At 37.2% G+C, this 144,179-nt stretch overlaps 4 protein-coding genes and 1 long non-coding RNA gene across 6 annotated transcripts; 3 read left to right on the top strand and 2 right to left on the bottom strand.

Annotated features, from left to right (window-relative positions):
- The first annotated feature begins 32,542 nt into the window (after nucleotides 1-32,542).
- LOC135085435 (uncharacterized) lies at nucleotides 32,543-33,446 on the top strand. 2 transcript variants are annotated; one of them, XR_010260114.1, is made up of 3 exons: nucleotides 32,543-32,913; nucleotides 33,119-33,217; nucleotides 33,328-33,446. It is a non-coding gene; the product is annotated as an uncharacterized LOC135085435 (long non-coding RNA). The 2 variants fall into 2 exon arrangements; XR_010260113.1 differs by having other exon boundaries at nucleotides 32,543-32,917.
- A 948-nt stretch (nucleotides 33,447-34,394) lies between these two features.
- On the top strand, nucleotides 34,395-35,619 carry LOC135085149 (uncharacterized). The gene is made up of 3 exons (XM_063979904.1): nucleotides 34,395-34,531; nucleotides 34,731-35,025; nucleotides 35,578-35,619. Exons 1-3 carry the CDS (start codon nucleotides 34,395-34,397, stop codon nucleotides 35,617-35,619), a joined length of 474 nt encoding a protein of 157 aa, XP_063835974.1.
- Nucleotides 35,620-97,602: 61,983 nt separating this feature from the next.
- On the bottom strand, nucleotides 97,603-98,549 carry LOC135085369 (ubiquitin-related modifier 1 homolog). The gene is made up of 2 exons (XM_063980153.1): nucleotides 98,258-98,549; nucleotides 97,603-97,782 (listed from the first exon to the last, which is right to left on the bottom strand). The coding sequence occupies exons 1-2, from the start codon at nucleotides 98,456-98,458 to the stop codon at nucleotides 97,654-97,656; spliced, it is 330 nt and encodes a 109-aa protein (XP_063836223.1). The 5' UTR covers nucleotides 98,459-98,549; the 3' UTR covers nucleotides 97,603-97,653.
- Nucleotides 98,550-98,827: 278 nt separating this feature from the next.
- On the bottom strand, nucleotides 98,828-123,641 carry LOC135085148 (zinc finger protein 189-like). Its single transcript, XM_063979903.1, has 19 exons — nucleotides 123,346-123,641; nucleotides 122,812-122,966; nucleotides 121,864-122,062; nucleotides 118,999-119,100; nucleotides 117,296-117,391; nucleotides 116,544-116,735; nucleotides 115,318-115,437; nucleotides 113,860-113,991; nucleotides 110,609-110,740; nucleotides 109,673-110,212; nucleotides 108,415-108,545; nucleotides 107,823-107,897; nucleotides 106,233-106,368; nucleotides 105,400-105,518; nucleotides 103,952-104,066; nucleotides 102,494-102,622; nucleotides 100,692-100,793; nucleotides 99,995-100,090; nucleotides 98,828-99,642 (listed from the first exon to the last, which is right to left on the bottom strand). The coding sequence occupies exons 1-19, from the start codon at nucleotides 123,547-123,549 to the stop codon at nucleotides 99,502-99,504; spliced, it is 2,916 nt and encodes a 971-aa protein (XP_063835973.1). The 5' UTR covers nucleotides 123,550-123,641; the 3' UTR covers nucleotides 98,828-99,501.
- A 596-nt stretch (nucleotides 123,642-124,237) lies between these two features.
- Nucleotides 124,238-138,035, top strand: LOC135085147 (zinc finger protein 26-like). The gene is made up of 12 exons (XM_063979902.1): nucleotides 124,238-124,418; nucleotides 125,508-125,639; nucleotides 126,426-126,905; nucleotides 129,388-129,518; nucleotides 130,095-130,169; nucleotides 132,413-132,545; nucleotides 133,341-133,450; nucleotides 133,640-133,736; nucleotides 135,160-135,239; nucleotides 136,303-136,366; nucleotides 137,562-137,663; nucleotides 138,027-138,035. The coding sequence occupies exons 1-12, from the start codon at nucleotides 124,287-124,289 to the stop codon at nucleotides 138,033-138,035; spliced, it is 1,545 nt and encodes a 514-aa protein (XP_063835972.1). The 5' UTR covers nucleotides 124,238-124,286.
- Nucleotides 138,036-144,179: the final 6,144 nt, after the last annotated feature.

Genomic DNA, 144,179 nt, shown 5'->3' with positions numbered 1-144,179 from the left:
CTTATCAACTCAGAAAGGGATCAACACCGTATCGCCTTTCGCGCGCTGTCAAACTCGAGGCGAGGCGTTCACGTTACGGTGTGCGTTGCAATATGGAGTTTCATACAGAGAATACTGACCGCCTCGAGTTGATACGGTTACGATCCCTTTCAGGGTTAATAAATGTGCTACGTCCTTAAGTCAAAATCAAAATCAAATCAAAATCAGAATCAAAAAATATTTATTCAGTTTAGACCACAAGTGGCACTTATGAACGTCAATAGAAAATAATAAAAAAAGAAAAGGTAGCCCTTATGGGGCACTTTACATGTCTCCTTATCTTTTGGGCCCTACCAGCGCTTCGAGACAAACATATGGCAAGTGCTGAGAAGAAACGCCGGAACAAACTCAGTCACCACTTATTGCCAGGAATTATCTAACGGTAAGAATAGTCAAATTTAAGTACATCAAATATGTGCAGACTGAACTGACCACGCATCCTTGTCATCAATATAGTCTCGAACCTTGTAGTACCCTTTGGACATAAGGGTATTTTTTATATGTATCTTAAATTTGTTTATTGGCAATTCGACAAGGTTGTGTGGTATTTTGTTAAATATGGTAATACATTTCCCCAAGAATGAATTACCTATCCCATGCAACCTAAATGATGGAACAGCAAGTTTATTCTTATGTCTCGTGTTAAATGAGTGGACGTCACTTTTCTTAGTAAATAAATGTATATGTTTACGGACATACATAATGTTATCAAATATGTATTGCGAAGCCACAGTCAATATATTGATTTCTTTAAAAACTTCTCTAAGCGAGTCACGTGGTTTAAGACCGTATATTGCCCGAACAGCTCTTTTCTGTAAAATGAAAATTGATTCTATGTCTGCTGCTGAGCCCCACAGTAAAAGACCATAAGACATAATACTATGAAAATAACTAAAATATACAAGCCTTGCTGTTTCAACATCAGTCAAGTTTCTGATCTTTCTCACCGCAAAGGCAGCTGAACTAAGTCTTCCCGCCAAGGCAGCAATATGGGGGCCCCATTGTAATTTACAGTCTAGGGTAATACCTAGAAAGACAGTAGAGTTTATCAGTTCAATGCGTTCATTATTTACTGTAATATTAGTATTAACTTGTTTGACATTAGGCATAGTGAATTTTAAACATTTGGTTTTTTTTGCGTTTAATAGCAAATTATTAGTTGTAAACCAGTCTAATACTTTGGAAAGAGCATTATTCACGTCGTCAAATATTTCCTGAGTATAAGTCTTTAGGAACCCTAAATAATTGTTCAGGAATTGAAATCTATACTCTATACTAATATTATAAATGCGAAAGTAACTCTGTCTGTCTGTCTTGCTTTCACGCCTAAACCACTGAACCGATTTTGATGAAATTTGGCAAAGAGATAGTTTGAGTCCCGGGAAAGGACGTAGGATAGTTTTTATCCCGGTTTTTGAAACAGGGACACGCGCGATAAAGTTTTTCTGCGACAGACAAAATTCCACGCGGACGAAGCCGCGAGCTGAAAGCTAGTAGTCGTATAATCCCCTTGTTGCATCCCCCTTATTCCTTTTGCAGTCCATTCTATTGCCAAACTTTTGGAATGGCATGCCGTCTTCGGACTTTTACTGTCTTTAAATGTTTTTTGTTTTATTCGAGACGCTTTTAATTTGCCAATACAAACAATCGACTTTTAAACTCATTAGAAAAGGTCAATTGATTTGGCACTAGCTATTGCAAGCGGTTTCACCCGCGTGGAATTTTGTCAGTTACAGAAAAACTTTACCGCGCGTGTCCCTGTTTCAAAAAAATTGATTCATTATAGATTGTTTCATCCACGAAGACGTGCCCCACCAATTTTTAGTCGAGGGAAACGAGCAATCCGAGCGTCATTATTTGTAGTGTGCGTGTGCTCTCATGAACAATTTAGCGTGTACCGATAACACTCAAACATTAGCGGAAGAATGGTGGGGCGCGTCTTTGTGGATGAAACGATCTATAAAAGTATCCTCCAACGTTCTTCAATAGATTTTTAAGGCAAAACAAAACAGGTTCACTGTAATTAAGTACACCTGATGTTAAGCGAGATGCAGTCTAGGATGGTAGATATCTGACCTGTAAGTGCCTATTCACTCTCGCCTTGAAGAAGCCCGGATTATAGTCTTCGGGAAAGACAGCAGCAGGCAGCGAATTCCAGTCCCTAGCTGTTCGCATTATGAAAGAGTTACCGAAACGCTACGTTAACCTGCGTCTGTTATGGAAGAATCTCAATTTTCATCATAATCGATTTAGTGGTTTAGCGTGAAAGAGTAACGTTCATTACGTTATGTTAGATGTTTTAAATCCATCCATCTATCTTCACCAACTTTCTTCTCTAAAATACTAGTGGCCGCTCGCGACTTCGTACGCGTGGACTTCGTTTCGACCTTAGGGGTTGAATTTTGGAAAATCTCGTCTTAGTGAGCACATACGTTATAAAAGGAACCCCATCCAAATAGATTAAGTTGGATAAAGACATTCTGTGAATTAAAACAGTTGGTCGATTTGTTAGGTCTCGTAGCATAGTTACCACCCACAAGGTGGACAGACGACCTCATAAAGGTAGCAGGAAGGCGCTGGATGCAGACCGCTACCAACCGGGCGATGTGGAAATCATTGGGGGAGGCCTATGTTCAGCTGTGGACGTCCTCTGGCTGAACGGATGATGATGATGTAGGCACCCTGTGGGTACGGAACCCTAAAAGAATGGTGACACTCATTCAGAAACTACGTTCAATTTAATCTTTGATTTCTTATCAAAGTTTTGGATTAGAAATCAACACTTTCAATTCGTTATGTTGCCTTTAATCAACCACAAATCAAATTATCAAATTCATAAACGAATCATTTTATAGTTTTATACAATTATGAATTTAATTTAGTTTTATATAAACTAGGAACGGAAAGACTAGTGATTTAGTACTTACTATATTAAAATTGAAGTATATTTATAGCCCGCAGAATTGCTAAAATCAAGTGGCAGTGGGCGGGGCACATAGGTCGTAGAGATGGCCGCTGGGGCAGAAAAGTTCTCGAGTGGCGACCACGGGACGGAAGACGTAGCGTGGGCAGGCCTCCCACTAGGTGAACCGACGATCTGGTGAAAGCCTGGATTCGGGCATCGCAGGACCGGTCGTTATGGAAATCCTTGGGGGAGTCTTTGTCCAGCAGTGGACGTCATTTGGCTGAAACGATGGTACGATTGATAATAGAAGTACATGAAATTTTAGTGCTAAAAATGATTCATAAAAGAATGTACGGTACAAACCAGGTAAGGGCTTGCTTCAATCCAGTTTTGCAGGACCCAGTAATGCAAAAGGTCACTGATTGACTAACTGACTGACTTACTCACTCATCACGAAATCTCAGAAACTAAAGTGCTAGGAGTCTCTTTTGCATGGGGTTTCCTTTTAGAACGAAGGTGCTCACTAAGACGGGATTTTGCAAAATTCAACCCCTAAGGGGGTAAAACGGGGTCCAGAGTCAAGTTTGAGTAAGGTGTGGCACTTTACTATCACCAATTTTGAATTTTAATTTTAAGTTTGAATTTTAGTATTTTTTTTTTCTAGAAATAAAAACTGTTATAATGTATGTTTGTACATAAAATGTCATGAAATATTCAATAATCATCATCATCACTATCTACTGTTCACTAGAAAATTTTAACATTTTAATTCAGAGGGTTTTGTGCCATCGCCATGTAAAATACATACAACGCCATCTCTATGTGGCGAAGAGAACCAGAATCAATTGATAGTGACGCTTTGTTGGCGATTATAGAAGAAATGCGAATATCAGGCCTCCCCAACCCGTCTGGCCAGCGTGGGAAGTCTACGGGACTATTCCCACCTCTCTTTCCCACCACTGCAAAGAATCTACAGCTTGACCGCCAATATCCCAACCAGTGAAGGTCAAGTTTGTCCCGGGGGAAAGTTTTAAACTGTCATTGGACCCGCAACGAAATTAATCAGACGAACATAGGAGGAGTTTGAAGTTTTAAGTTTCGACTTCCCTCCGTTGCAAAGCGGATGACAGGTGACAAGCATGGGGAGTGTAGGCCAATTCCTCCATTTCCCTCTGGTAAATTAGAGAGGGACTCTTCCTACTGATGACACTATGGATGATGATGGAGTCAACAATCATCTATGGTAATTTATATTGAACATTTAAAAAGACGTGAAGAAACTTCAATTTTATGAAAACCAAGTAAAAACGCTAGATTATTAAAAGATAAGAATCTTTAAACACTTCAACCTTACAAAATGGTATAACAACATTCTTCGATAGTTTAAAAAAGTCGCTATGCCATGGCAAACGTGCTCACAACCATGAAAATTTAATAAAAACATTATTTAACAAAAATATGTATAAAAGAACTCCTCAACCTTGAGTTTATTTTGTTTAAAAACACCTCAAAGATATGGTGAGTCGTTTTTTTTTACTCAAAGTCAAAGTCAAAGCTTTTGTTGAGTACTTAGGATCTTTCCAGGGAGCTTATACACGTCCAAAAAGCTCGCCCTATCACGACTGTATGGGCTGGTGCTGAGAAGAAGCAAGCAAGTTTGAGCGCTACATTTAGGATGTGTAAAAGGGCCCAAAAGATAAGGAGACATGTAAAGTGCCCCATAAGGGCTACCTTTTCTTTTTATTGTTTGCTATATTTGACGTTCATAAGTGCCACTTGTGGTCTAAACTGAATAAATATTTTTGATTTTGATTTTGATTTTGTCCTGGAAAGGGCCTACGTAACTGTATATTTGATTTTGATTTGGACTGTCAGATCGCATCAATACAAAATCTATACAGGGTAGAAACGATAAGTGATCTCACTTTATTATTTCTAAACTATACAAGATATCAAAAAACTAGTTACTGATCCTGAAAGTGCTGCACAAGCTCTTTCAAACGGTACCAATAATAGGTTACAGAATAAACAGGATCTGTCCGTCTGACCTTACTTGAAAACGTATCCAGTTGCAGTGTAGCAAATCCTTTATCGCCTGTTTTATTGCCTGACTGCGCGAAGAAGGGTTATGTTTTTCGAGTGCCTGTTTTTATTTTAGTTGTTTATGTTTCAGGCACCATCCTACTAATGCCGCCTCATTGCTGGCCCCGATATGATAAGACTACGGCCGTCATGCTTGCTGTTACGTAAGTCCTATTTTATTGTATATGTCGTTTCAGCCGAATGACGTCCACTGCTGGACAAAGGCCTCCCCCAAGGATTTCCATAATGACCGGTCCTGCGCTGCCCGCATCCAGGCACCTCCCGGTACCTTTATCACCTACTAGCGGCCGCCCGCGACTTCGTACGCGTGGATCCCGTTTTATCTCCTTAGGGGTGGAGTTTCGTAAAATCCTTTCTTAGCGGATGCCTACGTCATAACATCTACCTGCATGCCAAATTTCAGCCCGATCCGTCCAGTGGTTTGGGCTGTGCGTTGATAGATGTCAGTCAGTCAGTCACCTTTGAGTTTTATATATTTAAATAGATGTGCCACTTGATTTTAGCTCCTAATATTATAAAGAGGAAAGATTTGATTGTTTTTTTGTAACTACGACCGATTCGAAATAATCATTAGAATCCTACATTATTTTGATGAACATAGGCGGTACGAAATTGGCCGTTCAGCTAGTTAAAAATACAAAATAATCATCATGTGTCATCATCATCATCATTTTAGCCATATTACGTCCACTGCTGAACATAGGCCTCCCCCAATGCTTTCCATGTTGCCCGGTTGGTAGCGGCGTGCGTCCAGCGCCTTCCGCTACCTTTATGATGTCGTCGGTCCACCTTGCGGGTGGACGTCCCACGCTGCGTTTTCCGGTACGCGGCCTCCACTCCAGAACCTTGCTGTCCCATCAAAATCAAAATCAATCAAAATCAAAAAATATTTATTCAGTTTAGACCACAAGTGGCACTTATGAACGTCAATAGAAAATAATAAAAAAAAAAAGAAAAGGTAGCCCTTATGGGGCACTTTACATGTCTCCTTATCTTTTGGGCCCTACCAGCGCTTCGAGACAAACATATGGCAAGTGCTGAGAAGAAACGCCGGAACAAACTCAGTCACCACTTATTGCCAGGAATTATCTAACGGTAAGATTAGTCAAATTTAAGTACATCAAATATGTGCAGACTGAACTGACCACGCATCCTTGTCATCAATATAGTCTCGAACCTTGTAGTACCCTTTGGACATAAGGGTATTTTTAATATGTATCTTAAATTTGTTTATTGGCAATTCGACAAGGTTGTGTGGTATTTTGTTAAATATGGTAATACATTTCCCCAAGAATGAATTACCTATCCCATGCAACCTAAATGATGGAACAGCAAGTTTATTCTTATGTCTCGTGTTAAATGAGTGGACGTCACTTTTCTTAGTAAATAAATGTATATGTTTACGGACATACATAATGTTATCAAATATGTATTGCGAAGCCACAGTCAATATATTGATTTCTTTAAAAACTTCTCTAAGCGAGTCACGTGGTTTAAGACCGTATATTGCCCGAACAGCTCTTTTCTGTAAAATGAAAATTGATTCTATGTCTGCTGCTGAGCCCCACAGTAAAAGACCATAAGACATAATACTATGAAAATAACTAAAATATACAAGCCTTGCTGTTTCAACATCAGTCAAGTTTCTGATCTTTCTCACCGCAAAGGCAGCTGAACTAAGTCTTCCCGCCAAGGCAGCAATATGGGGGCCCCATTGTAATTTACAGTCTAGGGTAATACCTAGAAAGACAGTAGAGTTTATCAGTTCAATGCGTTCATTATTTACTGTAATATTAGTATTAACTTGTTTGACATTAGGCATAGTGAATTTTAAATCGGTCGTCAGTTCTGCGTACTATGTGCCCTGCCCATTGCCACTTCAGCTTGCCAATCCGTTGGGCTATGTCAGCGACCTTAGTTCGTTTACGGATCTCCTCATTTCTGATTCGATCTCTTAAAGAAACACCGAGCATAGCCCTCTCCATAAAAATACAAATACGAAAAAGAAAAAACTTAGGCTGAGTTGCGCCATCTAACTTTAACGTAACTATGACGATAACTGGTGTTTTTTGAATGGAGTTTGACAGATTTTTGACGTTTGTCAAAGTTAAAGTAAGATGGTGCAACCCAGCCTTAGTAAATGCTGACGACGACGCCTTTTAAAAAATCAATACATTATTTAAATTCCCTTCCATACCATGGACTTCGCAACCTAATCTCTCTTCACCAAAAACTCTAATAAAACGAAAACCTTTTTTTATTATATCAATAAAAAGTTCGCGAAAAATACGGGAATCAAATTAAAAAAACTCGGATAGAGAGAGAGACAGGATGATTGTTTTTGTGGGTAATTGAGTTAAAACGGAAACAATGGCTGAACCAATTGATTAGATTTAGACTCGCTTTGGTATTTTATTTGAAAGTTTTTGCACAACAATTTGATTAAATACTATGCTGACACGGCAAACGTGCCGCCTATTAGGATTCTACCGGTGAAAGATTTTTTTCAAATCGGTCCAGTAGTGTCGGAGCTTATTTAATACAAATAATCAAATCATTCCTCTTCCTAATACATCTATACTAATATTATAAAGAGGAAAGATTTGTACCTATTTTTGTATGTTTGTATGTTTGTAATGAATAGGCTCAAAAAGTACTGGGCCGATTTAAAAAATTCTTTCACCATTCGAAAGCTACATTATCCACGCACGAGTAACATAGGCTAAATTTTATTTTGGAAAAACATAGGGTTCAGGGGTCCACGCGTGCGAAGCCGCGGGCGGAAAGCTAGTATTTTATAAGTGTAGACAAGGGGTTACCGGGACTATTGAGCTAGCACACTTATCAACCCGGAAAGGGATCGTAACCGTATCAACTTGAGGCGGTCAGTCATACTGCAACGCACACTTATCCGCACCCATAGAGGTATAGAGAGATGCCAACTAATGCGCTGAGTTCGAAACTCAGTGTCGCATTAGAAATTCACGCACACAAAGTAATCAAAAGATGTGCTCATTATCCACTGCGGTATCAGTGTGCCTACCATGAGTTTACGTTAGGTGAGCTCGCTAGCGAATACGTCAAAAAATTCTATGAAGATTTTATTTCTTGAAAGTAGCCGCTAGGGGCGCTGCACAATATGTCATATTTTTACGCAGTCGCTAGCGAGCACACCTAACGTAAACTCATGGTAGGCACACAGTAATCTACGTTCGAATAATAATCTTTAGTAGGTACTACGCAAGCAATGTAAACTGTTTACATTATGACGTCGCTGCTGTCATCACATCATACACGAGCAATGTGTTCTGTTTTTGGGCATATTGCTGCGACACCGGCCACGCCCCCTTGTCACATCTCCCTTAATCACAGAAACTGGGGAAGTTCACAGAACTTCCCCAGTTTCTGTGAACTGTGTCCGCACCGTAACGTAAACGTAGCGCGCGAAAGGCGATACGGTACGATCCCTTTCCGAGTTGATGTCTGTCATTCTATGCTTTAGTAATTTGTACAAATTACTTTACATTTTTAAATAACTCTCCTTGACGCAGTCGCGTAACAGAGACATCTCTCGTCACTCGATACCGGACGACCCTAGCTTAATGTATTCAATGGAGGCGATGTAAAAAATACGAATGAATTTAAATACTTTGCGCAGTTTGGTATCGCCGAGTTGGCTGGGGCGACAACGGTTTATGGATAAACTTGTATTCTTCTTCTTCTTATCGTGTCGACAGCAAACCTTACACAATGTCAGCCCAAAACTCCGCTACAAGAGTGGCGTTGTCAGTTAGTAGCATTCATTAAATCCTCCTGCGTGCAGTTGTTTGGGCACGCAGGGCACGACATCGTGTATTTTTAGTAGGAATTTTTGCCTAGACAAATATTTTTAGTATTAGAGAAAGTTTCTTTGCTTCTTTCTATGAGCCAACTTCATCATCAGCATCACCATTAATTAAGTGATTTAGTCTCGATTGCAGGATTGCGATCCACTTTAATTTATTAGATGTGCATGACGAGCAACCATATGAGGGCAATTTCGCAAGACAAATAAAATAGATTTTTAAAATTCAACGAATGGCGTGGTAAACTAACGTCAAATATACAACAATTTGTCGGGACAACATATTTGAGGGTACTGAAAATTTATTGAAAGATCAAAGGCAATACTAAGTACAGATGCATTTTTTTATTTAATAAAATGCAGTGTTTTGTCTTTCTCAGCCTTGAGTTTTGTTAGGTCTCAAGCTGTAGATACTTTCTGGAAATTGCAAGAGTAGTTTTTGTCCATGAATTTAAAAAATGGTAGTCCCCCTACACAAATGCTGTAAAAAACAAAATGGTTCCGAAGGATTTGCAATTGTAATCCGTCGCCAATTTGAGACTTCCTTATTGACAGTTTTTAAAGAGTTTTAAATTGACTTTCTGTTGACTAGCCTTTGCCCTTATACGGTACTTTTATTCTGTCTATAGGTTGTCTAAGAAACGGGACTATTCCCACTTCTCGTTCCCACTACTGCAACTCCTGTGTAATAGTTTTTTTAAGTCGCTTTTCCCTTTCTTATACACACACAGTCTCTATCTACTTTAAGATTATAATTTCCCTTCAAAATGCCAAATTAAGAGTGTTAACTGCTGTCTTTCCTGAAAACTATAATCCGGGCCTTTTCAAGGCGAGAGTGAATAGGCACTTACAGGGCAAATATATGTACCATCCTAGACTGCATCTCACTTAACACCAGGTGCGATTGCGGTTAAACACCTGCCTTGTCATGCATAAAAATAATAGTCTGATAGTTATTTTCAGTCGCAATTCCCTTTTTTTACGCAGTGTCTACAGCCTTAAGGCTTGGTATTTCTGCTAAAGTAGGTATTTCGCGCTGTCAAAATCTGCGCGCGCAATACTTCGCCGAAGACAGCGCGCCAAAGAGCTCTCGCGGCTACACAGTATAGAAATACGCAGTTTAGAAATACGCCGTTGGTTAGGTTAGGTTGACTTCCTTCCGTTCAAGCGTCATACTCACAGCACTTTCTAATACAAATCATATCCAAGTGATACAAATTAAAAAAAACTTTCAAAATTTTTGGGAATACATTTTAGAATCGAATAAATATAGAATATAACTGCCAAAGTAAACACGGTTCAAAGAGGCGTGGCGTCACCCGACCTTCCGGAAGTTCCGCGCCGGCTAAAAGAATTTCAAAATTACGTCACCCGACCTATCGGTAGATCCTCGGGAGCTTGAGCGATTGGAAAAACTTTTTATGATCAGTTACTCGTAGTAGCGATTATTTAGAGCTTGGATAATAAATTATATTTGTTGCAATTCACAAAGCTTTGCATGTGGTTAATTACATTAATCAGTACACGCATCAATTTTGTTCAGTCTTTTTGTTTATTAATAAATAAAAATATCATACTAAAATTGCATACATATTTGTTTGTATTGGTCTGGGTGTTTTCTTTCCATAATTTATGTATAACGTATGTACGGGGCTCTGTATCGAAAATCAGTATGAGCAATAAGCATCACACACGGTTACCTGGAGTGCATTACCGCAGCAAAAAGCTTGCCATCTTAAATGAACGGTATAATATCGAGGTTTCGTCAGTACAGTTGCGAACAAAGGTGTTTGTGTAGTGTAGTTGAGTTGAGAGGTCAGATTATTGAAATAATAAAACGAAAATTTTATTTTTTAAATACATTTTAAAAATAATTTACATTACAGATAACAATGAGAGGATGACATTGCAAGGTGGTGCCAGTCCAGTCTTAAATCCGTTGATATAATATGCTGCATCTGCCATGTTTTTGGCTAAAAGATTCTTCTATCTTGCAGTTTAGACTTTAATTACAGACCTCAGACAGTATTTTTGGAAAACTTTTACGCATGGTGGAGGAAGGGACGCTCTAGAGACTCAAGTCCAGAAGGAGTCACATGAACTCCAAGTTTTAAATCCGTTGACATCTGCTGCATCTGCCATCTTTTTGGCTAGAAGATTCTTCTATCTTGCAGCTTAGACCTTTAGCTACAGACCTTAGACAGTATTTTTGAAACATTCGTACGCATAGTGGAGGAAGGGACGCTCTAGAGCAGTGGTTCTTAACCGGTGGTCCGCGGACCACTGGTGGTCCCTGGAGGCATTCCAAGTGGTCCACGATGTGCACTTGCACACCTTGGTCAAAACCACTTTTAACTGATTTTTGCATTCAAACTGGTTTTGACCGATTATGAGGTGGTCCCTGACAAGACAGAAATTTGGTAAAATGGTCCCTCATGACTTAAAGGTTAAGAACCACTGCTCTAGAGACTCAAAACTACAAGGATACACATGAACTCCAGTTTTAAATCCGTTGATATCTGCTGCATCTGCCATGTTTTTGGCTATAAGATTCTTCTATCTTACGGCTTAGACCTTTAGCTACAGACCTTAGACAGTATTTTTGTGAAAATTCTTACGCATGGTGGAGGAAGGGACGCTCTAGACACTCAAGTCTACAAGGAGTCACATGAACTCCAGTTTTAAATCCGTTGACATCTGCTGCATCTGCCATCTTTTTGGCTAGAAGATTCTTCTATCTTGCAGCTTAGACCTTTAGCTACAGACCTTAGACAGTATTTTCGTGAAAATTCTTACGCATGGTGGAGGAAGGGACGCTCTAGGGACTCAAGTCTACAAGGAGTCATATGAACTCCAGTTTTAAATCCGTTGACATCTGCTGCATCTGCCATCTTTTTGGCTAGAAGATTCTTCTATCTTACAGCTTAGACCTTTAGCTACAGACCTTAGACAGTATTTTTTATTATTTATTTGTGTCAGTGTGCTCTTCTAAAGAGTGTAAGACGATTCTATCTATGTAAGTACTATTATAATGTAATTTTAACTCATTGGTTTTGTCTCATATTTGAGGAATGTACTATGTATCATGAGTAGAGTTTTCGTTTAAAAGGATGCGAACGATTTAAATTTCAATAGGTAGACAAAATTGATAATTTTTAATTATCAAAAATTTAAGCTTTCTCCAGTAACACTGATATTATTATACTGTGACTCATCAAAGTCATTATTGTCAAAAATATTGACAAATCGCGAACTGTCACGGCCAAAAAACTGACACGCGTCCGTCCTCCGTAAGCGCCACCGCGCGACTGATTGAGATTGTCCAAGCCGTCTTGGACGATTTTTTTCACATTTTTTAACATTGTAACTAAATAAGACGCAATATAAAAATTTCATCCGTTAAAAGCCCTCAAGTTATTTCTGAACTTTAGTTTAGTAAAAGATTTAGAATCTCAAATCGCTTATTTTAAAAATAAAACCATAAATAGAAAACGAATAGAGGTAACTTTGGGAATTTATTCTATCGAGTCAACTTCATCAAATCGTGTTTCCATCCGTTAATAGCCCTAGAAAATATCCTCAACTATGCCCAATAAAAATCTTAGCCTTTAATTTTACTGTTTAGTACCTCAAAAATGAAAAATGAAAACCTCATTTTCGCCATTTTCTCTGCTACCCGGCCTTAACATTGACATTTCCCTTCAAAATGCCACTCATCCCCACCCTTTAAGTATAAGGTGTCATTCAGCTTCACCCCTTCATCCCCTCCCATTAATCTTTCCAAAAGAATTACTCTAAAAACTGCAGGTAATTCCTCCCCTAATTACCCCAGAAATGAACAATTAAAATTCTGAAGGGGTATTAACGTAATAAATCTTCGGGTAAATACAAATTTATAAAGAGAGTGTTTTAGTGAACTAATTAAGTGAACGGTGTTTAAGAACTTGTATTTAAAATTCTTCGAGGGAGTTGATTGTATATTTTTGCTAGAAAACTTTATGAAAGAGATTTCATTTATTTATGAAAGAGATTTAGAGATTTCTCGTATTCACAAACATTACTATAAGGTCTCACAATGCGCGTGGACAAATCCTTGGGGGAGGCCTTTGTCCAGCAGTGGACGTCATTCGGCTGAAACGTACGATTTTCTAAAACATCGCTAAAATCGACCCCTCCGAGATTCGAACTCGATATAATAGGATTACTGTGTCCAAATACGCAAGAATTTGTATTCCCATCATCCATCAACGCTATTAAACAGTGGCGTGATGTAACAGCATTAATCTTATATTTTTTGTCGGCCATTTGCTTTTCTATTAACATCCGTTCCGAATGAAATATTGTTTGATGCCAATGCCGCAGGCCTTTGTAAACTAGATGTATGGAATTCGTTTATTTTCAGCAATTTATTTATTTTTGAAACCACAGATGAGTGTTTTCTACAAGCTTTTATTTCTTGTGTTCCAGTCAAAACTCATAATCGGTCAAAACCACTTGTGACTGCAAAAATCAGTCAATAGTTGTTTGGACTGATGCCCTTGGTTAATATCGCTTTTGACTGTTTTTTTCAGTCAAAAGTGGTTTTGACCGATTATGAGTTTAGAATGCAATATCTATAATATAAATCTTGCAAGTTATAGCAAAAAAATTCGAAATACCACTCACTGATTAATCACGAAATCTCAGAAAGTATAAGTGCCAGGAGTCTCAAATTTTGTATGGGTGCATCATTTTAGAACGTAGGTGCGTTGGTTTAATTTTAAAAGTCATTGATCAATCCCATTTCATATATTATAATAACTATTATGACGTTTTCAATTGGCCAAAAGATTTAACTCTCTAAAAACCCACTGGCCACCATATCTTGCTTCAATATTGTGCACTTTATTAAGCACAGATTAAACAAGCTATTGAATAGTTAGAATGACAAGTAGGATAGAGAGCATTTGAATTAGCCTGCTGATGATTAATTTCGTTGCGGGTCTAAGACAGTTTAACTTTCCCCCGGGACAAACTTGACCTTCACTGGTTGTGTTATTGGCGGTCAAGCTGTAGATCCTGGCTACACAGGAGTTGCAGCGGTGGGAACGAGAGGTGGGAATAGTCCCGTTATAACACTATGCTCTTTCTTTTCCAGTTATATGCTACAGTCATGTGCAGGCTCAGTGCGTCTCATCACATTATGACCCTCAGTGCCCGTGGCTTTCAAGGTATACTTCCAGCTGTGAAAATATCGAGAAGGTAAGAGGATGACTGTGAGATCATTACCAGGCCTGTTCATCTCCGCGAGTTTACATCGAAAACAAAACACGCACGATGGCCCACCTATAGGATACTATTCGACAAGGCCTCACATACGAGCGAACATTGACTCACGCATGCGTATTCTTGTGTATGATGGAAGAAAATAAAGAAAATGGTGTACTAAATACTGTGCAGTATTTAACTCCCTAAATAATAATAAAAACACAGAATGTTACAGACTGCATCTCACTTAGCACCAGGTGCGATTGCGGTCAAATACCTGCCTTGTCTAGCATAAAAAAAAAAAAAAAAAAAAATGTACTTTTTTAAGTTGCCTCAAGACACTGAGAGGTAAATAAGTAGTTAATATTATTCATGATAATTCATGCTAAATCATGTATTTCCTCCGCCATTTTACGCAGTTTGGCACCTCACATCATTTTATCGAAGTCAGCCCTATAGCTTCGGCGCAGTGCCGATCACTGACGTTTGTCAACAAAATGGTGCTTGACTCTTGAGACAGGCTAAATTACACCATATTGTTAATGACATTGAGCATACATTTTTTTAAATACCTTCGCGAAGTAAAACTTCTGTACGTAGTACTTATTATTATTCTGTGTCATTACTTTTAAATGTCTTATACTTAATATCGTGTAATATAATCTAGCCAAAAGTCACTTTAAAGAACGAAGCAAACTTATCAACCCTGAAAGGGATCAACACAGTATCGCTTTTTACCGCGAGGCGTAATAGTGTGCGTTGCAATACGGAGTTTTTTTTTTGTCCACAACGAGGAAGCTCTTGGCCTGTATCTCACCTGATGGTAAATGATGATCAGGCCGAAGGTGGAAGCGAACTTCACCCGGAATCCTCAACCACGGAGGAACTGGCTATCTTACCTCTAGCTGCCGGAACACAAAATGCTGTTAACATTGTTGTTATGGCGACAGACTTAGGTAAGATGGTGGTAGCTAGCCAGGCGGACTTAGTACAAGCCCTACCACCAACCAAACCGAACAGAAAAATCTACCCTCACTGGGAATCGAACCCGGGACCTCTGCGTCTGAAGCAGGTGGTCTTACCACTAGACCACAGAGACGGTTGGATACAAATAATACTGACCGCCTTGAGTTAATATGGTTACGATCCGTTTCCGGGTTGATAAGTGTGCTTCGTCCTGTAACATGACTTTTGGCTAGATTTACACGATATCAGGTAATTTCACATTATTATAAATATCGTTATGTTGGCACAAACTGTATTTACCTTCACTAAATTAGTAGTAATACCTAGTAGTCAATTGAATTAATTACATTCACCAAATAAAGATATTGACGACGATGTTGAATAGGACCGTAGGATTACCTATGAATTTGTATAATTTTTTGACTAATAAATTTATTGTAATCGATGTGGTGACTAAACATGTAAGCGCTTTGGGTTTTCTGTAAACTTATTATGTTGCTCATTAAATAAATAAATAAAAATAAATAAATGAATGTGTAGATTAATAAAATTCACACGAAGTATTGAATTGAAATTCTTTTTATGTCCAGAGTCAATCAGCTCATTATAAAATACCAGAAAAATCTCTAATTCCCAGAAGTCATAGAATTATTTTTATTGTAGTTATTAAATTCTTTAATAATTTCAGCCACAACCACTTCAAGTACCCTACGCATGCCCCGAATCTTACAAGTCACCACAACTGTGTTCCTGCACACAGAACTTGCAGAAAAAAGCGGTGACATTGGTCGGTTACGACGTTGAAATATATGACATAATAAAGGACATACAGAAAGAGGGGACCAAAGACGAGCTGATTGTTGTATTCTACATCTTTCAATGCAACAAATTAAACTTCTTGGGAACTCTAACGACGTCTATAAATACACTTGAGAGAATACTCAAAAGGCACCATCACTATTTTTGCATTAACTGCCACAACATCCATACGTTTCCCGAAGCGCAAAACAGTTGGTGTATTGATGGTACCATAGTCATACCAAGTCGAAAAGAATGTCAGATGTTGAAAGATACCATTGATAAGTGTGGGATTTTAGACAACAGATTATGGAATATACAACTAGACAATTTTAAAGATGGAAACGAGTTTATTTGTAATGGATTGACTCCAGAATATACAAGAAATAACAGATTCTCAAATTTGCATCTTCCTAAAAATGCTGCTAATAATTTGAAATACTACGAATTTGATCTTTCCGGAGGAAAACATTGGGTATGTCCTCCTATACACATACATTTAAGAAGAAATTATCCATTTGGTAAAGTTGACCAAATGGATGAAGATTCAAGAAAATCTCAAGACCTTACAAATCTAGTATGTCTCCAAAATAGGTATAGTATTGATGAAAACAATAATGTATGTAAAGGACCAATATGCAGAGCAATTTTCGGTATGAATAATAACATAAGTCCTTTAAAAGACGTGTGTAGGTATATTGGAAATCCAATTTTGACAAATAATGGTGATTCAATTTGTACTGCATACAGTCCTTCAACTATTTGTAAAGGTGCTAAATCTGATTTGACTCAAATACCACAAAAATCACCGTCAAACTATGTTTCGGCACCTGGTATATGCAATTTGTATACATGGCCATCTAATTTCTACAAAAGTAATGAAAAAATTAGGCCGTACTTGAATTATGATGCTAATGCTTATAATATTCCTGCCCATGTGTGTGTTGGTAAACCATCTGATACTACAAATAATATGAATTTAGATCAAGCACTTAGAACTTCAAAACCTAACATATTTGCTAATATACAAAATAGAAGAGATATGAATGTCTTTTCACCTAATGTTGCATACGATGGTCCAATCTGTTGGCAGAAAAGTAATTTCATAAATTGGGAACCATATAAAGTTAAATTTAAAGATGTTCATATGGATATTGCTAACGAAAATGTCTGCATTCCTAAACCATGTTTCAATGTAGAAGGTCATCCCAAAAATGACAATCATTTTGACGTAAGTGACATAAATCTGAATAATAAGGCCACAATCAAAGATCATTTGTATCAAGGACCTCTAGTATTTCATAATATTTTACAGAATGATAAATACACCATACCATATTATTGGTATATTGATTATTTAAACCGATATCATGAGAAGAAATATGACATCTGTAGCTTGCTAGGTCCTCTTAATAATCAATATTTAGTAGACTCAAAACCGTGTTATTCTAAAGATCAACAATTAAATACTAATGAAGATTCTAATTCAGGTAAAATTCTAATAGACACCAACCAGCAAACAGTTACAGAAATTCCTGAAAAAAATAACCAGCAACACAAAGATCAAATACAATACTATAATGAACCTGCTAAAGTTGTTACTTCAAAAACACCCATCTATGAAAATCTATATCCATCAAATACTTGTACACAATATAGACCGTACAAACTTGAATATGATATGCCAGAAACACAAAACAATCCTGTTATTCCCAGATTACATCAAAATAATTATATCCAACCAAGCAATAATGATATGTTTGAGCCTAAAACCATCGCACAACCTTTGGTACAATATCAAAACTATAATAGATTACCAATATCTGACGTTGGTTCTTATGAATTTCCTTCAATAAATGAACAAAATTGCTATGGCACAAAAGTTCCTTCCACACTTATTCAACCGTATAATGTCATTGTCTACAAATCTCCTTCTATTTGTAAGTCAAAACCAGAAAGTAATATTTTAAAAAGCAATATACCACATAGTGAAAATCCAATGTATGCAAAAGATATACCACCTTACCAAGGGGCTTATATTACATCTAAATCTGTCCCCATTGTTCAACCATTTGCAAAATATGACCCAGCTATATGTGAAATACTGCCAAAACCAATTCAGTCTGAATTTCTCAATCAGCCCAAAAGTGATCTATCAAACATTTGCCCTCATGCTACTAGAAATTTGGATATAAATAATGATGAAGAAAGACCGTACAATATCGAAACAAGACCACAATCTTATGATGCAGATATGACTCCAAATACCGATCCCAGTAAAGCAACAATTTGCAACTTACCTGGTTCAAAAACAACACCATGGTACTTGCCAAATGTTGTTCATCAGAATATAAAACCTCTCCAACCAAATTATTATACAGCTAATACAATTCCAAGTACCTATACTTATTCACCAAATCTGTACCCAACAATAAGTACTACAGCTGCCAAAACTCCAAATTACATTCAGAATTTCAATGACAAAATAATGTATCCAGAATCACTAAATCTAGTTGTACCATCTTCGCAGCCAAAAGTTTCTTTATTACCACAAACATCTGAAAGTTTAGAACCTACACAAACAATTTCATACAGTCCACATGCTCCACCAAATTACTCATGGAATATACCATACAAAACACAATCATTACTGCCCAAATCTAAGCCCTATCCACAACATCATATAACTTACAATTGGCCTAAATCTTCTTCTCCACAAATTAAATATGTCTTTAATTTACCATGTCCTCTACACCCAGATAAAAACTTTAATACAATTCCATCTTTATCAAAACCAGAGGACTTTTTAAATCCCAAATCAATTGAAGAAATGCCAAGTGATATTCCCCAAAAGCACATGCAACCATCTGGAGATGTTTCGAAAGAGAATTCATGTTCTCCTAAATCTCCAAGCCTAAATACTTATGATTCAAAATCGTCAACACAGCCGTTTACGGACTCATCCTGTTCAATATCTAATGGTAGTCCACAAATATCAACTTCTAATCTGATAAGACTAGAACCAACTATTTCAAATTGGCGTGATCCATTATTACGAATGTCACCTTATGTTCCAGCTATAACAAGTCAACCATTTTCTCCATCACAGTCTATTGAAACTTATACTTCTCCTGATGACCTAAGCCTAAATACAGTAAAATCTAGTCCCGCTGCGACGTTCCCTGACCTAATTTCTGATAATACTTATCCTTCAAATATTGGCCCAATAATACAGCCTAGTGAAATGTTTCCAGAATCAAAATCTTCTGGCATACCAAGTGCAGCTACTAAGCATTGGCCATCAATGCCTAATCTAAAATATCCTCCATATGAATTTAGTGACAAATATCCACCGTATGACCTTACTCCCAAATTTCCTTCTCATGGTTTTCGTCCCAAATATCCACCGGGTGAATTTAGTCCCGAATATCCTTCGTATGGTTTTAATCCCAAATATCCTCCGTATGAATTTAGTCACAAATCATCACCGTATGGATTTAGTCCCAAATTTCTTTCGCATGGTTTTGGTCCTAAATATCTTCCCTTTGAATTTAGTCCCAAAAATCCACCATGTGAATTTAGTCACCAATACCCTCCGTGTGAATTAAGTCGCAAATATCCACCGTATGAATTTAATCCCAAATTTCTTTCGCATGGTTTTGGTCCCAAATATCCATCGGGTGAATTTAATCCTAAAAATCCTTTGTATGAATTTAGTAACAAATATCCACCGTATGAATTTAGTCCCGAATATCCTTCGTATAGCTTTAGTGCCAAATATCCTCCGTATGAATTTAGTCCCAATTATCATCCGTATGGATTTAGTCCCAAATATCCACCGTATGAGTTAAGTCACAAATACCCTACGTATGGATTTACTTCCAAATATCCTCCGTGTGAATTAAATCGCAAATATCCACCGGGTGAATCTAGTACCAAATATCCTCCGCATGAATTTAGTCCCAAATATCCCCCCCATGAATTTAGTCTCAAATACCCACCGTCTGAATTCAGTTGCAAATATCCTGCCCTATCTCCAGTTTATTCAGATACCAATAAGATTACAACCTTTTCTCCAGATTCTACTATTCCTGACTCACGAGTTTCAATACCTTACTCATCTCCTTGTAATGCAAAATACCATCAGCCATACATTGGATACCCAAAATCTGATCAATTATTCCCAAAATCAGTCAATCTTAACACTTTAAAACCTGAAGCTCAAGTTCTTACATCTCCAGAATTTAGAAATGTGAACTCTATAAGTAGTTCACCTTTAGAACCAACTTTACCTAGTACAATGTATTTCCCATATTCCACTCCATCTAGTCCCATGTATTCTACAAATAAATGGCCTCACTATACCCTTAGGTCAGAATATCCTAATCTTAATACAAAACCTTTCGATTCTACTATACCTACTACATCATCTGAAAGCGCTAGCCCAAGTTCTGTCGATTATGTGCAACCAGTTCAAACGCCTTTGATATCTAATTCTTTAAGCACAACTATGCCTTCTTCAAGTCCAAAGTATACAGTCTCAGAATCTACACCAAGCGAAAATATCTTCAAGTACACTCAACCTGTTACATCCCCAGAGCTTATCAATTCTTATCCGGATAATAAGTCGACTTTCCCATATACACCTTCATCAAGACCGAAATATTCTACAACCATAAGGCCCAATTCATATTTATTCAATTTTAAGTACCTTAAACAACCTACCGATTCATCTGATTCTTATAATCCTACTATCTTCCCAGAAGTTACAAGTCCAAGCCCAGTCCGTCTTGAAACTCAAATTCCAAAACCTTACTCATATCATGTAAGTCCACAATACCATAAACTATACCCTGAATATCCAAATTCTGCTCAAACGACTACATTCCCAGAAGCAGCAAGTCTCAAAACATTCAAACCAGAATCATTACGAACCTTGCCTTACTCAGGCTCCTATAGTCCAAAATATCCATCTGTCACTACACCTGCACCTGTCGAGACCCCTGAATTATCAATTGGAAACGTGCCTCAAATAACATCAGACAGAGTCTTGCCTTACTCAGCCTCTTATGCCCCAAAATATTCATCAGCCACTACAACTGCACCAGTCAAAACCCCTGAATTGTCAATTGGAACAGATCGATTACCGTTTTCTTCAGAAATAAATCCCCAAACTCAGAAAGAAAATTTCTTAGCTGATATCCCACCAAATAATATAAATCTTGAGCCTAAAACTACATGGCCCAATTCATATTCATTTAGTCCAAAATATCTACCACAATTTACAGTTCCCTCATATTCTTCTAAACCTACTTTCTTCTCTAAAATTACAAGCCCTATTCCTTCAAACAATAATGAATTTCCGTCACCTTTCTTATCTCCAATGAATCCACAATATTATCCAATACATACTGGACATCCTATCTCTGATTCTCTTACATCCACAGAAACTTTGAATCTTGAACCAAAACCTGAACTTTCAAGAATTACTTTACAGTACCCAACTTCATCTAGTCCAAAACACACCTTTGACTATGCACGAAAGTCTGACTCTGCACCACATTATTTCAATTTGCCTCAACCTTTTATATCTCCACAAATAACAAACTTTAATTTGAAACCGAGCCCAACAATGTACCCTATTTCACCGTCTTCAAATTCTGATTCAGCAACTGAATTGCCTAAATCATATGCATTTGGATCAAAATATCCTCAAATATCTTTTGGCTCTAATAAATCTTCAAATTTCCCTGACATTTCTACCCCAAGTTTTGTCCATCCTAGATCTCAAACTGGACCAGTTTCTGACCCAAGTCTTTCTAACCTTCTTAGCCCAAAATATCCTCAAACCTACTCTTGCTACCAAAATCCTGCACAGTATTTTACTTCCCCAAGATCAGCTAGTATAAATGCAGTGGAACCTGAAACAAGATCATTTTTACCGTATTCATCTTCACATCCCAATTATTATTTCAACATTGCACCAAAATACCAAACTATACCAGAATATAGCCAAAATATTGAATCTTTACCTCAAATATCAGTGAGTCCGCTCCCTATAACACCTAGGCCTTCAGAATTCGCTAAACCTAATGTCATTTCAGAATCTGGTCCTGCGAATCTTAAGTCACAGATTCCTGAGTTTTACCCAACTCCAGTTTCCCCACAATACCAACTGTACACTGACCAACATTCAGCTAAATCTTTTAGTTTTCCAGGATCAGCGAGTCTTACTTCAACACCTAGGCCTTCAGATTTGGCTAAACCTACTGTCATTTCAGAAGCTAGTCCAGCAAATCTCGGATCACAGGTTTCAAATCCTTTCTCAAGTCCAGTTTCCCCACAATATCTTCAACTATACAGTGGGTTAGATTCGCCTCCACTATCACCATACTCTAAAAATCCTGCTAAATCTATAACAATTCCAGGAATCAAAAGTCCTGCTTTCGTATCACAGGTTCCAAAGGTTTACTCAACTCCAGTTTCCATACAATATCCTCAACCGTACACTAGTCCAGGTCCAACTCAGTCTTTTGATTTTCCAGAACAAGCAAATCTGCTGCCTATAACACCAGGCTTTTGTTATTCTGATAAATCTACTGTAATTTCAGAACCAAGTCCTACAAACATCGAATCACAAGTTCCAAAGCTATACACAACTCCAGCTACCCCACAATATCCTCAATACACTAATCTAGGTCCGACTCAATCTTTGAATTATCCAGGATCTACCCTTATTCCAAAAATTGCAAGTCCTGTCAATTTTGAATCACAAATTCCTAAGCCTTATGTAACTCCGGTTTCCCCACAATATCCACAGTTAATCACTAGACCTGCAGACTGGACTCAACCTTTTAGTTCCTCAGGATCAGCAAATCTTTATTCATTACCACCTTATCCATCAGATTATCTTAAGTCTGCTGACATTTCACAATTTAAAACTCCTGTGAATCTCAAATCTCAAATCCCAAAGCCTTATTCAACTCTAGTTTCTCCACAATATTCTCAACCATACACTGGTGTAGCTCAATCGTTTGTTTTTCCAGGATCAGCAAGTTTCTACCCTATAACACCAGACCCTTCGGATTCTGCCAAGTCTGCTGTCATTTCACAAATTAACACACCTACAAATCCTGAAAGTCCCACGAATCTTGAATCACAAGTTCCAAGTCTTTACTCAGCTCCAGTTACCCCGCAATATCCTCAACAATACACTGGTTTACATCCAACTCATTATTTTAATGCACCAGAATCAGCTAATCCTATTCCAAAAGCACCAAGAACTTCCGATTCCCCTACATATACTGTCAATCCCGAAAGTCCTATAAACCTAAACTCACAAGTTCCAAAACTGTACTCAAGTTCAGCTTCCCCACAATATTCTCAACCATACACTGGTCTACATCCTACTCAACATGATAACTATCCTGGATCGGTGAGTTTTCATCCTATAACACCAGATTCTTTAAATTTGGCTAAGTCTCCTATCATTCCAGAAATTGCAAGTACCACGAATCTACAATCACAAATTCCAAAGTATTACTCAACTTTAGCTTCTCCAAAATATCCTCTACGCACTGATCAAGCGAACCTCGAATCACAGGTTCCAAAGATCTCAACTCCAGTCTGCCCACAATATTCCAAGCCATACACAGAACATCTAGATGCTACTCAATCTTTCAATTATCCAGAATCAGTAAGTCTTTTTCCATTTTTACCAGACCTTTCACCTAGTCAACCTGGATATCTTAAATCACAAGGTCCAAGCGTTTACTCGAACCCAGTTTCCCCACATTATCCTCAACAATACACTGGCGTAGAACCGACTCAATCTTCTGATTCTCTAGAATTTCCAAATTACAACGCATTCCAACCGGAATCTTTGACAAAAACCTTGCCTTTCTCAAATATACATGACCTAAAATATTCTGCATGGCCTAGCACATATTCATTAAGTTCAACAAATGAACCTCAGTTACTTACAGTGCCTTTAGATTCTACTAAACCTTCGACTTACTTAGCTCCATCTCCGTCTCATATACAATTAAAACCGTATACTGATTATCCAAATTCTGCTCAACAATTTACTACTCCTGAGCGCCAAATAACAACTGATCGATCAACATTTTCTTCAGACATAACTCAAAAAGAAACCTTGACTGATATCCCAAAGTCAGCGCCATGGCCGAATTCATATTTATTTAGTCCCAAATATCTTCCACAAACGCATCCTTCATTTTCTCCTAAACCTAATTTCTTCTCTGGATTTGCAAGCACTAACAATGATCAGTTTCCCACACCCCACTTGTCTCCAATGAATCCAAATTATCAAATACATACTGAGCCTGGTCTTAAGGCAACACAACCTGGATCTTTACAAACAGCTTTACTGTCACAGTATTCTCCAAAATACCCCGATTATACACCAAAATCTCAATATGTCCCATATTCTTATAACGTTGCTCAACCTATTACACCACAGAAAATAACAAACCCAATTCAAACTATTTTATCTCCTGCTTTTATTAACACCATGCAACCTGAATCTTTGACAACACAACTACCATCACAGGATTCTCTAAAATACCCCGACACTGCACCAAGTCCTCAATATAATCCATACTTTTACAACATTACTCCATCTATTACGTCACAAAGCACTTCGATTCAAGCTATTCCATCTCCTGGACTTATTACGACAATGCCACCAGAATCTTTGGAAACAACCCTACCAAAATACCCCGACACTACTCCAAAATCTCAATATAATCCATATTCTTATACAATTGTTCAACCTATTACATCACAGATACCAATAAACCCTTGTACTCAAACTGTTTCATCTCCAGGTAATATAAATTATGTTAAAGAATCTATTTACTCGCCTCTGTATAGTCCAGATATTGCACTAAAATCTGCTGACATCTTAGTTCCCCAATCTAAAGAATCTTCTGCCTTTTCGAGTCCAAGTATACCAGATTCTCCTCCAGCTGAAGCACCGACTTATTCTATTTCATATGGTTCTCAAACTCCTTCAGTAGCTTTGCCTCAAGACCAGCCCAGATCTTTCAAAGATTTTGCTAAATCATATGGAAGTTTTAACCAAGGACATCCTCCTGAAACAGTGAAGTCGTGGCCGTATACTTTGTTCAAACCACCTTATTTAGGTGTTTTACCTCAATATACCTCAAATTTACCAAAACCTACAGAATTATACGAGCCTCAAGACTTGAGTTCTTCTAAGCCTTTATCACCGACAACTGAATGGCCTTCATTATACGAACCTCGAAGCTTAACTTCTTCTAAGCCTCTATCTTCAGTCACAGATTGGCCATCGTCTTCATACTATACACAAAGCCCTTCAGACTTGACAACTCAAACTCCTACTATTTCAGGTGTTCCTAAAATATTAACTCCTTCAGAATATTCCAGTCCAAAATCTATTTTGCCACAAATAACCGCAAAAACTTCACCTTACTCATCTATATCAAGGTCAAATTCACAACCATTAAGAGATGCAATCACTCCTAATACACCCGGTGGTAGACCTTCCCTTTACTATCCAGATATTCCGAAAATATTCACTCAAAAACCTGTATTACCACTAGAATACGCAAAAACGTTACCTTATTCATCTACAATAACGTACAATTCTCAACCATTAACAACTCCTAACATTCTCGATACTAGATCTACCTTGAACGGTCTAAACGTACTATTGTCTCCAAGTATTTGTAAGTATAATAAGTACCATTCTCTCCAATGGCCTTTTACAATCCAACCTAGAAAAGATACATATCCTGAACTTAACCTTCAAAGTCCAACAAATCCAAATATGAATATCCCTTACACCATGCCATGCTATCCATTAACACAAAATATGAATCAATTAAATTTAGGTGATACTTCTTATAAACCGATTGAATATAAACCACAGGTTTCTTTGAAAAATAATAATATTCCTACAAAATTCTTTAGCGATTTTGGCTTGAGACCGCCTCCTTATTCGCCCAATATGTATCCATATTACGATAATGATAGAAGCAATCCTTATCCAATGAAAGATCTCGATCGAAATCTAAAAGACAATAAATACACGTTTGATCTCTCAAAATACTTACCCTATCCAAATCAATCATACAGGAAAGAAAAACCTACTTCACAAAATTATAAACCAAATGCCTACATCCAAAATGAATATCCAAAATACACCAGTAGACCCCAAATGACGACAGTCGATCAACCATTTGAAATGCCTTATTCAAATCAAAATAATTACGAAATGAAAGTTCAACCAAACAACTTTGAAAGCAATGACAATATCCGTCCAAATCTTGATACTGTAGGTTTTACAAAAACTAGTGTTTCTGATGTAACAAATGAAATTCCTAAAGTAATGCTTTCACAACCAGATCTAAGAAATGATTTTAATGTACCCAGAACTCAATGGCCTAATACAGTATTCAACAAACCATCTACAAGTATTACCGATGGTGTTAACACTATTTATGAACCTCAAATATGTTTACAGAAATATCCACATTACAACAAACATAACAATTTTGATACTGCACCTAAATTGCATGGTAAACCAACGATTTCTCAAATGCCACTCACAGAACCCGCTTATCCAGATATTCCAAGCACAACTCCTTTGAATACTGTACCCACTGACAATAATGAGCAAAATAATGTTCCTGCTCAGATAGAATCGAAACAATTCATGCCTAACACGATATTTGATTCAAAAATATCACCACAAAGTTTACAAGTCCCAGCATACGAATTCAAACTACCCAGAACTGAATTGCCTAAAATAAATGATCGCCCTGGTTTAGCCTATTATACTCCTAAAAGTCCATGTGCGCAAGAATTATTACAACAATACCCCGGTCAATCAAATGTTCCATGTTACACATCGGTTGAAACTGAACCAGCTAAAAATATAAAAGATAACGTAATATTCACTCCAAATTATAATATGGCTGCAAATATAGATAATGGTGACAGAATAAATCCAATTTATCAACCTAAAGTAAATCAAATAAATCCTGAAACAAATGAGTATGTTTGTAAAGTCCCAGCAAGTCCAAGCTATATTGGAACATCAGCAAGAATAGGTCCATCTTATATTCATGTAACGCCATGCCACGTCACACAACAAAATTATCCTTGCAAATCACCTGACGTGATATCCAATACATTTGGACAAATATGCACTGATGTAGGATCATTTAAATCTGGACCAGATAACTTTACTCCCGAAGTGTGTAATAAAAATTCACTTCCATCAAATGTCTTACAGCCTGGATATACAACTCCATACTATGGCGATACATCAGTGTATAATCCACCCGAAAAAGAAATATTAACACAGTTGAATGCTAATTCAAAAACTGTAACTGAACCATTTGTAAACTTAAACAAGCCGTGCTCACCCAAAACATCTGATAATATAGTAGCTAATTTTAATTATGTAACCCAACCTTGTACGTCCAATCAAGTTAGCAGTATTGATCAGCAACTATGCAAAACAGTAAATATTAATACAAGAGTAGAACCATCTAGTCCAACTCAAATTAATTTCAATGCAAAAGTAGAAAATTCTCAAGTAACTTATTTCCCAGCCAACTACCAAACTATACCAAGCCAAAATTATGATCAAGTTGCTAATTTGAAACCTTGCTCAACAACTAAGTATGAACCTAACTATGATAACCGATATTGGCCAAATAATGAACCCAATGCTCCCAAAATTGATAATAAACTACAACGCTGGATTGATCAGCATCTAAAATATCCAGAACCTACACGGGATCTGTCCAATCCTAATAGTATAACATATCCTACAATAGCTAAAGACTTAGGATCATTAATTGAAAGAAAACCAGACTCAAATTACAATATTTGTCCAAAATATCCTACAAATTCATTCTTCAGTCCAATTGACTACAATTCGGCTAATATAAAATATAATCAACTGGTATGCATTTGTAAACCACAAGATACTACACCACTACATGAGTCTGGAATCCCAAATATTTGTTCCACTTTTGGTCCAAATTTCAATCCTAAATCCACCCAGAGTATGACCCAATTTCCTACTTATTCTCTTACTGGTACAAATGCTTTTGTAGAAAATACGGCGCCTTGTTCACCACAAATTACATCATCTGATGCTACTGCTATCTATACACTACCTTCATTTAGTATATCGAAGACAGTACCTACAGATTCAGCTGTATCATCACCTATTCCAACTTCATATCAAATTCAAAATTCATTTTTGAATTCATACCCTTACCATTGGTCTTATCAAAATATTCCTCAATTTAAACCACAGACTTACAATATGCCTTCACTCCAAAACCAGTACATTCCTGACCCAAACATAGAACTTATAAAAGAAAAGATCGCTGTAAACAATCTTTTCAAACGTGGTCCATGCAATAGTTGTGTTAACGATGAAATAGCTGAAACACTAGTTAAAAATAAAGAAGCTTCAGTCAATTTAGGTAACGTATGCCTTGTAAGGTATCCAGCTTGCGATCACGAATGTAATATAATCAAAACTAATAACCCTAACATATTTATGAAGGCCTGGACATCTAAAATCAAAGTTATAAAAGCTAAAGTAGTATTCGATGAAGTTGAATATGATGTTACTAATTTCATGCCTGTAGTTAAAGAATCAAATATTTTCGATTTCAACGCAGTTCAGGATGTAGTTAAAGATATAGTGACACAAAGATATGGAGAGCCTATAGTTTTAAGAGGCATGTATAAAGTATATAAGCCGTACGCTATAGTTTGTAATATAGATGATGTAAGATTGAATTCTGGTGGGAGGTATATACTGTGGCCTACTTTTGACGAGAGTATTATTTGAATAAATCAAGTAAGTGATAGTGTCAAATTCACTTGATTTAAAGTCTTTTAACACTCAGGTAAGGTATGCACGGGACTATTCCCACCTCTCGTTCCCACTGCAACTCCTATGTAGCCAGGATCTACAGATTGACCGCCAATAACCCAACCAGTGAAGGTCAAGTTTGTAACGTTAGATACTGCGATCATTGCATTCATTTTGTGAACATTATTTAGTAAGAGTTAATCGTTTCTTTATCTCATTGAGATTTGACTAAACAAGGAGTTTCAGTGATCTCAAGATTAAGATACCCATTTAATTGAAGATAGGTTTATTCTAATATCTAATACATTACTAGAATGCATACACTATTTCACTTACAAGGTGGACAGAATGACTTTAAAGGTTGCAGGAAGGCGCTGGATACGGGGTGCTGCCAACCAGCCAATAAAATCATTCATCATCATCATCATTTCAGCTATAGGACGTCCACTGCTGAACATAGGCCTCCCCCAATGATTTCCATAATGACCGATTGGTAGCGGCCTGCAACCAGCGCCTTCCTGCTACCTTTAACGTCGGTCCACCTCGTGGGCGGACGTCCTACGCTGCGCTTTCCGTTACGTGGCCTCCACTCCAGAAACTGCTGACCCATCGGCCGTCAGTTCTGCGTACTATGTGCCCTGCCCATTGCAACTTCAGCTTGCTAATCCGTCGTAATGAAATCATTAGGGGAGGCCTATGTTCAGCAATGGACGTCCTATGGCTCAAAATAATGAAAAATGATGATGATGATGATGATACACTATTATTAATGATAGGCTAGGTATACATAATTTATAAACACAGTCATGATTGCTAATATTTTTTAGTTGAAGAATGTATGTGCAAAGATACATGTACTTATACTACTAGACAGGCTTCACGGCGCTGAAAAACTTGTTGTCTAAAGCCCGGTTTCCGAGCACGTAGAATTTTGTCCAATGACCCCAAGCTACCCATCCTTATCGCTCGTGCGTATTATGTTGCTGTCGCGCTCGCACACTCACTGCGGGCGCCCGTCGCACAGTCGCGACAGCAATAATTACGCGCGAGCGATAAGGATGGGTAGCTTGGGATCATTGGACAAAATTCTACGTGCTCGGCGACCAGACTATAGTAGTATACTTATATGTGTTTGATTAAGTGAATAGTTAGGTTAAGTGTGTAAATATAATGATAAGCTATGAGACTGAATGTAATTGTAAATAAATGACCATTATTAACTTTTGACTTGTTTTGATTTTGCGATTACCCAAATTAGTTTTTGAGACCTTAAAATGTGGACCGCAAGGTGGGCCGACGACCTCATAAAGGTAGCAGGAAGGCGCTGGATGCAGGCCGCTACCAACCGGGCGATGTGGAAGTCATTGGGGGAGGCCTATATGTTCAGCTGTGGACGTCCTGTGGCTGAAATGATGATGATTTTACATGTCTTGCTTCAAACTTAATCTGAGGCTAACTTTTTCACTTAGGGCTCGTTCCTCAATCCAGTTTTGCTGGATCCAGAAATGCAGGAACCCGCAAATATAGACTAGCATAATTGAGGCGTCTAGTTTCAAATCCCGCTAAAACGATTTTGATAAGATTTCGAGAAATTAAAAAAAACCGCTTATCCATATAGCTTTGGCCTTAGGCAAAAAAATTTATGATACGAATTATTATTGTCATCTGGCAATACTAACAGTAATTGCTATTAGTAGGTTATAATTGTTCGTTCTAATTCACTTTCTTCTCATTCGCTTCCTTCGGCCGCTCATTCGAAGAAAGTTAATTAGACCGAACAATTATAACAAAAGAGTGAATTTGGATTTTATGATTCAGTTGAACGCAGTCTTTATAAATTGTTTGATTATGAATTAAACGCTCCCTATCGTACCTACTAATTGCTTTTGCTATTTATTTATGATATTTCTACATTCTACTGTACCTACCTTAAATCAAACGTTTGAGTCCAGTGGGCACGCGACGTATCACTGAAACACTATGCACTAACACCAATGTTCTTTATGTCACAGCGGTCGTTTGCTCAAGGTATAATTTTAGTCCGTTTGATCGTACTAACACTTGGCAACTTTCAGATTTACTGAGCCCACTATGATGTACTTTCTAATTGTTTCCAGAATTTAAGTGGCACCTAGAATCGCTCAGCGACACTAGCCCGTTTGGTCGTACCAACAAATCTGTACTTCGCTTAGAAAACTAATCAAGGCGAACTGTTCGTCTTAATTGTAACTGAATGTTAGCACCTAAAATCAAACCTTTTGAGTCTAATGACCACGCGACGTAAGTACACTAAAACACTACGCATACAATAACACCAATGCTCTTTATGTCAGCGGCCGTTTGCTCAAGGTATAATTTTAGTCCGTTTGATCGTACTAACACTTGGCAACTTTCAGATTTACTGAGCCCACCATGATGTACTTTCTAATTGTTTCCAGAGTTTTAGTGGCACCTAGAATCGCTCAGCGACACTAGCCCGTTTGGTCGTACCAATAAATCTGTACTTCGCTTAGAAAAGTTTTCAAGGCGAACTGTTCGTCTTAATTGTAACTAAATGTTAGCACCTAAAATCAAACCTTCACATGACAGTCCAGAGACTATGGCGTACACTTCAACACTGGCTCGGTTGCGAATCATGTCATACGACAGTCAATTTGAGTACAGTATTTACAACAAAGGTTCCGTATGTAGGCATACATAATTAGAATCAAACATCATCAAAATTATGATATACTGTCTGAACTATTAAATTGTGTTTTTGTAATTATAATCACATCTAATAATTTATTATAAGATATTGATTTTTAACCGATTAAAAAAGGAGAGGTTCTCATCTCAAATATATTTTTATAGATAACGTGTTAACGTTTAGTGCTCTTATAACAATATTATTATTGAACCGTAGTTTTTACCCAAAAAGTGTGTTTCACAAACATTACACATTTGAACCTTTGAGTAAAGTTAACATCAAAGATCATGAATTTATTCTGAGTTTTTTTTTTGCCTCACCTGACATAATATTGTAGAATTTCCATCGACGGATAAATGATTAAATAATTAATTAGTGTATAATAATGTTTTTAAATGTTAACAAAGGCGATAAAATGGTTTCAAATTATAAGGAACCCTAATCTTATAAGTTATAATGCAAGTATATTGTTACTGCTGAAACCACAGTTTTGAGCATGTAAGTACAGTCGGTAGTAAACATAACTACAAAAATGTTGAAACACTGCATTTATTGCTTATGTTATGCTTATCGTTTCTATAAACAACCAAAAAAAACGAAATAATGCAATTAACGAGATCATACCTCATCACACGATCAGTCAATATGATCACATATACCTTTACATAGTAAAACAACCTGAGTGGTTAGTGGTCAACAGGCCGCAATACTACGCAAGAAGTCCCGGGTTCGATTCCCGGCTGGGCAGAAATTGAAATGATGAATTTCAATTCCTGTGATGGGTCTGGGTGTTACTATGTATAATGTGTACCTATGTATTTAAATAGTTTTTAAGTAGTATATCCAATGGATATTATGTATTAAGCTAGCACCCACAACACAAGCATTTTAGTTGCTTACTTTGAAACTAGATGGCGCTGCGTGATATTATTCAAAGAAAGAAAGAAAGAAAGAAAGATAGTATGTTTAAGAAATAATCTAAAGTATGTAACAAGAAAAATATCCTAATATGAAAAAAAAAATCATCATATATTTTTACGCCGACTGTACCTACACTGATTATGCGGACGTCTGAGTAAATTGAAACTTTTGTTTTTCACAAATGTTAATGTTAATCAGCAATAACATTTTGTAATTGCTGATTCTATAAAAAATTTTGGCCAGTGATCGTAAACCCTGTGTTTGAAGGTTACTTTTGTAATTATACATTATATTTTACCCGTTAACTAAGCGGTACAAATGGAAAAAATGTTGACTACCTCTTTTGCTGATCTTGCATTATTTTTAGATAAATTATGACCTCCAAATCGATAAAATTTAATAACTCCAGTAGTGCCACATAGTGCTCATCAACCTTCAAGGTTAAGGTATTCTTCAGCTTCAAGACCAATCTACAGCAACGAAATAATGTTCGTAAGTTTTTTTAACTTTTTTCCTTGTGTGTTTTATGAGAATAATAATGTGCATAATTCTGAACTTAGGCAGTTCGATTTTTTCAAGTTGTTTACTGTATGTTGTTATTGAATGTTCAATACAATCATGTATTGTATTGAACATAATATGTCGTACCTACATCATAATTTCGTCTTATAACTTTAACTCTATATTTTACAGGTCGGACTTTGAGTATTACTGCGACAAAAAAGCAGTTGCCAAGCGGCACGGAAATAAACGCGAAGACATAGATTCTGAAGAGGAAACATCTTGTAAAAGGTAAGATTTAATATAGACAAAGTAATATTCCAGTAATAAATCGATTTATTTTTGTTTGAAACAAGTAAAAATGATTATCGTTTTAAACTAATTTGATCGTTTGTTGGCAGGTTGAAGCAGCAGAGACCGCGAAAAACAGCCAAACATTTATTTGACGACTCTGAAGACGAATCAGTTAATAAACCGTAAGTTTTTAATCACTTTTATAACGTTTCACGTATTTACTTTGCGCTGTAATGTACCTATGTACTTAAATTAAATACGCGGGACTCACTTCTGTTTTGAAACAAATATTTATTAATTTATGCGAACAAAGACTCATACTTAGAAATTCTGTTTATTACTGTTTTAAACTAATTTGACCGTGTTTGTTGGCAGTAGGGTTTCTGATTTCTCGACTTATTTTTTTTCTCGAGTTTCGGGAATTCTCGAGGCCAAAGTCTCGAGTTTTCTCGGGTCTCGAGTCTTTTAATTAAAACTGTTGAAATCGGTTGAAATTTAATAAAAACACGGGTTTTTATTAATGTTATAATGTGTCTGGGTTATAATCAATAATACTGTAAAGTTTCAACAAAATCCGTTCAGTAGTTTTTGCGTGAAAGAGTAACAAACATCCACACAAACTTTCGCATTTATAATATTAGTAGGATAATTATAACTTAGTAATTAACTAAAGGAACAAAAGTCATAAAGTCGCGTGTTCTTTAAGGATAAATAACCATACATATCTGGAGCTCCAATTGAATCACTTGTTTTCCAAAGAACACAAGTCCAAATTAATAGAAAAGTTACGATAATAAACCTACATTAACAAACAAAAAAAAACTTTTAAATAATTTTTTAAACTTAAAGATAACGACTTGAATAAACGTATTTACGAGTACCTAAACTAACAAATAGTTAACAAAAAAATTTCAGTCTTTAAATCAGTCAGTTATACAAACATAATAAAATATAGCATACTCGTAGGTGAACATTATTAGTTTCGGTTAAGATCATTACTTGCAAATCAAATTAGTTAAAAAAAGGAAAGACTAGGCCAGTCTAAACGCAACGTTAACCTATTAAATAATTAAAAACTTACTTTTGTCTAAGAAAATAGGCTTTCAAGAATATTAAAGCTTCAAAATCGAAACTCGAGAATTCTCGAGCTCCGGTAATTTTTTTCTCGTCTCGAATGAAGCCAAATTTCTCGAGTTTTCTCGAGTTCGAGAAAGCTCGAGCAGAAACCCTAGTTGGCAGGTTGAAGCAAAAACCTCGAAAAACGGCCAAACATTTATTCGACGACTCTGAAGAGGAATCAGTTAATAAACCGTAAGTTTTTAATCACTTTTATGACGATTGAGGTATTTACTTTGCGTTGTAATGATAATTGTATTTTGAAATAAATATTTAGCAAGCAAAGACTTGGTATTCCGGTAGGAATTTTATAATTTTACCAGTTATCTCTCATTCCAACTAAAATAATTAAAACTGTTTAAGAATATTTAATTTAAATGTTGTTTTTTTTCAGAACTAAATCATCAGCGAAAAAGTCGTCTACCAAACGCAAGTCAGCAGAGAGCTCGAGTGGAGACAAACGAACTCGAACCTCAGGGTGGAAGCTGGACTTGGACGACGACGCGGACGTCGAGAGCAGTCGCGCGCGCAGCCAGCCCGGCCGCCTGCAGTCCGTGCTGACGCGCCGAGTGGCCGACGGAGTCCTGCGCCGCACCGCCTCTCTGCCTGGGGATCTCTTCGTGGAGTTGCGCCTCTACAACGCGGACGAGATACGAGCTGTGCAGCCGAAAGATGGTTGGGAGAAGGCGGTATTGTCACTCAAATACCAAAGCAGCTCTAACGCCCAACATCTTGACCTACTGCGGCAATTCGTCACGCGTGCGCGAGAGGCATTCGAAGAGGACAGTACTTTTTTCGCTGATAAAAAAAATAGTTCGTAATTTGTTATTAATTAGTTATTTAAGGTAATAAAATAATATACTTTTTTATATCTTAGTTTTTTCACCCAGTCTATTTAATTTCATTCAAAGTTATTAGGTAGGTTTTAAACTTTTTTATAATGTCTCAAAGAACGATATATTGCACAGTGTGCGATTTATCAGTTAAAAGTAATAGTTTCTCAGCTCATCTCAAGAGTAATACACATAAAAATAATTCAGCAATAGAATTAGGAAATGGTATAGAAAAAATAAGTAGTGCATTCCGTAGTCGAATAGCTACGTATCGATTGCGCAATAGGGATGAAGGCGTGCAGACGCCAGCCGAGTTCATGCGCAGCATGCGTGCGCGCGTGCGGCAACTCATACAAGCGCGACAACTAGCATTTAACAACCTTAAAGTCAACTTCGAATTATTTGCAGAATTTACTCTTAGAACTAATGACTCTAACAAATCTGAGCTAAAATCATTTGCTACAGAGAACTTTACCATACATAAGAACTACGCGTTTGATGAAATATTCTCACAAGCAATAGCTATTATTTCAACTAAAATTGACGAAATGCAAGAAAGGGACAGCGGTTGGTCTTTTCTCCGTAATTCGCACTTAGAAATTAACATAAACAAATTTAATCCTTTAAAAGCATCCGAATTTATAGATTTACCTAAAGCTTTAAAACTAAAACGAGCTTGTATTAATGTTCAGAACAGAGATAAATTTTGTTTTTTGTGGAGCATAATGGCAGCATTGTTTCCTGCTAAGAGTAATTCTCACCGAACTTCTTCATATCCTCATTTTGAGAACGTTCTCAATAAAAAAAACATGTCATTTCCTGTAAATTTTTCGGATATAAAAACTTTTGAAAAGAATAATCCCAGTATAAGTGTCAATGTTTATGGAATTAAAAACAACAATATTGTTGGACCATTATACCGCACTCAGAACAAGAAAAAGAACCATATAAATTTATTATTTTTAGAAAAGGGAAATCTAACGCATTATTGTTGGATAAAAAATTTAAGTCGTTTGTTAAGGTCGCAAATAACAAAAAACCACAACAAAATATTTTTTTGTGATGATTGTATGGTATTCTTTAAAAACGAAATTAAATTAAATACTCATATATGCGGTGGCGTTGCTACTGTTTTACCAAAACCCGGCACACTTATACAGTTTAAAAACTATGAAAAAATGCAAGACATGCCGTTCGTTATTTACGCGGATTTCGAATCGTTATTACAACCAAGTCCAAACGGACCGACTTCAAATTCTACGAACGTCTTCCAAAAACATGTTCCGGCTGCATTTGCATATTACGTTGTTTGTTCATATGACAGTTCCTTGAATCGGTACGTATCTTATCTTGGGAAAAATTGTGTTGAAATATTTATTGAGAATCTTAAGAAAGACATATCTAAAATATTAAAATTATATAAAAACAAAATACCAATGAAAAAGTTAACAGTAGAAGAATCGGAATCATTTTCTAAATCGAAGCAATGTTATCTTTGCAATCAGTTGTTATTTGACGATAGAGTGAGGGACCACTGTCACTTAACCGGCAGGTACCGCGGTCCCGCACATTCATACTGTAATCTCAAATACCGCTTACCGCAATTCGTACCGGTATTTTTCCATAATTTATCCGGCTACGATAGTCATCTATTTATAAGGCAATTGGGAGAAATATCGGGACCAATAAAAGTTATAGCCAAAAATAAAGAAAATTATATATCGTTCACTAAGTTTTTTACAACAGATGATAATCATTACATGGCAGTTCGATTTGTTGACTCGTTCAAATTTTTAGGGACAAGCCTTGAAAAACTGGTTTCCAATTTAAACACACATGATTTTACACATTTATCGCGTTTTTTTTCTGAAAAAAATCAGTTTGAGTTATTAAGGCGCAAAGGTGTATACCCTTATGAATACATGACTAACTGGGAATCGTATAAAGAAAAACAATTACCTTCACGCCATAATTTTTATAGTAGTTTGAATGAGTGTACTATTTCAGAATCTGACTATAAACATGCCGAGCGCGTTTGGAAAACATTTAATTTAAAAAATCTAGGAGAATATACAAAGTTATATTTAAAATCAGACGTACTTTTACTGGCCGATGTAAGTATTTGAAAAATTTCGGTATACTTGTAAAACTAATTATAATTTAGATCCTTCGTTTTATCTTACCGCTCCAAGTTTAAGCTTCGATGCTATGCTACTTTTGACCAAAGTAAAACTTGAACTAATTGAAGATTTGGAAATAATTCGGTTAATCCAAAAGGGTATCCGCGGTGGTGTTTGTCAAGTTTCCACTAGATATGCGAAGGCAAATAATAAATACTTGCCTGATTACGATCCATCTTCTCCAGATAATTACTTATTTTATATAGACTGTAACAATTTATACGGTTATGCAATGTGCTCGTATTTACCTCATTCTGATTTTCACTTACTAAATGTGTCAGAATTTAATGCCGACGAAATTATAAACACGCCCGACGATGCCGAAGAGGGTTATATTTTAGAAATAGATTTAGAATATCCAGAACAGTTGCATGATTTACACAATGAACTCCCTTTTTGTCCCCAAAAATTTACTCCACCTGGCTCTAAAACATCCAAGTTAATACCTAATTTATACGATAAATTTAACTATGTTATTCACTATGTGCATTTAAAAGCATGCCTTGATCATGGTTTGAAACTAAAAAAAATCCACAGAGTAATAAAATTCAAACAAAGCCCTTATCTAAAGCAGTACATTGATCTTAATACCGAGTTGCGACAAAAAGCAACGTCTGCATTTGAACAAGATTTTTTTAAACTTTTGAATAATAGCATTTTCGGCAAAACATTAGAAGATCCGGAAAAACGGCTTGATGTAAAATTAGTAAATCAATGGGTTGATACTAGAAATAAAACTAAAAAACAGTACACTGCTCAGCAATTAATAGCAAGACCCAATTATCACAGCTCAACTGTGTTTTCTGAGAATTTTGTTGCAGTGCAAATGAAACCGGAGTCAATATTACTGGATAAACCAATTTATATAGGATTTACGGTTTTAGAAATTTCTAAAAGCCATAAAATATGTATAAATTCCATTATTCCATAATGAAACCATTCTACGGTAACAATTTACAACTTTGTTACACAGATACGGATAGCTTTTTGTACTCCTTACACACCAAGGACGTGTATAAGGATTTGAAACGTCAATTTGAATCTTACTTTGACACAAGCAATTATGATGAAAATAATTTGTTTAACATTAAACGGCAAAATAAAAAAGTACCTGGTTTGTTTAAAGACGAACTAGGTGGAAAACTCATTACTGAATTTGTCGGTTTAAGATCAAAATTATATTGTATTAAAACTGAAAATAAAGAAATAAAAAAAGCCAAAGGAGTAAAAAAACCAGCTGTTAAGCAGTTACTTTTTAAAGATTACAGTAATGTCCTATTGCACAACAAAATTATTAAAAAAACAAATGTAGTATTTAAATCGTTAAAGCATGAAATATTTACTCAATCGGTAAATAAAGTGGCTTTATCATCTAACGATGACAAACGTATAATATTAAAAAATAATATAAATACAGTGGCCTGGGGTCATAAATCCAGCTTCTTTTAATGTTTCTATATGTATTATAAGAGCCTACTTGTATTATAAATAATATGTTAATATTCTTTTTTGATAAATGTCTTAGTCTTGTTCTGTATTAAAATAATAATATTATGATGATATTAAATAGTCTGGGTTGAAATAATCTGTTCTTATTTTATGTTTAGATTAGGAAAATATTACTTATTATTAATTATACTTTTTACTAACTTTCTACTCTTAAGCCTGCGACTAACACTTATTGTATTTTATAATACTATCGGTCATTCTCACGATCAGGCGTTCTCAGCCTAATTACCATATCATTTTTGAAATTTGGCTTAATTGACTTAAATGCATTTAAATATAAAACACATGAAAAGTACGAATTTAACAATCGTAAAGGCGTCAAATTATTCAAAGCGGTTTTCGCGTAAATGAGATCCAAAAATTTTATGGTCACGGTAATTAGATAAGGCTAATACTTAATCTAACGGTAATTAGAAAAGATATGTACAATAGCAAAAAAACAACATCTTACATTGATAAATTTGTATACAAATATAAAGCGTCATAAAAAAAGCTGTAGGTACACTTAATAAACCCTTTGCAAAAAGAAAAACACTAATTTCTATTATTTATTGTATCAATATATTTTCAGTATACTGCAAGAATCGAGGCTATAACAGGAACACTTAGTTTCAGCAAGAAGGGGCTACGTGTCACATTTCAAATGAGAGCATTTAGCTGAATCAGAATCTTAATCATAATTTATTTGATTTAAATGTGGTACAAACGACGTACAGATAATTAATGGATCAGGAGGTCTCACGAATTAGACTTTTCGGATATGCATATATCGAAAAAGTAATTAATGATATAAATGATTTTTCCTCTTTTTAATCCATCTGCGATCAGCCATCAGCCATTATCAGATTAAATTGAATTTGTAATAATGACAGTTCCAGCTCTGCATATCCCATGATTTGTCACCTCGATTCTTTTACAACAAGTTTTCAGATTGATGCTATTCGCTTTCTCCTGAGCCTGAATGCAGAATTCTTAGAATTTAGAAGGGATGCAGCAAATAGATTTCATGTCTATAGTCTTTGTTTGTAAGCTTTACAGGAATTTTCTACACCCTCTTTGACGTTTGGTAGCACTTCAGTGGACTTTGTAAACCAAGGTGCACAGCTCAAGATGTTTAATACTTTATTTTGAAAACGTTAAAGTATTTCTACATTTGCGAGGCTCAGTCTTTGCCATAATGTCTACATGGGTCTTAGGATGCATTTGTATATAGTTTGTTCTCCAAGCTTCTTCTACCCAGTATCCATTGCATATCACGATTTTTTTCTATGCATAACAAATCAGTTAGGATGCAGTCTAGGATGGTACAAAGTGCCTATACACTCTTGTCTTGAAAAGTCCCATTGTCTGTTGATTTGTTCCCTTTTGTTCTTAATGTGATAACGCCAGAGAAGCCCCGATTTCACTCCAGCTAACTTCTTTTTGTGGGGTTACCTTAGAGGTTAAAATATAGTTTAAAATCCAACAACCATGCAGCAACTGAAGCTGAACATTCGTCATGAAATCGAATATATTTCGAGGTTACTCTAACGAAAGCTTTTCAAAATTTTGATGTTAGATTGGAAGAAAAGTCCGTAAAGTTGTTATGGGAAAGTCTAGGTATATTTCATATTTTATCATCATACTTATTCAATCGTGAGTGCAATTTGTAGGTAATAATTTCATACAACGGTGATTATAAATATATGGTAATTAGTACATGGAAATTATAAAACGATAGTTTTTCTTCAAAATTTCCAAAATCTGCAGCTTATGCAAATACTGTCTTACTACAACGTATGAAGGCCAAAGTACTGATTCTATTTAAATTAACAACGTGGATCTATCTTCAAAAATCGAATATAAAAATAAGGACATGGTAAATAGAAAAATTGAAAACCAAAGATATGGTAATTATACTCTTACGCAATTCATCGACGGTACGCTAACGCAATAGACGTCTACTTGCTAACAGGTCTTAGAACTAACTAAGGGCTCGCGCCGCGCGTAAATGATGTGTCAAATATCATTATTTAGGCTGGTGTGCCTAAAAACAGAAAACGTCACGGGAATTAGGACTTTCGCTCGGACAAGCAGTTTCGGTCTTATCAGCAAAATTCTCACTAAGTCACATATGTACAATGCAGTACATCTTCCGTTTTTAACTGAGGCCATTAATACATGGAGGACATTTTCATCACTTGATCTTCCCCAAAACCCTTCAGCTCAACGGTTGTGGGACGAGCCTGTCTGCAGAGTAGTGCGGGATAATTTACTTCAAACGTCTACCAACTCTGCAGACCGCGCTCGTCTCCTAGCCGTGGCTGAATGGGAATCAGGCCTTTGGCTGAAATCCTTACCCTCTCCTGCCCTTGGCACTCTGATAGACAACATTTCGTTCAGAGTGGCCATTAGTCTCCGCTTGGGGGCCCCTTGCTCTGTACCTCATCGCTGCTCTTGTGGGAAGGATGTTGATCAACTTGCTCACCACGGTCTTTCTTGTAACAGAAGCGCTGGCCGAATCCCTCGTCACGCTGGTTTGAACGACGTCATTCGCCGGGCGCTTGTCAGCGCTCGTATTCCGGCCATCCTTGAACCGAGCGGCCTGTCTCGCAGCGATGGGAAGCGTCCGGATGGAATGACGCTTGTTCCCTGGGAGATGGGGAGGCCTTTAGTGTGGGACGCCACTTGCGTCGACACCTTAGCGCCCTCCCATCTTCCTTCCACCGGCGTCAAGGTGGGTTCGGCTGCTGCTTCTGCAGAGGACCTCAAGCGGCGCAAATATGAAAATCTCAATGAGACTTACATATTTGAGCCGTTTGGAGTTGAAACTCTGGGCCCGTGGGGACCAAGCGCCCACAAACTGTTTCGTAAGATGTCTCAGCGCTTAGTTGAGACATCTTACGATACAAAAGCTGGCCTTTACCTTGGCCAACGCATCAGCCTTGCCATCCAGCGTGGCAATGTGGCCAGCCTTTTGGGCACCTTCCCCCAAGGGAGCGACTTAAACGAAATTTTTTATTTATAAAGCTTGTACATATTTTAATTTTTACCCTTTTTTATTTAGTTATAGTTTAGTTAAGTAGTTATTTGTTAATATTTAGTTGTATATATAGAATATTGCTAATAAAACTTAAAAAAAAAAAAGCAGTTTTTTAATTCTAATTATTTACAGAATGGTTCTATTGAATAGATATTTTGCTATGCATAAGACCATCTTTTGTACTCTTTAAAATGTTGAATGGAGTGAATCAAATTTATACAACATAAAAATTACAGCCAACTTTCAACATTAAGTCGGTGTGCGGACGCGTCACGGTAATTAGAGAACAGAGGTTCATGAAATTAATTAAGTCACAAATACTTAAAATAGAGGCCTATGATTTAATGCACAACTGGATAGGGTTGTTAAGTAACATATAAAAATACTTGCATGTCTCTAATTTGTCATTTTTAACGATTTAACAGCCCGGACACGCAAAAACTAGCTCATCTGAGAATGGCCGCTATTATTATTAAATTAATTAAAAATTATTATTATTATTATAATTATGAAATAAGTGCTTAATAAATTTTAAACCATCTATGATTTGTTGTTTGATTCATATTACCTATTTAATAAATATTTGTGAAAGAATCTTTCTAATAAACTTAATAACCTTATTTCATATTACAATATGCAATTTTCAATATGCTGACTCAAGACATCCGTTCACGTTTGCAAAGTCAACGATTTCGCAATAAAGCAAATCACATGTTTTTTATAATATTTCACCGACAAGCTCATTCACTCCATATCACTGCTCGTCTTCAGACTAGCAACGGATTCATTATTTTGTAAGTATTCAAGTTTGTAATTTTATGACTGTACCTACCTTCTAACAAATTTTTTGAATTTATTATGATCACTAACAATTGTTATTTTTTCTTTTCAGACGATGCAAAACTCCGATATGAACATCATGCTTCCCCCGTTCACCTATGATCCCTGGGAGGGATTAACACAAGCTTGTTCAGATGTCCTGGGACAAGTTGGTGAGCCTCAAACCTCCCGGGAAAAGAGGGTTAGGCGGAAGACTGAGCAACCGACAAGAAAGAAGGCACGTAGCACTGCAAAGTCCTACGTCATTTCCAAGGAGCGAACTAAAGGTTTACGGCTTATACAAATAAGAGTGTGTGACCTGACGAGTGAGCCTTCCGCTTCAACAACATGCGATCCGGATGACAGTGAAAGTGATGATAATGTGATACTTAGTGCACAGTATGTAGTGACTGAAAATTATGATGAAATAATGGGCATGACTGAATCAGTAATTAAGAAAATATAAAAAAAAATGTGTAATGATAATCTTTAGTAGGTATTTAGTTTAAATTTAAGAGTTTATAATTAAGTTATTGAATATGAAAAATCTTTAGTGTACCTAATGTTAAAAGTTTATAATAAAGTTTATGAATATGAAAGTGTTATTTTTTTTCCCTTACATATGTAATAATTTAAATCTTTATCAAGGATTGTTAAAATAAAAATAATCAGTTTTTTAGAATAATAAATTTATTTATCATATTGCTACATTTTTTTCAACACACCATTTCTTTATACACATAACATTTTTTAATGCACAATATTTCTTGTGAGCAAAACAGTTAAATAATGTGGGGTTATCCAAACAATAAAGATGGTAAAGAGTACTTAAATTTGGAGCGCCGAAACAAGTTACGTCTAGGACGTCAGTTTGATTACATAAATTGTGCACCCATTTGATCTTTTCTTCTCCTTTTACTAAAATATATTTACCTTTTAAATAAGGTACGATAAGTCTTTGAAATTCTCTATAATCAATATATCCTTCATTCCACCGATAGCCTCTGTTTTTTTCGATCCAGCAAACTTGCTTTTTCTCTTCAGCAGTCAATGAAGAGAACGGGTATGGAGGCTTAATCAAAAATATGTGAGTATGCTCTTGGGTAGCTATAGCAAATTCTTTTATTATAAATTCATTTTTGCTATTTTTAAATCCTTGCAGATCTACGATAATATTGCTATTCATGATATTTTCTTAACGATATTACTCAAAGGTTTGTATTCAAATATACAATCGTTTAGAATCAAACAATAAGCAGCTGTTTGATCTGGTATCTCTTGGTCTGTTTCAATTTCAACTCGTACGTCGATCGAACCTTTTAAAGTTTCGTGTTGCCTCGAACAGTCGATAACAAATAAGGGAGCTACGTCTCTGAATTCTTTCAAGCTCAACAACGGCTCTGGCCGACGTCCGTGATACGACTGTTGAAATCTTGAATACTGTTCGTATAATAAAGCAATTTTTTCTTCTGAAAAACTGACATTTAGTCCTTCATACGGATAATATGATGAATTTAAAAAGACTCTTACATCTCTTACGTGACAATGATCAAACTCTGCCATTGACAACACAGCGTTATGTTTACGATTGGTTTGTAAGGCAATTACCACAAATCGTGGTTTTTCTATTTGCGATGAAGTTTTTATAGACCAAGTATGTTTACGTGTCTTAGGCAGTAATGGGTATTCATACAGATCCCAATTACGAAACACTAATGGAATAGCTTGATCTTTCTCCAAGTGTTTCAATAGGTTAATCCTCTCACGGTCTGAAACTTTAATGTGTGGAACGCGCCAAATAATTTTATTGATTATAATGTCATCTACAACTTCACCTGCATTTAACTTGACCGCATTAAGGTTAGTATTACTTCTCAGTAACACTAACTCGTGTTTACAGTTAATGATAATTTTTTCATAATCCTCTGCAAATCCTAGTATCCTATTTAATGGTATAGATGCAGAAAATGCTCCACCACTGGCATTGTTTGTTCCTGCGGTTGACCAGCCCCAAACTCGACCACATTTGGATTCATTTTCATTTAAGGATAGGTAAGATTTCATTGTTGTAGTAATACCCGCATTCTTAATTTTATCTATTTCAACTCCATTTAGTTCATATCTTATGTCTTGAAACAGGAATAAGGCTGGATTATTAACGAAGTGTACATTTGATACTTTTTCTTTGGTGGTTTTATTATACACAACTACTTTTCCTTCGATATATAGACTACTAAGTGAAGGTAACATGTACAAGTCTTGTTGGTTGATCGGTATTCGTATTTCATCATTCTTGTTGAAACTTGTTACGTATGGTTTGTATGAATGATACTCGAAACTTTCAATGCTGTTATCGTATGATGTTTGTTGAGATATATTTAAAATATTCATTTTATTAAACCAATTAATTTGAGAAATTCTTTATTGCTCTTGGTTAGCTTCTTTTTTAGTTGAAGCGGTCTGTCTTTGCGGAATGTTCTATTAGAACTGAGTTGAGTACGCAATGTAGAAGGATTTTTATTGAAGTTAATCATTTTTTTCTGAAATGTAAATACAGTTGTACTTCTTCACCTCGTAAGTTTATCTCTTTGTTTTCAGCGTCCAACAGCCTGATATTTATAGCACTTATAGAACTTTGATTGACAGGAAAATAAATTAAATTTTTAGGTATTTCAATTATTCGATAACCAGGTGGTACATTAGGTACAAATTCATAAATTATATGGCTTGCTTTCCCGTTCACAAATGAACCACTGACTACATCGCATTCGATCCTCACAATGGTTGTTGATAGAATGCTCACAGGATACTTTGATTCGGTACTTATATTTGCATTTATTGTTTCCATTCCAAAACCTAAAATTTTACCAATTGTGCCACTTTTATTAAAATGAACGTCTTTAGAACAATAAATATTTGTTTTCAATGTGTTATTATTGCAAGTAAGTTTTAATATAGTGTTCTTGATGTTATTTTTTAAATAATCACAAATATCCTGAAGCTCGTAAGACCCTTCAGGAATTTCGATGATCTCATTTTCACCATAGTAAAACTTGTTGTTTCTTTCATCTATGTTGGGAATTGAATTGAAGGTTGAAAAATATAAAAGACCGCATTCGTAGTCATCTCGAAGCTCCAAGGTCGGTGAATAATTCGTTGTTAAGGAGGCTCCTGTTCCGGTTATAGACACAGTGAAAGACATTATTATACTGACACTTTTATTAATAATTTACATTATATAAATGTTTTTTCCAATAATTCCTTAAAAATTTCAGACACAAATGACCACAGTTTATTGTACCAAAGGCTTGATGTCGTACATAATTATAGTTTATAGGTAAGTTACTAAAATATTTGACTAATTCCAACGGTGGTTTTAAATTACCAAAACTGTCATAATATTCAACGTAATCATTTTGCTTTACAAAGGCTACCCAATGTGTACCAGGATTTTTATTACTATCCAAATTCATGATTGCACATTCTATCTTCTTGGGTTTCGCAGGTAATGTATCTCGCATAAATACACCACGAAAGTAAGGAATATCACAAGCATGTTCTAATATATCCAAGTTAGTGAGCGCACGTTTAGGTAGCCGCTTAATTAGTTTTTTGAGGGGTTGAGATATAAACCGGCTCCTTTTCTATGAGGTTTTATATACAGTCCTTTTCCAAGGGCTACCGCTTCCATCATTCTGTTGTGCCTTTCTGATTCCATTAGACTCTTTTGTGCGGCTTTAGAATCATTAACAGCTTTTGCTATACCAGCTGCTCCTCCAGCAAGAGAACCTAAAGCCGATAGCCCCGCAAATATAGGAATAAGTGGTAAAATTCCTCCACATTTTGGAAGAGGAATACATCGAGGTAATCGTATTCCTTTTTTGTTACCGAAAAGTTTTTTTGCAGCTGCATAAGCATATTTTATAGCAGAGTGATTATCTTTAGATTTAAGTTTTTTTAATTCTGATTTTATATTCTTTATCCCTTTCTTAAATGATGTTATGCCTCGGCCGGCTCTGATTTTTGCTTTCATCGCATTTTTAACTATCCATGAAGCAATTTTTTCTCCTTTCCCAACATCTTTTGATTTTAGCCTTTTCTTAGCCATATTTAACAATTCTAAGTCAGCCTTATGTCGAGCACCAGAGTCTTTATTCAAGTAAGCAATATCGTGGTGCATACAAGCCTCGTCCAATTTGTTAATTCCACGGTCGCCTTGAAGTAATCGTTTCTGAAGTTTAGTTCCAGGACCACAAAATTGATACCCAGGTAAATGTAACTCAAACGGTAAATGATCTATTACGTATTAATTATACCACTGCCTCCCTTCATCGATTATCTTAAAGTGAGTTATAGAGGAATTTATGTTTTATTTATATACCTACACCACACATTCACTTTTGTCAACCCAACTGTTTTCCTTATCACTTAAGCCTAACCATTTAACAAAAAGTTTGTTTCCTTTCCTTTTTATAACTTTCTCGATAAGATAAAGATCAGGCAGTTTCGTTTTTTGTAATTCATATCCGTAAAAAGAACCAAGAATAATTTGATTATGTTTATCTTCAATTTGATACGTTTGAGGATTTGTTTGTTTGATTTTTATGATTCGGAAAATTTCGGTAGACCAATTAGGTGTATAACCTTTATAAAAATCTCCTTTGAATTTACTTATACGAACAAAGTCGCCAACTTGAAAAGTTGATCGTTTACGCGTTTGTGGCTTTTTGCTTCTATCTGGGGGCACGGCAGTGCCCCCACCAAGTCGAGCAAAAAAGCGGCACGGCCGTACCATCCTTTTCTCGAAGCAATTCAGGCCATTTTCGACCGCCTGTAACTTCGTTGTGGATAAAACTAGAAGGCGGAATTTTCATTAGCTATGCAGGCATTGTAAAGACACGGTATATTTAAAATTTCATTCAATTTGAACCAGTAGTTTAAGAATTATAACGGGTCAAAGTTACTTAATTTTGTCACTCACTGACTCACCGATCATCAAAACTCTAAGGCACTTCTAGCAGACCTAGAAGCTTCAAATTTGGAATATAAGTAGTGTTTGGTGTATGAATCAAGGAAAAACTTAAATATTTGGGGGCACAGTAGTGCAACCGCCAAGTCGAGTAAAATTTTTCTATTTCGGTCCAGTTTTCTAGATACATAACTGCTGTCTACAAAATACAAAAAGAAATGAGATCCCATCAAAAACAATACTTGTCAAAAAAGCCAAGTCTCGCAACTCAGTTGTTCTACGGTAAAAAGTTGTGAGATCCATGTAATACCAAGTCCAGGCCAGGAAATCTTTAACGTTTTACATAAATATATTGACTTGGCCATCGCACTAAATAATTTAATTTACACGTGTTTTCATGCGATGGCCAAGTCAATATATTTATGTAAAACGTTAAAGATTTCCTGGCCTGGACTTGGTATTACATGGATCTCACAACTTTTTACCGTAGAACAACTGAGTTGCGAGACTTGGTTTTTTTGACAAGTATTGTTTTTGATGGGATTAATATTAGATCTAACGACAGTCTCATTGGAATCATTAACATTAATTGGTTTGAATTTAGTAACCCGATGAAAAGTGTTATTGTACTGCTGTACAACTGCATCTAAATTATTTTTAAACCATTGATAACGACCGCATAAACTAAATACTTTGTAGAGATTAGATTTTATCGTTCTTATTACTCGCTCTACAATTGCCGCCTTTTTAATCGAGTATGTGGAATAATGATTTATGTTGTAACTTTTTGTTAACTGTTTGAAACAATCGTTATAAAACTCTGTACCCAGATCGGTTTGTAAATTTCTAGGCTTTCGTGTTGATTCGATAAATATACTTAACATTGCGTTCGTAACACTTTGTTTGGATTTGGACTTCAACGGTCTAACCCATACGTATTTTGAAAAAGCATCAATTACAACTAGAACATATTTATATCCTTTATTAAATGATGAATATTTTTGAAAATCCATAAGGTCAGCTTGCCATAAATCATCTATCCCTTTAATAATCGTATGTCGACGGATGAAATTTCTTCTCGCTGCTTTGTGTAGCTCGTTGACTATATCTTGTTTACTCATTCTTGATGGATTTTGCTGCAATCATCAGATCGATTTCTTTTTTTGTGTAATATAATGTAGTTAAATTATTAGTAGTTAATTTTTCCAAATTATTCAGATACTTTTTAACATTACTTTGAATGTTTTTCAATTCATTTTTTAAATCTTGAACACATTTATCCACATACTCTTTATTTACAGCCTCGTCTTCTTTTTCCGGAGTTGTTAGTCCTTTTAATCTCGATGATTTTAAATCAAAGTGACCTGCATCTAACCTTACTAATGTGTCATCAGTAAGAATATTAGTAAAGTCAGATAGTCGTAAACGCTTATGAACGTGATGACCAAATTTATCTATATTCATTGCCGTCTGCTCGGCTTCTGTAGTGTAATGGTACTGCCAAACCCTCCTGTTGGGAGCTTTATATATTTTATGTCTTTTATAATACCAGCTTCATTCAATTCCTCTATTATTGCATAAATTTCATTTTGTACTCCAGTGTTACCAGCTGCCCATGATCCAAGTAGTAATTTTAACCTTTCCACTAATTCATTTGGATCATCCCAATAAACCAAATCAGTATCCTTCTTAACTTCTTTCAAAATATCGATGCCTTCACCTCGTGGGAGACTTTCTACACTACTCGTGTGACTTCTAGAGAACTTAAACAAAGGTTTGATTATATTCATATATTTAAAACCTTTGTTACTGTTTATTGGTTTTGATGGATCACAGTTTCGTTTGTGTGCATTGGTATCTATAAGTACTAATTTATAATTTTGTAAGTCCTCATTTGTAATCATTTTTAAATCTGGAGTTTTTTTGTACAATAATTCTTTTAAGCCTGGAGTTTTTTTTAGGTTACGGTTTCCAATTTTCAAAATGCGGTCATCATCATAAACACGCGTATTGCCGAGCATCAGCTTTCCCTTTACGTTTCTAATACCATAAGGTACATCACTCATCACTTCAGATGACACCGACCATGATAAAGAATCGTTATTGATACTCGGTGATGATTGAAGAGATTTAAATGAGTTTTCATGGACATCGTAATCCACCGAGGGCGAAGTAGTAAGGGTTTTGTTAGATGTTTTGCAAACATCTATATTATCTAAATCGTCTTCATCATCGTCACGTTCTTCATAATCTTCAGTAGAAGTATTTGATGCTTCACTTTCACTGTATTTAGTTCTTTTAGCTTCTGAGTTTTGCTCCAATCCTTCATTTATAGGACGTTTTTCATCAGTTTGGTTTGTTAGTAGTTTCAGCGGGTTAATTATAGGTTTAAATATCGTGTCCAAAGCCATATCATTTGAATTTTTTACATCTTTAATCATTTCTACTTTTCTTTTTACAGCTGCAGCAGATTTTACTATTTGTTCCTTTAAGTTTCTTTCCATTATTAAGATTCCTGTTCTGTTTGACTTCTCTAATCAAACTGAGAGATTGCTAACTTAACATCTATACTTATAAAAAGTTCAGTCCATTACTATGAATGTATCAAACTTCATTCGATAACAGCCTTTGTTTCGTTCACAATCCTTATTGATGACCACATAACTGTAAGGTTTACTCCATACAGTTGAGCACATTTCACGAAATTGCGACCATGACATGTCAGACCCAACATGCTCATCGTAAACGTGTCTTAGATTTATATCATCTTGCTTGAACAATATAATAAGATTAGCATTATCTCTTACCAGTTGCTTAGGTATTTTAGTATAAGTTTGATTCATATAAAAACAATCAATGTTTTTATGCCGACCCATGGCAAAATAATCGCGTATATTGTTTTGATTTTCACAAGCAACATCGTCAAATATGATAATCGAGTCAGGCAATGCTTCGTGAGGACTCAAAATTTCACTATTATGATTATACTTGTTATAAGATGTGCCTGCCACCTTGTCCAATACTTTTTCTAAAAATACGTACTTTGGTTGGTATAAAGACTTAGAGTACACATACAGGTTACGAAAACGTGGTCCATTCTTATGTAACAATAAACTGATAACTAAATTTGTCTTTCCACAGTTCGATGGACCACACACGATACTACGTATAGTATTTGGCAATAATTTCCCGTGACGCTTAGGCTCGTTTGATGCTTCAGGACAGACGCATTCCAATTTAAGTGATTCTTTTTGTTTCAGAAATTTCATAACAGAATTTTTAAGTCGACTGTCGTGATCTGTGGATTTCAAAGAACTGATGAAATATACTCACGCCGATGGTTAAAAAATGTAGTTCGAAAAAGGTTACAAGCATGGGTTATTTACGTTCGTGTTATTGGGCGATTAGATCCTAATTCACATTTTTGTTATAATTGGTCGTTCTAATTAACTTTCTTCGAAAGAGCGGACGAAGGAAGCGAATGAGAAGAAAGTGAATTAGAACGAACAATTATAACCTACTGCTATTCATCTTTAAATTAAATATAATTTGAATTATAATGAAAACTATTTTCATTTTGGCGTACTTTGTTACGAACATTCGGTTTTAATGGGATTTGAAACAGACATGTTGTATTTTATAGTCCAGTCAATGAATGCCTTAACGACGGTGTAGAGAGAAATCCGTGGAACACAATTTCTGACCTCGGGACTTTATTTAGCCTAGTTAGGTGGTGAACATAGCAAAAGTCCCCGCCCTTAGCCCTTGAGCCGGCGGGGAGAGGGGTGTTTAAAGGTACCACTTTTCGGTTTTTCGCTTAATCCTCGGAAACTATGCGTCCTAGTGACATGACTACTATGAACCAAAAAAAGCTTATTCAATTTACTACAGGTGAGACAGTCAAGTTTTTCTATATCTTGTATAGTTTTTGCGGCATCTGCTCTAGAAGGTCTGTAAAATTGGAAATTTTATTGTTGTCTTACATGTTCCTTTCAGGAGAAAATCGACTAAATCAACATTGAGCAAACACTATAGACATGCGGGAGCATGTTAAGCCTAGTTCCATGGAGGGGACTGCACCGTGCGTATATTTAGACGAACCAATTAGAGCCACTTTTGACTCCTCATCATTCAAAAACTACTGTGCATTAACACTTCAAATTTGGCTCATGTATTGAGACTTGCAAGATGTACATCAGCTTCAAATTTCATAAATATACCTCAAACGGTTATTTAGGTATTGACGTTCAAAAATCGATATTTAGAGCACTACTATCTATCTATCACATGTGAAATGTTAAAATTTACTGGTTTTTTATTTGTTCCTTTGTATTTACATAACTACCTTTCTGGATGCCAAATTTGAACCTTCGAGGTCATCTGGAAGTGGTTAGAATTTGGTCTATAGGTCAGACATGTAGATTTTTGGACGTCAATATCTAAAGAACCGTTTGAGGCAGATTTATGAAATTTGAAACTGATGTATATCTTGTAAGTCTCAACACATGAGCCAAATTTGAAGTGTTAATGCAGAGTAGTTTTTGAGTGATGAGGACTCAAAAGTGGCTCAAAGTGATTCGTCTAAATATACGCACGGTGTAGTCCCCTCGCTGGAACTAGGCTTAACATGCTCCCGCATGTCTAGAATGATTGCTCAATGTTGATTTAGTCGATTTTCTCCTGATGGGAACATGTAAGACAAAAATAAAATTTCCAATATTACAGACCTTCTAGAGCAGATGCCGCGAAAACTATACAATTTATAGAAAAACTTGTCTATCTCATCTGTAGCAAATTGAATATGCTTTATTTGGTTCAAAGTAGTCATGTCACTAGGACGCATAGTTTCCGATGATTAAGCGAAAAACCGAAAAGTGGCACCTTTATACCCCCCTCTCCCCGCCGGCTCAAGGGCTAAGGGCGGGGACTTTTGCTATGTTCACCTCCTAACTAGTCTAAATAAAGTCCTGAAGTCAGAAATTGTGTTCTACAGTTTTCCATCTATAATGCTTTATTGACTGGACTATTTAGCGGTATTTGATAAGAACAAATTAATGCATGAATGGCGTTCTACAATAAAGAAATAAACAAAAAAATTACAAAATAAATAATTGTCCGTATTAATTTGTCCATATTCAAAGCGATTGCACTTATTGGTTAGGTTATTAGATTAATAAAGTTTTATCGGGTTATTAAAAAAAACAATTAAATTAATGCATGTAAATAAGAAACTTTTATAAATTATTTTCTCAATCTCGTCTTTGCCTTTTTATAACAATATTTATTCCTGGATATCTGGACATCAGGTGATCCATCTGCTCGTTTGCCTCCTGAAAAAAACATCCCACAATATTTATTTGTTTACTTCACTGACTGACTGTACAGGGATATAAACATACACACATACATACCTACCTACTCTCGAAACACATTACCCTCCTGCACTCGGGTGAAGTTTCTATAATCCCACTAGTGATCACCAACACTTAATATTAACAATAACCAACGACAGCTAAATGGTTAATTTTGCATAACACCATCAAAGCTGCTTCAAAAGTAGTTTTTTAACAAATTTCTCTTTCCGTTTCTGGCGCTCCTTGGTGCGTTTTCAGGCTATTTCATTACGTGGTTTCTTTCTTGCATCTTTAGGGTTACATTTTTCCACGAACTGAGATATATCTTCCATTATTTTGGATCAAAAACAATAAAAAACCGCAGCAACCTCAAGCACGTTATGAAAAAATCTCCATACTAATTTCGCAGTCACGTGACCAAAATACCGTGCTGCCATTGGTCAATCAACTTTTAGAGGGTTTTGAAAGAAACGGACGGCGTTTTAGCGGAGTTTGTAACACAAATAGGGTTTCTGCTCGAGCCTTCTCGAACTCGAGAAAACTCGAGAAATTTGGCTTCATTCGAGACGAGAAAAAAATTACCGGAGCTCGAGAATTCTCGAGTTTCGATTTTGAAGCTTTAATACTCTTGAAAGCCTGTTTTCTTAGACAAAAGTAAGTTTTTAATTATTTAATAGATTAACGTTGCTTTCAGACTGGCCTAGTATTCCTTTTTTAACTGATTTGATTTGCAATTAATGATCTCAATCGAAACTAAGTAATAATGTTTACCTACGAGTATGCTATACCTATTTATTATGTATGTTTAACTCTGACTGATTTAAAGACCGAAAAATTTGTTAACTGTCTGTTAGGTTAGGTACTCGTGCCTCCTCGTAAAGTTTATTCAAGTCGTTATCCTAAAGAAATTTAAAAAAATATTAAAAAGTGTTTTTTTGTTTATAAAAAAAACTATTTATCGTAATTTTGCTATTTGGACTTGTGTCCTTTGGAAAACAAGTGATTCAATTGTAGCTCCAGATTTTTTATTGTTATTATTTTATCCTTAAAGTACACGCGACTTTATGACTTTTGTTCCTTTAGTTAATAACTAATTATGATTATTAGTTAATATTAATTATGAAAGAAGATTTCATTTTTTGTTTGTTTCCCTTCCAAAATAAGTCGTACTAAATTCTAATATTGATTATTGTGCATTAAAGGCCTATTCAAACCTGAGCGATATTCGCTGCCGCTGTGGGTAGAGGAACATACCGCGCGGGTTTCGCTCAGGTATTTAGTATCAAGTACCGCGGCTAAAGCGTTTTCTCTGCCGCAGACGGTAGCGAATACCGCTTAGGTCTGAACAGTATTATTACCGCATACCCACTGGGTTTTCTCTGCCGCAGACGGTAGCGAATACCGCTTAGGTCTGAACAGTATTATTACCGCATACCCACTGGGTTTTCTCTGCCGCAGACGGTAGCGAATACCGCTTAGGTCTGAACAGTATTATTACCGCATACCCACTGGGTTTTCTCTGCCGCAGACGGTAGCGAATACCGCTTAGGTCTGAATAGGCCTTAAGGTAGGTATATTAGATTAAAAAACCTGTGTTTTTATTAAATTTCAACCGATTTTAACAGTTTTAGTTAAAAGACTCGAGACCCGAGAAAACTCGAGACTTTTGCCTCGAGAATTCCCGAAACTCGAGAAAAAAAATAGGTCGAGAAATCAGAAACCCTAAACACAAATCAAATTTTAAGTGCTAGTTTAGTAGTCTTTTAGCGAATTTTGATCGAAAATGATTGAACAGTATGATGAGAAAATTGCAGTAGCGTCAGTTAGAGATATAAACAGAAATTCGTTACAGGAGCGTTTTAGCGGGTTTTGAAACTAGACGACTCAATTGTGAACACACATAGTGTGTTTGAAATAATTCAAATTACAAATTCGAACGGTTTGGTTTTTTGCGGAACACTGCAAACGGCATGTTCGTATAATATACGTAATACTTCTAAACTGTATTCTGCAAAAAACAGTTCCTGCAGTCTGCGTAGGAACAAGCTCTTATAGTTAACCTCAGGCTCAAAATCAAAATCTTTTATTCAATTTAATCCAGTATTTTGGCACTTATGAACGTCAAAAATAAATAGGGGAGCCCTTATGGGGCACTTTACATGTCTCCTTATCTTTTGGGCCCTACCAGCAAGTGCTGAGAAGAAACGCCGGGACAAACAGCTAGCTTTTTGAATTATATGGTGGACCTATTTCACCAGCTACATTTGAATATAAATACCCAATAGTGTGTATGTTCTAAATAATAGTTCTTCAGGGATTACCTAACATATTATGATTACGAATGTAATTACACAGGTCTAAATTTAGTGACCCTGGGGACAGAGAACTCGCATTAAATAGTAATGGCTTAATTTGGGATTTAAACTAAAAATAATACGTGTATTTAAGTTTAAATTACCTACTAGAAGTAAGTATAATTATTGGTTTCACTGATATACCAAGAAATCACAAAAATTACTATGAGGTCTCACAGTGCGCGTGAACGCACAGGGTGACAGACAAACCAATCACAGAGCTCTATTCAACGCTTTACGTTCGATTTGAAGCATCGTTTGTGAATACGGACGTTAGTCAATTGTGAGCGACTGTAGTCTCCGACTCAATGGACCGATGATCTGGTGAAGGTCGTGGGAAGCACCTGAATCGTGCAGAGTAAGATCTGTTAGTATTGAAATCTGTGAGGGGAGGCCTTTGTCTAGGACGGCATAAAACATGTTTCAACTTTATTCTAAGTTATTTATTAGCGACGGCCGTTTGGTGTAGTGGTTCAGAACGGACTACTATGCCGAGAGTTACCGGGTTCGATTCCCGGCCGAGCAGAAATTGAAATGATGAATTTTAATTTCTGTGACGGGTCTGGGTGTTTTCTACGTATAATATGTATGTATTTACAAAAAAAAAGTATTTAATTATGTTATATCCGTTGTCTAGTACCCATAGTACAAGTTTTGCTTAGTTTGGGGCTAGCGGCGCAATGTAAAAATAATGTCCAAGTATATTTATTTATTTGTCCAAGGATATTTATTTGTGGTGTGTACTTTTTAAAGCTTAAATTCGGGGATTTTTCACCCAGACAACTAAACAAACCAATGATTTCCACAAGTTGTTTAGCAAAATCTATTAGAAATTAGTTCTAAGGAATGTATCGATTTTCCGTCCCCATATACGAGTACATGGTATGTATGTGCATAATTATTAGAATTCTTTCTCTTTAGACACTAGAGTGACCTCAGCTGTTACAAGCCACAATAAAGTATAAACTACCCTTTCCAACATCCCAATTTTCACTAACTATCCAAAAACAAAAACTATCCAAAGCTTAAAGTTCTTGTTTACACCATTAATAGGCCCAGGGTGTCACCGGGGTCGGTAAAAACTTGCGAAGTATCCAGTTTGGGAAACAAAGCAAAAAGTAAGGGCTTGAGGGTAAATAGGGTGATGAGTTATCTACATTTACGCTAGAAGCGACTGTAGTTGACTGTACGTTAAGACTGATAGCCGTATTCACAAACATCACTATAAGGTCTCACAGTGCGCGTGGACGCACAGGATGACACGCGAACCAATGACAGAGCTCTATTCAACGCTGTGCGTTCGATTTTCTGCTTTACATAAGCAAGAATCGCATGTGGATACGGGCGTTAGTACGTAGTTCTTCGTAGTGAACAAACTGACTACGACGTAGCACTATCTACGCTAAATTGTTGTAGATTTGGCTCCGTAGCCGTGCTACGGTACGCTGTATGCCGTAGCTACGACCCGCGTCGCGTAGCCGGCTCCTACTATACTGACCGCTACGACAATCTTACTACGACATAGTACTCTCCGCTATTTATGACGTAGCACACTATCTCTGTAGTTGTAGTACTACGGTACGCTACATGCTGTAGCTAAGTCTCGCGTCGCGTCTTCTTACTACGACGTAGCACTACGCACTTTCGTTACAGCGGTAGTCTACTACGATACCTGCTAACTGACCGCGTAGCAAAAAAATTACTACAACGTAGCACTCTACGCTATTTATGACATAGCACACTATGTAGATCGTTTCATTCACGAAGACGCGCCCCACCATTCTTCCGCTAATGTTTGAGTGTTATCGGTACACGCTAATGCTCCATGAGTGCACACGCACACTCCAGTAATGCCTTACGGATTGCTCGGACCACACTCCCCGCACCCCGCGCGACCGAGACCACACATTGGTGGCTAACAACATCTTATGTAAAAAAACGAATCTACTGCTTGTGCACTTTATTATGCCTAAGTGACAAGTAAACAATACTTTAAAACAAAAAGACTGTGGAACTGTGGTCTTACAAAGTACTACTTTGGTCAGAAAGGTCTACTTTATTATTTATTTTAAGTGGACCACAATCCTTTTCTTGTACCATTAACTTCTTAAAGAAAATATACAGGTTAGGCCTTGTTTTCTTTAACAATTTAGATTTTGTTTGTTTGAACGCGCTAATCTCAGGAACTACTGATCTGATTTGAAAAAATATGTTTGTGTTGGATAGCCCATTTATCGAGGTGGGTTTTAGGTTAATAACATCACCCTACAGCAAATAGGGGCGGAGCAGTAAAGAAAAATGTTGCAAAAACGGGAAATATTATTCAAACTTTTCATACGTATGAAGTCGCGGGCACAGCTAGTCAGGTATATCATTATCATCATCTCAGCCATAGGACGTCCACTGCTGAACATAGGCCTCCCCCAATGCTTTCCATGTTACCCGGTTAGCAAGCTGAAGTGGCAATGGAAAGGGCACATAGTACGCAGAACTGACAGCCGATGGGGTAGCAAGGTTCTGGAATGGAGGCCGCGTACCGGAAAACGCAGCGTGGGACGTCGACCCACAAGGTGGACCGATGACATCATAAAGGTAGCAGGAAAGCGCTGGACGCAGGCTGCTACCAGCCGAGTCAGGTATATAATAGCAATTAATATTTTAGGATATTACTTACCTATACCCTACCTATTACCCTTGTTATTTTCAAATTAATATTAGGTACGATTGAAATATTATATGCGTAAATGGCAATTTTTTCACAATATGTCATCGCCTTTCGATGTCAACCGCGAGGCGAGGCGTTTACGTTACGGTGCGGATAAGTGTGCGTTGCAGTATGGAGTTTCATACAAAGAATACTGACCGCCTCGAGTTGATACGGTTACGATCCCTTTCCTGGTTAGTAAGTTTGCTACGTCCTTTAAGTGCAAAAATGGCACCCCGTTCTTGAAATTTTAATTGATACTTAAAAGGGAAGTAACTTAGACACTTCTTCATAATTCAGAAAGAAGGAACCCCTCGAAAGGGTACTTTTAGGGCACCCTGATTAATTTACCCCTTGCTAAACTTTATTTACAAATAATCGCTTTGTCGTCGCAATATGAACTTTATACCGTTTGTAATAAAGATAGGTGGGTTCAATTCCCGCCTTTAGGCAGTTCGATTTTTTCAAGTTATTCATAATTTTCAAATTAGTTTGAGATGCGACTCTAAACGCTAAAAATTAAATAACTAAGCACTTAGGTTGGTCAAATCCTGTCTAATCCTGAACTATACTCTATCCTACTAATAGGTATTATAAAATGTGAGTTTACTCTTTTATAAACTTGTACAAAAACAAGAGAACGGATTTTGATGAAACTTTAAAGTATTAAATTGTATACATCTAGCCTATAAATTATGATTGTAAGGTAATTAGAAATGAATCCGGTAATCTTACCGATCCTTCATATCAACTTTTATAAAAAGACACTTCAATCTGGTCTTAAAAACTTAATTAATTTAAAATGTAATTGAGTTGACAAAATAGAGTAATAAATTAATAACTACGTACTTACGTTTTGACAGTTATAAAAAATACGTTGATTTTAAAAAATCTCAAAAAATAACGTGCATTTCATAACCTAGATACCTAATCTAAAAGTACTACAGACAGAATAACGCAAAAAGTTTTAAATTATGGCTTTGTTTGTATTAATTTAATTGGCCGAGGTATTTCCCTTGAGTATAGGATTTTCCAATTACCAACTTCCACCATTTTTCTGTTCAGCTTCTGATGTAAATTGAAAAAATATACACGGTCTAATACTGTTAGAAACGTATGTCTGTATCCTACCAATATTTTAATGTGAAAAGGGATCTAGTAATGTAAGAGAAAACTGAGGGCTAAGGTAAGTGCTTAAAAAAAGTCATTAATAATCTATACTTATAATAAATCTGTAGAGAGGCCAATTCTGTACATCATTAAATATATTTTCAAAATAACTATCAGGGGGTGATTAGTGATCGATACTGATGCCAAAAATGCAATCAGTAAAATTTTTGTCTGTCTGTCTGTCTGTCTGTCTGTCTGTCTGTCTGCTTGTCTGTATGTTCCTTATAGAAACAAAAACTACTCGACGGATTTTAACGAAACTTGGTACAATTATTCTTCATACTCCTGGGCAGGTTATAGGATACCTAGGAATTCCCACGGGAATGGGAATTAGCGAGAAAATCGTTTTGTATGAAAAATCTGAACCGCTTAAGTTAGACGCTTGAAATTCGGCATGCAGGTACCTTAGTAAACTTAAAGCTTAGTTACAACAGGATATTGCAAAATTCCCACGGGAACGGGAGTTAGCGGGAAAAAACATTTGTATGAAAAATCTAAACCGCTTAAGTTAGACGCTTGAAATTTGGCATGCAGGTACCTTAGTAAACTTGAAGCTTAGTTACAACAGGATATTGCAAAATTCCCACGGGAACGGGAGTTAGCGGGAAAAAACATTTGTATGAAAAAATCTAAACCGCGTAATAAAGACGAAGGGGGTAAAACGGGATCGGATACGTACGAAGTCGCGGGCGGCCGCTATAATAAAATAAAATAATAATAAAATTGTTTATTTTCACACCTTATAGGGCTTATACATTACATCTAAAGTTACAATTAGAATTAGAATATAATATGACGGATTTACAGTAATCTTTCCTAGTCGAAACTTTCAAGGACTACAATTTTCATATTTTTTTAAAGCGCTCACTAGTGAGGATGTTGATGTTAACTCACACTCAACCCTCTGGACAGTCGTGTGACTTTGTTACTCTTTCACGCAAAAACTACCGAACGGATATGAAACTTATAAAATCATCTTAAGATCTGCTATACCTAATTTATTCCATAAAATCAATCTCTCATAGAAAAAACATCCATGAATTCTAGAACGTCTGTTGCCTAAATTCATCGAAATAAGTACGAAAACCTAAAAACAAATACAACGTATTTCATAAAACAAAGTTTTAGTGCCAACAAAGGAAACATGCAAACCTAATTGTATTATGAAAATTAACAGCCAGTTCTCAGTTTCGTGAATAGATTTAAAATAGATTTAAACAACCCCATGTAAACTAACTAGCTGTTAATGTTGCATAATTAGGCGCACTCACGCCACAAACGCTGAACTGAAAGTTAGGTTCTGCGTAAAAGATGTTAATACGAGTACTTAGTTTACAATGTAACCCAAGAGGGTAAACTTGTAGGATAGGATATTAAATCCTGAATCAAATACGAGTAATATGGGTTTTTAGGTTACATTACACGAATCCAAGAAACTAATATAATTAAAGTAATCGAAAAAGTTAAGTATTTTCAGGAGCTTGACTCCAAAAAGTTCACTACTAAACATGGTTTTCAAAAATGCTAAAACCCATTTCAACATTAACTCAAATCTTTTAGTCGCATTTAGCATTAAGCTTCCTTTTACAAAAATGCGTGTTTCCTTCCCATTTATCATTGCAAAAGCCTTTCCTTTCAATTCCTATTCATACTGAAATGCAAAAAATGCATATTAATCACGGTTAAAGCTTAATACGCGGTATTATGCCACGTCCGCCATTTTGTTCCGTCGCATGACAAGATGGCGGACTCAGATAAACATGCAATGGGCGCGAAAAACTCAACATGCTAGGTAGAATTGCTACTTGTACTTCAAACTAGGCATGGAAATGAATGCTAGACTTTTCATTCAATGAAGTACGGTATTTAAACACCAATCAACTGACGTGAGGAGAGCCGTAGGAGACCAGAGTGACTGACATAGCCCGCAGAATCGCTAAAATCAAGTGGCAGTGGGCGGAGCACATAGCTCGCAGAGCTGATGGCCGCTGGGGCAGGAAAGTTCTTGATTGGCGACCACGAGCCGGAAGACGTGGCGTAGGCAGGCCTCCCACTAGGTGGACCGACGATCTGGTGAAGGTCGCGGGAGGTGCCTGGATGCGAGCGGCGCAGGACCGGTCTTTGTAGAAATCCTTGGGAGTTGGGGGAGACCTTTGTCCAGCAGTGGACGTCTTTCGGCTGAAAAGAACCGAACGAACAACTGACATACCTACTTTATAAAACTGTCAAAACGACTCTCTCCCATAGATTTTATATGGTAATACTAGCCAGTGACGTCACTATTTTTTCAACTCAATTAAACTACCTACTTTTTTCAATTACAATGTAAACAAAAAATTACAGATAATTTAAAATTAATTAAGACCTGAATGAAGTGGGTTACAAAAAAAGCAAGGTTACTGATAATTTTGTGCTAAGACGACCGATTCATAAATACTTACGTAAGTATAAGAAATGCTTTTACAAAAACACATTCAAATGCGATAATAATTGGTGTTGGATACAATTTATTATGTTATTTTTGTAATTGTTGCTTGTCTAAAGGTTTTTCCATGTTTTCATTTTAATTTAAGGGTGCAGTTACATTACGTGTCGTTTTGTGTACGGTTAGTCTAACTACTTTTTATGAGATTACGTTATTATAAAAGTTAATAATAAAAAAAACTGAATATGAAACTCCTACAAGTGCATTAGAAAGTGGATATAAACAAAATAAATTAAGTTAATTATTGATTCGGAATAAACAAATAAGTTGAAATCGCAATGGCATCCTTCTGGTAATATTCCAAAAATAAAGATGTTTTACCCAACTGTGCCAGAAGTAAGGTTATTTCTTGTCCTTTAACCCCATAAAACTCAAACGTGTTAGTGTACCTGCATTCTAAATTTATTAATTTGAGCAAACCAATTTCTAGAGTAGTTTGAGTCAATAAGACTTATTATTTGACGACTATAGTCTGGTCTGCGAGCACGTAGAATTTTGTCCAATGACCCCAAGCTACCCATCCTTATCGCTCGCGCGTAATTATGTTGCTGTCGCGCTCGCACACTCACTGCGGGCGCCCGTCGCAGGGTCGCGACAGCAATATAATTTACGCGCGAGCGATAAGTATGGGTAGCTTGGGGTCATTGGACAAAATTCTACGTGCTCACAGACCGGGCTTTACACGGGAATGAGTTGTGGGGTTTTTCCTTCAAGCCACACGCGATTTCGTTCTAATGTAGGTCGTTCGTCCCTTCATGATAGATCTCTGGGTTTTTGCATGTTGTGATTGGGGATCAAAGGTGAAAGATTTTCAAGTCGTAAATGTCAACTTTGTACAGTCACGGAATGAAAAGGTTCGTCAGTTTTCAAATTGATTCCTTCAACGAATCGCGAGCACATATTACCTTTTGAAACTATGTTACAGAATAATCTCGAGTTAGAGAAAATAATCTTTAACTGTTCGTCAGTAAAGTTCAAAATCATTCAGATCAAAGTTATTTGACGATTTATCTTGTCAAGAAGATTATTATGATTGATAAACTAAAACCTTCTTGTTGGTTCAACCTGCCATTATTATTTCTCTAAAATAAAAAAACCTATTGTCAATTGGTCAATGTCATCATTGCATTGCACTGATGGGATAGAAAAATAAACGAGCAAAACCTTATTCGTTAGCAAACGTCATATTTTTTTAAACGTTAGCAGCACTGTTTCTTGCACTGTTATGTTGGCAGGTTTGACTCTTACAGTACCTAGTGCAAGCGAAAACCGACACTAAGGTGACGAACCTTTTCATTCCGCGACTGTACATATTACACTAGCTTTCGGCCGTGGCTTTGCCCGCGTTTTCGACCTGCCACTGAGAAATTGTAGGTCGTGGTCCCCTTTCAAAAACCGTGATAAAAATTATCACAGGTTTACCTGGGGAAATTATTTCTATGCAAGGCAAATAGACAAACATACCTAGCTAGTTACCTTCGCATTGATAAAATAGTACCTAGTAGGTATATATAGATTGATAAAAATTATTAATTAATCAAAAAGCTAAACGTTAACGTGGTTAAATTAACGTTATAGCTGCTGTCAGAGTGACATTGACGTAAGTAATGTCACTTAAGTTCGCCGGGTCATCTAGTAAGAATGCCTATAGGGACTAGACAGGTTCTATTAAATTATCTAACGAAGAATAAATTACGTCGAATATCAACCGAAGGTATTGATCAGTATCTTCGAAATGCCAGCCATTCAATACAAAATGTCAGGGTTGAAATGTCACTCGGGTAAATGCCAAGTTTCATAACTACTTTATGAATAACGTAACGTATACATTATTATTTATATTATAGCTAGCTTTCCGCCCGCGGCTTCGCCCGCGTGGGATTTTGTCTTTCACAGAAAAACTTTATCACGCGCGTTCCCGTTTCAAAAACCGGGATAAAAACTATCCTATGTCCTTTCCCGGAACTCAAACTATCTCTATGCCAAATTTCATCAAAATCGGTTCAGTGGTTTTGGCGTGAAAGAGAGACAGACAGACAGACAGAGTTACTTTCGCATTTATAATATTATATTAGTATAGATAACTACTTTTCTATTTCTCTTTCTTCCTTTTCTCTAAATACAAATAATGATTTTACTTTCCGTGTACATTTCCAATGTATTTACATAAGTACATCTCTACTAAAGTTATGATATTCTTATAGTCTAAGATCCCGCTATACAAGGACCTTCACCGAGATGCTTATTTGATGAAACATATTTTATATTCAATTTAACATGTCAATAATTATATTGCTTAAGGGTTGCCTAATAAATTTCAGTCCAGGATATGATTAATTAATCATTAAAAAAAGTTTTATTTATAAATATTTCATCGGTTTGATTATTAAACAAACTCCATACCAATCGAAAGTATGAAGCCCATAGAATATGCAAACGTTAGGTTGCCTATTCTTTTCCAGTCATAACTCTCGGGTTGCCAGGTATAAACAGGTAAATTGATAGAGCATTTTGCATCGGTCTGATAATTTAATCAAATATAAATGAAAATAAAGATTATTTCATTATGAACACGGTGGTATAGGGTTGCCTGCGAAAAATCAGTCCTGAATGACGGTTGTCGAATTTTGTAAAGTGAAATTAAAACTGAAAGGTGACATTTTTCGAGTAGTTGGCAACATTTGGGAAAGACGAGTTGTATGAGGCATTTGTGTGTCTTGTCAAGAGGTGTCGCTTGGGTGAAGAAATTTCTCCAGTGTTGCCATGCTTTCGGAGATTTGGTCCAAAAATGTCGAAAGTGGAAATAACGACTTCCGGTCAAAAATTTGGATGACGCCTCCTGCAAAAGAGTCGTACAAATGACATTTGATCATTTTCATCTCGATCACCTGGCAACACTGGCAGCTACGGGGAAAAGTTTTTTTTTTTTCGACATGGGTGTCTTTAAAGTTAAGGACGGACAGAAGGAGATATGGCAGAAAAAATCCAAAAATGGGGTTTGATCGGTTATACGACCCAGATTATGGGAAAAATCCGAAAATTCAGAAAATCAAGATGGCGACCGAGTGAGCGGTCATTTTGTAAAAAGTTTCAGATTTCTGATTTTTCAAATGCATTTTTTGGGCAGTTGGCAACATTTGGGAAACTCGAGATGTATAGAGCGATTACGTAGTTTGCTAAGGAGTATCGTTTGGAAAAACAACATTTTCCAGTGTTGCCATACTTTGAAAGATTTGGTCAAAACATGTAAAAAATGGAAATAACGACTCTTGGTCCAAAATTTGGATGACGCCTCCTGCAAATAGGTCAAACTAATGACATTTGACTATTTTTATCTCGATTACCTGGCAACACTGGCAGTTACGGGGCCACAAAATTTTGGGACTTGGGTGGTTTTAAGGAATTGTTTCACGGGATTGGTTTAAGTTAGAAAAAAAGTAAAAATGGGTTTCGGCGCGGAAAATGGTCTAGATTAAGCGAAAAATGCAATAAGTATGGCAACACTGGAAAATGTTGTTTTTCCAAACGATACTCCTTAGCAAACTACGTAATCGCTCTATACAACTCGAGTTTCCCAAATGTTGCCAACTGCCCAAAAAATGCATTTGAAAAATCAGAAATCTGAAACTTTTTACAAAATGGCCACTCACTCGGTCGTATAACCGACCAAACCCCATTTTTGGATTTTTTCTGCCATATCTCCTTCTGTCCGTCCTTAACTTTAAAGACACCCATGTCGAAAAAAAATACTTTTCCCCATAGCTGCAAGTGTTGCCAGGTGATCGAGATGAAAATGGTCAAATGTCATTTGTACGACCCTTTTGCAGGAGGCGTCATCCAAATTTTTGACCGGAAGTCGTTATTTCCACTTTCGACATTTTTGGACCAAATCTCCGAAAGCATGGCAACACTGGAGAAATTTCTTCACCCAAGCGACACCTCTTGACAAGACACACAAACGCCTCATACAACTCGTCTTTCCCAAATGTTGCCAACTACTCGAAAAATGTCACCTTTCAGTTTTAATTTCACTTTACAAAATTCGACAACCGTCATTCAGGACTGATTTTTCGCAGGCAACCCTATACCACCGTGTTCATAATGAAATAATCTTTATTTTCATTTATATTTGATTAAATTATCAGACCGATGCAAAATGCTCTATCAATTTACCTGTTTATACCTGGCAACCCGAGAGTTATGACTGGAAAAGAATAGGCAACCTAACGTTTGCATATTCTATGGGCTTCATACTTTCGATTGGTATGGAGCTTGTTTAATAATCAAACCGATGAAATATTTAAAAATAAAACTTTTTTTAATGATTAATTAATCATATCCTGGACTGAAATTTATTAGGCAACCCTTAAGCAATCAATATAATTATTGACATGTTAAATTGAATATAAAATATGTTTCATCAAATAAGCATCTCGGTGAAGGTCGTTGTATAGCGGGATCTTATACTATTAAAATATTTACTTGCATGGAGGATAACAAAATTTTGTCACCGCGATTTACAAAAGACAATATTGTGACAACGCCATCTAGTAACATAAAATTAAACCATTTAGTAAATAGGAGATTGTGCACTAGGGTTGTGGCCCTTGTGTTACAACTGGATTATAAACTCTAAAGTTACAACCCTCGATAAAATAGCAAAGCTTATACAAATTAAAAAAAAACAAATGCAGATAGCATCCAGTAATTATACCTTTTTTACCAGGAACCCCATTATCGGGCATGCATACGGCCATTATATTTCAATATGGCGTGTGGACTGTAACACTACAACTATTGTTTGACATGTCAGTGAAATAACATGTGATTTACCAACGTTAGTTATCAATAATAATTTATTTACATAGGCATTGTATTGTACTTAGACTGAAAACCTTATTGCAAGTCAAAGCTCAAAAAAAGACCTATTTCAGTCTTAGATTTTGTCCTGTGATTCAATCAAAAGCCTCAATATAAGCTTGAAATCAAAACGTGTTTGAAACTTAATTTTATAAACGTACTTTAACGCTCTAAAAGTACCTTCACTCTTATGTACCCATTATAATAATCAAAGGAATTGTTTTCAAAATACTGAAGTTTTTACTGTACAAAAACAACTTTTTTTAATCCATATTGAGGAAGCTCTTGGCCTGCATCTCACCTGATGGAAAGTGATGATCAGGCCGAAAGAAACCTTAATAAATAAACTTCAATATGTAAAGTTCTTACGAGAAATTTTAAAATCGCCTTCAGAAATGATTTGATGATGATCAAAACGATTCAATTTAAGTAAACAAAATGCATAGACTAAAAAACCTAACCTAATACGTCCCATCACTAGGTACCTCTAATTTATAATCTCGTTAGACCCTTTAAAACGAGAATGCCGTGAAAGTACGTAGTACTGTAACAGTTCCGAATACTTGTGTTACTTGTCACGTTCCGCCGTGACCTAGCTCATACGTCAGTCCTTCCGGGGCAGGGTGACCATCTGTCCGGACTTATCAGGACTCGTCGATAAATATTATATCCTTGGACATTCATTTACACAGGTGGGAAGAACCTGGATGCGGGCAGCGCAGGACCGGTTCCTTGGGGAAGACCTTAGTCCAGCAGTGATTGGACGTCATTTGGACGAAACGAAATTCGGCTGAATTTTACACTGCACCTCTAGTCCCAAAATAAGCAAACTTGTACTATTGGTACTATAGTCTGGTCTGTGAGCACATAGAGTTTTGTCCAATGACCCCAAACTATCCATTTTTATCGCTCGCGCGTAATTATATTGCTGTCGCGACTGTGCGACGGGCGCCCGCAGTGAGTGTGCGAGCGCGACAGCAACATAATTACGCGCGAGCGATAAGGATGGGTAGCTTGGGGTCATTGGACAAAATTCTACGTGCTCACAGACCGGGCTTTAGACAACGTAAAAATAGTATTTTACCTTAACGTCAATTGTTTTTTAAGCACATATACTTTTATTTTGGCTACTGAGATATAAGTCATGTCCCAATAATGAGGTCTCCACGCTCCCAAAAAATAGCTTTTTATGGTAACTAACATAGTATTAAATCACTTATACCTACTATATAGTATACAACGTGTAGATTCCTGCAAAAAACAGTTGCTGCAAAAAAATTACATGTCTCCGTGCAAAAGAGCCCTTAGGCCCAGAACAGACGGTGAAACGCAACTGCAACGAAACTGCAACTTTGTGATGATTCTGATGAATGAAACTGAAACTGAAAGTGGTCTCTCAACGGACGCTATGGCAAAAACTTAGAAGCAACTCAAAAGTAACTAGCAGTTGTAGTTTCGTTGCAGTTGCATTTCACCGTCTGTTCTGGGCCTTACAGTTCGCCCGTCCTTTAGTCAGGACTTTTCGAGATTGTATCATGGTAACCCTACTGAGGACCTCATTCAGAAAGACGTGCTTTGAGAAAGTTGATTGTAGTCCGAATGAACGAGTGAATGACTGAGTGAACGATTGGGATCGGCTATCGGTCTTATTAACTTTGTGAATGAACGAAATCACCTTTTTTCACGGTGTTTTCGTTCTAGTCTATTATATTACTTCTTTAAATACACTTAACACTACCTATAAGGAGTTCCATAGTTTATGGGCAAGTTTGTGGTACTTTTTTAAAACATATTAATCCCACATTTATGGTATGGTAGTAGGTAGGTAGTTTAAATAATGTGTCAAGAATTAATCTTACTTTGCGTAGCTTAGCGCTCGCTCTTGATTATTAATTTTTAAGGCTAAATCATTTGAAAAAGCATCATCATCATCATCATCAACAGCCCTTTACAGCCCACTGCTGGACTATAAGCCTCCTCCACTTTAATGGAGGGTTTTGCCAACTCCACCCTTAGCAGACGAAACAGTATAATTTATCGTAAAATAAAAGCATTTTGCGTAGCCTAGAACTTCTAAAACGTTCAGACAAGCATATTTTTTCGTAAAACAAAAAAGTTCACAACAGATGCCACGAAATCGGCGTGTCGCATAAATCTGCAGATCAACGGGTGCCCATCGATCATTCGTTCACAGGTGTGAACTGAATTTATGTCAAATTGAACGAGATTGAGTGAGCGGAGGTCGCAGGGTGAACGAGTGAATGAATTGTGATTTTTTAAAGCTTTTTGGAGGAAGTCAGCTGTAAAATGAATTATTTGTAGGATTATCTGGACAATGCATTGGAATATCGACATTTTATGTACTACTATAGTACCTATAATAATGATAGTTCTACTATGGAAAAAAGGTGAGTATCAATTCAACGCATGCATAAATGTATGGAAACATTAAATTTTTAGATAGATCCAGTTTATTCTGTAATACAGTTTATTGATACCGTTTTATAGAGCTCGTGAAGCACTTTCAGGATCAGTAATCAGCTTTTCGATAATATCTTGTATAGTTTAAAAATAATCGAGTGAGATCACTTATCGTTTCCACCCCCTATAAGATTTCCAATTTTGAAAGAAAGAAAGAAACCAAGGTACCAAACTTATAAACAATAAGTAGGTACAAATCAACTTAAAAGAGCGTGTTGGCTTTATTTCTTTTTTGATCAATTAGAAAAAAAATCTGTTAAATGTACGATGCCATTTTAGAAAATAAGGTCGTTTTTAAAAAGTTATTTGGTGGAAAAATAATCCAACTCAAAAAATCACTTAAAATTAATTAGCTCAGTAGATATTGTTCCAAAGCTCGATCTAAATGTGTCTAGTTCGTGAACTAGCTCTTTTGAAAATGTATTTAATTTTTATCCCACTCACACTGACATATATTGCGATTGCGAAAGCTTATTTGCCCAAGGGTATGTTAGGGCTATTAAGATAGGCTGAAGGGCATAGGGGCATTGATAAGGGCACAAGATTTAAAAGTTGGTAGGTGGACTACGAATTTAGAACCAGCTTTTTAAAAGTGATGTAAGACAGTGGTGACTGAGTTTGTTGCGGCGCTTCTTCTCAGCACTTGCCAAATGTTGGTCTCGAAGCGCTGGTAGGGCGAAAAGATTATGAGACATGTAGAGGCTCCTTAAGAGCAAAATATTTGACGATTTGTAAGTACTTAATAGTCTAAACAAATAAAGAAATTTTGAGTTTTTTTTTTACTTTTTAAAGAGCCCATTCTGCCTATTAAAGTCCATTAAAATTGTGACAAACTTAGCCCAATCGTGGGCGTGGCTTTAAAATGGGACCAATCTATGGTCCCTTGAAGATTACCATATCCTTGCATTTTTACCGAACAATTTTCGTCCTTGTTGTCGTTTCGATCAAGATATTATCAAAATCTCTCATTCTATGAGAAATTAGAAACTAATCAGAAAACAACTAATTTGAAATCAAAAATAGAAGCCAGCGTATGTGCAAGTTTTTTTAAAATTGTTAATTATACAGTGTGAGTCACGTTAAACAGGTGGTTTTTATTAATACAAAGTAATAAAAACCACCTGTTATGGGGGCATTTTTTGGAGAAATTTATCAAACAACCAAAAAAACACGAAATTATAAGCAGATTTTTTTCAAAAAATATATTTTTTTATTATTTGTTGGCATTTTTTGTGTACCGCTTAGTTTAAAAGTTATTACGTTTTCTTTACAATAAGTAATTGGAAGGAAAAAAATTAAATAAAAAAATAAATAAAAATCTCAAAAAAAAATTGACCTCTTTTTTGTCGATAAAAATAGGTCTAGTTTCATCTATTTTCATATGTACACTTTAACGTGACTCACACTGTATATGTCGTAGAATATTGATTGTCATGTAATTACTTAGTAATCATTTTAATAAAAATAAAACCAAATAATAATAACAACATTAATTTTAAATGTAATAAATTATAATTTGATTTATTGTAAATGTCTAGTTATGTTATAAAATAGTTTGCAGTAAGTAAAAGGAGTTGTATTGACCGCACCGAGACGGGTCGGGCGCTACCTGCTAGCCGGTTTGGGTGGGGATGGCTGTATAAAAGAACGAGCACGACCGTAGTCGTGGCATTCTGGCCTTACCCGCCGCTCGGTATTGTTGTCTCGGTGCTGTCATGAGACTGCTCGAATATTATTATTGTTATTATTGTATTCTCACCGAAATACAACAATCTATAGTGTAAAAGCTATGCATCGTTTTATTTACCTTCCGCCAGGCATAACAAAGAGAACACCTATGCTGGTGAAACATAATGTCCTGCCCCTTCTGAGCGTTCTCCGACATATACAGGGTGTTAGGTAAATGGGTATATGATCCGACACTAGCCCATGTTAACATGGTCATATAAATGGTAAAATTGATGTCATCATTTTAATTATTTTATTTTTCATACAAATCGGATTTTATAAAATTAATTTTGTATGAAAATTAAAAAAATTAAAATGATGATATCAAATTTCTGACTTCACCTTACCATTTATATGACCATCTTAATATGGGCTAGTGTCGGCTCATATACCCATTTACCGAACACCCTGTATACATACAGGGTGTCCCAAAAACAATGGATAACCCTGTAACCATCGATAGGCCTCGCCATGGTCTTCCTAACGTCCAATTTTGACCCCAGTAAAAATATCACCGTTTTCAAGATTTTTAAGTTTTTGTGCATTTTTAGAAAATTGCCACCTGCGATTACTTTTTCTCATGCCATTTCTACAAATGAGGATACTTTTCAATCTAGTTTTTTTCCTTATCACAAGGGATAGTTGGGCTATCAAAAGAAAATATCAAAGTTCAACAAACTAGTTTAAAAGTATGAAAATTTTAAGAAATTCCAAAAGAGAAGGAAAAATTTATTCATTGTCTTGCACTTTTGATCAGCCATCGTGTAAAAAAAATGTAGGAAGACCATCGTGCCCATTACCTTAAAAACTTCCTTGGTTAATTGAGATTCTAAAAAGGTATCACAAGCCTATGTATCCTGTATTATTTTTATCTTATGGCTACTTGAATAGCAAATAGTATGAAAACTGCAAAAATGAGTTTTTCTCGTAATAGTTAAACTAGGACTGCATAGTGGCATCAAATACAAATGGATAATTTTTAGCGTAGGAATCTTAATAAAGCAACATTTTATCATCATCATCATCATCATTTCAGCCATAGGACGTCCACTGCTGAACATAGGCCTGTACCCCAATGATTTTCATAATGACCGCTTGGTAGCGGCCTGCATCCAGCACCTTCCTGCTTACCTTAATGAGGTCTTCGGTCCACTTTGTAGGTGGACGTCCTACGATGCGCTTTCCGGTACGTAGCCTCCACTTGAACCCTGTTGCCCCATTGGCCGTCCGTTCTGCGTTTTTGTGATTACTTATTTTTTGTTTTACACCTTATAAATGTGCCTATAGACAGATGCCCGTGATGATACACGGCTCGGAAACGTGGATTTTTTGCACAGCGTGCTATGGAAGGGGCTATGCTCGGGTTTTTTTACGAAACCGTATCAGAAATTAGGAGACCTGTAAACGAACTAAAGTCGCTGACATAGCCCGACGGATCAGCAAGCTGAAGTGGCAAAGGGCAAGACACAGTAGTTCGCAGAACTGAGGCAGCAGGGTTCAAGTGGAGGCTACGTACCGGAGAGCGCATCGTAGGAGGTCCACCTACAAAGTGGACCGACGACCTCATAAAGATAAGCAGGAAGGTGCTGTATACAGGCCGCTACCAAGCGGTCATTATGAAAATCATTAGGGTACAGGCCTATGTTCAGCAGTAGACGTCCTACGGCTGAAATGATGATGATGATGATGATAAAATGTTGCTTTATTTAAATTCCTACGCTAAAAAGTATCCATTTGTATTTAATGCCACTATGCAGTCCTAGTTTAACTATTACGAGAAAAACTCATTTTTGCAGTTTTCATACTAGTTGCTATTCAAGTAGCCATAAGATAAAAATAATACAGGATACATAGGCTTGTGATACCTTTTTAGAATCTCAATTAACCAAGGAAGTTTTTAAGGTAATGGGCACGATGGTCTTCCTACATTTTTTTTACACGATGGCTGATCAAAAGTGCAAGACAATGAATAAATTTTTCCTTCTCTTTTGGAATTTCTTAAAATTTTCATACTTTTAAACTAGTTTGTTGAACTTTGATATTTTCTTTTGATAGCCCAACTATCCCTTGTGATAAGGAAAAAAACTAGATTGAAAAGTATCCTCATTTGTAGAAATGGCATGAGAAAAAGTAATCGCAGGTGGCAATTTTCTAAAAATGCACAAAAACTTAAAAATCTTGAAATCGGTGATATTTTTACTAGGGTCAAAAATGGACGTTAGGGAGATCATGGCGAGGCCTAACGATGGTTACAGGGTTATCCATTGTTTTTTGTATATTGTTAATAATTTGTTATTGCGCAAATTACTAATAGTCCCGTTAGCCCCTCGTACTAAGCTAAATATGCTTGTGTCACGAGTGAGCTCACCACAATAGTCGAGCGGCGGCGGGGACCGAACCCGCGTTCCCCGGATCACGAGTCGGCCAGTCCGACCCCTTCAACGTTCGGCTATCGTGATATGAAAGATACCTTACCTATTATTATAAATTGAATACCTAAAATGTATCGCTTTTAAAGATTCTTAGAAAAAATAAAACTTACCTTGATATAGAGAGGATGATTTTGGGTGTCACCTGAAAAAAAAATGCAAATTACTAGATGACGTTTAATTTACTAATACACAGTGCGCGTGGACGCACAGAGCTCTATTCAACGCTGTGCGTTCTATTTGCTGCTTCACTTAAGCAAGCATCGTTTGTGAACCGGGCGTATATATTTTTGTTTGTCATGTTAACTAACCCTTAATTACTAGTAATATAATACAATCAAAATTATGTTAGTTTTAGTAATTGGATTCGATTCCAGAAGACCCGGGTTCAAATCCCGCGAGAAGAGAAGAAATCGTTTGAGTTCGATCCCGGTTTAAAGTTAAGCTTAACTTTACACTTGAAATAGGTAGAAACTTAGAAGGAGGTTATTAAATTTTATGCGTATAATATACTAGGTTGCGTTTCCAGTCTTCGATCAAATATTTTATGTGAGAGCTATTGATGAGTTAGAACAAAACTACACAAACCTTGTTAACTTTCATGAGAGCTACGAGAGTAAGATGACTATAAATTATTTACGAGATCGAATAAGAAATGAGGAGATCCATAAACGAACTAAAGTCGCTGACATAGCCCGACGGATTAGCAAGCTGAAGTGGCAATGGGCAGGGCACATAGTACGCAGAACTGACGGCCGATGGGGCAGCAAGGTTCTGGAGTGGAGGCCACGTACTGGAAAGCTCAGCGTAGGACGTCCACCCACAAGGTGGACAAACGACTTCATAAAGCAGGAAGGCGCTGGATGCAGGCCGCTACCAACCGGGCGATGTGGAAGTCATTGGGGGAGGCCTATGTTCAGCAGTGGACGTCCTGTGGCTGAAATGATGATGATGATGATCAGGGTAACAGTTTCATAAAATAGCTACTAATTTGTAGCTCTTCTTAACTAACTCATTCACTCGTTCCTCAATAAAAAGCCTTGCATTTACCTATAGCTTTGGATTCTTCAGTGAAATAATAACCTAGCATTAAAATTAACTCAGTTCAATGAAACTTAAACGTAGCTCAAATTTGTACATCACTCTGTACGGCTAGCACGAAAAACTTTCGAGTTCGAATCGTTACGTATTCGAATCGCCATCAAAAGATTTAGTACGAAAACTACAACAGCGCCCTAGCCGTGGCCCTAGTGAACGTGTCGTAAAGTGAACTTTGTATGAGACATGCATGAAACTTATTTTAAGAATCAAAATTATTGTCACGTTATCGTTTAATTCAAAGGTTGAGTATCGAATTTTGTCGAATACGCAAACGATTCGAACTCGAAAATTTTTCGTGCTAGCCGTACTGATCTTACCGTATAAATAATTCATACTGAAACTCAGCGTAGTTATTGAAAGTTTTGAAATGTATTTATTTTTGTATTTGCATAGAATTAACACTGCAGAGATTTTGGCGATTTCGCAAATAACATTAATTGAAATATGAGTACGAGTAAGTATGTAGTTATCTACTAATAATTTTGTCGGCCGTTTGGTGTAGTGGTTCAGAACGGACTACTATGCCGAGAGGTCCCGGGTTCGATTCCCGGCCGGGCAGAAATTGAAATGATGAATTTTAATTTCTGTGACGGGTCTGGGTGTATGTATGATATTTATGTATTTAAAAAAAAAAGTATATAAGTAGTATATCCGTTAAGCTAGCACCCATAACACAAGCATTAAGTTGCTTACTTTGGGGCTAGCTGGCGCTGTGTGAAATTGTCCAAAGATTTATTTATTTATTATTTATTTATTTATAATTTTGCTTTTTTCATGCAAATAGTTCTTTGTCACTAGTTTTCACTAATTTAAATTGAATTCTATTTATTTGAACCGGCAGACAGTGCACAGTGGTGACTGAGTTTGTCATAGTATAAAACATTTAAAGGCATAACTTTAAGTTTTTTATTATTCTTTTTTATGTAAATATTTGACGATTTGCAAGCACTATTTAATAGTCTTTAAATAATTAAATAAATTTAACTTTGACTTTGAAATTAGTTAGAATTTTTCAGGTGACACTTTATTAGGGACACTGTTTGGCCTGATGTTCACATATTTCAAATATCAAATATATTTATTTGCATAAAACAGGGTTACAATGGGTCTTTTACATTTTCATTTGTTCTATATCCTATTACGTCCTACGTGGACGCACAGGGTGACACGAACCAATCACAGAGCTCTATTCAACGCTGTGCGTTCGATTTGCTGCTTCACTTAAGCAAGCATCGTTTATGAATACGGGTGTTAATATGACCAGTGAACATAGGTACCACCCCAAAATCTACAGGCGAAGGCCATAATTTTTATTTAGAATTCATAGTGCGTGATGTAGTAGAGTCAAACCCTCAAGATCTGTAACCCTAACTTTAATTAGATTAAACCCAACATATAACTCGATTTGGCTTCATCTTGCCACAATATAAATAATATATGTACAGTAACCACAGGCTGACAAAAGCGACTGAATTTCTTCCGCCACTTCTTCTCAGCGCCAGCCCATATGTTGTCCCGAAGTGGTGGTAGGGCGAGCTATATTTGGGACGTGTACATAAGTGCCCTGGAAAGGGCCTAAGTACTGAATGAAAGCTTTGACTTTGACTTTGAACATCAGGATCTGATGATTTTGAATAGTAACACACAGTAAGAATCGATCACACCCTGCAAAAACACATAGACTACGTTTTACCGCGGGTAACACAAACTAGTATTTTATAAAGAGCTAGCTTTCCGTGGCTTCGCCCGCGTGGAATTTTGTCTGTCACAGAAAAACTTTATCACGCGCGTCCCTGTTTCAAAAACCGGGATAAAAACTATCCTATGTCCTTTCCCGGGACTAACTATCTCTATGCCAAATTTCATCAATGGTTAATTGGTTTAGGCGTGAAAGCAAGACAGAGAGACAGAGTTACTTTCGCATTTATTAAATAATATTAGTATAGATATAGATAGTAGGTATAGATAGGTTTTCTCACCATGTTGTACTAAAGACAACGCAAATGTTTTTGTTTTTCTAATCACCACGGAGAAACATCATCAACATCATCATCATCATCAAGCTGCATGTTACTTGATGAATGGTTACCAGGATTCCTCTGAGACTTTTGTATGTAGCTGTATTACTACCCTCACATGGGTAACCAAAAACCCAACGATATTGGATTAGGAACCCTTTGGGCTGTTATTCGATTTTGTACACTATTATCGAGGGATGGGGTGGGAATTAGACGAAGTTTTTATTTATATAACTAGCTTTTGCACTCAGATTCGCTCGCGTGGAGTAGTCGACTTTATTTGTTACTAAAATAAGGCTTCGGCTTATTTTCGCGAACCATTTCGTCTGTAAGTTTTGCAGTTAACTGTGCGTGCGTATTTTTCTATGAACGAAGTAAATTATTATCCACGTGTGCTCATTTTAAAACCGCGCGAATACCTAATAATTAAAAGTTTAAAAAACTAAAAGCACGCTCTTAGTTTAGAGTTCCTATGGCCGACTGCAAAAACATTTTTGTTTTCTTTACTTAAATGGATTATTGATTCTGAGTCGCTTCTAATTTGGCAACTGTTTGCAAAGTCACCCTGTATTGATGTCATTGCTATTTATAGTAAACAGGTTCACGCGGTAAGTCTGTGCACACTTTTTGTAGGTGGCCGGCCATAATGGGGTGAGAAAAAATACACTACTTACATACAATTATCTTCAGATGCGCAAAGACTATAAGACATCTGGATCCATGCGAAGCCGTGGGCGAAAGCTAGTGTACAATATTTAAGATTGCACAAGGGGAGACCCCATAGAATTCAAAGCAAATTGGTTTAAATCAAAAATCACTCGGAGGGGAGTGTAATATTATTTTGAGAGCATTCGGAGTGAAGCTCTTAGTTTACTGTTCTATAATTTATGAGATTTGTGTCTGTTTTTACTATAAAATGAAGGGAGTCTAAGATTCATGGTGTCCGACGTTAAAGGTACAACACACTTATCAACACGGAAACGGATCAACACCGTATCGCCTTTCGCTGCGAGGCGAGGCGTTTACGTACCGTGCGGATAAGTGTGATACGGAGTTTCATACTAAGAATACTGACCGCCTCGAGTTGATACGGTTAGGTTCCGTTTCTGGGTTGATAAGTGTGCGTCGTCCTTAAGAGCCATCATAGCCATGACCAACGCTACGATTACTCGTAATATTAAGACTATAGTAATGTTTAAGAGACTCATGCAAGTTTTCACAATCAATCCCTAATTTTTAAGTGACCCCTAATAAAGGTAATACATTTACAGGAATTTCGTTTTCGTGTCACTTGAAAATTAGGGATTGATGGTGAAAACGGGCATCAGTCTTTTAAAGCCTAAAGGCCGATTCACACATATCAGTGAAGTCACAGTTCAGGCTCAGTACCGGCACAGTGCGAAATATTCTTTCATACAGTTTCTAAACGCATCCCCAGTTGTCAGTGTCAGTGACGACACAGTGCTCTCAGTGTCAGACACCGGCAATCACGGACGTATTCGTTGACGACGATATTTTTTGTCGGATCACGGACGCCGCTGCGGCATCAAAAACAAAATAACTTACTTCATAGTTTCTGAACAAGAATATTGAAACAGCTCTCTGACATTTTAAAATATTTAAAATATTTCACTGACGCAACACTGTAGTACTGATACTGAACTGAGCGGACACTGTGACGGAACTGTGGCTTCACTGATATGTGTGAATTGAGCTTTAAAGTGACTACTCATTTTTGGAGCCTCACGACTTGTAGTCGTTTAACTCTAGTCTTATAGGTAGTCAAAAGCCTGAAACTGAAGACTAATTTGAGTCGAAGTCGTTTAACCTACTAGTACAGGCTAAGACGCAGACTTAAGTCGGCCGATAGTTTAGTCGGCTTCCAATTTTTATGAAGAATCGGCCGGTACCAAATCGGTGTAATGTGCGCACTTCCATACATGTTCAATGTTCATACTGATTAGCAGCCCGAACAAACTATCGGCCGACTATAAGTCTGTAGGCAGGTGTCTAAATAACAATATCTAGTTCATTGGTTCCCAAAGTGGGGGGCGCGCCCCCCATGGAAGGCGCAAAGACCTTTAAAGGGGGGCGCGGGCTCTCTTACGTATAAAAAAATCTGCGACCGCTGAGAGAATGCATTCCAGACTGCTCGATACTAAAGCCCAGCCTGTGAGCACGTAGAATTTTGTCTAATGACCCCAAGCTACTCTCGCACACTCACTGCGGGCGCCCGTCGCACAGTCGCGACAGCAATATAATTACGCGTGAGCGATAAGGATGGGTAGCTTGGGGTCATTGGACAAAATTCTACGTGCTCACAGACCAGACTATACCAATAAATAATCTTGAGTAGAGAAGGGGGGGCGCGGAATTTTTGTATGGTCGAAAGGGGGCGCGTCTCAAATAAGTTTGGGAACCAATGCTAGTTGATTATTCCCTCAAGAAATAAGTAAGAAGGCACCTTAATAACCTGGTACAGTAAACAGCAAATCAGACTATACATTGTACAAAATGGCACCTTAATACAACTGAATAAAACCTTGTTTAGATTGACGTGCTTTATCTACACTATAGTTCGTCCCTCAACAATTCTGTACCTGAATAAACTTTGTTATGCACACACATTAGGGGTGCCACCTTATAAATCCGTACTAACTAATATCAAAGTCACTCAGTCTGTCTGTTATTTTATAAACCACTGGACTATTTTCAAGCAATTTGGTACAAATATTGATGGGAATAAGCCCATATGACACGTTAACACCTTTGCTGCGGCAGTAACTTTCTAATACTTTCCATTCCTTCGGTACAAGGTCAGTAAACCTGGTATTAAAACTTACATTGTGGCGGCACAAGGCTTAAAGACCTTGTAATATTTAAGATATATTAAATTTATTTTTGGCTTCATGTTAATAGATATTGTGTTTTTTTTCTTTGAATATTAATTATAATGCATTAATTGACATACACCTGAAGGCGTTCGTGAATAACTTGTTTAGTATAAAAATTATAGCTATATTCAAAATACAAGGCTTATGCACCCTGTGCCGCACTGAAGTAGGGAAGTCTGGTGGGTATTCTAGGGATGTGAAATACAAATATCGATAGTTTAAATTAAGTTTTATTAAAAATTAAAAAAGTAACAAACAAAGATGTTTTAATAATTTAGTCTAAATATTTTACAAATAAGACATACGTGCATAAATACTTAAATAAGCTATATTTAAAGAAAACATATTATTTAAAAACATTTAGTTACAACTTCAAATGTTTATCACGAAAAACATTATTTAAATTAGCAATAAATCGTGTAGCAAATTAAATTATAATCAATTTGCAGTTTTGATTTTGTTTGTTTCTCTTGACGCCATGTCGACATGTGCGTTTCTTACGAATGCGAGGCAACACTGGCTGCACGAAGCTAGCGTGGGGTGCGGTACCAGGTGCGCAGGGTACAAGGTGCTTCGACCTGGTTTCGCATTGTGAAGACATTTTATTACTTCCGTGCGGTACCAGGTCTAAAAACCTGGTATTAAGGTTGGTACATCATTGGATTCTATTTTAAGAATACATCATAGATATATATTCATCAAATCACTTTCCTACACCGGACCCAATTGAAGTTATGCCTTTCGCACGACAAGGAAGACTATAATTTTCTTAGCCGCACGGTAAGCGAGACGTACACAAGGTCTATAGACCTGGTTTCGCACTCAACGTGTTAATACATCATCAGTTCATTTAGTCTCTACCTACTGCAGGAGCACAACACCTTCTAATTTACCATAAGCCAATAGACGATTTGTCCTACACTCCCCACGCTGGCCAGACGGGTTGGGGAGGCCTGATGTTCGCATATTTGTCCCTTAGTCGCCTCTTACGACATCCACGGCAAGAGTGATAGGTTGGTAGTTGGTACTATTCTACTTTGATAGAATCACAATGCTAACAACATTTTTATGCAATTCTTCAATATCAAAAATATGCCTACTTATATTCGACTTCGAAGCGTACCGGAAAACGCAGCGTGAGACGTCCACCTACAAGGTGGACCGACGACATCGTAAAGGTAGCAGGGAAGCGCTGGACGCAGGCCGCTACCAATCGATCAACGTGGAAAGCATTGGGGGAGGCCTATGTTCAGCAGTGGACGTCCTATCATGGCTGAAATGATGATGATGATGATGATATTCGACTAATTAAATTAGTTCTTATGTAGATCCTGGCTACATAGCAGAAGTTGCAGCGGTGGGAACGGGAGGTGGGAATAGTCCTTCGTTCTTACAAATATCCTTCGAGACCAACATTTGGCATTGTGCTGAGAAGAACAAACTCAGTCACCACTGTCTTCAAAAATGAACTAACCATATACCTGTAACTTAAGCTTATAAGCTCTGAAGTGACAGCCCTTAACATTCAGTACTAAAGCAACACCACTAAACTGTCTTGGCCTACATATTTGTGGCTCGGCTGAAGGTTGAAGCAGATAGCTAACGATAAACTGGGCTCATTGTAAACGGTATACGATATATCTCTGAGGAAGAAACGTATTCCATTACCAACTAACGCGACTATTCCCACCTCTCATTCCCACCACTGCAACTCCTGTGTAGCCAGGATCTACAGCTTGACCGCCACAAAAACCCAACCAATGAAGGTCAAGTTTGTCCCGGGGGAAAGTTTTATAAACTGTCATTGGACCCGCAACGAAATTAATCAGAAGAACACAACAGAGGAGTTCGAAATTAAGGTTCGACTTCCCTCCATTGCAAAGCTCCTCTATTACCTACTAGCTAATGCACGCAAATAATGAAGGTGAAAACGATTGTGTACCTATCATCATCATCATTTCAGCCACAGGACGTCCACTGCTAAACATAGGCCTCCCCCAATGATTTGCATGATGACCGTAAGATTAAAATTATTGTCATTTCAGCCATAGGACGTCCACTGCTGAACATAGGCCTCCCCCAATGCTTTCCATGTTGATCTATTGGTAGCGGCCTGCGTCCAGCGCTTCCCTGCTACCTTTACGATGTCGTCGGTCCACCTTGTAGGTGGACGTCCCACGCTGCGTTTTCCGATACGCGGCCTCCATTCCAGAACCTTTCTGCCCCATCGGCCGTCAGTTCTGCGTACTATGTGCCCTGCCCATTGCCACTTCAGTTTGCTATTCCGTCGGGCTATGTCAGCGACTTTGGTTCGTTTACGGATCTCCTCATTTCTGATTCGATCTCGCAAAGAAACACCAAGCATAGCCCTCTCCATAGCACGCTGTGCAACTTTGAGCTTCTGTATAAGGCCTATAGTGAGAGCCATGAAAATTATTGTACCTATACTAAATTATAAATCCCATCAAAAACAATACTTGTCAAAAAAACCAAGTCTCGCAACTCAGTTGTTCTACGGTAAAAAGTTGTGAGATCCATGTAATACCAAGTCCAGGCCAGGAAATCTTTAACGTTTTACATAAATATATTGACTTGGCCATCGCACTAAATAATTTAATTTACACGTGTTTTCATGCGATGGCCAAGTCAATATATTTATGTAAAACGTTAAAGATTTCCTGGCCTGGACTTGGTATTACATGGATCTCACAACTTTTTACCGTAGAACAACTGAGTTGCGAGACTTGGTTTTTTTGACAAGTATTGTTTTTGATGGGATCTCATTTCTTTTTGTATTTTGTAGACAGCAGTTATGTATCTAGAAAAATGGACCGAAATTGAAAAATTTTACTCGACTTGGCGGTTGCACTACCGTGCCCCCAAATCTCATTTCTTTTTGTATTTTGTAGACAGCAGTTATGTATCTAGAAAACTGGACCGAAATTGAAAAATTTCACTCGACTTGGCGGTTGCACTACCGTGCCCCCAAATATTTTAGTTTTTCCTTGATTCATACACCAAACACTACTTATATTCCAAATTTGAAGCTTCTAGGTCTGCTAGAAGTGCCTTAGAATTTTGATGATCGGTGAGTCAGTCAGTGAGTCAGTGAGTCAGTGAGTGACAAAATTAAGTAACTTTGACCCGTTATAATTCTTAAACTACTGGTTCAAATTGAAAGAAATTTTAAATATACCGTGTCTTTACAATGCCTGCATAGCTAATGAAAATTTAGCCTTCTAGTTTTATCCACAACGAAGTTACAGGCGGTCGAAAATGGCCTGAATTGCTTCGAGAAAAGGATGGTACGGCCGTGCCGCTTTTCTGCTCGACTTGGTGGGGGCACTGCCGTGCCCCCAGATAAATCATCATTCATCATCGTTTCAGGCATCCACGGCTCAATCTATACTAATATTATAAAGCTGAACAGTTTGTTTGAACGCGCTAATCTCAGGAAATACCGGTCCGATTTGAAAAAATATGTTTGTGTTGGATAGCCCATTTATCTAAGAAGGCTTTAAGCTTTAAAACATCACCCTACAGCCAATAGGGGCGGAGCAGTAAAGAAAAATGTTGCAAAAACGGGAAATATTATTCAAACTATTTTCACGCATACGAAGTCGCGGGCGTAACTAGTACGTAAATATAAGTCTTAGAATCTGTCTCTACACTCTATTACATTCACAAATCGTCTTAAATTAATTAAAACCGCTTCCCTTGTGAAAAGGAATTACCATTTCTCCATAATTGATGGTAAAATAACAATAATAATATCCTAAGGAGACCTTAATGCATATTTAATGACCTACCAATTTGTTGGGAAATGCTGCTTTACAAGAGAAATTCCTTGTTACATCCAATGGTTACATCGTAATTGAGCATTTATTTATATAAAAAACAGCGCAACATTTAAAATATTTATTTACTGGATTTTGCTGCCTACTGCTCTTTCCCGAACACTATAATCCGGGCCTTTTCAAGGCGAGAGTGAATAGGCACATACAGGGCAGGTCTAGACTGCGCCTCACTTAACACTAGGTGCGATTGCGGTCAAATACCTGCCTTGTTATGCATAAATAAAAATATAACTAGCTTTTACAGTACTTTTCAGTTTTCAATATGTCCTAGAAAATCTAGCTTTTTCAACGTGAATTTTAGTCTCTCACAAAAATACTTTTATCTCACGCGTGTCTCAAATTCTCAATTTCAGAAACCGGATATAAAACTATCCTTTGTTTAATGGATCTCAATGTTTACGCGAAAAACTACAACTACAAGTGCTAGGAGTCTCAAATTTTGGGGGTTCCTTTTAGAACGTAGGTGCTCACTAAGAAGGGATTTTACGAAACTCCACCCCTAAGGGGTAAAACGGGATCCACGAGTAGGAAGTCGCGGATTGTCGCTAGTTTAAAATATAAGTAGGATAGAATTTCCACTTACCTACATCACAAATATTTAACTTCTTGACTGTTCACTTAAGCTTTATGACAATTTAAAAGATATTAATGATACCTAATTAGTTAAAAATAACTTCAAATACATTACGCAAACTAGCATGACATAAGTCATTTTAAACGAAATTATGACAGAACTTTGACGAGCAATTTAAAATGCCAGTTTAATACGAAAGCTTCCAAAGCTTTTTAAACTTGCACCCTTCAATCAGGTTGTATTTGTACAGCAAATCATACCTGTCATTGCAATAATGGTTTTCTAAGCATACGTAGGAAATTACTGTCATTATGTCTGGCTTCTTCGTAGCATTTATGTTATGAATTATGAAAGAACTAACAGTGTAAACTTTAAGTAGGTAGTTCGTTCCATATACTTCTAAATATTAACTCAAAGGTGACTGACTGACTGACTGACATAGTGATCTATCAACGCACAGCCCAAACCACTGGACGGATCGGGCTGAAAGGCATCCAGGTAGATGTTATGACGTAGGCATCCGCTAAGAAAGGATTTTACGAAACTCCACCCCTAAGGGGGTAAAACGGGATCCACACGTACGAATTCGCGGGCGGCCGCTAGTCCTACTATAAATGTGTACAGGTTGGAAACGTAAGTGACATAAGTGATCTCACTCGATTATTTCTAAACTGTTTCTTCTGTAATATTTATATTAGTACCGTTTGATAAAGCTCGTGAATCACTTCTAGGATCAGTAACCAGTTTTTCGATATCATGTATAGTTTATAAATAATCAAGTGAGATCACTTATCGTTTTCACCCTGTATGCGACAGTTAACTGTCAATTTTAAATGACAACCGCAATTTATTTGCTTAATCTGTAATCGAACTGTCAAAAAGTCTATCATAGATTAGCACTCACTTAAATAATTGATACCATGAAATTAAATATTGCTCTATTATTCTTGGACTAGCCAAAACTGCTTTTTAGAAATGATTTCCCATTATAATAGAGGTTAAAAAGTGATATAAAAATATGTTAATGTGTGTATTAAAATAAATGAGGTCAAGTATGCATACAGAACTACCTATATCATATGTAATCTTCGTAATAATACTTAAACTTATAACTAATTTATGTCCACTTTAACTCGGTCATTGTACTAGAAAATAAATAAATCACATAAATAATAAACCATCTATTACATTTTATAATTTCAGTAATTTCACCATAGACTGCTGAAATGTGTGGTCTCAAATATTCCTTTAGCTTAGCCACAAAAACCTTTGCACGTATAGACCGAAACCGACCAGCAATGTGAAATTTTCCTAGAAAATGACTGAAAAATACCTCAAAAAGAACTGTTTTATAATCAAAAATACATACCTGGATGTATTCCTGTGCCAACCAAATCCACTTCTCTAAAAAACCACGGCGAAAACAAGTGAAATTCAGCACAAATACTTCACAGACCCTGCCATCTTGGTCTTGAAAATTCGCTCACAAAACACATTTTTCACACTAAAAGCGCACTTTATTCTTTAAAAATACATATACAACACTTGAACGGATATATTTTGTGATAAATTATTGTATTTTGGATAGGTTTTATAGACTTTTTTTGAAGGTGTGATCGAGTGAGTGTAAGAAACCGACTGCGCGCGCTTCAGCCGCGACACTGCCTTGCCTTCGATCGGAGGCCAGAGAGAGAGGGCGAGTGTGAGAGAGAAAGCCGATTTACGGTATGAACGGTATCGTAGGGGGTAGTATTTGTTTTTATTTAATTTTTAGCGGACACTTCCGGGATAAATCACTGAGTTTTTAAGAAGTGTTTTATTTTGTGTTGAAATGTAAAAGTTTAAATGTGTAGTTCTTTTTGACTGACTTTAGTTAGAGGTTACATAAAAAAATATTGCGCTATTTCTTAAGTTTTTAAAAACTATTTATGAAATTAAATTGGTTTTGTATTTAAAGTTTTAGTACCTAAATATGTAAACAACACAATTAGACTGTTTAAAAGATATTTTAGAAACATTATCTAGATTCATAATAATATTTATGAGTTAAATTGTATTTATTTACTTCATACAGAATTTTGGAAATTATGATTGTTATACAGAATATAAAAATTACATAGTGTTATCATTATAGATATTTTATACTCAAAAAGGAACAATATACTGAAAAAAAATTACGTTATTTTTATTAATGAAAATAAAATTAAGTTGCTACGAATTATTCGTAGAACAATTTGCTACGAACGTCTACGGCTAGTACGCTACGCCGTTATGGCCTTCCGTAGCCGGCTACGAATGTCGTAGTATGACATATTTCGTAGTATACAATAGAACTTCTACGAAAATCAATGGTCGAATTCGGAAAATAAATCATTTTAAAAGTGACATTTTTGAATTTGTTGTACAAAGGGTTACAAAAGGTACAGAACTGACGGCCGATGGGGCAGCAAGGTTCTGGAATGGAGGCCGCGTACCGGAAAACGCAGCGTGGGACGTCCACCTACAAGGTGGACCGACGACATCGTAAAGGTAGCAGGGAAGCGCTGGATGCAGGCTGCTACCAATCGATCAACGTGGAAAGCATTAGGGGAGGCCTATGTTCAGCAGTGGACGTCCTGTGGCTGAAATGATGATGATGATGACAAAGGGTTATGTTTTAAGGTTTTAAGGTACTTTTGATACAGAGGGCTTAGTGTGAGTTTACATCAAATGTCGTCACTAGTGAGCGCGTTAAAAAAATATATTAAAATTTTAGTTCTTGAAAGTTTCCGCTAGGGGCGCTGTACAATCCGTCATACATTTAATGACATTTTTTACGCGCCCACTAGTGACGGCGTTTGATGTAAACTCACACTAACACCCGTACTCACAAACATCACTATGAGGTCTCTCAGTGCACATGGACGCACAGGGTGACACACGAACCAATCACAGAGCTCTATTCAACCCTTTGCGTTCGATTTGCTGCTTCACTTAAGCAAGCATCGTTTGTTAATACGGGCGTAAAATGTTTTTTTTAAGTTTTTAAGGTAGATACTTCTGATACAGAAGCACGATCCCCTCTAATTTAATAAATGCGAATGGAGGATTTTATAAGGAATTTTACTTTTCATGTGTGTGGGCAGACCTTCCACTAGGTGGACCGACGATCTGGTCAAGGTCGCGGTAAGCACCTGGATGCGGGCAGCGTCGGGTGGAAACCCTTGGGTGAGGCCTTTGTCCAGCTGTGGACGACATTTGGCTGAAACGTGTGTCTAGTATGTACCGTGTTTTATGTAATAAATTTGAATTTGAAATTTGAGTATTATAGGACATGTTACAGATAAGTGACTCTTAAGTCTTCTGATCAAGATCAAACGATGCACATGATGATAACTATATTTATAGCAACGCATAGCGCCTGAAGAACTCTCGAGTATCTTCGGAAGGAATCGGCGCCCGTCGGGTATCGATTGGAGAACGACGAAGCGGCGTTGATACTTGGTGGATTTAAACTGAGAATTTTGAAATTATTTCAGAACAGACCAACCCAATTTCACCAACAAACGATTTTAACAAACAGGTTCAGAGCTGTATTGTCGTGGAAACGGATATTTTGCTGTAAAAAATATCTTTTGTCAGCTAGTGGCTAACGCTCTTTTTTTAGGTTCTTTTTTCATAATTTACGGTTACGCAATAATTTTTTTGTTATGATGACAAACAATCTTTTGACATGGCAATTGCAGCTCTGAACCTATAAGTTTAAGGCTAATAAACAAAATTATTTTATATAAAAAAACAATAACGACCTTAGAGAAGCCCAAGTTAACAGTAAGACAACCCAGGACCGAGCCGCCTGAACGCATGACGCGGAGGGCCGACCCCAAATAAAATGGGAATTGGCCCATTTCCAGGCAAAGTAGTATTATAATATAAAAAAATTCGAAATAAATAAATTCTACAGAATCGTCTTTCTTCCAGACTGGCTATTTTAAATTCGTTTAATTTCAACCCATTTTGAATCGTTTCAAGTTGACGAATTTCTATAAAATAATATTACAGTTATTATACTTCATCCTTTCATCGAAGTTAGCCGGTTGAAAATACAACATTTTACTTGTAAATAATTGCCATTTGGTTAACTAAATCATGAATTTTTAACGGTTTACATAGTTTTATTTTGTTAGTATCAGAAACGCCGTTTAAAAAATATAAAACCGCAAGGATCAATCCCATTCACTCGCTGTACAGACAGAAGCGAAATTGCATAGGTCAGTTACACGGGAGTGGTCAAGCGTGAACCTGTGATGTAGAGGGCTGGTGCTTGGAAGGATTAAATAAATATAAATAAATAAATATATAAATATCCTTGGACATTTTACACTGCGCTTCTAGTCCCAAACTAAGCAAAGCTTGTACTATGGGTACTAGAGAACGGATATAAACATACTTAAATACTTTTTTTTTTGTAAATACATACTTATTATACATAGAAAACACCCAGTCCAATACAAACAAATATGTTCATGCACACAAATGTTTGTACTGTGCGGGAATCGAACCCGCAACCTCCGGAATAGTAGTCCGTTTCGAACCACTACACCAAACGGCCGACGAGATTATACTGATTATGCTATGCTATTACAACCACATGCATATTACAGGTAATAATCCCTTGTAATCCGTAACTAACTGGTAATATTAATTATAATGAAAACGTTTACGAGTATGAATTTGTGTGCATAAACATAATATATTTTGTATTGGTCCAAGTGTTTACTAGGTATATTATCCTACTAGCTTTTGCCCACGGTTTCGGCCGCGTGAAATTTAGTTTGTCACAGATCGTCATAAGTTGTAGCCTATGTTATTCTGGGTTATAAACATTAATACTGTAAAGTTTCGTCAACATCCAAACATCCAGACATCCAAACTTACGTATTTATAATATTAGTAGGAAGTAGATTGTACCTACCTGTTGACAAAAAAAAAGAAAATAGGTATATTATGTCCCTCCTAGATTTATCCATTGTCTGGTTTGGGACTAGACAGCGTATAGTGTAAAATGTTCAAAAGTATTTTATTTGTCTATTATTGATTCACTTTATGTTTTCAAAATACATTAAATAAATAATGAATACCTATACATTTTAATGCGTATGATTTTGTATAGGTTTTTTACCATCTGACTTTTTCGTTAAGCGTCAAAAATCGTTTTAAATGTTATTAAAATACCTACCTACAAGCACTTGAATTTTTTCGCAAGCTTACAAAATGACTATTGTGAAAAAATCACTGCTAAGTATCACTCCTAAACTAAGCCAAATCTTAGAACATAGGGTAATTGCGCCGGTTTTCCGTCCAGCTCCTGTTTTCGTCCATTTGACCGACTTGCCACAAACAAATACGGAAAATTAGAATACAAACCTAACTTTCCGTGCAAGTTTGGACTTGTTACAATCTATAATATCTAAGTAATAGTTCTGCCTGCATGAAAATGTAATTTGACAAGTAATAACTCCAAAAAAATCTACGGAAGTTGCTGCTGCACACAGGTGAATGGAAAACGTCGTCAAGTTAGAAAAAAAACGTGCCGGTAGGGAACTTTCATGGTATGCTTAATTACTGTTTTAGCTACTTTACGTAATGTTTTTGGCACGTATGTCTAATTATTAGCATAATAAACACTATTTTAAGGGGTTATTAAAGTTTTTGTATAGAAATCTTAGATAATTAAGTGGACTAATACTAGCATAACAATTTTGCAAGATTTTGGTTTTCGTCCACGTGGACGGAAACCCTGACACCTAGTTAATATTTTTAATAATCATTTTACTTCAATGGACCTACAAAATACAATGTTTTTTCTTCCAATATGATCTTTATTGCTATTACATTAAACATTTTAGTTTACGTCCACTTTTTAACAGTGATAAACCCATAAAAACCGTTAAAAAGATGTGGACGAAAACAAAAAACAGCTTTAAACGTTGTTGTGTTTTCGTCCATGACGTCATGAGCAAGCACTGGGGTGGACGAAAACCAAAATTAGCTATTCCTGTAGATTAGTTTTCGTCCATTTGTCCTTCACCTATTGAAATATTTTCCTAAATTTAGGTAAGAAACTTATTTAAATCTTTTTGATATCATTTGAAAGCTAACAAAATTACCTTTCAAATGATATACCACAATCCATAGTTACTGTATAGTAGAATTGGTTTTAAGTTAATAATTCAACTGCACCCTTTTTTCTACACAGTGGTCGAAAACTAGCGTACACTAGGACGAAAACTGATTTTTTTGGACGAAAACTAGTGAAATCGCCTCTTTTGCATAAAATATTTTTTATAAAAAATCCCGTGGTATTTACTTATTGTCATATAATATTAACGTAAAGTAGACTATATAAGGACTAAAATGACATATGATACATATGAGTAAGGGTATTTTAAGATATTCATTTCGCATCACAAAGTTGGCAACTCCGATAATTGGACGAAAACTAGCGCACTTACCCTACTAGTACTTCAACTGATTTGGATACTCCTTCATTTTAAGGCATTTTTTTTTTTTTACGTTTTGAACGTCAACTCGTATAAAAAAATCAGATTACAATCTTCTGCATCACATAGCCTTCAGTATTTACTCTCCACTCCGAAGTGGGGGGTGGGGGGGCAATCTAAAATAACCCACGTCACATGTACACTTAATTCTGGTATAACTCCACTCTGAGCCTGGCTTACGCTGACACACTCACCTAGAGAGTGAAAACATACGGTGGGGAAGTCGGGACGGGGACGCCAGAAAATGGAATAGAATAGAATTTATTATTGTAAACTTGTTAAGTTGGGTCTCGGGGTCGTTATTGAGTTCAAAGGCACGAATCGTATCACAAAACAACGTATATTGTCTCAAACACGTCGAAACATAACACATACAGTACTTGGTTACAGTAATTACAATAATATCCAGCCAAAACAACACAGAATGAACGCGCGTGTCGCGGCCATGGGCGGACTGACGATAAGGTCGAATTTAGAAAAACACAATACGCGGTGACCGTTGGGAAAGAGCGCGCTGACAGAGCGCGCCGGCAGAGCGCGCGAGCCCGCGCCTTATTCAAAAGAAGGGCCCGCCAAACGCGAATCCGAGCGTCAACAATCGTCGCGTTACATTATTGTTTATTTGGCACACAATAGAAGATAATACATACAAAAATGAATAAAAAAAGAAACCTTATCCAATTAAATTAAAAAATAGCTTTGAGTGCCCTGTGCCAAAAAGGTCCCTGAATCAGCATTATTCGTGACGTTATAGGTGCCACGACACTGGTTTTCAGCAGAATAGGTATCTGGGGAAGGCTGAAACTGACTGTAGCCGTAGATATGACTCCCTAGCTCTCTTCTTAAACCTAAACTGTTAGGTACGTCGACCAACCCTTTCAAAGCGCTTTGGCAAGGTGTAAAGGACAATGTTCGTTCTCCATACATTGTTCGCCGTTAGATCAACAGTGCCGAAAAAATACTTTCTAGGTTCTAAATGACACAAATCTTTATGTAAGAACAATTATTCCTGGCGGACCAATTCTATAAACTTATTAATAGCAATATTGTTATCATAACCTCTTACTTACTAGTATTGTATTATTAATATTGTATGCACATCGATTTGGGAGATGTTCTGAATTGTAGTTGTCGCAGCCAAATTGTATTATAATATTGGACGGGTTTTGGAAATAGCTCGGCGTTCCACTTTTATGATTTACTTACTTACATTTTGCACGTAAATAAATAACATGAATCCTATGTTTACTTTCCACTCTTGACATTTAACACGTGACTTACCAAACTAACTATCTCCATGGTTACCGTCTTAGTCTATGCATGACTAGGGATTGAACAACTTTTAATTGAATATTATTAACAATTCTCGATAATTTTTATCGATTGAAAAATATTCGATATTTGAATCGAAAAGTATATTCAATTTTATCAATATCAAAATATTCAATTTTAATAATAAAATAAATATTATTTACTACCACCTATGAAATATTCTGAAAATTGCCTGGAGCGCTCCCCCAATCCTGGGTTTTCCCTTTCCAAGTTGAGAGGACATCATTTTGGTTCTATCGATACATTATAAAGGTACTTAATATTTGAAATGTATTACCAATTATTGTTATAAGCATTTTGAGCGAATAAAACTTTCAATTCTATTAGAACTTTAGACATTTCTCTCACTTTAAGCGGCATTGGATTTTTCATCGGATTTTGAAACTGTTACAGATATATTAAAGATGATCCCATATTGTTGTCATTGTCAATATCAGTATTATGATCACAATTCTTTTTATTTTATTCATGACCTTTTAGACCAGTTGGACACATTCGATAGCTTCTTGTAGTATCGTGCAATATATTTTTAACTTTTAATTAAAATCTAGTCATACTGTAGCAATTTGGACGATTTATTTTATTTACAAGATCGGTATCTTATTGTCTATGATGACCGCAGTCAACATCACTATTACGTGGATTCCTAACAATGAAGTACGGCATTGCCTTGTGCCGATTTTACATAGATTTTATCGACACAAATTATGGAACTTCATAGGATATGGAGCAGGCCACGCCCTAAAATGTCCGGATGTCGTCATAGTATTATGGAATACATATAAAAGACTTTTATTATTTCATTTTCTAATCCTCAAGTGTCCATTACAATCTAATTAATATTTATGTATTCAAAAAGTAAGAGATTAATTTTAATACTTTACTGCTGTGCCCAGGAATCTAAGGCCGTTTCTGACAATGTCCTTTATAGGTAGATTCTTAGCTCGCTGACAGAATGGCACTTTATAGTGTAGCAGCCAGTCTTGCGATGATAAGAAGGGATTATTCAGACCGTAGCCTATTTTTTGTGTCCTACTAAAAATAGAAACTACACCAGATGTGTTGAATCAGTCCTATGTTGAATCAAAAAGGAAGATATTTGTTTTGAAATTTGAAAACATTGAGGCTGAGGCCACATAACTTTAACCGTAACTAATAACGATAACCGGTGCTTTTTGTACGGAGTTTGACAGATTTCTGACGTTTGTTAAAATTAAGTAAGATGATGCAACCCAGACTGTGAGCGAGCCTCTAGCCTGAGGCGGAGCTGCGGACGAATGTCCAACTAGGACAATAACTCGCGGCTCCGTTTCTTTGGGCTCTGGTGGAAACCGTCGGGTTTTAGTGGGTAGGCCCCGCCTTTAGTGGGTAGGCGGGAAGAGTCCCACATAACCCACTGGCCGTCCCCATCGACCATGTCATTTCCACCCGCGCGCTCGCGCCCCAAGTTAACTCCCGTATGTCCCCAACTCAAGCCATACGTATATTCCTCAACGGAAATTACGTCCTCTCGATTTGATTTTACATTAACGTATGACGGCAGTCGACTGGTTAAGTTCAGATTATATTACCCCTAGGGGTTAAATGGTTAAATTGATTGGCGCTAGGTATTAGGATTACTCTGGGAATTCAAGGTCAAGAAGGTGATTCGTTTTAATTAATATCTTAAAGTTAATGAGTTTCCATCCGTTAGTTTGTGAGATTGGTTGAATGGCAGGGTTCGAAATTATCAAGATAATTACGCTTCATGATAATTATCCGATAAAATTATCGGATAATTATCATTTGTCATAATGTTGTTTTATGTTTTTGGTTGCTGATTGTTGTCAATTTATCCATCGCTCGCTAGTCGGATAAAGCTTGGAAAATAGATAAATATTTTGACGCTAGATAACTAGTGATCATTGTGGAGTTAAATAGATAGGTTTTATAACTATCTATGTTGATTAACGCCCACCATTAGACGCAAGTGCGGAAATACACGTTCGAAAACTTCGAATACAGCCCATTTTCACGAGCGCATTTTTAATGGTTCTTTCTTTTTTACACAAAAAACACTATTAAACCGATTTAGATGTAGGTAAGTAATTCAATCAATGTTTATTGCGTCCCTGGTGTGGTGACGCTCTTTTCAAAATGGGTCCTACAGAATACCAGCATCATGTTCTTTACGGAATATGATACAAGCTGAGTAATTAGGAGCCATTTTGGTTCAACAATTTATTTATAATTATTATCCAAATTGTGTACTTTCTTACTTGTGTTTTTTCTTTCTTCTTTCTTTCTTTCAAAATTCAAAAGTCTATTGCTTAACCACATTAGCACATTCACTTTAGATTTTACAATTTAAGCAGTTATACAATGTGGACCCAGTTAGGGCACAGCAACTTTAGAAAGGAGACAGATCGACGATCTTGTCAGTTTCAAAATAAATTAATATAGGTACCTACGTACACTAGCGGCCGCCCGCGACTTCGTACGCTTGGATCCCGTTTTACCCCCTTAGGGGTGGAGTTTCGTAAAATCCTTTCTTAGCGGATGCCTACGTCATAACATCTACCTGCATGCCAAATTTCAGCCCGATCCGTCCAGTGGTTTGGGCTATACGTTGATAGATCACTTTGTCAGTCACCTTTGAGCTCAGTTCAGATTCAGTTTGGTGGAAATGTCATTATTAAACTCGGCATAGAAAGATCCTGGGATAACGATAAACTTAGGGTAGTTTAATCATGGTTTTTGGATGAGTACTTAGCACAAAGCGACTATAGCAAGCAGCTGGGTTCAGCGTCATTTATGAAGCCATAATTTTGAATCGTAAAGATCTTTAACCTGTTAGGTCAGCTTAAGAAGTCAAATCCTCCATTTGAATCTGGGAGGGTCGTGCTTCAGCAGTGGAGACTAAATGATCTGATGATGATGACTACAATATAAGATTTGGTTCGTTCGTTTCCACCGAATGACGTCCACTGCTGGACAAAGGCCTCCCCCAAGACTTTCCACAAAGACGGTCCTGCGCCGCTTGCATCTAGGCTCCTCCTTCCTTCACCAGATCGTCGGTCCACCTAGTAGGAGGCCTGCCCACGCTACATACGTCTTCCGACTCGTGGTCGCCACTTGACAAAATTCGTGCCCCAGCGGCCATCAGCTCTACGAGCTAAGTACCTCGCCCAGTTTTTTTTAATTTTTTATGCTAGACAAGGCAGGTATTTGACCGCAATCGCACCTGGTGTTAAGTGAGATGCAGTCTAGTTTTGAAGATTTACTAATAGTAATGTTTTCGGCTAGCCAGTTGCTATGAATTATTGGATCTGTCCAGATCTAAGGGCGTGTTGTGTTCACAATTTGCTTGTAATAAAATCATGCGCGCCATAATCACATAAGCGAGAGATTAAAGCGCAAACCCGCGGCCGACTGTACCAGACGATGTACAGTCGTGTGTAGAAAGATAAAAATTTGTTTCAGGTTGTTAAAACATAAAAATTGTATTTTTTTTCTTACAGGTTTAGCTCTATTTTTTGTTGTTTGAAAGTCGTTTCAAGCTAGCTTTTTGTTACTCTCTCGCGCAAAAACTACTGAACGGATTTTGATGAATGTTAGTATAGATAGTTTTAAACCCTAGGGAAAACATAGGATTCTTTATCAGTATGTATGATGTAGGACTTTTTCAGGGCACTTTTACTATAGTTTTTCTGTGTCAGACCGAACTTCACGCGGGCGATGCCATAGTCAAAAGCTATACTTACTTATTATTACCCATACCCATTACCCATTATTCGCGTTACCCCCCAGAAATTGAAGTACATACTCAATTATAACTATATTCTTGTGAGTAACCTCCAAAACAGTCGACAGAGATAAAAAAAAATGCGTTCGATGCCGTAAGTCCCTAATGCTTACCTACTCGTAATTAAATAAGTATTTAAATCACTGAAGTTATTCGGACAAACATACTGTAAGAAATGCTTTTCCAATAATGAAAAGGAAAACCGAAACCCAAAAGATATTATGGGGACGTGTACATAACACGTGTTTTTTTTAAAGCCTATTTGCAAAAATAAAATGACAGTTTTTAGGATTTTTTACCCGACTGCGCCAGAAGGAGGGTTATGTTTTTATTCATTTTAGTGTGAAGCTTATGTGCTCGCCTGCCCGCCCTACGCACCGCGAGGGTCCAGCCCTTTTTATTTTGATGTGGCCGCCCAGGGACGTACTTAGGGCGGGCTATTTAAAACAATTTCCCAATACTTTTGGCCCACATTTTGCCCTTTCAGTTGGTTGTTCTTTTGCTGGTGTTTGTTTTTTTTTTAACATAATTGCACTAAAAATAGTAGGCAATATCGCAATACGCGGAGTTACACCACCAAAGATTTTTTAAACGTGAAATTGTACTTAATTTTTCTTTAGGATAACAAAGTGTGATTTTTGATTGACTATCCACTCGTGTCTTGAAAGCCCTGAGTATGAATTCAAGAACCTGCATTTATGGGATGGGATTATTCCACTATTCTCTGTTGCCAATCCCCGTCAACGGGGATTAGAGAACTTTTTGTTCACTATTCCCCGTTATATTAGGATTTTATTTTTAATATTATAAGCTCCAATTGGCGTTAACGGGGAATAGTGGAATAAGCCGATTTATGAAAACCAGTAAATAAAACTATAGCTCCTCCATAACAACTTACATTTTCGAGTGAAAATCGTACAAAACAAAAAAGATTTAAATCGACAGTATTCCGCGTATTTGTTTTTAGTAAGTTGCTAGATACGAAACTTGCTCAATTTCAGTACCTACTTTTTTGCCTACTTTTAGTCGCCCGGCAAGCGAAAGGTCGTGGTCGTGGGTTCAATGCCTGCCTTAGGCAGTACGATTTTTTCAAGTCGTTTAGTTAAAATTTAGTTTGAGAAGCGACTCTATCGCTAAAAAATTTTAATTACTTTTTTGTTGAGACAAAGTTGTCCTGCTAAAGTAACCCGCCAATACGGTACCCTGAATGCGTCCCTGCGACCCTTTCAACAATCACATCAACGTCACTGGTTTAAGCCAATTACGGGCGACGCCGGGTTCACTGCTTGTATTGCGTAACCAGATCAGCAGACAATGTTATCGGATCAGTGATTTATAAGAAATTGTGCGCTATAAAAAACGTGTGCGTATGACGCAATGGCGTGGTTAGAATTGGTTTTAACGCGGTTAGAATTTTTTTTTAAATAAAGTAGTTACAGAAAGTTGGCTTTTAAAGAGCTCTTCTACACAATCGCGTTCGCGTGTCTTCTTGCAACAAAAAAAGCTTTATTTTATTTTTGTAAAAATGTATCAATTTCTTGGTTGAAAGAAATAGATGAGTCAGCTAACTTCCACTTACTTACCTACAGATATACATATGTAACTAGCTAGCTAGCTGTGCCCGCGACTTAGTGGGTACGCGTGGAAATACACTCGACATCAAATAAATCGCACCTTCCGCGACAAGCACTTTCAAACGGATGCATCCCCACTTCCCACCAATATTGGCACCATTTAAAAGCCTAGTTCTAATCTTCATTTCATTAAAGGAAATGTTTTTACACTGAAAATGTGTCTTTAGAAGGATCCAGAGCGACTTCTTCAAAAAATAGGTAGTTACGCTAGAGCCAACTTTTGTGGCTATAAAACTGTTAAGTTGGGATTAATCGCTATCCATCTGTTAAAGAGGACACGTGAGATCATTAATTGGTTTTATAACCATAAAAATTGGTCTAGTTGATCCCAGAGGTGAGCCCAAAGTGAGGTCTTTTTTCAAGTCACATTTATGGTATATGTTAATCATTTATTAAGAAATTAAATGTGTTTTTCTCTAAGGATATTTATCGGGCTTTCAAATAACACCAATATTGTTGGGGCACCAGGATTGTGTCAGAAGAAAATCTTTAAAGTTCGCGTCGCGGAAGGTGCGGTTTATTTGATGTTGAGTATAGTTGAATATTTCCCATTTTTGCAACATTGCAACTGCTGTGAAATGCTACATAATCTTTCTGGAAATTCAATACTTATTATAAGGTAAAGGCTTCTTAACAATTATAAAATAAATTTATTTAAACTTAAAATAATTAATACACTTAAACTTATCCCCCATGCAACGTAGATATGAACATTATTGTATCGTTTGCTTGTAGTTCGTAATTCAATTCACCATAGAGTTCCCAGTCTGCATCATTTATGAGCACCAGTATACCAGGCCTTATGGAGTCACCCTGAAAAGAATATTAATTAAATTGTAAAATAAATCTACAAAAATTGAAAGGGAAATTGGGCCAATAAAGATAAAGATATTTATTTGCGTAAGCAGGTGTGGAAACGGCAATATCAGTCGATCTTACTATTTTTATAGAACAATCTATACTAATCTTAGATTAATCTAAGATACTAATATTATAAATGCGAAAGTAACTCTGTCTGTCTCTCTTTCACGCCAAAACCACTGAACCGATTTTGATGAAATTTGGCATAGAGATAGTTGGAGTCCCGAGAAAGGACATAGGATAGATTTTATCCCGGTTTTTGAAACAGGGACGCGCGCGATAATGTTTTTCTGTGACAGACAAAATTCCACGCGGGCGAAGCCGCGAGCGGAAAGCTAAAATAAATACATTTCCACCGATGGGTCTTACTAGATTTTTGAGGTATTTGTTTTATTCATTTATTTTATAAACCTCTTGAACAACCAACCTGCAAGAACAATTCCGGCCTCTCCTTTAGTAGGTTATCCTTTATCCACTGCAAAAGCTCCTTGATGGTCCAGTTTTCTTTTGAAATTTCGGGAAAGTACTTTTTTAGAGCAGGCAATTCGACCTCACGTTTCTTTATCTTATCAAAAAGCAGCTCTGCTCCGCCTCCGAATTGGATATTTAATTTTAAAGTTTCTGCCATAATTATTTATTAGTGAAATGTTTTAATTAAAAGGAAAATAAATACAAAATATTTGATTTTGAGGTTATGTTTGTTTTCGTCCATATTTATTTTGACAATTTGACAGCTGTCAAACTTTTACACATTTACGAAGCATGTTCTATTTGTAAAAGCACTGAGCTCAATCGATAAGCTCAGCGATTTCTTGAAATTCGATTATAAACCTGCAGTGCATCACTACAAAACTAGCATCGAGTAATGTCAAAAGGGAGAAGTTAATGTCTCCCTCCCGCCTCTTTTAATTTATGGCCAAAGCTACCAACCCTCGGGGATTTTTGTAGCGTTATTTGAATTAAGGTTTCTAAACGATAAATTAAATGAAATACTGAATTCGTTAATTCAATATATTTATCACTTACACAATTTAATAAATTATCAACACTCACAATTTCTATACAAATGCTGGAGAAATAAAATTATATTAGAACATCACCATTGTTTTATGGTCATTGCATGGCATTCGAAGGAAATACTTAATAATAAATGCACATACATTTTTAACTTAATGTTAACTAGAGATCATAGTTTAAATACCTAATTTTACTCCATAGCACTGTCTCAAAATGTTCACAGAGACATAGGTCAACTTACTGAGTACTCAGTCACATAAGACCACTGTGACACTTTCAGCAACTAATAGGTAAATGTGTGACATTTCCAGCAACTAGCAGCCAGTGTGTGACATTATCAGTCACGTGAGAACTTTATTGCACATGCGCGAAGAAGACAGACGTAATGGCGGACTTAATGCCAAGCAGTTTCTACAGTACATCTTTGCACTGCTATCCATTGGAGGGTCAATCCTTAACTTCTACTCCTCCTATATTCTTCAGATTAAAACTCCTATGTTCTTCTGATTAATTTCGTTGCGAGTCCAATGACAGTTAACTTTACAGGACAAACTTGACCTTCACTGGTTAGGTTGGCGGTCAAGCTGTAGATCCTGGCTACACAGGAGTTGCAGCGGTGGGAACGAGAGGTGGGAATAGTCAATAGTCCCTCTTTCAGAGTAGCTCATGAGAATCCAATCCCGATCTCGCTGGCAGCTTCAAATGTACAGTACGAATGTGCACTTTCATGGAGTTGGATTGGGAGAACGATTTGCCGCAGTGCGAGCATGAATAGGGCTTCGCCCCCGTATGGACCTGTAAAGAAATATTTACTTATTTATTTATTGGACTATCAACATTTATTTTTATTTATTATTTATTGTTGTTGTGTTTAAATACTATTGTTGTGTTTAAAACGCCTCAGTTTTCTTGCGCTTACTATCCATCTGTAGGCTTTATTAATCTTAATTTACATACTTATAAAATGAATTTAGATCCGAGGTGGAATTGTGTAAAGCGATCGTACGTAATCATTTGACAGTTCATGACGTACGATAATGTCAATTAAACAAAGCGTTTGATAGAATCCACCACTGTTGTAAAAAAACTGTATTTTTAAAATAGTGTCCCTTTCCAAATAAATAAATAAAATAAAATGTATACTCACTCGTACGTGCCTGTTGAGGTTAGGTTTCCCTTTAAACGCTTTAGGGCAGTGTGGGCAGGCGTACGGTCTTTCCCCGCTGTGTGTGCGTTGATGAATCTGTGAATAATATAACATGTAAGAAATAAGTTAGGATCTGTATATTATGAAAGGTAACCATTATTATATTATTAATAAATAAATAAATAAATTATTATCCACTCAGCTCAAAATGTGTGTTACATTTTCAGCAACTAACAGCCACTGTGTGACATTATCATTCACGAGCGAACTTTATTGCATATGCGCGAAGAAGATAAGCGTACAAATAGCGGACTTAATGCCAAATAGTCTTCTCTACAGTACATCTATGCCCTGCTTTCCATTGGAGGTCAATCCTTAACCTTTTTTAATGTTAATGTTATTTTTTTTTAATGTTTTCTTTTTCATGCGTAAATTATGCTTCACATCTGTGTCCATTTCAATTTTGACTGTACAACCTAGCCTTAGAAACTTTAAAGGCCAATGTATAACCCACTTAATTTTAAGCTGCATGTGTCAAACAAGGCTGTATGTTTCTTTAATAAAGATAAATAAATAAATTAATTAACTTCTACTTCTCCTATATTCTTCAGATTAAAACTCAAACTCAACACTCAGCTCAAAATTTGCTAAATTTGCAGTGATTTTCCAAACGAGTAAATTAATAGATAGTTCATACCTGTAACCGCTGAGCTACACTGAATCTCTTGGGACACTCCGTGCATTGGTAAGGCCGCTCCCCCGTGTGAGTTCGCTGGTGGAAACGAAGCGATGTTGCCGTCTGAAAATATACAATAAACCTCATTTAAAGCCCGGTCCGTGAGCACGTAGAATTTTGTCCAATGACCCCAAGCTACCCATCCTTATCGCTCGCGCTTAATTATATTGCTGTCGCGACTGTGCGACGGGCGCCCGCAGTGAGTGTGCGAGCGCAACAGCAACATAATTACGCGCGAGCGATAAGGATGGGTAGCTTGGGGTCATTGGACAAAATTCTACGTGCTCACAGACCGGGCTTTAGAATATCTAAATATACAGGGTGGAATTTTGTAATGCCACCTGGAGGGAAAGTACTCTTAATACTGTAGATAGAAAAAAATACTGAAAGAAAACATTCCTTCATTTTTGAAAAGAAAAAGAACTGCATGCAAAGATTTTCGAAAATTTTTGGAAAACTCACTACCACACCATACAATTTTCTGTACATAATTAAAATAATTTAAGATTTTATGGATTTCCTTTCATTTGATTTATCAAGTTTGTTAGAGAGATTTTATCTTTATACTTAACCCTAACGATCGATGTAATAAAAATACAGGGTATAATTTTTAACAGTTTTTAGATGGTTCGATTACCGGGTGTAGCTAGCAAATTTTTGAAAATCTTTGAATGCAGTTCTATTTCTTTTCAAAAATAAAGGAATGTTTTCTTTGAGAAAATTTTGCTGTCTACAATATTAAGGGTACTTTCCCTCCAGGTGGCATTAGAAAATTCCATCCTGTATATCTCAAAGGTGACTGATTGAACGACTGACTGACTGACATAGCGATCAATCAACGCACAGCCCAAACCACTGGACGGATCGGGCTGAAATTTGGCATGCAGGTAGATGTTATGACGTAGGCATCCGCTAAGAAAGGATTTTACGAAACTCCACCCCTAAGGTAAAACGGGATCCACGCGTACGAAGTCGCGGGCGGCCGCTAGTTAATAAATATTCTTGGACAATTTCACAAAGCGCCATCTAGCCCCAAAGTAAGCAACTAATATGCTTGTGTTATGGGTGCTAGCTTGACTTAATACTTTTTAGAATAGAATAGTTATCTCAAACTGGTTTTATTAAAACTTGAAAAAAATTATTACAAATTGAGCCAACGATCTTGCTGAGCAACCGTTGTGACAACTGATTAATAAATAAATAAAATAAATAAATATCCTTGGACATTTTACACTGCGCTTCTAGTCACAAACTAAGCAAAGCTTGTACTATGGGTACTAGACAACGGATATAAACATACTTAAATACTTTTTTTTTTGTAAATACATACTTATTATACATAGAAAACACCCAGTCCAATACAAACAAATATGTTCATGCACACAAATGTTTGTACTGTGCGGGAATCGAACCCGCTACCTCTGGAATAGTAGTCAGTTTCGAACCACTACACCAAACGGCCGATAACAAAAATATATCCGACGATAAAAATATATCAATATTGGTAAACCCTTTTTCGTAGTATTTTTCATTGTTTAACGGTTAAACAATGTATAATTTCGCCCAATAACCCCAAGCGCGTAATTATATTGCTGTCGCGACTGTGCGACGGGCGGCCGCAGTGAGTGTGCGAGCGCGACAGCTACATAATTACGCGCGAGCGATAAGGAAGGGTAGCTTGGGGTCATTGGACGAAATTCTATGTGCTCGGCGACCGGACTTTAGCGCTATTTTCTGCCAAAACCCCCCATTATTACACTCACCGTACACTTCTTGCCACAAATCTCGCACACCACCGGCGCTCGTCCAGGAATGAACGCGTCCTTCAAACGGAGGTGCACTCGCTGGTAATGGAGAGTGTACGAGCGCGCCAGACTGAATGTTACGTTACACTGTAAGATACAATACAAATGTTTTTTCTAAATAATTTACATATACACAAAAAAACACATCTTACGAAACAACAGATTATTAGATTTCAGTTATTATTATGTACCTAGAATAAGTTATGCTATCGCATTAGGCTTTCACTGTAATAAAGATAGTACCTATGTGTGGAAATAAATAAATAAAAAGACACACAAAGTCATGCGCGGGATTAACTTTTTTTTGCTGGCAAATCAGTAAAAATTTTTCATTATAAAATCGTAGACTCGTAGCTGGGAACTGGACATTTGTTACACAGTCACACAAAAAGTTCTGAACTGATAGTGATACGTAGGGGAAAAATATCACGAATTTTAAAGAATTTAATCACGAATTTTGTCGGCCGTTTGGTGTAGTGGTTCAGAACGGACTACTATGCCGAGAGGTTCCGGGTTCGATTCCCGGCCGGGCAGAAATTGAAATGATGAATTTTAATTTCTGTGACGGGTCTGGGTGTTACTATGTATAATATGTATGTATTTAAAAAAAAAAGAGTATATAAGTAGTATATCCGTTAAGCTAGCACCCATAACACAAGCATATTAATTGCTTACTTTGGGGCTAGATGGCGCTGTGTGAGATTGTCCAAAGATATAAAAAAAAAAAAAAAAAAAAAAAGAGGTGTTATAGTGCACTTTTATAATGTCTGAAAAGGGGCCGTCCATATATTACGTCATTCTAAATTAGGGGGGGGGGGGGGTTGGTCTGCGGATGACGGTAAATGATAGATAGGGGGGGGGGGGGGGGGTTAGAAATTGACGTCATTCTTATTTATTTATTTATAGTTTATTGTTCACGTAATAAGAATATTTCTAAAAAGAAATTTCTTCCAGCACACCTAGTAAGTGAGACTGCAAATGTGAGAGGCGGCTAAGGCGCGTACAATACTAAAATAACTCATAATAAACATACATAATGCAACATAGATGTACACAAATACAGTAATAACTACAGATAAAATACTCTAACAATAATATTACATATAATACTAGCTGTCCGCCCCGGCTTCGCCCGTGGTACTTACATGTATTATAGGTACATATAAACCTTCCTTAAGAATCACTCTATCTATTAAAAAATCTGCAATGTTTTTATTTTGTCAAACTGGTAATGACGTCAATTTTGGGAGAGGGGGGGGGGGGTTATTAAGAAATGACGATAGGATGATTGTAGGGGGGGGGGGGGTCTAAAGTCTGAAAAAATCGATGACGTAATTTATGGACGGCCCCAAAACAGTCAGACCGAAATTTACACGGTCAAAGCCGCTGTCAAAAGCTAGATATTAAAAACCTCACCTCTTCACACTTCATCCTTCTGTTCTTCTTCTTGATTTTTTCTTTCGAATGCTGCTTCAAGTGTTCTTTGAGTTCAAACTCGGAGATGCATCCTTCCCCGCACTTAGCACACGGTCTGTGAAAATATAGGCTTTATTTCTTAGCGGTTAGAGTCGCTTCTTAAACTAAATTTTAACCCCCTTACTAATAAAAAGTTACACAGTTGTTGATCACTGTTTTAAAATGACATTTCCATACTAAACGTCACTTTAAAACACTGATCAACGAGCGTGTAAGTTTTATTAGTAAGGGGGTAAATAAACAACTTGAAAAAATCGGACTGCGAAAATATAGGCTTTTGTGTCATTTTTAATTCATCGTTATTTTTTATTGGACACCATACAAAACTAGCAAATAAATGCAAGTTCTAAACAGCACAATTTAGCTAGAGAGCGATTTAATCAACAAATAAACATGTTGAAAAGTACTCGTATATTTTATCTCTTTTGAGCTAACTTAATTTCAATCTTCCATACCCCTCAATAAAGCAAAATATTTTTCAATGGATTGTAAACCTTATTATAGCTCAATATCCTTTATATGTGATGCAGTACCTACACCTGTCAAATTTGTGTGCATGAACATATTTGTTTGTATTGGACTGGGTGTTTTCTATCTATAATTTGTATGTATTTACAAGAAAAAAGTATTTAAGTATGTTTATATCCGTTGTCTAGTACCCATAGTACAAGCTTTCCTTAGTTTGGGACTAGAAGCGTAGTCTAAAATGTCCAAGGATATTTATTTATTTAAAATAGTAACTGACATAGTCCGACGGATTAGCAAGCTGAAGTGGCAATGGGCAGGGCACATAGTACGCAGAACTGACGGCCGATGGGGCAGCAAGGTTCTGGAGTGGAGGCCGCGTACCGGAAAACGCAGCGTGGGACGTCCACCCACAAGGTGGACCGACGACCTAATAAAGGTAGCAGGAAGGCGCTGGATGCAGGCCGCTACCAACCGTGCGATGTGGAAGTCATTGGGGGAGGCCTATGTTCGGCAGTGGACGTCCTGTGGCTGAAATGATGATGATAATTTCATCATCATTATCACGCTGACAGAGCCTGTGGTTAACAAGTGTCCCGAATTTGGGGCCACTGTGGCTTACTTCCCTGTGGACGACCGATCGCTGCAGTACTTGGCGCAAACTAGTGAGTTATTCTTTCATTAATACGAGGACGTCCAGCCACAAGGTGGACCAACGACCTCCCACAAGGTGGACCGACGACCTCCCACAAAGTGGACCGACGACCTCCCACAAGGTGGACCGACGACCTCATAAAGGTAGCAGGAAGGCGCTGGATGCAGGCCGCTACCAACCGGGCGATGTGGAAGTCATTGGGGGAGGCCTATGTTCAGCAGTGGACGTCCTGTGGCTGAAATGATGATGATGATGTCAAATAACTCACCTAAGGCTAGGGTCGCACTGTCCATCCACGGCGCTACTCGTGTGCCTTTTGAAAGCGTCTATATTTTGGAACCGCACTTTACAGTTAGCACATTTCGTCTCCAATTCCGGCTCTAGGTCCTAAAATATATATTTTATTGCAGGTACATAACAAGATAAGAAAGAAATATACAAGAGAGATGGCACTGTCAGATTAGTTTAGTTATTAGAATTCTGGTACTTAGACGTTTATGCCCGTTTTCACCATCAAGCACCAATTCCCATTTTTTAATGTACCCCTATGACTACAAATTTTTTCTAGTGTTACCATAGGGGCCACTTAAAAATTAGGGATTGATGGTGAAAACGGGCATTATTTTCTCTATGATATTGTCAGGAGGGCGCTTCTATCAATACTACCGATTTTTGCCACTTGATGTTTCCGAATCATTCAAGGTTTATTAAAACGAGTGTAACTTAAATTACTAATGCCCGTTTTCACCATCAATCCCTTATTTTTAAGTGACCTCTATGAAAAGAAAATTTCTGTTATGTGTTACAAATAGGGGTCACTTAAAAATTAGGGATTGATGGTGAAAATGGGCTTAATACTCCTTGAAAACTTGTTTACCATCACAAACTTGTTGGAATTAAATTTTAAATTAGGCTGTATAAGTAGATGTCCATGCCATGGTTATTATTTTTTTTATTTGACATCTGATGTCATTTTCTCATTCTTTTCTATCCCGCCTTTTTTCCGGTTGTTGTTGTTGTACCTATGTTTTGGTTTGCTGAAATATAAGTTTGAAGCTGAAGAAATTTTGTGTTATCATTTCAAAATCGAATAAAACTCACCTTAACATCCCTATGTGCCTTCTGCTTGTGCATCCTAAGCCCGTGCTCGCCTATGAACGCTTCGCCGCATATATCGCAATTCACATGTTCTGATGGGTGGTGGATACGCACGTGCGATAGGTGACTTGTCTTCTTGCTGGAACATTAAAAAAACATTTAAATAATAAATAAATAAACCTTTATTGTCACCATAACAAAAAAAAATACAACTTTAACACAGCTTAACAATTAAAAATAAGGTGACAAGGGCATCCGGTATACGGTAACATAAGGTCTAATGCCTATTTTCACCTTCAATACATAAATATTTAAGTGACCCCTATGATAACAAAATAGGCTAGATGACAAAATTTCAATTATTTATCCGTCAGACAGATAAAATTAGAAAATATTAAACTCGTATTTTTTATTTTCTTTCATAATTATACAAACAGTGCTACATCGAGTTTTTACTTAGAAGTGACGTCACGCGACATTTCAACTCAATACTGTAATTATTCGATTATGAAAAAAATGAAAAAATACGTGTCCACTGAGTATTGTTTTATATTTTAATCTTATTTTTTTATTATCTGTCGGACGGACTAAATAGAATTTCAATTTCAATACCCAGTCATCATCCCAATTCCTATTATCTATGTGTTTCGATAGGGGTCCCTTAAAAATTAGGATTGATGGTGAAAACGGGCATACTAATCTTTTTTTATATACAGGGTGGAATTTTGTAATGCCACCTGGAGGGAAAGTACTCTTAATACTGTAGATAGAAAATTTTACTGAAAGAAAACATTCCTTTATTTTTGAAAAGAAAGAGAACTGCATTCAAAGATTTTCGAAAAAGTTTCGAAAATTCTCTACCATACCATACAATTTCCTGTACATAATTAAAATAATTTAAGAGTTCATGGTTTTCCTTTCATTTGATTTATCAAGTTTGTTAGAGAGATTTCATCCTTATACTTAACCCTAGCGATCGATGCAATAAAATACAGGGTGTAATTTTTAACAGATTTTAGCTGGTTCGAATCCCGGGTGTAGCAAGCAAATTTTTGGAAATCTTTGAATGCAGTTCTATTTCTTTTCAAAAATAAAGGAATGTTTTCTTTGAGAAAAATTTTCTATCTACAATATTAAGAGTACTTTCCCTGCAGGTGGCATTACAAAATTCCACCCTTTATAATAACATTTATTCACAAAAACTTAGAAAACAACGATTGTATCAGGTGCAAATTGAATCCACGTAGGAAATGGAAAACTCGCGAGATTGGGACTCAAGCGAGATCCCGCGAGATTATGAATTACAATACGGCGAGATCTCGCCTATTTCGAGATCTCGCGAGATTGCCAGTTTTTTGTTTGTTTTTTTTTTGCAAATAATCACAATATGTAATTGAATTTTAACCTGTTGATAGGTTTGCTCAATGTCACCCACGGAAGCCCAGTGGTACTTTTTTAAACTTGTATTTGTAGTAATAAAAAATTTATTTTGCAAAAAAAAAATTGTTATAAGTTTTTCTACTAATGAAAAAAATTGTGTTGCATAAATCATTAATATTTTTTTATAATGTTAGTGCATAAATAAATACTTACGTAAACGACATACCGCAGAACTTGCAAACAAAAGTATGGCCGCTGTGCCACTTCGAATGCAATTTAGCTCCGTGTCTAAAAAGGAAAATAATGATAATTAGTAAAGCTCATAAAGGTAGCAGGAAGGCGCTGGATGCAGGCCGCTACCAACCGGGCGATGTGGAAATCCTTGGGGGAGGCCTTTGTCCAGCAGTGGACGGCATTTGGCTGAAACGAAGTTCATAGATAGTTATTGCAATTCACGAAGGCGAGTGAGCTTTACATGTGTGGTGGCTCGCTACTGTTACTTTTTCAAAAGTTTTGATACACATTACACTATCGTTATGTGCATGTACTGTGTACACGTACTCACACAAGTAAAGCTCACTTGCCTTCGTAAGTCAGAAACACAGATCACAGAAACTAAAGGGAGATGTGACAAGGGGGCGGAATTTTGTCCAATGACCCCAAGCTACCCATCCTTATCGGTCGCGCGTAATTATGTTGTTGTCGCGCTTGCACACTCACTGCGGGCGGTCATTGGACAAAATTTTACGTGCTCACAGACCGGGCTTTATCTCTTCAAATCTCTATATTCAAGAACTATACTCACTTAGACTTGGAGATATGCTTGCAAAGCTTGCAGACGTAGTTCCTCTCATGAAGTTTGGCAAGATGGCCGCGTAACGCACGCATATCTTCGAATCGTATGTGGCAGATGTCACACTCGTATAAACCGCTGCTCTGAAAATTGTATACAGGGTGTGAAATTAGCTTAAGTTGTTTAATGCCCCTTTTCGCCATCGATCCCTAATTTTAAGTGAGCCCTTTGAAAACAAAATTCCTGTTATTTTTTTCTTATTTTTTTTTTATGTGACAGGAGGACAACGAGCAGACGGATCACCTGATGGTAAGTGATTACCGTCGCCCATAGACACCCGCAGACCCAGGGGCGTTACAGGTTGTTGTTATGTGTTACCATAGGCACAGAATAATAATAAGTACTCCATAGGGGTCACTTAAAAATTAGGGATTGATGGTGAAAACGGGCATAAGTTATTTTAAAAGCTTAATAAATACAAAAACACACGCCCCTTTTATTAATAAAAGTTACACCATAATTGAACCCTATTTTAAAGTGACTAGGCGCAGACTTTTAGTTGGCGGATAGTTCGCTCGAGCTGTTAGGCCCAGAACAGACGGTGAAACGCAACTGCAACGAAACTGCAGATTTGTGATGATACTGATGAATGAAACTGAAACTGAAAGTTTCAAACTGGTCGCGTCATGTGTGGTCTCTCAACGGACGCCATGGCAGAAACTTAGATGCAACAAAAGTAACTAGCAGTTGCAGTTTCGTTGCAGTTGCGTTTCACCATCTGTTCTGGGCCTTAATCAGGATGAAAGTGCGCACATTACACCGATTTAGTATCGGCCGATTCTTCATACAAATTAAAATCGGGCCCAACTATCGGTCTACTAAAAGTTGGTGGTCTACGCCTAGGCTTCATCATCATCATCATCATTTCAGCCACAGGACGTCCACTGCTGAACATAGGCCTCCCCCAATGACTTCCACATCGCCCGGTTGGTAGCGGCCTGCATCCAGCGCCTTCCTGCTACCTTTATTAGGTCGTCGGTCGTGGGTGGACGTCCCTAGCGTCCCTAACGTCGCGCCTAGGTTTACATTTATTGAATTTTAAAAATATGTCTATAATGATTAAGCATGTTTTAAAAAGTTCATAGCATGTTTTTTCTATTTTGAAGACAATACAAATATCTGCTTGCAAAATCGATATATTTTTGACGTAACGTAAGATTAGTTTTGTTCATTATTTTGTAGAAAAAAGTTAATTAATTTAACCACTTACCGGATCATGTCGTTCCATATGATTTTTATATGTTTCCGTTGATATAAATCCTTTGAAACAAAGATCGCATTTGTAGAACGAACTCAGATAATTCATCGTACTCTTTCTTGCTTGGACTTCCTCTATTTGCTGCTCTTTCGTTAACATTATCACATCTACTTCTCCTTTCGGTATGTCATCGTCTAACTCTACTTTATTTTCTGTTTTAGGTTTTTTCTCTACCTTTTTGGTCAATTTCTTTTTTAACTCAACGGGTTTTTTCTTCACTTTAGACGCTGGTTTGGGTTTTTTCACAATTTTTCTAGGACGTTCTACGGTTATTTTGATTTTCTTCGGTAATATTTTGATCGGTAAGTCGTCATCGCTTGACTCGCTTTTTACTTTATAATCATCATCATTAACATCATCATCATATTCCCTTTCTTCTTTGATAAACTGATCAGTTTCTTCGTTTGTGTCACAACTGATTGTATCGTTGGTTTTTATTGAAAATGAGAACGGTGACGTGAATTTTAGGCTTTGAATGTAGGATGTGGACAACTGGAATGGAAGATAGTAAGCAATATAAGTACTTTACAAAGGTTACATTTTATGGGTCCAGCAGAATAAATGTAAACTTTCATTCTGTGTGTTATAATAAAATACTATTTGTTTTCCTAACAATAATATAAAATAAAACTTTGTACCATTGTTGATTTTTTAATAAAATTAAAATTAATTTATTAAGTTGTGTACCTACTTTATCATGCAATAAAAAATTTAGTGTTTAGTCGAACCAAGAATCAAACTTTGAACCACAGTGGGTTCGTAAGTGTTTGTAACACTAAAAAAAGTATACAAGCTAACATCCATAACACAAGCATAATATTAATTGCTTACTTTGGGGTAAGATGGCGCTATGTAGAAAAGTCTAAAGATATTTATTTATATACTCACCGTTTCCTGCCACTTAGCAAAGTTAAGGAGATCCTGGGAGCTGTCGCACATTCGCTTGAAAGTAACACTCTTGTCTAAAAGTTTACTGCATACGCTGCAAGCGTACTGGGGTAATCCGTCTGTGGTCGACATCTGAAATAAATAATTTAATATTATTCTGCTGCATTTGGTCATAAATGAGCACTAAGTTACTTGATTATTTATAAAAAAAGAGATTTATATTTTTTTAAAGAAAGAAAATATTTATTTGGTATCATTTTTTTTTTATAGTTTCTTATAAAAATCACTTGAATGTGTACTGTAACTTTAAAATTATTGTTAAACAATATTATCTCTAAATGTAGACAATAAATACCTACAATAATACTTAAAGTTTGATGTTTTGAGAGAAAATAAAGTAAAATAAGAATTTCATAAACTTTTTAGTAACAATATTTCTGCTTTATAAAATCGTCTATTTGCGTGCGTTAATTTAAAACTTATCTATATTTAATAAAAGCAACGTAATCAAATAAAATAACAAATAAATAATAAAACAAACCCCGATCCCTGTGAGTGTCTCGTAAGCTATATGGAGGCGATAATTGAACATATTGAACAGTTTTATATTTGTTGACAAACATATACGGCAGGCAAGTATGTCTTCCATGGTTTTGATAATAATTTCATACAAGATTTTATTTAAAATCTATTTTATAAACAAATTCAGGTTATGTTTTGATTAATCACAGACTACTGCATCGTAGACTACTGGGCGTCGCTTGTAGAATAGTGATGGGATCCGTGAGCTACAAACGAGCTCATTCATTATAAGATATGAACAGACTTCGTAAATGCTCGTTGCAGGGGAAATGGCGGACTTTTTGGCGGGAAAGTGAGTGAAACGTCATCATAACTCAGGGTAAGGAGATATGATAGGACTGTGCATCATAACAACAATTTTGTTTTAATTTCAGTATTTAGCACCATTGAAGCCATTAGACAGAATAATAATAATAGCAGACTATTCATCTGTGATAGTAATGGATTATTATTAAAAGGGAACTTCTTGGTAACCACTAAAGAAAAGCATTATATTCCACCGCTTCGTCACTACTATTTAATTGTGCGCTATACCTCTAGCTACTTGAATAAATGTCCTCTAAAAGGGCGATAAATAAACAAACAGATATTTTTTGTATAATTTATTATCTACGAACAATTATTTACAATTTCATGTTTATACATTTTACTAAGGCAACGTTTACATTTTCATTAATTAAACTAAAATAAAATAACATTTTGAGTAATGAGTACTCAATTTGACAAGTTACTACAAAACTTAATAAGGTACAGTCGCATTTTGAACTGTAGAATCCTTTGGATATGGTTCAAAATTACTCACATTTGCCATTTTGTGGGTAAATCAAATGCTACCGACTGTATTACATTTTTACTATTATTTTAAAAAAACATAAGGACTATTTAATTTTTACGTATTGACGTTCACCATTTGGCGCTACTGATGTCACTCGTATGTGGCGCCAACTGATTAACAAATACGGTACCCCTCATTGTAAAAATTAACTAAAAACTTGTGCTTAAATAAAAAATCCTTCCCCAAGCAGACTAGATTATACGTGATTTTTTTATTAAAATCGTTACAAATTGAAATTTGCCTACTACGGAAGACAAATAAAGAAGGCAATTAAAAATATTATGAATGTATGAAATAAATTCTTTTTATTTAGCCTCTAGATACAAAACGAATTTTTCAAGTATTCTAACAAAAACTAAAATTAATCGCAGAAAACTACAAAATCACAAAAGCAAAATACTCACAGCACATACAAAATGTATTTCTTACGCCCGTATTCACAAACTTGCTTACGTAAGTGAAGCAGCAAATTGAACGCACAGCGTTGAATAGAGCTCTGTGATTGGTTCGTGTGTCACCCTGTGCGTCCACGCGCACTGTGAGACCTCATAGTAATGTTTGTGAATACGGGCGTTAGTATAATATTTTATCAATTACACTCGTTTAGCAATAGGTAGCATATTAAAAAACCATTGCACTTCAGTTTTATATTCGAGCCACGATTTATTTAATTTAATTTAGGCTCGAATGTTTTATTACATTTAATGAATAATAGTAATTTATTACATTACTATTGCACAAAATACTAATCCCTCGTGGAAAGTTATTAGATCGTTTCATCCACTCGGACGCGCCCCACCATTCTTCCGCGAATGTTTGAGTGTTATCGGTACACGCTAAATGCTCCATGAGTGCACACGCTAAGCTAAAGCTAAGCAAAAATGATGTTGAAGAAAAGTGCAATCCCAACAGAGCTAGTCTTTATCTAGGTGTGCGATGTCCACCCGCTAGAAGCCGTGAGGGTGTTTATAGGTACCTACTTTGTTTGTGTAAATAAATAAGTTGAATTATTTTTATCATCTGAGTTTTTCTTAAATATTCTTAGACCACTCTCCCATATAAAATCCAATTCAAATTATTACTGCTGAGTGTGAATTAATATTATCGACATCGATTTTATTCATGTGAAAAATATCATAACATACATCACTGACATGCACACATATTTATTTTTACACACACAAATGACATCCCAATATTGGGTTTGATTGACAGCTCGTGATTGTTGCTCTATTCCGAAGGAATATTAACTTTATGGACCAAACATTGTGGGGCGCGGCCGAGTGGATGAAACGATCTTTAAATACGCTGGGTTATATGGGAGGGGTTCCCATGCCGCTCCCATGCCCCAGTCACTGACTGACCTAAGCATTTGATCTGTAATAATACTTTAGTCGTGTCGTGGTGTAGAAGTACGTGGTCGCTTACTATGGGCCTCATAAGAAGGCTCAAGGTCACCCAAAGAGCGATGGAGCGTGCTATGCTCGTTGTTTCCCTGCGTGATCGAATCAGAAATGAGGAGATCCGTAGGAGAACCAGAGTGACTGACATAGCCCGCAGATCGCTAAAATCAAGTGGCACATAGCTCGTAGAGCTGATGGCCGCTGGGGCAGGAAAGTTCTTGAGTTGCGACCACGAGCCGGAAGACGAGCCTGCCCACGCTAGGGCAGGCCTCCCACTAGGTGGACCGACGATCTGGTGAAGGTCGCGGGAGGTGCCTGGATGCGAGCGGCGCAGGACCGGTCTTTGTGGAAATCCTTGGGGGAGACCTTTGTCCAGCAGTGGACGTCTTTCGGCTGAAACGAACGAACGAACGAATACTTTAGTCGTACACAATTTCATACGTAAGCTCTTCATCTTCGTTTTCCGTTTTGACCTCGCAGTTTATTACTTCACCCTCGTTTAATTGTAACGGTATTGCGTTTTCTGGCAGTATTGTCAGCGTTGCTGGGACCATCTCCGCAGGCTGTCAAAAAATAAAAATAATAATAAATTAATTACTATCCCAACTAATATTATAAATGCGAAAGTAACTCTGTCTGTCTGTCTGTCTGTTACGCTTTCCCGCTTAAACCTCGCAACCGATTTTGATGAAATTTGGCATAGAGATAGTTTGAGTCCCGGGAAAGAACATAGGATAGTTTTTATCCCGGTTTTTGAAACAGGGACGCGCGCGATAAAGTTTTTCTGTGACAGACAAAATTCCACGCGGGCGAAGCCGCGGGCGGAAAGCTAGTTATTAATAAAAACTAAAAAAATAATTAAAAATAACTAAAATAGACGTGTTGACATCACCAATCAATTGACATACTTTTTAAAACTGTCAAAACGAGACTCTCCCAAAGATTTTGTATGGCAATACAAGCAAGTGACGTTACTATTTTGCCTACCCTACCAATGCACGGAGTGTCCCAAGAGATTCAGTGTAGCTCAACGGTTACAGGTATGAATTTATTACGAACTAGGTTTATTTATTACTAGTGGCCGCCCGTGACTTCGTACGCGTGGACCTCGTTTTACCCCCTTAGTTCGTAAAATCTGTTGTTAGATGGCGTTTCACGGCTTCCTCCGCATAATGAGGGCTATCGTTTTAGCGCTCACCAGTTAGCGCCACTGTAGAGTAAGGTCCTGTCACTTGCTAGTAGCGAAGACAGTGGCACCAACTGATGAGCGCTAAAGTGGTAGGAGGACTATCGCATTTGCACTCATCAAGATGGCGCCACTGTAGAGTAAGGTCCTGTCAATCGCCAGGGGTGCCAACTGTTAAGTATAAAAACCAAAAACCAACCAAAAATGCAACAATGCAACCAAAAATCTTTTTAATTTACAGCGAATTTAAAATTAATTAAGTTTTTAAGACCAGAATGAAGTGTCTTTTACCCGACTGCGCCAGAAGGAAGGTTATTAAAAAAGTTGTGATTTCGAATTATTGGGTAATGGTGTCAAATATTCTATCTACATGGATTAACATCCCAATTAAATTATCGGCCGACAAAAATTCTGTAGTCTGCGGGGTCTGTAAGGCCCATCTACCCCGGTGTCAAGGTGACGTGATAATTTTGGGGCACCCTGTATATTGTTTTACTAGCTGTGCCCGCGACTATGTACGCGTGAACATTTCCCGTTTTAGCAACATTTTACTTTACTGCTCCACCCCTATTGGCTGTAAGGTGATGTTATATAGCCTTCCTCAATAAATGGGCTATCCTTACTGAGATTAGCACGTCCAAACAAACAAACTCTTCAGCTTTATAATATTAGTTATAGATAAGTATAGATTTATTATACGCACCTCTACCGGTTCTTTCTTAATGAACGACGAGCCGAGCGTAATTTTACGTCCCGCCGGCGTTTTGATCTCGTAATACACGTCCTGAAGCGCCGGATCTTGTCTAATTAGTTCCGCCAACTTCTGCAAAAAAAAAACCATTTATACACCACTACATTTTTATCACCGAATAAAATTTAACAGGTTATGTAGAAATGTGTGAAAAATCTAAAGTAAAAAAAAATTTTTTTTTATAAAGTTAATTGTTTTATTACATTTTCTTTAGTCCGTATTTTACGTGTCACAGCTGGGGCACTCCGCTGCTCGCTAGAGTAGTCGTACGCGCTCGCATATTGCCCCGATCGGTCTGTCTCGCTCACGCCTCGACCACGCTTCCAGTGTTATTATTACTTACTTAGCTAACTTCAAGTAATTTTGAGTCCTAATAAATGTTACATTATCTTACGTCAATAGTGCTAGCGACGCGTGTGTCCATAAATTACCAATTTTGGGATGAAATTTTGAGTAACTTTATTATACTTTTTTTTGCATAAATAGGATCAGTATCAATAACTCATTACCCAGATTTCTTTTTCGGTGATAAAAATTTAGTGGTGTATTAACCCTTAACCTGTTTCAGTCACAACCACCTGCATGGAGTCTCTCAGACTCCGCTCTTCTCAGGACTCTAAACAAAAACCTGAGTTGTCTAAAGATGAAATTTTTAGTGTTTTATTTAAAAAATATATTGTAAAAAAAAGCCTAAATCTCTTACAGCACATGCAACTGCGCAGCGCAGTGTAAAAAATGTCTAAGGTTATTTATATTTATCATCTATACAGAGTGTTAGGTAACAAATTCGAAATGATGATATGTATCAAATTTCTGACTTCACCATACCATTTATATGACCATGTTAACATGGGCTAGTGTCGGCTCATATACCCATTGACCTAACACCCTGTATATTAACCCTTAACCTGTTTCAGTTACATAACCACCTACCTGGAGTCTCTCAGACTCCGCTCTTCTCATGACTCTAAACAAAAACCTGAGTTGTCTAAAGGTAAATTAAGTTATAAAATGTAATTTTGTGTTTTATTTCAAAAAAATATGTATATGTTGCAGTCAAAGTCATAACCAGTCAAAACCCACCACTTTTAGTAGCGAAAATCAGTCTAAATTCATACAAAGTGTTATGTTTAGTGAAAATTACTTGGAAATCATCAAAAATGTGTTATAGCACCTACCTCCATATTATCAGGAGGCTCCTCTCTCCTAGGTTTTTTCGGTCTGCCCTCCGCATCCATTTGCCTCCGTTTCGACTTGTATGGAGCTGGCATCTTCAGATGGACTGTGTGGAAGTGAAGCTTCATGGAATTGGATTGGGTGAAGCACTTGCCGCATTTAGGGCACTCGTAAGGCTTGATCCCTGTGTGGACCTGAAAGAATAAAATCAAAATTATTTCATTTTGTTAACTAGTTTTTTTCTTCAAATTCCAATGTAACAAAGATGTTCGTTCGTTCGTTTCAGCCGAAAGACGTCCACTGCTGGACAACGGCCTCCCCCAAGGATTTCCACAAAGACCGGTCCTGCGCCGTTCGCATCCAGGCACCTCCCGCGATCTTCACCAGATCGTCGGTCCACCTAGTGGGAGGCCTGCCCACGCTACGTCTTCCGGCTCGTGGTCGCCACTCAAGAACTTTCCTGCCCCAAAGGCGTGTTGCGATCTTATTGGCTACTTTGGGTGTCACGAGTTATTGACGCTGACTGTATCTACAATACTTGGATTATTCCACTTCGTCCACCTGGGTGAAGAAAGTGGAATTCACCTGGGTGATATCACCTAATATAGGTGAAATGATTCCGTGGTGAAATGAGGACACTAAAAATTCTTACCTACTTTACCTAGGTGAACAAAGTACAATAAACCCTAGATTGTCGTTTTGTATTTTTAATACAATATTTTTCCTATATTTTATGTTTTAAGTTTTGACTTACCCGATCGTGTCTGAGCAAGGCGGCGCGGTTGCTGAACGCCTTAGGGCATTTCGCGCAGGCGTATGGTTTCTCGCCCGTATGCGTCCGAATATGTATCTGTTGACAATTCATTTATTTACTTAGTAGGACAACTAAAGCCCGGTCCGTGAGCACGTAGAATTTTGTCCAATGACCCCAAGCTACCCATCCTCATCGCTCGCGCGTAATTATGTTGCTGTCGCGACTGTGCGACGGGCGCCCGCAGTGGGTGTGCGAGCGCGACAGCAACAGAATTACGCGCGAGCAATAAGGATGGGTAGCATGGGGTCATTGGACAAAATTCTACGTGCTCACGGACCAGGCTTTAACAAGGCATACACTAAAAAACAATATTTACAGCGTATTTGAACTTAAATCAAAGGCTGAGTTGCACCACCTAACTTTGACGGTGACTATAAAGATAACCGACGATTTTTGTACGGAGTTTGACAGATTTTTGGCGTTTGTTAAAGTTAAAGTAAGATGGTACAACCCAGCCTAAGTGCTCTCTTAATAACGGATTGCCACGGCATGCAAAAAAGTAATTATAGGTCTGGGCGCTTAACTCAGTCACTGCCTGAGATATGGGAACGGCACGGGAGAAGTGACATTGACATTTTATGACGTGACAGAGGATACAAATAAAGTCTCGCTAGAATTCCGTGGAGGGTAGTTGAACGGGAAGCATGGTCGATCGGTTTTAATGGTTTTAATTTGTTATTTAATGGACTTTAGTGTACAATTTTGGTGTTATTTTGTGTTCTAAAGTGCAGTGAAGTGATAAATTATAAAAAAAAACATTGAAATACTTCGAATTTGAGCGCGCATCGAGTGTCGAGTGGGTTGTCGTATGAACAACCCGCTTTGGACCCGGTGGCGTCTCGAAACCTGCTTACGGGCATACTTAACTCCACGGAATCCATGAAAAATCAATAGAACTGAAACACCCACGTTCTATTGATAACTATGTCAATTTTCACTCGACATTGGCAGAAATAAACCTCCCAGAGAGGTTTGGTTGCCATTAAAAAACAAAAAAAAATCTGAAGCGTCATGTTAGCGGTTTTGTTTTATTTCCTCAAATTCGTGTTTGGGCGACTATTAATGTGTAATAATGGTGGATTATTAACCATTAAGTGTTCGTGAACGTGCATGAGTGTGGGCAAGTGAAGCAAAACAGTGCATCGTGATTCTTCTGGTTCTCTCAAGTTGTCCATAGGAGGTCTCAGTAAAGCACCACAATTTTACTGAGACTCAAAGGGTGGGAAGGGGTATCATCTATCATCCTTCATTATATCATTACTTGATCTCATTTTGTAACTTATCACCTATAAACTTGAAAATGGCACAAATCAAGTCGACCTCGACGTGTATTGCCAACATCATCAAAAAAGAAGAAGAAGAAGTCTCGCTGACGTCTCAAAAACACCCTCCCGCTCCTATATCTCAGGCACTGAGTTAAGCACTAAAGTACGGCCGACTAGCAGCGATACAAAAGGTCGATACGACTGTCGAGTCGACAATATTATTCTGTCTCTTCCCATTGTGTATTTGTCGTAATGTCTCGTTCTCCCGCCAAAATATGTCAAAGTCAGGCGGGTTCACCCATGACATTGGGTTTGTTTACATTTGGTATCGCTTCTCGTTGACCTATAATTTTGGGATCAAACTTATCCATTATTTACCTGCAAAAACAGTGACATGGTGAAACTCTTCGGACAGTACGTGCATTGGTATGGACGAATGCCCGTGTGCACTCTTTGGTGATACCTCAGAGCTGCGTTGGACTGAAAAAAAAAGAACTTTATTCATTATTACACATTATTTTATTTACTTTCCTTCCCATTACAAATGACTTGAGCTTACTGTCGTAAGTCGTAGTGAACATGTTTGTATTTGTTTGGGTGTTCTTGTTGAAATATTTATGTATTTAAGGAAGTTTATAACTGTTGTATAGTTCCCATAGTACTAGACTGTAAGCCTAGCCGCCAGTCCACCGACTTTTTGTCGGCCGATAGTGAGGGCTGTCGTTTTAGCGCTCACCAGTTAGCGCCACTGTAGAGTAAGGTCCTGTCACTTGCTAGTAGCGAAGACAGTGGCACCAACTGGTGAGCGCTAAAGTGGTAGGAGGACTATCGCATTTGCACTCATCAAGATGGCGCCACTGTAGAGTAAGGTCCTGTCAATCGCCAGGGGTGCCAACTGTTAAGTATAAAAACGATAGCCCTCATTGGGTCGGGCTATTAATCAGTATGGACATGTATGAAAGTGCGCACATTATACAGCAGGGGTGGCGCAAGAATGAAAAGGTCATGCGCAAGGCCAAGGAGACGATCGACTTGGCCGCGCTAGGCATCCCGGATGGTGTCCGGATGAAGAAGTCTCGGACGGACACAAAGCTCCTGGTTGTATCAGGGCCAGAAGCAGACGAGAAGGCGGACCGCCTGGCTGCTGCACTAAAAGCGGTACCGCAAACCGCCTCTGTGGTCTAGTGGTTAGACCACCTGCTTCAGACGCAGAGGTCCCGGGTTCGATTCCCAGTGGGGGCAGATTTTTCTGTTCGGTTTGGTTGGTGGTAGGGCTTGTTCTAAGTCCGCCTGGCTAGCTACCACCATCTTACCTAAGTCTGTCGCCATAACAACAATGTTAACAGCATTGTTGTGTTCCGGCAGTTAGAGGTAAGATAGCCAGTTCCTCCGTGGTAGAGGATTCCGGGTGAAGCTCGCTTCCACCTTCGGCCTGATCGTCACTTACCATCAGGTGAGATACAGGCCAAGAGCTTCCTCGTTGTGGATAAAAAAAAATAAAAAATTCCGGCCAAATGTGATTTCCATCACGCGGCCCACGAAGGTGGAAGACCTTCGCCTCACGGGTCTGGATGACTCGGTGAAGGCGGAGGACATCGCAGCCATATTGGCTGAGAAGGGGAGATGCCCAACGGACGCTATTGTCGTGGGCAAAATATCGGAAAGACACACGCGCAGCGTGATCGTGCGGATGCCACAGAAGGCCGCTAAGCAGTTGGCCGATACCCGCCGGCTGTTAATCGGCTGGTCCTCGGTGCAGGTCACCTTGCTCAAACCGAGGGCCCTGCGGTGCCTCGCGTGTTGGGGCGAGGGCCATATGGCGCACAACTGCGCGGCCGCGGTGGATCGCAGTCCGCTGTGCTTCCGCTGCGGCGAACCCGGCCATAGACAGAGGCTGCTCGGCTGCGGCGCTTAAATGCGCCTTGTGCGCAGCCGAGGGGAGAGCTGCTGACCACGTGGCAGGGACCAGAAAGTGTCCCGTGCCGAAACAGCTCTCCAAAGCGAAGAAGGTGGTAGTTGCGTCCTGCGAGGAGTTCTCCCTCGCAGTCGCCGACCGCCTGACCAAGGAGCAGGCCTCACAGGCGGCAAGCTCACAGGGGGTACCCTCCAGGGGGAGGAGGCCCTCAACGAAGTGAGTCCCAGAGCGCGCGCGGGTGTTCCGCGCGCTTTGGAGGGAGCCCGTTGCGGCAGATGCGCGAGGTGCACACGTGGTGTTAAGCCCCTGGTAAGCCCTATGTGCACCTCATATCGCGCTAGCAGAGGACCCCATGAGGTTTTAGTGGGTAGGCCCCGTCCTTCTGGCGGGGAGAGTCCTACATAACCCCTGGCTGCCCCCGCGGCCCGGGGTATGCGCAAAGCATTTCCTCATGTAAAAAAAAAAAAAAAAAAAAAAAAAAGGGGTGGCCAACCGGTCGATCGCGAATATTAGTCCAGTCAATCGTGGCAAGGCAAAAAATACTACATGATTGTGTACTAAACTATGCTGTTCCATTTAAGATTTCAAGAAGTATGTAAGTGTTATATTTCCCAGGGTTTCGTTAGTAAACAGTAGATCTTATGTCTAATCAAGTTGGCCACCCTATTATACAGTATCGGCCGATTTTTGGTAGGTGGAGTGGTGACTGAGTTTGTTGCGGCGCTTCTTCTCAGCACTTGCCAATAGTTGCCAAATGTTGGTCTCGAAGCGCTGGTAGGGTAAAAAGATTATGAGACATGTAGAGGCTCCTTAAGAGCAAAATGACGATTTGTAAGAACTATTTATTAGTCTAAACAAATAAAGAAATTTTGACTTTGACTTTTTCATACAAATTAGAATCAGGGCCAACTATCGGCCGACTAAACTGGTCTGCGCCTAGGCTAAAAGATCATTTTATTATTATGATCTTAGGTAAATAGAATATTATAATAACAACTCACTACTACTACTAAATTTAGCCTAAAACAGAAGTGGAACTGGGCAGGTCATTTGGCAAGATATAAAGATAAGAGGTGGACCTATCAAACAACAAAATGGCAAGGCCCAAAAGGCAAAAGAAACGTAGGACGGCCGAAGAAAAGATGGGCCGATGACATAACAAACAAGGCAGGGAAAAATTAGATGCACATAGCCAGCGACAGGGAAAGGTGGAAAAAGATGGAGGAGGCTTTTACCCAAGTGGGGCCACAAACAAGAGATACAGATTAATTGAATCAAACTGTAAAAATGTGGAATATAAAGCTATAATAATAATAATAACAACTCACAGCATATTTTTTCCCACACGTCTCACACACAATATTCTTATGCCTGTACACTGGCCGTTTCCTTTGTCTGGGCGGTGGCGCTGGCTTCCTCACCGAAGGCACTGTGTCTGGGACCGTACCGTCCTGGGATATAGCGGATTTCGACGGCAGGCTCTGCACTCGAACTGGTAAGTGGTTCTTTAGGGACAAGGTGCCGACACTGTGGAAACAGAAACTGTATTGTTAGGATATCAAAAGAGGCGATTAATAAATTCTAGCACCAAAAAACATGTTTATCGCCCGTATTCACAAACGATGCTTGCGTAAGTGAAGCAACAAATCGAACCCAGTGTTGAATAGCTCTGTGATTGGTTCGTGTGTCACCCTGTGCGTCCACGCGCACTGTGAGACCTCATAGTAATGTTTGTGAATACGGGCGATCGAGAAAACCTTTGCTGGTACAGTTGACAACACAAAACTATATATTTTTTGCAGTTATTACAACACAAGATGCTAGTTTTTATGCTCTCAAGTGTACAGTTAGCATCAAATAGTTCAAAAGTGGCTAAAAGGTTGTCACCATAAACTAATTACCCTACGTAATTAATTACCTAACCTAACCTAACCCTCTAAAGTAAAAATTAATAGCCACGATAGCCAAACGGTGAAGGGGTCGGACTGGCCGACTCGTGATCCGGGGAACGCGGGTTCGGTCCCAGCCGCCGCTCGACTATTGTGGTGAGCTCACTCGTGATACAAGCATATTTAGATTAGTTCGAGGGGCTAACGGGAGTATTAGTAATTTGTGTAATAACAAGTTACTACTATTCTAATAAAAAAAAATATCATTTGTAACATGTTGCAAACTTATTGGCTGCTTTGGCTGTCACGCACTATTTGATGCTGACTGTACCTAAGCCACAAAAGTAAAAAGAAATAAACATCAATGTGTCTTAAAACAATAGTCACCTTTCCATAGACGTGGAAGATTCGATCATTTCTGGAACAACAAAATTTTCTTCGTGGTCTTCGTCTAGGTACACCACCTCTTCCTCCATGAAGGGGATGTGGTCGGCTTCTTGGTGGGCCACACATTCCTCCTCCGTCGGATATATGTTTCCGCACTGTAAAAAAGAAAACGAAGAAAGATTATTATTCAGTACGTACAAGATATGTCTTTAGAGTACAATAACATTAAAAATGGCTTAAAATATTGGATTTACAAACAATAACAATATAAATGACATAAAAAATTGAGTTTTGGTACCTGTACCGAAATGGTATAAAACCATGGTATTAAATTGGAATACAATACAAATCACTTAACTTTAAACATTTTTTAAATACTATAATTTTGCTCATAAGTTTTAGAAAGTTTTGACATAATTTCAATGAAGTCCTACAGAACTTTGGTTCAGAAAAGCAATAGTGTAGTGAGCCAACTGAGTAGTAAGACCCAAATGTTGGCTAACCAAAACAAATAACAAACAATATAAAACTTACCTCGCCACATTTGTACTCAGTTATAGTAGGTGGCGGGACTTTTTTGAGCCGTCTGACGAAGTGTTTCTTGAAGGTATCAGGGTGCTTCACTTGCAAATGGTGCCTGTGAGACTCCTCATTTTCAAAAGCATCCCCACAATCACAGACTATGTACTGGATGCCCACGAAAGAACAATACACCGGGCTCTCGGATTCACCGCTCATGGTTACAGATTTCCACACTCCCACAGATAAAATTATTAGAACACGAAACGAATTATTAATTTTCTATGGACCTGCCAAGTGCCGCCATTTTGTATCTGTGCACGTGTGGTGACATCGGAGGAAGTCGGAAGAGATCAGTGTTGTACCAGTTTGAAGTGTATCGATATCGATAGTTATTATTTGTTGCGTAATTTAAAAATCTTTACACACGAACTGTTAGTTTTGCAATTTAGTGCTATAAGTGACTTAACACTAGCTTTCAATTGTCCGAAAATCAATAAGAAACGCAGCTGCTTAAAATCAAATGTAGTAATATTTGTCACACGGCCGCGGCCTGAATTTTATCTATTTAAGAGTTAGTAAAAATTACCCTTTTGATATTAAAGATAGCAATACTTACGCTTTCAGATATACGTATAGAAAATAGACTATTTAAAAGTCTTTCACAAAGACTACCTCTAAATAAACAATATTTCATGTTAAATTACTCGTTAATAATCAAGCGATACTGGCACATCACTATAAGAAATGTTTTTTTTTGATACAGATAACTATAAAAATTATTACCATTAAGTTGGCACTGTTGATTTGGGCAGTTCCATGAAGATCAAAAACTAAATCATAATCGAATATTCTGTACTTCTAAATACAGCACTATATGTGTCAAGAATTTTAAAAAAATGTAATCTTGTTGCAATTTGTTTACAATTTTGTTTTAAATTCAATAAATTATTGAAATGAGTGAAAGTGATAGTAAAATCATGGGAGACACACTGGCTTGTCGCCTGTGTTTATCGACCAACGTGAAACTCCTCGATATGTTCAAGTATCGTCTTCATACAGCTTATAATGTACTCACAGGATTAGAGGTTATGTTTGGTTCTTTAAAATCTAATTAGACTGCATTTCTCCAAGTTATAATTAAGAAAGCGATATTATCATTCAGAAACGCGCATTAACTTTCATTATTTATGATTATGTCTTACACTGTAAGCTATTTAATCTTTAAAAACTATCTATTGGGTTGTCTAAAGAGATCGCCTTTAGCGATAAGCTTGCCTAAGTTATACATACCGTTTCCATTTTTATTTCTTATCTACTGGTTACTGAGTTTCTTGCGCTTCCTTAAAGTAATACTGAGATCTGTAAAAGCAGTTTTAAATGCCTATTTGCAAATAAAATAACAAACTTCGTTCGTTCGTTTCAGCCGAAAGACGTCCACTGCTGGACAAAGGCCTCCCCCAAGGATTTCCACACATGTGGAACAAATTTATAACTTACTTATTGCAAATTGATAATGTTGGCTAGTCTAATGACAGCTTAACTTTCCACCGGGACATACTTGACCTTCAATTTTCTTGTGCTGCTTCTCAGCACTGGCCCATTTATTGTCCCGAAGCAGTAATAGGGTGAATACTGGGACGTGTAGAAGGGCTTTTTAAAAGCCTATTTGCAAAAATAAATGAGATTTATGAGTTTTTTTCACTGCTTGGGTTATCGGCAGTCAAGCTGTAGATCAGCGGTTCCCAAACTTATTTAGTCTACTGCCCACTTTAAGAATAAATTATTTTTTAGCGCCCCCCATTTTTGTAGTCAAGAGTCGAGCTCAGTCGGTGTTTAAGAGTCCTCCTAGTAGATGACGCCTCCCAAGCCTCTACACAACGTCCCGATTTTTTTTTCTGGCTCTCTTACCACCCCCCTTTAAGCCTGCAGCGCCTACAAGGGGGCGTTATCGCCCACTTTGGGAAAGACTGCTGTAGATCCTGACTACACAGGAGTTGCAGCAGTGGGAACGAGAGCTGGAATAGACCTGTAGTCCACCCAGAATCCTATAAACTGATGTATTATAAAAAATTCTTAGCGATTAGAGTCTCTTTTTTTCGCTCAGAGATTAGTTCGCTAGGGAGAAATTTTTCAAGTTGTTTATTTAAAACTGATATAGTATTTTAAATTTTCAGATGACGATCACGGACGGTCTACCGTCTTACGTCTGCAATTTATGCAGCGCGCTACTCATCAAGAGTGTGACTTTCAAACGGATGTGCAAGATCTCACAAGAGTTGCTGATGCTTGGGTTATCACAGGGACTGGTACGTTGACAATTTGAGACTCAATAACTATTTGAGCTGACGAACTTTGTACTGCCTAACAAACAATGATATAGTTCCAAAATAGTGAACTGTCCTATCGATGACATTGACAGTGGGGCGCCACCGTCAATACCGGATCGCTGGTTCCGATGTTTGCCATGTTGGAAACCATATAGTTGAACGATGGTAGCGCCTCCCTGTCATTGAGTTTGGTGGGACAGTTCAGCGTGGGTCATCTATAATAATGATTGTTGTCATTAACATGGTAGGTACAGTCAGTGTCATTCATGTCACTCAAAGTAGCCAAAAAGTCGCAACACGTCATTTTTACAGTTAGATGAGGGTTGTTTTATCAATTTTTTGGCCACTTAGGGTGTCAAGAACTATTTGACGCTGACTGTACCATGCAAGCAGCAGGTTATCAGATGTACTTTAAAAGCATTACCTTCCTTTTTTGGGTAGATACATAATGTAGTACTCTAATTTTCCCTTGAAATGACTCAACTTGAAATCTCTCAAATCACATATCTGTGTCAAGCATCACTGATTCATAAAATTTAATTTGAGACTAAATGTTATTTTGTCTAAAGCCTGGTCCGTGAGAACGTAGAATCCCGTCCAATGACCCCAAGCTACCCATCCTTATCGCTCGCGCGTAATTATATTGCTGTCGCGACTGTGCGACGCGCGCCCGCAGTGAGTGTGCGAGCAGGATGGGCAGCTTGGGGTCATTGGACGGGATTCTACGTGCTCACGGACCAGACTTTATGATGACGATCTTTTCAGCTATCAACAGACTATGTTGAAAACTTAAAAATCTTACATCCGTTCCCTCTCACCACACAAACCAACGATGTGATCAGTTGCAACGAGCAGGTGATCAAAGACGAAGACGATTGGGATTGGGACTACGATCAGGACTATAAAACGAAAGAATCAGAATCTAGTGACGAAGAACCATTATCCTGTAAAGTTAAAAAATGTGAACCGGCTGAAGACGTTCAATCAATTAAAGAAGAGGAATCGTTTATTGAATCACCAAAACCACAGGATGAGGACTCGTTGAAACTACCAAAGAGTTGGGATAATGATTTCCCAAATGGAGAAGTTGATGTGCTTATTTTGACGAAGGAAGAGCAAATGGCTGAAGTGATATCAAGGAGGACTTCAACGAACTATTTGAACTCGTTTTATAAATGCGAGATGTGCTACAAAGGTTTTATAACGGATACAACGTACAAGAATCACATGGCCAGACATGATCCAGTAAGTTTTAAAATGTACACAATAACATTCAAGGGTACTTCTCATTTACACTCAAACTTGATGGTCACACGATAATAGTTCATAAACGGTATAAGTTAGAACAATAACTTTGAAATCAGATGATAAAATATCTATTTAGCTACATACAAAATAAATTTTATCGTAATAGAAGCAAAAATAATACGAAAAAATCACATGGAACGATAAAAAACGGGGTCGTTTTTCGCATTCTCATCGTGTCACACCTTCGGTTGCAATGAAACATTTGGTTACTGCATTCACAATTTTCATTCAATTTGTGTGTAGCATATACTAAAATCATCGTAATGAAATATACTTTCCACACAACAGTTTAAAAAATATCTTCTTACAATTATTTTGAATTGAGAAAGCGAAATACGTTGGTCACACGATTTTAGGTACCTAAAATTTTGAGTAATAATACAAGATTGCCGTTAAACCGAACACCAGCAACCAATCACAGCGTTCTATTCGGTTAACGTCAGTCGCGCTTCGACCATTGGGGAGGTGAGGTAGGTCGATCGTCGTTCCGCGAAAAAAATACGTAACTTTTTGTGATTATCCATAGATATACCGTCGCTTGCTTGAACAATATTTTCTACCTCTAAAATTTAAACAATTTAATTGAAACTTTGCCATTGAAAACTTAACATGTTAGACTTGTTTGTGTAGTATTCAACTTGCACCGTTAAATTCAAATTTAAGGACAATTCATAAAAAACTAAAATTATCGTCACCTTCGTGGCATCACCTTCGTGGTGTTTTATACACGAAGGTGATTTTAGGCCACGAAAGTGATTTCTTGCTTTGGTTTATTTTAAAATATAGTGACTGGTGTTTATGTTTTTACAATATTTTAATAACTAATAAATTATACGTGGTAAGTAGAGATCAGTACATCAATAAATAAATAAGGGCCTCGTATTTTTGTTGTCTGTATGACTGTATGTATGTCTGTATATGTGACTGTGTTTCTGTTTGTAAGATAAAAGACAATGCCGGAAATTGGCGTCTTTTTGTTTTCGCGCGGCCATCGACCAAAATTTCTTTTTTGATTACAAAATAGTGTAATAAACCAAACTTACTATGACATGTATACCTCTAAACTCAGTCTGAACTGAGTTACGAGCATTAGAAATTTGATGATTTTCATACTAGATTTGCTTTTTGCGCGCAAAGTTTTGTAAGAAATTGCAACAAAATAGTGACATTGTATGTGTAAACAAACAACACCATCCATTAAAGGCTCCAGATATCAGTATGGAGCAGAATCAGCGCAATAAAAAAATAGCGCAATATTTTGTTGCAATTTCTTACAAAACTTGCGCACAAAAAGCAAATCTAGTATGAAAATCATCAAACTTCTAATGCTCGTAACTCAGTTCAGACTGAGTTTAGAGGTATACATGCTGTAGTAAGTTTGGTTTATTACACTATTTTGTAATCAAAAAACAAAGTTTGGTCGATGGCCGCGCGAAAAAAAAAAAGACGCCACTTTCCATACAAAATCTGGCATTGCCATTTAATCTGAAGTTTGAGTTAAAAGTTGTACAACAAAAATACGAGGCCCTCTGGCCTAAATAAAAAATATATTTTTGTTGAGGGACTGATAAATCAGTTAGAGTTCTTTTTTATAATCCGTTTTTTGCTTCTTTAGCATTTCAGAATGCCACCAGTGTCACCCTTAAAACCAATTGCGTAGAATCTTGTAACTTAGTAGGTGACGTAATCGGTAAAATTTTATCTTGTATTTAAGTAGGTACCTATTTATATTATGTTATTGCTATTTATCTATGAAAATAAGACAAAATATATGTTTTATAAACACTTAAGAGTCATATACAGTTGTAAAGTTTGAAAAAATTATTGCTGTGAAGTACAGAATCACTTTCGTGGCATCAAAAAATTCAAAACGTTAAAGCTTCCAAACGAGACTCACTATTTGACTGATTTACTGAGAATACAATCTTCACATCAAGCGCTACAATTTTTGTTTACAAAAAGTTGAAATAAGTTAGAAATGAAATTCGCCACGAAGGTGACGATGAGAACCGTGGCGATGAGAAATACCCTCAACATTATTAAAGTTCTTTTGGTCAGCATTGCTTCAGCTCTACGAGCTATGTGCCCCGCACTTTTTTTATATTTAAAACCTTGGACATTTTACACTACGCTTCTAAAGTCTGGTCGCTGAGCACGTAGAATTTTGTCCAATGACCCCAAGCTACCCATCCTTATCGCTCGCGCGTAATTATGTTGCTGTCGCGCTCGCACACTCACTGCGGGCGCCTGTCGCACAGTCGCGACAACAATATACCTAATTACGCGCGAGTGATAAGGATGGGTAGCTTGGGGTCATTGGACGAAATTCTACGTGCTTGCAGACCGGGCTTTAGACAACGGATATAAATTTGCAAATTCCGCCAAATGCACCGATTGAAAGTGCCCTCGCATCTTTCAGAGCAGCGGTATCCACGAATGCGAGGTCTGCCACATGCGGTTCCCGCACACGAGGTCTCTAAGAGCCCACATCGCGAGCTCGCATGAACAGAAGTTCGTTTGTAAGCTGTGCACATTCGTGTCCAAGTCTAGGTACGTATCCATCAAGCTGGAATTGTTTGAATACAAATACAGGGTGGAAACGATAAGTGATCTCACTCGATTATTTCTAAACTATACAATAAGTAAGATATCAAAAAACTCGTTACTGATCCTGAAAGTGCTTCACGAACTCTTTGAAACGGTACCAATAATAGTTTACGAACCAATTTTACGTTTAGAAATAAATAATCGAATGTGATCACTTATCGTTTCCACCCTGTATAAATATACAAAATCTAAATATTCTAAATTATTAAATTAAATAAAGTAATGTTATTAAATATCCTTGGACATTTTACACTGCGCGACTAGTCCCAAACTAAGCAAAGCTTGTACTATGGGCACTAGACAACGGATATAAACATACGTAAATACTTTTTTTTGTAAATACATACATATTATACATAGTAACACCCAGACCCGTCACAGAAATTAAAATTCATCATTTAAATTTCTGCCCGGCCGGGAATCGAACCCGGGACCTCTTGGAATAGTAGTCCGTTCTGAACCACTACACCAAACGGCCGACCATTGATTCAAATGATAATAATACCATTTTCGTTTCAGATACAGGGCGAAAGAACATTCCAAATGGCACAGCGGTCATACGTTCGCTTGCAAATATTGCGGCGCTACTTTTGCGTAAGTATCACTTTAAAACCGCCTCTGTGGTCTAGTGGTAAGATCACCTTTCTCAAACCCAGAAGTCCCGGGGTTCGATTCCCAGTGGGGTCACTATTATCCGACTTTTTATCAAAACTTTACAAAGTATAATATCAATTAAAATCAATAACAAAGTCAGAGATATCAGGTATTATCATTTAAGAAATCATTTACCATATTTCAGTATATGAATTACTAGCGGCCGCCCGCGACTTCGTACGCGTGGACCCCGTTTTACCCCCTTAGGGGTGGAGTTTCGTAAAATCGAAGAATTTCTCTCTATTTATTTTGAAAATGGGAGAAATTTTCAAAGTTAAGTTCAACTGAGAACTTCTGGTAAGGATTCTGGGGCCCCTTGAGCTTTGGGTCTCCGGGGCACTGCCCCGCCTAGCCTCTTAGTAGCTACGCCCCTGCTTGGAGTTATATACAGGGTGTCTGAGAATGGGTGAATCAAACTGATAGGGGAGGTAGCTCTACTAGTGTACTAATATCCCTAAAAAAATATGAAAAAAAAATAAAGCGCATAAAGAAACAAAAAAAAATTTTTTTTTAAAGTGAAAATAAATCAGCTTTGCCTAAGTAATTGTTGCGTTTGGAGTTTATTTGTACTTTTTTCGTACTAATATTAATTGTACATGATCGCTTCGTTTATCTGTAAACAAACTTTTGAAAATAATGACTAGATTTCGAGTTTAGTTAGAGCACTTAATTTTAAAAAAAATCCGAACTCAAAATTTTTTTTTCATATTTTTTTGAGATAGTACATTAGTAGAGCTACCTCCCCTATCAGTTTGATTCACCCATTCTGGGACACCCTTAGTCCAGTCATTATAGTAAGTTCACCTCGGAATTCGAGATACCCAGCTGTAAGTCTGTAAATACGTGTATATTGACACCCTAAAAGTTGTCTCAAAACCTACATATGGTAGGGTGTAAGCAACTATTAAATTTCAAGGTCAACGGTCACAAAAATCGGTTTTTTGCGCTTTTTTTAGAAACATCTCATTTCCTGTGGGTTTTTTGCTATTTGTATTTATTATCAATATTGTAGAATACTAAATTCTCTACAAATTTTGTTTAAAAACTTTTTTTATACGGTGAACCGTTTTCGAGATAGAGGGCGGAGAGCGCGCGGTCACTGCATCACTTCAGGTCTACTTAAGCGGTTTAGATTTTTCATACAAAAGGATTTTCCCGCTAATTCCTGTGGGAATTTCGGGAATTCCTTGTTGTAACTAAGCTTTGAGTTTACTAAGGTACCTACATGCCAAATTTCAAGCGTCTAACTTCCGTTAAGCGTTTAGATTTTTCATACAAAAGGATTTTCCCGCTAATTACTGTTCCCGTGGGAATTCCTAAGTATACTATAACCTGCCCAGGTGTATGAAGAATAATTGTACCAAGTTTCGTTAAAATCCGTCGAGTAGTTTTTGTTTCTATAAGGAACATACAGACGGACAGAATTCTATACATGAAATATATTTTCAAAATAACTATCAGGGGGTGATTAGTGATCGATACTGATGCCAAAAATGCAATCAGTAAAATTTTTGTCTGCCTGTCTGTCCGTCTGTATGTTCCTTATAGAAACAAAAACTACTCGATGGATTTTAACGAAACTTGGTACAATTATTCTTCATACACCTGGGCAGGTTATAGTTTACTTAGGAATTCCCACGGGAACAGGAATTAGCGGGAAAATCCTTTTGTATGAAAAATCTAAAAGCTTAACGGAAGTTAGACGCTAGAAACCTTAGTAAACTTAAAGCTTATTTACAACAAGTAATTACCGAAATTCCCACGGGAATTAGCGGGAAAATCCTTTTGTATGAAAAACCTAAACCGCTTAAGTTGACCTGAAGTGATGCAGTGACCGCGCGCTCTCCGCCCTCTATCTCGAAAAACGGTTCACCGTATAAAAAAAAAAATTTAAACAAAATTTGTAGAGAATTTAGTATTCTACAATATTGATAATAAATACAAATAGCAAAAAACCCATAGGAAATGAGATATTTCCAAAAAAAGCGCAAAAAACCGATTTTTGTGACCTTTGACCTTAAAATTTAATAGTTGCTTACACCCTACCATATGTAGGTTTTGAGACAACTTACAAGTATTTACAGACTTACAGCTGGGTATCTCTAATTCCGAGATTCTTAGCTAATTTAAGATTAAATGACTGGACTACCTGTATATTTAGATTCCTACTTTTATACCTACAGCAAGTCAACCAGTCACCTAACGCACATACGCCTCCACCACCCGTCTAAACACACTTGCTTCGTGTGCGGCGAGTCGTTCATAGGAGAGAATGGACTCAACATGCATTACAAGAAGGCTCATAGAGGCGTGAAGGTAAGTCGTTTCTATCATCTATACTAATATTATAAAGCTGAAGAGTTTGTTTGTTTGTTTACTTGAACGCGCTAATCTCCGGAACTACTGATCCGATTTGAAAAAATATTTCAGTGTTAGATAGCCCATTTATCGAGGAAGGCTATAGGCTATACATCACGCTACGATCAATAGGAGCAGAGCAATAATGAAAAATGTTGCGAAAACGGGTTTTTTTCACGCGTACGAAGTCGCGGGCACAGCTAGTTATTAATATTTTTATTAACAATGTATGTGTACATTTTTTAAGTAGAAAATAAGAAGTGTCAAAATAGAACTGGAAATATGAAAGAATAGTCGACGTCACTATCTGAGACTGAGTTGCACCATCTTGCTTTAACTTTAACAAACGTCAAAATTCTGTCGAATTCCAAACAAAAAGCATCGGTAATTGTTACGGAAAATAAGGTAAGCTCAGCCTAAGGCTAATAGTTGCACTAGTTATAAAGATGAGTGTTTTTTGTATGGAGTTTTACAGCCTATTGACGTTTGTTATAGTTAAAGTAAGATAGTGCAATCCAGTTGTTACAACGTGTCTCATGACGTCACGAATTGAAATATTTGTATCCTATTTTAGATTTTTGAAAAAGAAAAGCATGTTGTTGAAAATAAGCTTGTTTTTTCACTGAATTTGACACAAGACAATAAAACCTGTTAAAACCTGTTTTCTGTTTAAATTAATCAAAATAAGATAATAAAGTCAAATTAGTAAATATATTCCCACTTATTTATCCTACACCATCTAAATCGTTACAGCATTCGGATGCGGGCACAAAGCGGTGCACAAACTGCGATGTCCGTTTCCATAATAACGACGCTCTGAAGAGACATACGGAAGGGAAAGCTGAATGTGATCCTAGTTTAAGGTGAGTTTATATTATGCAAAACTAAAGTCTGGTCGCCGAGCACATAGAATTTCGTTCAATGACCCCAAGCTACCCATCCTTATCGCTCGCGCGTAATTATATTGCTGTCGCGCTGTTTTTTTACTCTTTTTCACGCTTGAACCTTGATTATAAATGTTTTAAATACAGTGTATTCTTATTTATTTATAGCCCGTGTGGTCGCTGCGGAGAAAATTTCAACACTTCAGAAGAATTAAAGGAACACACGAAAGAACATACCAAAGAAGAACAAGTGAAATGTGAAGAGGTACATATTTGATTTGTTAGATGCATTTTCCAATATTTTTATTTTCTTGTATAAAAAATTCCGATCGAGTTTCTTCACTGTAGAAAAATTTCCTGAAATATTATTTTTCTTGTGTAAAAATTTCCGAACGCCTTTTTTCTCTGTATTTCTTTTTAACGCACGCAAAATTTCGTAGTCTTTCATTTTACTAGGGGCAAAACTTCTTCAGTTATTTTACTATCAGTAGAAATAGTAAATCATTTATTTAATAGGACACAGTAAAATGAAACTTCAAATAGGCTAGTTTCCTAAAAAACTTTTAGTCCGTCACTGACATTATCAAAAAATATTGGACACGTATATTTTTATTTGTAAATCAAACAAGTAATTACGAAGTTATGATGCGTTGAAGTTCCGCGTGACGTCACATAGTGCTTGCTACTCTTTTAAGCATGCCTTGACGTCACGGGCCTCTTCCTTTGAACTTTGGCGCGCTTTATCTCTTTAAATTTTCATTAGTTTGAAAAAGTGAATAATACGTATCTAGTATTTTTTGATAAGTTAACCGACGGACTAATTCAAACCCTTGCTTTTTTAACCAGGAAACATCCCTATTACAAAGTTTCAAAAGTTGACATTATTGCGTTGTACAATGAACCACAGTTTCAGCTACAGTTTTTTCTCTCGCTCTCATCAAATGGCGATTCTTTGCGATAGAACGAGACGACATGATCAGAAATGGATAGCTGGAAGTGTTGCCTAGTACATACAGTCAGCGTCAAATAGTTCGCGACACCCAAAGTGGCCAAAAAGTTGACAACACAACCTTATTCCAATTGTAACAAAGACGTGTTGCGAATTTTTTGGCCACTTTGGGTGTCACGAACTATTAAAAAACCCAGTAAAACTCATTTATTTCTGTAAGTAGGCTTTAAAAAAGCACTTTTACACGTCCCAGTATTAACCCTACCACTGCTTCAGGACAATAAATGGGCTGACTGTACATCATCCTCTACAAGATGGTCCTTCAAGCCGGATCTGAGGTGGAATTGTGTAAAGTAATCGTAATCATTTGACAGTTCATAACGTACGATAAAGTCAGTTAAACAAAGCGTTTGACAGAATAATCGTACGTTATGAACTGTCAAATGATAACGATTGCTTTACACAATTCCTTATTATTTTATGCCTTTTGTTTTCATTTATTTCTTTAGTGTCGACACCGCCTTCCCCTTCATATTTTTTTTAAGTAACTGTCCTCACCATAGGTTGTCTGGAAGAGATCGCTTCATAGCGATAAGACCGCCTAGTTGTACCTTGTGTGTTCCTTTTCTTTCTGTTCTTATCTTTGGTGTGCAATAAAGTGTATTTATTATTATTTATTATTAATTCCACCTCTGAACCAGCTAGCTATGGATGAAAACGTTTGATTGTTCTTCCGCAGTGTAACCGAACGTTCGCGCACGAGCGTTCGTACGCGGTGCACTTCCAACGAGTACATTTGCGGGTGCGTGCCGCTAGCAGGTCAGTGTTACCTTTAGGCTAAAGCCTGGTCCGTGAGCACGTAGAATTTTGTCCAATGACCCCAAGCTACCCATCCTTATCGCTCGCGCGTAATTATATTGCTGTCGCGACTGTGCGACGGGCGCCCGCAGTGAGTGTGCGAGCGCGACAGCAACATAATTACGCGCGAGCGATAAGGATGGGTAGCTTGGGGTCATTGGACAAAATTCTACGTGCTCCCGGACCAGGCTTTAGTGATATCACCACCGATCACAGAAACTAAAGGGAGATGTGAAAAGGGGCGGGACCGGTGTCGCAGCAATATGCCCAAAAACAGAACACATTGCTCGCGACAGCAATGATGACAGCAGCGACGTCTTAATGCAAACAGTTTACATTGCTTGCGTACTAAAGATTATTCGAACGTTGAATACTGATACCGCAGTGGATAATCCTACTAATATTATAAATGCGAAAGTTTGGATGTCTGGATGTATGTTACTCTTTCACGCTGAACGGATTCAAAACTACTGAACGGATTTTGTTGTAACCCAGATTAACATGTAGGCTATAATTTATGACGATCTGTGACACTAAATTTCACGCGGGTGAAGCCGCGGGCAAAAGCTAGTGAGCACATATTTTGATTTCTTTGTGTGCGTGAATTTCTAATGCGACACTGAGTTTCGAACTCAGCGCATTAGTTGGCATCTCTCTATATGTCTATGGATATCACGCACGTTATATTTTTGGCATTCGTGAATCCGCTTACCCACGTAGTGTTCTTAAAGGTTACTAAAGCTTTGTTTGTCACCTGTCATCCGCTTTGCAATGGAAGTCGAACCTTAACTTCGAACTCCTATGTTCTTCTGATTAATTCGTTGCGGAGCCAAAGACAGTTTAACTTTCCCCCGGGACAAACTTGATCTTCACTTGAGTTGAGCGGTCAAGCTGTAGATCCTGGCTACACAGGAGTTGCAGCGGTGGGAACGAGAGGTGGGAATAGTCCCGTTTTGGTACATCATAGTGTAGAATAAGATTAATCTTCAAAATATTGTACATATTAAGTATGGACTCTTTGCAGGGACGTCCGTGGGAAGAGTCGAAATACATCGCGCGTTTGCGAGGTTTGCGGCCGAAAGTGCATTGTAAGTATGCAAATTATTTGTATCAACCGGCAGACAGTGGTGACTGAGTTTGTTGCGGCGCTTCTTCTCAGCACTTGCCAAATGTTGGTTGAAGCGCTGGTAGGGCAAAAAGATTATAAGATATGTGAAGGTTCTTTAAGAGCAAAACTTTAAAGTATTTTTTATTTTATTTTAATATTTGACGATTTGTAAGCACTATTTTTAATAGTCCATACCAGTGTTGGACTCCATACAAATAAAGGAATATTGACTTTATTGCGATAGTTTCTGTCACGTCGCATAATGAGGGCTATCGTTTTTATACTTACCAGTTGGCACCCCTGGCGATTGACAGGACCTTACTCTACAGTGGCGCCATCTTGATGAGTGCAAATGCGATAGTCCTCCTACCACTTTAGCGCTCACCAGTTGGTGCCTCTGTCTTCGCTACTAGCAAGTGACAGGACCTTACTCTACAGTGGCGCTAACTGGTGAGAGCTAAAACGATAGCCCTTATTTATGAAACCGATTCCGTTCTGATGAGTCACGACACAAGACGTTGGACAAATATAAGGCCTGGTTTCCGCTAAGGCGGAGCGGAGAAGTACCGATCCGTCAAGAAGTTTTGTATAGAATTTGACAGCGGTGGAGACGAGAAGTGGAAATAATGAAATCTGGTTGGTTATTCAACACACTTGTATCATCCTACTAATATTATAAATGCGAAAGTTTATGGATGTCTGGTTGTTTGTTACTCTTTCACGCAAAAACTACTCAACGAAATTTGATGAAACTTTACAATATTATTGTTTATAACCCAGAATAATATAGGCTATAATTTTTGACGATCTGTAACAAACTAAACGCGGGTGAAGCCGCGGGCAAAAGCTAGTCTTCTTAATACTTTTTCTTTCTTTCTTTACACTTCTCTGTTCCGCTCTGTTTTGGTGGAAATCGCCTAAATCTCGCTGGAGTCTGCATCAATGAGGGCTATCGTTTTTATACTTAACAGTTGGCACCCTGGCGATTGGCAGGACCTTACTCTACAGTGGCGCCATCTTGATGAGTGCAAATGCGATAGTCCTCTTACCACTTTCGCGCTCACCAGTTGGCGCCACTGTCTTCGCTACTAGCAAGTGACAGGACCTTACTCTACAGTGGCGCTAACTGGTGAGCGCTAAAACGATAGCCCTCATTGAACCCCGTGTGTTCCCAGTCGAACGCGTCGCTGCGGTACCATCAGCGAATCCACACGGGCGAGCGGCCCTACCAGTGCAACCAGTGTCCCAAACGATTCAGCATCTCGCAGAGACTTCAGGTATTTATACACACAAAAAAAAACGGGACTATTCCACCTCTCGTTCCCACCGCTGCAACTCCTGTGTAGCCAGGATCTACAGCTTGACCGCCAACCCACCAGTGAAGGTCAAGTTTGTCCCGGGGGAAAGTATGATACATACATCTTGAAATCACCTGCAAAACCAGGTATTCCATAGCGGTCTTAAATTTTTGTTCTATAACAAACACATTTGTACCAAACTCAAGTCCCCAAAAGACAGGTCTACCTAGTTTGGGGACTACTAGTAAGTCACCTGAAATCCTATTAGTATAACTACTTTGTAAACTTATGTAACTTAAGTGCATTTTTCTGGAAATTTTATTCTTATTCTTACATTTATAGTTCACTTAAGCTGAGCTTTGCAAATGAAAATGAAAAAAGTTAATTTCGTAAACAATAATAATTAAAAAAACCTTTAAAAAATTTTAAAAATTAAATAGGTAGTTAGTACTCAGAATTAAACACGTCACGCTGCTAAAGTCCGGTCGCCGAGCACGTAGAATTTGCACTCGCACACTCACTGCGGCAATATAATCGCGCGAGCGATAAGGATGGGTAGCTTGGGGTCATTGGACGAAATTCTACGTGCTCGGCGACCGGACTTTACCAGTCATCATCATCGAACTTGCGCCTCAGACCGATTGCTATAACGCGGTAATTTTATATCTGTGCATGTAAAACACCTACTAATTGGTTTACAAAACTTACAAATGATTCGATTATAATGATCTACCATATTTTGTTAAAGACTCTTGCGAAATCGTGTTATTTGCTGATGACACATCTTTGATTTTTAATATTGATAGAAGTAAAAATAACTTTGACGATGTAAATAATGCACTAACAAGAGTTTTAAGTTGGTTCACTACAAATAATCTACAACTGAATGCAAAGAAAACAAAATGTATAAAATTCTCTTTGCCTAACGTAAAAACAGTTAGTACCCAAATAGAACTTAATAATAATGCAATCGATCTGGTAGAATCTACTGTATTTCTGGGAATTACCCTGGATTCAAAACTCCAGTGGGGCTCCCATATAGAAACTCTGGCGGGAAAGCTCAGCTCAGCGGCTTTTGCAATAAAAAGGATACGGTCATTAACCGATGTTTCAACAGCTCGCTTAGTCTACTTTAGCTACTTTCATAGCCTAATGTCATATGGAATCATGCTATGGGGCAAAGCTGCAAATTTTGAAACAATATTTATTCTGCAAAAACGTGCCATAAGATACTTGTATAAAATGAAATCAAGAGCGTCCCTTAGAGAATTGTTTAAAGAAATTGGCATTCTCACGGCCGCTTCACAATACATCTTAAACTGTATTCTATTTATTCAACAAAATATTAATGAATTCAAAAAGAAAAGTGATATTCACCAAATCAATACTAGAAATAAAAATAAATTGGCTATACCCGCTTTTAGACTTAATAAAGTGTTTGCCACCTTTATGGGACAAGGTATCCATTTTTATAACAAAGTCCCTGATAAATATAAAGAGCTACCGTACAATAAATTTAAAGGTATAGTTAAAGATCACATGCTTAAAAAAGCCTATTATACAACTCGAGATTTTCTTAATGATAAGTCATCCTGGGAGTAGGATTATGGTCCTCTCATGCTCGCACTAAAAAGAATTAAAATCGTGCTATGAAAAGTAATGTATAAACTAATCTAATTTTCTAAAATGTTATAGTGTCATGCTTCTCAATCTGGACTGTTACTTAGCTTTATTATTAGTTTTTTTTTTCTCTAAGAGATAACTTGGTATTGTCATTCTCACTAAAATGTCTCTGGGGTGGTGGCGTAGTGAGGCGGGTCGTTACATTCCCTCTAATATGGTCGAGTGAAGCGATGGCTGGTTCACTCGTCATGTCTGTGAACAGGCGCTGCTTTCGGGGACTGGTCAATCCAAGTTATTCCAACTTATGTATGCGAGTCATTTCTACTAGTATTTGAGTATGTAATCTGTAAGTCTAGATATTAACACGTCACTACCTTGTTTAATATGCCACGCAATTTTGTATACCCATTCTTATAAGATACACTATACAAGAATGCATGGTAAATTCAGTGAACTGCTCCTGAATCGAATGTACCTACTACTGCTATTTCTATTTATTTATATTAACCGGCAGACAGTGGTGACTGAGTTTGTTGCGGCGCTTCTTCTCAGCACTTGCCAAATGTTGGTCTCGAAGCGCTGGTAGGGTAAAAAGATTATGAGACATGTAGAGGCTCCTTAAGAGCAAAATGACGATTTGTAAGAACTATTTATTAGTCTAAACAAATAAAGAAATTTTGACTTGACTTTGACTGGAGTTATAGCGTCAGGGAGGAAAACCCGACTTATTTTTATATAGTAGATAACATTTATTCACAAAATCTTAGAAAACAACGATTGTATTGAATTGAATCCATGTAGGGAATGCAAATCTCGCGAGATTGGGACTCAAGCGAGATCCCGCGAGATTATGAATTACAATACTGCGAGATCTCGCCTATTTCGAGATCTCGCGAGATTGCCAGTTTTGTTTGTTTGTTTTTTTTTTGCAAATAATCACAATATGTAATTGAATTTTAACCTGTTGATAGGTTTGCTCAATGTCACCCACGGAAGCCCAGTAGTACTTTTTTAAACTTGTATTTGTAGTAAAAAAAAATTTTTTTGCAAAAAAAAATTGTTATAAGTTTTTCTACTAATGAAAAAAATTGTGTTGCATAAATTATTAATTATTTTTTTATAATGTTCATGCTTACATAAATAAATACTTACGTGAACGACATACCGCAGAACTTGCAAACAAAAGTATGGCCGCTGTGCCATTTCGAGTGCAACTTAGCTCCGTGTCTAAAAATTAAAATAATGATAATTAGTAAAGCTCATAAAGGTAGCAGGAAGGCGCTGGATGCAGGCCGCCACCAACCGTGCGATGTGGAAGTCATTGGGGGAGGCCTATGTTCAGCAGTGGACGTCATTTGGCTGAAACGAAGTTCATAGATAGTTATTGCAATTCACGAAGGCGAGTGAGCTTTACATGTGTGGCTCGCTACTGTTGAAGTTTTGACAGACATTACACTATCGTTATGTGCATGTACCATAGCTGGGCATTAACTCGTTAATCCGTTAATCGTTAATTAACGAAGTTAACATTTCTATTAACGGATTAACTTTTAAGTTAACTTTAAAAAATGTTAACGGACTCGTTAACTTCCGTTAAATAATCCTAAGTCCGTTAATCGTTAATCCAGTACCTACTATTTACCAAAAAGATACAGCAGGCACGCTGAAAAACGCTAGAAAAGCGTTCTGACAAGTACGTTCGGGCTTCCAGAACTTCCAGAACCCAAATCAACAGTTTTTGTAACCAGATCACTAACGAGACTTGTTAGTAGATATGTGTGGGACAACTCTTGCAACTGAATTTAAGACCAGTTTTCCTCAACCGATTGAGCTGAAATTTGGTATACTTATGTAAGTACGATGACAATGCAATGTTATGGTAAGTAACATTGAGCTGGACTGATGATGGAGTCATGAGGTGGCCATAGGAACTCCTAAATGAAACGGCGGCATCGCATCGAATTTGGGTTCGTTGGATTTGTCTTTTCGAGCACTTTAGTACTAAATGATGTCCAGGGTCCTGATGATGGAGTCACGAGGTGGCCATAGGAATTCCTAAACGAAACGGTGGAAACTTATCGAGTTTGGGTTTGCTGGATTTGTTTTTTCGAGCACTTTGGTGCTAAATTGTATTGTAATTGAACCAAGGCTCTGAGATTGAGATACTACTAAAAAGTGTAAAATAAAATTATAATAATTAAAATACTTTTTTAAAAACAAGCTTTTATTCTGAAATGCAGTTGTACTAAAACGAAAAAAATAATTGTACTTATGCAAGCCTAGGTTCAAATATGTAATTTCGAAAGCTTGTGGCGCAAACATAAAAGAGGAATAAATTCCATGCGCGATACAAGCTTTCGAAATTATTTGAACCTTGCATACAAAATTATTTTTTTCGTTTTATTATCATGTGTTAACGGATTAACGATTAACGTTAACTTGCGTTAAATCTGGCGAAATGTAACGTTTTAACGTTTAACGAAGTTAATTTTTTTATTAACGGTTTAACAATTAACGAAGTTAACTATTTGATTAACGGTGCCCAGCTATGGCATGTACGTACGTACACGTACACACACAAGTAAAGCTCATTCGCCTTCGTGAGTTGCAAGAGCACAGATCACAGAAACTAAAGGGAGATATGACAAGTGGACGGGGCCGGTGTCGCAGCAATATGCCCAAAAACAGAACACATTGCAGCGACGTCATAATGTAAACAGCTTACATTGCTTGCGTAGTGCTAAAGATTATTCGAACGTTGAGTACTGATACCGCAGTGGATAATGAGCACGTATTTTGAATACTTTGTGTGTGTGAATTTCTAATGCGACACTGAGTTTCGAACTCAGCTATTAGATCGATATCAGGTTATGGATACAGTTACGGATATAGGAATAATATTATAACGGTTTCGGTTACGGTTACGGATATTTTTTTATTTCGGATATCCGAAAGTTTCGGTTACGGTTACGGATATCCATAACATCCCTAGCAAGAACTATACTCACTTAGACTTGGAGATATGCTTGCAAAGCTTGCAGACGTAGTTCCTCTCGTGCAGTTTGGCAAGATGGCCGCGTAACGCACGCATATCTTCGAATCGTATGTGGCAGATGTCACACTCGTATAAACCGCTGCTCTGCAAGTTGTATACAGGGTGTGCAATTAGTAGGTATATGTATACAGGGTGGAATTTTGTAATGCCACCTGGAGGGAAAGTACCCTTAATACTGTAGATAGAAAATTTTACTCTAAGAAAACATTCCTTTATTTTTGAAAAGAAAGACAACCGCATTCCTTTCATTTGATTTATCAAGTTTGTTTGAGAGATTTCATCCTTATACTTAACCCTAACGATTGATGCAAAAAAAATATAGGGTGTAATTTTTAACAGATTTTAGTTGATTCGATTCCCGAGTGTAGCAAGCAAATTTTTGGAAATCGTTGAATGCAGTTCTATTTCTTTTCAAAAATGAAGAAATGTTTTCTTTGAGTAAATTTTTCTATCTACAGTATTAAGAGTACTTTCCCAAAAAACAAAATTCCACCCTGTATAGTAAAAGTTATTTTTAAAAAGAACAATAAATGTAGATCGTTCCATCCATGAAGAACATGATTTTATGACAAGTTCAAGCACATAACTATATTTTTTTAATGCAAAAAATGTTGGTAGGATTTAAAAATGAAAGAAGTGCCATACTTATTGGCCATTGGGAATCGTTTTTTTTTTAAATATGTCATTTTGTTACATTTAATTTAAATTTAAAAAATCTGTCTTTTTAATAAACAGGTTTTAAAAAGTTCATAGCATGTTTCTATGTTGAAGACAAACAATAAAAACGTCAAAAACATATCAACTTCGCAAGTAGATATTTCCTGCTTGCAAAGTTGATGTTTTTGATGTAATGTAAAATTAGTAATGCTCATTATTTCCTTGGATAAAGTCAATTTACCACTTACCGGATCATGTCGTTCCATGTGATTTTTATACGTTTCCGTTGATATAAATCCTTTGAAACAAAGATCGCATTTGTAGAACGAACTCAGATAGTTCATCGTACTCTTTCTCGCTTGAACTTCCTCTATTTGCTGCTCTTTCGTTAACATTATCACATCTACTTCTCCTTTTGGTATGTCATCATCTAAATCTACTTTATTTTCTGTTTTAGGTTTTTTCTCTACCTTTTTGGTCAATTTCTTTTTTAACTCAACGGGTTTTTTCTTCACTTTAGACGCTGGTTTGGATTTTTTCACAATTTTTCTAGGACGTTCCACGGATATTTTGATTTTCTTCGGTAATATTTTGATCGGTAAGTCGTCATCGCTCGATTCGCTTTTGACTTTATAATCATCGTCATTAACATCATCATCATAATCCCTTTCTTCTTTGATAAACTGATCAGTTTCTTCGTTTGTATCGCAACTGACTGTATCGTTGGTTTTTATTGAAAATGAGAAGGGTGACGTGAATTTTAGGCTTTGAATGTAGGAGGTGGACAGCTGGAACGGAATATATTAAGTAATATAAGTAATTTTCAGAAAAGGTAACATTTTATGGGTCCAGAAATGTGTTATTTTAGCCTGTTTTTAATATATTGACCATTAAAAAAATTAGTATTGAGTCCAACCAAGAATTAAACTTTGAACACAGTCGGTTCGTATGATACTCACCGTTTCCTGCCATTTAGCAAAGTTGAGGAGATCCTGGGAGCTGTCGCACATTCGCTTGAAAGTTACACTCTTGTCTAAAAGTTTGCTGCATACGCTGCAAGCGTACTGGGGTAGTCCGTCTGTGGTTGACATCTGAAATAAATAATTACAAATTATCCTGCTGCATTTGGTCACAAAAACAACACTTTTTAATATTTACAA

Source organism: Ostrinia nubilalis, chromosome 28 (genome assembly GCF_963855985.1).
Source record: "Ostrinia nubilalis chromosome 28, ilOstNubi1.1, whole genome shotgun sequence".
NCBI lineage: Eukaryota > Metazoa > Arthropoda > Insecta > Lepidoptera > Crambidae > Ostrinia > Ostrinia nubilalis.
Note: the sequence above shows the minus strand (reverse complement) of the source record. Positions and strands in the feature narration are given on the sequence as shown.

Excerpts from the sequence above, each read along its gene's own strand:
- LOC135085369 (XM_063980153.1), bottom strand. The coding sequence starts at position 98,458 with ATGGCAGAAACTTTAAAATTAAATATCCAATTCGGAGGCGGAGCAGAG. Across the intron at positions 97,783-98,257 it reads GGCCGGAATTGTTCTTGCAG|GGTGACTCCATAAGGCCTGG; the intron begins GTTGGTTGTTCA and ends TATTCTTTTCAG.
- LOC135085149 (XM_063979904.1), top strand. The coding sequence starts at position 34,395 with ATGAAGCCAAATTTCTCGAGTTTTCTCGAGTTCGAGAAAGCTCGAGCA. Across the intron at positions 34,532-34,730 it reads GAGGAATCAGTTAATAAACC|AACTAAATCATCAGCGAAAA; the intron begins GTAAGTTTTTAA and ends GTTTTTTTTCAG. Across the intron at positions 35,026-35,577 it reads AAGATGGTTGGGAGAAGGCG|AATTTACTCTTAGAACTAAT; the intron begins GTATTGTCACTC and ends AATTATTTGCAG.
- LOC135085147 (XM_063979902.1), top strand. The coding sequence starts at position 124,287 with ATGAGTGAAAGTGATAGTAAAATCATGGGAGACACACTGGCTTGTCGC. Across the intron at positions 130,170-132,412 it reads TATTGCGGCGCTACTTTTGC|CAAGTCAACCAGTCACCTAA; the intron begins GTAAGTATCACT and ends TTATACCTACAG. Across the intron at positions 133,737-135,159 it reads AACAAGTGAAATGTGAAGAG|TGTAACCGAACGTTCGCGCA; the intron begins GTACATATTTGA and ends GTTCTTCCGCAG.
- LOC135085148 (XM_063979903.1), bottom strand. The coding sequence starts at position 123,549 with ATGAGCGGTGAATCCGAGAGCCCGGTGTATTGTTCTTTCGTGGGCATC. Across the intron at positions 122,063-122,811 it reads TCTTCCACGTCTATGGAAAG|TGTCGGCACCTTGTCCCTAA; the intron begins GTGACTATTGTT and ends CTGTTTCCACAG. Across the intron at positions 105,519-106,232 it reads AGGCACATAGGGATGTTAAG|GACCTAGAGCCGGAATTGGA; the intron begins GTGAGTTTTATT and ends TATATATTTTAG.